Source organism: Pongo abelii, chromosome 20, assembly GCF_028885655.2.
Source record: "Pongo abelii isolate AG06213 chromosome 20, NHGRI_mPonAbe1-v2.0_pri, whole genome shotgun sequence".
Lineage (NCBI taxonomy): Eukaryota > Metazoa > Chordata > Mammalia > Primates > Hominidae > Pongo > Pongo abelii.
This window is the reverse complement of record NC_072005.2, coordinates 9519847-9653248: the sequence shown is the minus strand read 5'-3', so window position 1 is coordinate 9653248 and position 133402 is coordinate 9519847. Positions and strand designations below refer to the sequence as shown.

General features: G+C 43.7%; 3 protein-coding genes, 3 long non-coding RNA genes and 1 pseudogene across 31 annotated transcripts; 4 read left to right on the top strand and 3 right to left on the bottom strand.

Moving 5' to 3' along the window:
- Positions 1-5450: 5450 nt before the first annotated feature.
- On the bottom strand, positions 5451-17940 carry LOC112130104 (uncharacterized). Of its 4 annotated transcripts, none has more exons than XR_010138412.1 (4): positions 17798-17940; positions 12439-12513; positions 6839-7091; positions 5451-5857 (listed from the first exon to the last, which is right to left on the bottom strand). It is a non-coding gene; the product is annotated as an uncharacterized LOC112130104 (long non-coding RNA). The 4 variants fall into 4 exon arrangements; XR_010138413.1 differs by having other exon boundaries at positions 6901-7091; positions 17798-17883; XR_010138415.1 differs by lacking the exon at positions 17798-17940 and adding an exon at positions 17572-17776.
- A 9-nt stretch (positions 17941-17949) lies between these two features.
- On the top strand, positions 17950-29926 carry ZNF561 (zinc finger protein 561). Of its 10 annotated transcripts, none has more exons than XM_009252751.4 (6): positions 17950-18052; positions 19546-19693; positions 20955-21043; positions 21969-22095; positions 24273-24355; positions 27043-29926. In XM_009252751.4, the coding sequence occupies exons 2-6, from the start codon at positions 19669-19671 to the stop codon at positions 28180-28182; spliced, it is 1464 nt and encodes a 487-aa protein (XP_009251026.2). In that variant the 5' UTR covers positions 17950-18052; positions 19546-19668; the 3' UTR covers positions 28183-29926.
- An 18355-nt stretch (positions 29927-48281) lies between these two features.
- Positions 48282-72353, top strand: ZNF121 (zinc finger protein 121). 5 transcript variants are annotated; one of them, XM_002828623.6, is made up of 4 exons: positions 48283-48379; positions 63739-63819; positions 64645-64723; positions 65707-72353. In XM_002828623.6, exons 3-4 carry the CDS (start codon positions 64721-64723, stop codon positions 66874-66876), a joined length of 1173 nt encoding a protein of 390 aa, XP_002828669.1. In that variant the 5' UTR covers positions 48283-48379; positions 63739-63819; positions 64645-64720; the 3' UTR covers positions 66877-72353. The 5 variants fall into 5 exon arrangements, 4 of the variants coding, with proteins under 4 accessions (XP_002828669.1, XP_054395580.1, XP_054395581.1 ...); XM_054539605.2 differs by having other exon boundaries at positions 64609-64723; XM_024238381.3 differs by lacking the exon at positions 48283-48379 and adding an exon at positions 48404-48765.
- Positions 72354-77985: 5632 nt separating this feature from the next.
- Positions 77986-93801, bottom strand: LOC134760686 (uncharacterized). The gene is made up of 3 exons (XR_010138559.1): positions 93668-93801; positions 79142-79303; positions 77986-78047 (listed from the first exon to the last, which is right to left on the bottom strand). It is a non-coding gene; the product is annotated as an uncharacterized LOC134760686 (long non-coding RNA).
- A 40-nt stretch (positions 93802-93841) lies between these two features.
- On the top strand, positions 93842-106909 carry ZNF426 (zinc finger protein 426). 10 transcript variants are annotated; one of them, XM_063719918.1, is made up of 8 exons: positions 94017-94113; positions 94344-94430; positions 96345-96493; positions 97420-97511; positions 98748-98874; positions 99781-99861; positions 101599-101681; positions 103046-106909. In XM_063719918.1, the coding sequence occupies exons 3-8, from the start codon at positions 96469-96471 to the stop codon at positions 104300-104302; spliced, it is 1665 nt and encodes a 554-aa protein (XP_063575988.1). In that variant the 5' UTR covers positions 94017-94113; positions 94344-94430; positions 96345-96468; the 3' UTR covers positions 104303-106909. The 10 variants fall into 10 exon arrangements, with proteins under 10 accessions (XP_054395573.2, XP_063575988.1, XP_009251022.3 ...); XM_054539597.2 differs by having other exon boundaries at positions 94036-94113; positions 94344-94501; XM_054539602.2 differs by lacking the exon at positions 94017-94113 and adding an exon at positions 97179-97273 and having other exon boundaries at positions 94120-94430.
- A 5551-nt stretch (positions 106910-112460) lies between these two features.
- LOC134760684 (actin, muscle-like) lies at positions 112461-113498 on the bottom strand (annotated as a pseudogene).
- Positions 113499-115786: 2288 nt separating this feature from the next.
- On the top strand, positions 115787-129230 carry LOC134760685 (uncharacterized). The gene is made up of 4 exons (XR_010138558.1): positions 115787-116381; positions 117708-117847; positions 124134-126308; positions 126906-129230. It is a non-coding gene; the product is annotated as an uncharacterized LOC134760685 (long non-coding RNA).
- The last annotated feature ends 4172 nt before the right edge of the window (positions 129231-133402 follow it).

The following is a 133402-nucleotide window of genomic DNA, read 5'->3' as shown; positions in this document are numbered from 1 at the left end:
TACCCCACTCAACACCAGTACTCCCTCCCACAACAGGCTTTAAAAGTACTAAAGCCTGCTATCACTCGCCTGTTACAGCATGGCCTTTTAAAGCCTACAAATTCTTACAGCTCCCCTATCCTACCTGTCCAGAAACTGGACAAATCTTACAGGTTGGTTCAGGATCTTTGCTTTATTAACCAAATTGTCTAACCTATCCATCCTGTGGTGCCAAACCCATATACTCTCCTATCCTCAATACCTCCCTCAACAACTCATTATTCTGTCCTCAACCTCAAAGATGTGTTCTTCACTATTCCTTTCCACCCCTCATCCCGACCTCTTTTTGCTTTCACATGGACTGATCCTGTCACCCACCAATCTGAGCAACTTTCCTGGACTGTACTGCCACAAGGCTTCAGAGACAACCCCCATTACTTTAGTCAAGCTCTTTCTCATGATTTACTTTCTTTCCGTCCATCTGTTTCTCACCTTATTCAATATGTGGATGACCTTCCTCTCTGCATCCCCTCTTATGAATCTTCCCACAGGATACCCTCCTGCTCCTTCAACATCTATTCTCAAAGGGGAATCACATATCCCCCTCTAAAGCCAAAATTTCTTCCCCATCCATTACCTATCTTGGCATAGTCTGTCATCAAAACCCACTTGTTCTCCCTGCTAACTGTGTCCAGCTAATCTCTGAAACCCCAACCCCTTCTACAAAGCAACAACTCCTTTCCTTCCTAGGCATGGTTGGATACTTTTGCCTTTGGATACCAGGTTTTGCCATCCTAACTAAACCCCTATATAAACTCACAGAGGGAAACCCGACTAACCCCATAGAACCTCAGTCCTTTTCCCACTCTTCTTTTCATTCCTTAAAGACAGCCCTAGAAATAGTTCCTACATTAGCACTCCCTAACTCGTCCCAATACTTCTCCTTATATGTGGCTGAAATACAAGGCTGTGTGGTCGCAGTTCTTACAGAGGAACCAGACCCACAACCTGTAGCCTTCGTATCCAAACAACTTAACTTCACAGTTCTAGGCTGGTCTTCATGTCTATGTGCGCTGGCAGCCACCACTTCAATACTTTCAGAGGCCCTCAAGATCACAAACCATGCCCCACTTACTCTACAGTTCTCATAATTTTCAAAATCTATTTTCCTCCTCACTCTTGGTGCACATACTTTCTGCCCCCAGACTCCTCCAACTGTACTCACTATTCATTGAAACTCCCACAATTACCATTGTTCCTGGCACAGACTTCAACTCGGCCTCTCACCTTATACCTAGCACCAAACCTGAACCTCATGACTGTATCTCTCTAATCCATATGGCATCCTCCACATTTCTCCATATTTCCCTCTTCTGTTGCTAATCCAGTCCACACTCGGTTTATTGATGATAGTTCATCAATATCTGATGGTCAGTCACCATCAAGGGTGTATGCTGTATTGCCTTCCACATCAGTCATTGAAGCTACTGCCCTGCACCCTTCCACTACCTCTCAACAAGCCGAACTCATTGTTTCAACTGGGGCTCTCACCCTTGTAAAGGGGCTATGTGTCAATATCTACACTGATTCCAAGTATGCCTTCCACATCCTACATCACCATGCTGTTATATGGGCAGAAAGAGGTTTTCTTATGACACAAGGGTCCTCCATCATCAACGCTTCCTTAATAAAAATCCTCCTTAAGGCTGCTCTACTGCCCAAGGAAGCCAGAGTCATTCACTGCAAGGGGCCTCAGAGGTCACCATATCCCACTGCTCAAGGCAACGCTTATGCTGATAATGCAGCAAAAGAAGCAGCTAGTATTCCCATATCTCTCCCTCACAGCCATTTTTTTCCTTCTCATCTATCACTCCCACCTATACTCCCACTGAAACTATTACCTAGCAATCCCTTCCTACTCAAGGCAAATGGTTCTTGAATCAAGGAAAATTCCTCCTTCCTGCCTCACAGGCTCATTCTATCTTATCGCCCTTTCATAACCTCTTTCATGTTGGTTACAAGTCAATGGCCCACCTCTTAAAACCTCTCATTTGTTTTCCATCATGGAAATCCATTCTCAAGGAAATTACTTCTTGGTGTTCCACCTGCTACTCTACCACCCCTCAGGTATATCTCAGGCCTCCTCTCTTTCCTATACATCAAGCTCAATGATTTGCCCCTACCCAAGACTGGCAGATTGACTTTACTCATATGCCCTGAGTCAAAAAACTAAGATACCTTTTTGTCTGGGTAGATACATTCACTGGATACATACAGGCCTTTCCCACAGGGTCTGAGAAGGCCACCATGGTCATTTCTTCCCTTCTGTCAGACATAATTCCTCGGTTTGGCCTTCCCACCTCTATAGAGTCCAATAATGGACCGGCCTTCATTAGTCAGATCACTCAAGCAGTCTCCCAGGCCCTCGGCATCCAGTGGAACCTTCATTCCCCTTACCATCCTCAATCTTTGGGAAAGGTAGAAAGAACTAATGGTCTGTTAAAAACACACCTCACCAAGCTCAGCCTCCAACTTAAAAAAGACTGGACAGTACTGTCACCGTTTGCCCTCTTTAGAATTAGATCCTGTCCTCGAGAGGCTACAGGGTATAGTCCATTTGAAGTTTTATATGGACATACCTTCTTGTTAGACCCCAACCTCTTGCCAGATGCCAGCCCTCTAGGCGACTATCTTCCAGTCCTCCAGCAGGCTAGACAGGAAACTCACCAGGCTGCTAATCTTCTCTTGCCTACTCCAGATTCCCAGCCATATGAAGACACCCTAGCTGGACAATCAGTTCTTGTTAAGAATTTGACCCCTCAAACTCTACAACCTCAATGGACTGGACCTTACTTAGTCATCCATAGTACCCCAACTGCAGCCCACCTGCATTATTAACATAAAAAGGCAGGAATGTAAGGTCCTCTAAGCTGGCCACATCATGGTCAAGCCATCGTGAAATCCCCCTGCCCTTGTGATAAAGTGCTTTGTGATATTCCCCCACCCTTCTGAATGTACTTTGTAGGATACATCCTCCCCACCCTTGTGAATGTACCCCACCCTTGTGACAATACACCCTCCCCACCCTTGTCAATGTACTTTGTAACATTTTCCCCACCCTTGAGAATGTACTTTGTAACATCCACCCCCTGCCTGCAAAAAAAATTGCTCCTAATTCCACTGCCTATCCCAAACCTATAAGAACTAATAATAATCCCACCATCCTTTGCTGACTGTTTTGTCAGACTCAGCCCATCCACACCCGGATGTAATACACAGCCATTGTTGCTCACACAAAGCCTGCTTAGTGGTCTCTTTACTTGGACATGCATAATAAGAACTAATGGAATGTTATGCTCAGAGAGCTGAGAGGTTTCCCTTTCCCTATCCTCTACATCTTGTTTTTGTTTTGAGACAGAGTCTTGCTCTGTTGCCCAGGCTGGAGTGCAATGGCACAATCTCAGCTCACTGCAACCTTCACCTTCTGGGTTCAAGTGATTCTCCTGCCTCAGCCTCCTGAGTAGCTGGGACTACAGGCATGCACTACCACACCTGGCTAATATTTGTATTTTTAGTAGAGATAGGGTTTCACCATGTTGGCCAGGATGGTCTTGATCTCTTGATTTCATGATCCACCCACTTTAGCCTCTCAAAGTGCTGGGATTACAGGCATGAGCCACCACGCCCAGCCTCCATCTTGTTCTTACCCCACCATTCTGTTCTAGCTGTTCACATCCATCCCCAATAGATTCTGAATCTTATTATTTTCAGAATAATCCTGTCAGTGTTTCCCTATACTCAGAATAAACAGATAATTATGTATTTTCTTTTTCTTTTTATTTTTTTGAGATGGAGTCTCACTCTGTCATCCGGGCTGGAGTGCAGTGGCATGATCTTGGCTCATTGCAACCTCTGCCACCCAGGTTTAAGCAATTATCCTGCCTCAGCCTCCCGAGTAGCTGGGATTATAGGCGTCTGCCACTGTGCCCAGCTAATTTTTGTATTTTTAGTAGAGAAGGGGTTTCACCATCTTGGCCAGGCTGGCTTTGAACTCCTGACCTTGTGATCCACCTGCCTCAGCCTCCCAAAGTGCTGGGATTACAGAGGTGAGCCACTGCACCCAGCCTTTATTTTCATTTTATTATTATTATTATTATTATTATTATTATTATTGTTTTTGAGACTGAGTCTCACTCTATCACCCAGGCTGGAGTGCAGTGCCATGATCTCGGCTTACTGCAACCTCTGCTTCCTGGGTTTAAGCAATTCTTCTGCCTCAGCTTCCCAAGTAGCTGGGATTACAGGCGCCCACAACCACGCCTGGCTAATTTTTTGTATATTAAAAGAGACAGGGTTTCACCATGTTGGCCAGGCTGGTCTCAAACTCCTGACCTCAAATGATCCAACAACCTCGGCCTCTCAAAGTGCTGGGATTACAGGCATGAGCTACCATGCCTGGCAACAGTTTTTATTTTCATTTAACCATCTATCTTGGAAATCACTCCATGTTAGAAATAAGTTCTTGGTGCCACAGAGAGAGACCAGCACTCAAAAGAAAAGTTTCTCAGCAAGGCAAGGATTACTTCTGCAGAAGGTGGCTGCTTGCGCCTGTAGCAGTCTCAAGAGCATATTGGACAGGGAAAGGAAGGGGCTTTTAACCCTAATGCATCATATCTTCTACTTCTATGTTTTTTCCTTATTGGCTGGTGGTTGAACCACACAATTGAAGCTGATTCTGATTGGCGGTTTCAAATAGAGTAGGGGTATGGATTACAGTGGTAGTGAAGGGCAGTTTTGGTTGGCGGGAAGGACAGTTTCTGGGGGAAGGGCAGTTTACAGAACAAAGGTTACAGAACAAAGGACAAGGAAGTTGGACCTTTATAGAACAACTCATTTTGTCTAATAATTTTCCCCTTTTGATTTTGTAGTCCTTCCTCTTCATATACTTCTAACAGGATCTGGCTTTGCTGCTCTTCTTGGTTGTTTAGAAATAAACGTTTATCTGAATAGGGTGGGGAAGAGTTGTGGGAGGTCTTAGTAAGGGCTGTTTCTATGAGCTTTTGAACTAGTCCATGGACACAGGGTATAATACAGCACCCTAAGAGAATGAGCACCCCTATTATGATCACAAGGGAAGTGAGAATAGAGGCCATTAGTCCTTTCCATCTACCAAACCATTTTTTCCATTACACCTGTAAAGGGGTCATTTATTCCCGAATTTTCAGCTAGTTCATTAGATCCAGACATTTATGTTCAGGGTCCTTGGGGATTGGATAGACCCTTAGCGATAGTTCCATCAGGGGCTGTATTATTGGGGATAAAGGTACAATATTGTACTTCACCTTTCTCCGCTAATATCATGTCAAGAGCTATTCTATTTTCCCAGGCCATTTGGCTGGTGAAACCCAATTGTTCAGCTATTCCTTTAATGGTATCCCTGGTGTAATTGACAAATCGTTGTTGGTTATATGTAATTTATCCAGACTACATTTTTATTTATAGTAGACCACAAGAACAGGACAGACTTGAATCCAGCAGCTATTTGATTTTGAGCTTTGAATTCATTTGGTACCCCTCAGGGGACCCCGATAGCATCTATGTAGATATCGGGGTCAAAGGACCCTTGAGGGGATTTCCTTTTTTTCTGAGTTAGTTGGTTTTTGTTTGGCTGATGAAATGCCAGGGTGAAAGGGATAGACAATTGGATTAGAGCCCAAGTGCCACTCCAGTTGCTTGGCAGCATACCCAGTAGAGGTCCTCTGCAATACCATCAAACATCTGCTCATGGATAGACAAGGGCAGTCTGATTGTTGAGCTCTTGAAAAGGCTTGGGTTCACTGCATCCTGTTAGATTCCCAAAGAATGCCAAGTTTTCTCCCTGTTGTGAGAGACACGAGGAAAAATTGGCATCGGAGGCTGGGAGCCAGATGGCCCTTGGGGCTGACTCACAGGGTGGTCTTTGACTTCTGGGAAAAGCAGTAAGAGAGTGCCACATGACTTATTACCCCAGGCTGTGGGATGCTGGAAGAGAGCTACCATACAGTCCATACCTGGTTGGTTAGACCATCCAAGCAGAAAAGGAAATATTTGGGTTTCTGGCCTACCCTTTGCACAAGCGTAACAGTCACTTTTGTTTAGAGTATGAATGGAATATTTAATCCATTCCAGCCAGGCATTTGCATCCTGATACCCGGTTTCAATGGCTAGGGTTTAAGTCTTCGACTTCCACTATGGCCACTTTAGTTTTGTCATTAGGGAGTGGCAAGATAGTTGTTTGATTTGGAGGAGGATTTGGAGAGGGGTTACCCCTAGGAGGTGGGGAAGTGTTGCTAAAGCGCATTTCAAAGGACCCTATGGGATCTGTCCCAGCCACTTCAGCTCCTATGCCATAGAAACGACCTAAAGTGGGCTTAAGACTGATGGAGGTAGGGGTAAGAATAGAAATTTGCACTGGGTTGCATTGATGATGTTGGCAATTAGAGGGTGCATTTCCTTTGGTGAAATGAAGATATGGTTTTAAAGAGGTGCAGCTTCCTGGGGAAGTCCACCCTTGATGCTTAGTAGTCCATAGGACATTGTTCCAGGTGGAGCAGAACCTTTCCCAAAACGTAAGAGTTTCGGCTTCTACAAGGCAAGAGTTGCATGAATGTAGGAGGTTAGAATCTACCCTGGAAGGACAGAGATATTTCTACAAGGAGGATAGCTGCTTCCGGTTTTGGAGGTCCCCAAAGGGTATGGCAAGACATGCGTCAAAGGTGATTGTTTGAGGAGACAGTGATCTGGTTACATTGATAATGAAGTGTCCCTGAGTAGTTAAGGGAAGAAGGAAAAGACAGATTAGACCCTTTTGAATACTAACTTGGAGGGCATTGGTCTTGGAGTGACAGCCCATGACTCTGTAGGGGATGGGGTCCTTTTTACCCGCATATGCTGGGTCCATCCTTTTTCAGCCATTCAGATTGCTGTTTCATTCATCAAGAGTACCAGATAAGGTCCTCCTAAGCTGGTTCAAGCTTTCCCTCTTCCAACTCTTGATGAGAACGTGATCCCCAGGCTGGTATTGATATACTGGGAACTCCAGGGGTGGTGTTTGTGCTAAGAAGCCTTTAGTCCTGAGGGAAGAGAAAGTGGAAGATAGATTGAGTATATAGTTTTTGAGGAACTGATCCTTTGTTTCAGTGAATGTCAGCAGTAGAGTGTAGATAAGGCAACCCATATAGCATTTCATAGGGAGATAGGCCAACATCTCTCTGAGGGGCAGTTCAGACACTTAATAAGGCAATGAGAAGGCACTTAGTCCATAGTAACTGAGTTTCTAAAATTGATTTGGTTAGATGGCTTTTTAGAGTGTGGTTCATCCTTTCAACTTTTCCTTATGAGGGTGGGTGCCAAGGGGTATGATATTCCCATTTTATTCCTAGTACTTGGGCTAATCCCTTAATGACATATTCAGTGAAGTGTGTCCCATTGTCTGAATCAATGTTTTCTATCAGTCCAAACCTGGGTATAATATTTTCTACTAATGCCTTAATCACATTATTAGCAGTTGCACTTGAAAAGGGAATAGCCTCCACCCAGTGAGTAAGGTGGTCCACTATTACTAGCAAGTACTTTAGGTGGCCTATTGGGGGCATTTTGGTGTAGTCAATTTGGACATTTTGGAATGGTCTCAATCCTGGGCTTTTTCCCCCAAAAGGTGGTTTTCTTAGGGTTTTTAAATTAGTTTTCTTACATATTAGGAACTATCTGTAACTTATTTTGCTAGGGTATAAACTCCTATACACCCATAAACCCTGAGAACTGCATTGCACACAGCTTGAGGTCCCCAATGAATCCCTTGATGCAGTTGAGATAGGACTTCCCTCATTAGGGGTTTTGATAGCATTTCTCTTTGTTCTGGTAACATCCATTTCCCTTCTGAGTTTTCTTTGGCTCCTATTTTCCTTAATTTCTCTTTTTCAGTGGGAGAGAAGATGGGAATTGCAGTTGGGGAAGAAAGACAAGGGGTTAGGTTAAAAATGGGCATTTTGGGAGAAGAGGCAGCTTGTTTGGCTATTTGGTCTGCAAGGTTATTTCCTTGGCTTTCGAAAGAAATATTTCTCTGGTGTCCTGGGACATGCACGATGGCTATCTCTTCTGGTAGATGGAGATTTTCCAATACTTGAGTGATTAACTCCTTGTGGACAAGGTCCTGGCCTTTTCATTCAGTCCAGATCTTTCCAAAAGCATGGACTACCCTGAAGGCATATTTGGAGTCAGTGTAAATAGTCCCTTTCCCAGTTATGGCTTGATTAAATGCAAACAATTCACATGTTTGGGTGGACCAGTTATTGGGCAGTCTTCCTGACTTTACCTCTGTGAGGGCTTCCCCATTGACTACCGAGTGCCCATTGTGTCTTTTCTCTTCAAATACCCAGGAGGAACCATCTATAAACAGGTGTTGCCCCATTTTGAATGAGGTCTCGCTTAGATCAAGCCTGACTTTAGTTTGATAACAGATTAGATCCAGACATTTATGTTCAGGGTCCTTGAGGATTGGATTTCCCATTAGGAAAGAGGCAGGGTTGAGTGTATTTTCTGTGGTTAGGGTTAAATCATCTTTTTCTAGTAAGATAGCTTCATATTTTAAGATTCTTGAATTGGTAAGCCATCTGCCTGCTTTTTGGTTTAGGGTGGTTCTAACCTGATGGGTTGTGCTTACAGTGAGGTTTCCCCCGAAGGTTATCTTCCTGCTTTCCTCTGTTAATAGGGCAGTTGCTGCAACAGATTAAATACATTCAGGCCACCTGTGGGTTAGTGGGTCAAGAATTTTTGACAGAAATGCTACAGGCTGCCGGTGGCTCCCATTTGTTTGGGTGAGCACCCCTAGAGCTATCCCTTTATTCACATTGATGAAAAGGTGGAATGACTGTTCTAGGGAAGGTAGAGCTAAGGCAGTTATGAGCAGGTGTTTTAATTCCTCTACTTTTTGGACCTCCTGTGGTGTCCAAAGAAGAGGATCAGGTCTCTCTTGAGTAAGTTTCAGATATAGAGGCTTTGTTTTTAAAGCATAAAGTCAATCCATAAGCGACAATATCCAATCAACCCCCAGAATTTCCTAAGCTCTTATTTTGTTTCAGGCAAAGGTAGGGCTATGATTCCTTCAATCCGTTTGGGGCCTAATCTCTGTTTACCTTTGCTGATTAAGTGTCCTAGGTATTTTACCTCAGGTTCCACAAACTGGAGTTTACTCCTTGAGACCAGCAATCCATGTTCCCTCAGAAAATCTGTAAAGTTAAATAATACTGCTGTTACCCAGCCCTCGGTGCCTCCTGAAATTAGCAGGTCATCCACATATTGGAGCAGATATATGGATGAGGGGAGAGGAAAATTCTCTAGGACTTGTTCTAGAATTTGACCAAATAGATTTGGGGAGTCCACAAACTCTTGGGGCAGGACTGTCCATCAGTACTGTTGCTTCCAACTGGAGTGAGGGTCCTCCTATTTGAAAGCAAACATGTCCTGGCTGTCCTCTGCTAAGGGGCAAGCCCAAAAGGCATCTTTTAGGTCTATTACCATGAACAATTGGTGGTCATATGGGATTTTGCTGATAAAGGTATAAGGGTTGGGGACCACAGGGTGAGCAGTCTGGACTATTTGGTTAATAGCCTGGATATCTTGCACTAGCTGTGATCCATGTGACTTTTTTTACAGGCAAGATTAGAGTGTTATAAGGAGATATACAGGGTTCAAAGAGCCTGTCATGGACGAGACCTTTGATTATAGGTTTTAAACCCACTCTGCCTTCTAGGGGAATGGGTTATTGTTTTCTTTTTACTATTTCCCCAGGAGGTTTTAGTTTTATATGAATTGGTGGAACTTGAATCTTCCTTGATTTCCCTCCTTTGACCACACATCAGGGTGGATTTGGCTTTCTTTAGGGGTGGTAAGCAGGTTTAAGGAAGTAAATAATTTTCCCTGATTAACATATAGACCTATCCCCAATTTTAACATTAAGTCCCTTCCTAACAAATTTGTCCCTGCTTCAGGGATTAACAGGAATTTAATGGTGGCTGATCTATTCTTGAATTTAACTTCTGTTTCCTCCAAAATTTTTGTTAAAAACCTTTCCCCCCCTTTACCACCGAGATGAACAGCTCCTCTGCAGAGCAGGCTACATTTGATGGAAGGTAGCAAATAGAGGAGCGAGCTACTCCTGAATCTATTAGGAAAGTGATAATTTCTAGCTTGGGTCCCACCTGTAGATTTACCAAAGGCTATTGGTGGGATTTGAGATAAAAGAGACAGAGTCTCTGAACCCCCTATTCTTCTTCAAAAGTCATGAGTGGAAGGATTTCTCTCTCTCTTTCCCATTTGGGACATTCTCTCTTAAAGTGTCCTGGTTTCCCACATCTGAAACATTTATTTTCACCCTTTTCCCTTCTTGCCCTTAGGTCCCCAGGTTTTATCCCTTTTCTTTCCTGCATGTGACTTTGCAGCTAGTGGCTTAGAACATTTATGGGACCTATTTCCTTGTGTCCCTTGTTGAAGGGTGGGCAGTGCAATTTTTGCTTTTTGTTTCTGCTTTCCTCATCTTTTCTCACATATACCTTTTGGGCCTCCTTTAGAAATTCTTCTATGGAGCTGTCTTTCAAATTCTCTATTTCTTTTACAATTTTTTTGTAATGTCTGGCCAAATGTTGGTGACAAAGTGGAGCTTTAACAATCCTTGCCCAAGTGGATCTTCTTATTTCTAAGCCTGCATATTTTCTTATTTGCTCTTAGAGTCTGTTTAAAAATTCCATGAGCTCTTCATCCTTTCTTTGTTGTATGATGAATGCTTGGGAAATATTTTGAGTTCAGGGTACTCGTTCCAGAATTCCTTTAATTATCATTTCCCTGAGATCCCTCATATTTTCTTGGTGAGCTGCATTGTGATTGTCCCATTGAGGGTCTTGGAACAGAAATTTTTTGTCCGCTGCAGAACGTTTTGGCCAGGAGGATGTTCACATTTCCTGACTATGATAGTGGCCCTGTGGGTGATAGTCCTTTCCTCCCCTGAGAAAAGAATATCTAAAATGTACATTAGTTCAGCCCAAGTATACAACTGTGGCCCTAAAAATTGATCAATTTGATCTGCTACCCAATAAGGGTCATCTAATAATGGTTTGAGTTCCCTTTTGAAGTTTCTGACTTCTGAGCTGGTTAAGAGGGCATTTATGCAACCAACGCCCCCTCCCCTCAGTGGGACTTCCCTTAAGGGGACAACTGTTGGGGCAGATTCCTTTGACAAACAAGGGAAAGGAAAGATTTGAATGTCCTTTCTACATTGTTCTATCTCACGTTGGAGGTTTCCTGGGGGAGGGACACGTTCAAGGGGGTGACTAGGAAGAGCATGGGTTGTTGGTTCCCTGGGGACAGGATTGTATGGGGGAGGAACTGAGATATAGACATACATAAGAATGGATTTGGACCCTAAGCTTATACCATATATAAAAATTTACTTAAAATGGATGAAGGATGGGCGCAGTGGCTCATGCCTGTAATCCCAGCACTTTGGGAGGCCAAGGTGGGTGGATCACAAGGTCAGGAGTTCAAGACCAGCCTGGCCAATATGGTGAAACCCTGTCTCTACTAAAAATACAAAAATTAGCTGGTCATGGTGGCAGGAGCCTGTAATCCCAGCTACCCAGGAGGCTGAGGCAGGAGAATCACTTGAACCTGGGAGGCAGAGGTTGCAGTGAGCTGAGATCATGCCACTGCACTCCAGCCTGGGTGACAGAGCAAGCCTCCATCTTAATAATAATAATAATGTGGCATGATTTTTAAAAAATGGATCAAAAACCTAAGTGCGGTGTAAGAGCTAGAGCTGGAAAACTATTAGAAGAAAACATAGGTGAGAAAGCTTCAACTGGAAATGACTTCTTAGTTATGACATCAACCACACAGGCAACACAAGAAAAATTATGAGTTGAACCTAATCAATAATACAAATTTTGTGCATCAAAGCATAATAACAAGAGAGTAAAAAGAAAATCTACAAATGGGAGAAAATATTTGCAAGTCCTGTATCTGACTGGGGACAAATATCCAGAGTTTATTTTTAAAATTTCTAGAACCCAAGAGTAACAACAACAAAACCCATTTCAATACAGAAAAAGGACTTGAATAATATCACCAAAGAAGATCTACAGATGGCCAATAAACACACGAAAAGATGCTCATGAAAAGATGCTCAACATCACTAAACATCATGAAAATGAAAATCAAAACCATGCTGGATGTGATGGCTCACACCTGTAATCCCAGCACTTTGGGAGGCTGAGGCCATGGGATTCCTTGAGATTAGGACTTCAGGACCAGCCTCGGCATATGGTGAAATCTGGTCTTTACAAAAAAATTTTTTTTAATTCAGCCAAGGATGGTAGTGGCATGCACCTGTAATCCCTGCTACCTGGGAGGTTGAGGTGGGAGGATTACCTGAGCCCAGTAAGTTGAGGATGCATTGATCCATGATCAGGTCGCTGCATTTGAGCCTAGACAACAGAGTGAGACCTGTCTCAAAAAAAAAAAAAAAAAAAAAAAAAAAGAACGATTAAACAGAATTACCATGTGATCCAGATATTCCACTTTGGCATATATTTCCAAAACTGTTGAGAGCAGGGACTCAAAGAGATATTTGTACACCAATGTTTATCTCACTAGTATTCACAATAGCCTACCCCGGCCAAACTGCAATTTCAACACACTTGATTGTTTGAAACATAGCCTGAACAAGCTTATTTTTAGCCATTTCACGTGTGCCTGCTTTGTATTCTCTGAAATTATATCCAGTATCTGACAGCCATAGATAAGATACCTCCATGGCCATGAAAACCCCATACCCCTGCGGTCCTTCAGAGGTTTTTTTTTTTTTTTTTTTTCCGATACAGGGTCTTGCTCTGTCACCCAGGCTGGAGTGCAGTGGCACAATCTCAGCTCACTGCAGCCTCCACCTCCTGGGTTCAAGTGATTCTCCTGCCTCAGCCTCCCAAGTAGCTGGGATTATAGGCACCGGCCACCATACCTGCTAATTTTTGTATTTTTAGTAGAGACGGAGTTTCACCACATTGGCCAGACTTATCCTTCAGAGCTTTTTAACTGGAAGATATGCTGCCATTCTGGTGAGTATAATCATTTAGTTATTTATAAGCCCCCTCTTTGATTCCCCTTCTCCTCTGGGAGTCTTTCTTCCTTTCCACCCTTTCTGAGAAGCGACCCACAGGTGGAAGCCTGAGGATACTCTCTTGCTGTTTGCTACCTCCCCCACTGCTAACCTGTCAAAGCACATCCCAAATAAAGCTTGTGTGCTACCGCCGCCTTGTGGTCACATCTTTTTCCTTACTCAGCCAAGAAATCACTTGAACACCCTAAATACGTGTATGGTTTTATTTTTTACATTTAGATCCCTAGTCCACTTGGAGTTTATTCTTGTATATGCTGTGAGGTATGGATTTAATTCTGTCTTTTCTCAGATGGCTAACCAGCTTTCTTAGACTTTCCATTTGTTACAAATGGCATTTTTTGCCCCATTTATCTGAAATGCCACTTTTTTTTTTTTAGACGGTGTTTCGCTCTTTTTACCCTGACTGGAGTGCAATGGCACAATCTCCACTCACCGCAACCTCCGCCTCCTGGGTTCAAGCGGTTCTCCTGCCTCAGCCTCCCGAGTACCTGGGATTATAGGCATGTCCCACCATGCCCGGCTAATTTTGTATTTTTAGTAGAGATGGGGTTTCTCCATGTTGGTCAGGCTGGTTTCTAACTCGTGACCTCAGGTGATCCACCCGAGACAGAGTCTCGCTGTGTCGCCAGGCTGGAGTGAAATGGCATGATCTCGGTTCACTGCAACCTCTGCCTCCCAGGTTTGAGCGATTCTCTTGCCTCAGCAACCCGAGTAGCTGGGCTTACAGGTGCACACCACAACGCTTGGCTAATTTTATTTTATTTTATTTTTTAGACGGAGTCTTGCTCTATCTCCAGGCTGGAGTGCAGGGAAGCGATCTCGGCTCACTGCAACCTCTGCCTCCTGGGTTCAAACGATTCTACTACCTCAGCCTCCTGAGTAGCTGGGATTACAGGCGCACACCACCATGCCAGCTAATTTTTCTATTTTTAGTAGAGACGGGGTTTCACCAAGTTGGCCAGGATGGTCTCGATCTCGTGACGTCGTGATCCACCTGCCTCAGCCACTCAAAGTGCTGGGATTACAGGCATGAGCCACCATGCCCGGCCACACTTGGCTAAATTTTTTTTTTTTTTGAGACAGAGTCTCACTCTGTTGCCCAGGCTGGAGTGCAGTGGTGTGATCTCCGCTCACTGCAACCTCCACTTTCTGGGTTCAAGCAATTCTCCTGCCTCAGCCTCCTGAGTAGCTGGGATTACAGGCATGCATCAGCACAGCCAGCTAATTTTTGTATTTTTAGTAGAGATGGGGTTTCACCATGTTGGTTAGACTAGTCTCGAACTCCTGACCTCGTGATCCGGCCGCCTCGGCTTCCCAAAGTCCTGGGATTACAGGCATGAGCCACCAAACCCAGCTATGTTTTTGTATTTTTAATAGAGATGGGGTTTCACCATGTTGGGCAGGCTGGTTTTGAACTCCTGACCTCAAGTGATCCTCCCACCTCGGTCTCCCAAATTGCTAGGATACAGGCATGAGCCACCGCGTCTGGCAAAATACATTTATGAACCAAATTTCTACATGTTCTTGGGTCTATTTTTAGATATTTTATTAGTCTTTTTCTGCTTCACGTGCTAGTACCACATAGTTTTAATTATAGAGGTCTTATAGTATGTTTTTAAATTAATTAATTAATTAATTTTTTAGACAGAGTGTCACTCCATCAGCCAGGCTGGAGTTCAGTGGCACAATCTCGGCTCACTACAACCTTCATCTCCCAGGCTCAAGCAACTCTCCTTCCTCAGCCTCCCAGGTAGCTGGGATTACAAGCATGTGCCACCACGCCTGGCTAATTTTTGTACTTTTAGTAGAGACAGGGTTTCACCATGTTAGCCAGGCTGGTATCGAACTCCTGACTTCAGGTAATTTGCCTGCCTCGGCCTCCCAAATTGCTGGGATTATAGGCATGAGCCACTGTGCCTGGCCTTTATTTTTATTTTAAAATAATATAATTCTTTGCCTTGCATGAAAACTGTCAATAATATGTTTTAATATCTGCTGCTCATCATTGCTTTGGTTTTTGTTTTCTTGGTTATTATTAGATGTTTGTTCCTCCACATAAACTTTAGTATCAATGTACTTAACTCCAGAAAAAAACTTTTGGTATTTTTATTGGGAGTATATTACATTTCTGAATAATCTTGGGGAGAATGTCTGGTATCAGTGCTATTTTACAATGTAGGAAATGTGGTCCTGGCCCATGTGGTAAGGTCAGAAAAATAACAACAGAAATACATATTTTTGGCTGGGGCAGTGGCTCATGCCTGTAATCCCAGCACTTTGGGAGGACCAGGTGGATGGATCACGAGGTCAGGACTTCGAGACCAGCTGGGTCAATATGATGAAACCATGTCTCTATTAAAAATGCAAAAATTAGTTGGGCACGGTGGTGCATGCCTGTAGTCTCAGCTACTTAGGAGGCTGAGGCAGAAGAATGGCTTGAACCCAGGAGGCAGAGTTTGCAGTGAGTGAAGATCGCACCACTGCACTCCAGTCTGGGTGACAGAGTGAAACTACGTCTCAAAAAAAATTTTTTTTCTTTAATTTAATTTGTATATATATAGAGAGAGAGAGACGGGATTTTGCTGTGTAGCCCAGGGTTGTCTTAAACTCCTGGCCTTAAACGATCCTCCCACCTTGGCCTGGCAGATATTTTAGGTCAGGAGTTCGAGATCAGCCTGGCCAACATGGTGAAATCGTTCTCTACTAAAAATACAAAAATTAGCTGGGCCTGGTGGCAGGCACCTGTAATCCCAGCTACTCCAGAGGCTGAGGCAGGAGAATCGCTTGAACCTGGGAGGCAGAGGTTGCGGTGAGCTGAGATCACACCACTGCACTCCAGCCTGGCCAGATCCAGTGAGATCTGTCACAAGCAAGCAAGCAAGCAAGAGAAAACCCAGTGGAATCAGCAGGTTCTAAAAAATAAAGAATGAAGAAATAAAGGCCTACAGAAAGCCTGACTGAATGGAAGAGATAGACCATGCTATTCACTGGCAGGTTTATCAATATGGAAGAATCATGGAAAGGCTCTAGGAACATGAGGAGAGACATACAAACAAGCTTTATATTTATATCTAAAAAGTAAAGCAGAGGTTCCTCTTCAAAGACACTCCTTCACATTTAATTAGGAATAAATAGTAACTTCTCTTAGAAGCAAAATTTATTCAAAGACCTGTGCTAACATTCTCAAATATCTGTGAGCCATGGTAAAGAAATCAATGTAGTTTATATTCTTAGCTCCCACAATTTAGTCTCATATTTGCCCTGGCATGCTTATACTGGTCCAGCAAGCATTAGGTCATAGCCTGTTCCTTTCCCTTATTTGAAGATGTTTTGACCCTTCTCAGCATTCCACAAGTTACTTCCTCCTTCCTTTGTTCTCCTCTACCTTTGTCTCTTTTAAAAAGTTACAAGTTGCTAGCCAATTGGGACAAATATAGAACGTGAGGTCCCATTCCAGCCAATGGAAACTGGACACAGCAGTAGGTTGGAAGCATCAGGTTATAAATGAGCCTATCTCCTTTGTTTGGTGTACTCTCATGGCAAAACTGCTGGTGAGTATACCCTTTCTGCAGGAAGTAAAAATGGCCTTGCTGAGTAAATTAAATTTATGTTCAAGTGCTATTTCTTTACGGCACCAGGGAACAAGCATTTCAAAGATATATATTTATATATTTTTATGTATTTATACATATGTTTATATATATATATATATATATAGACAGAGAGAAAGAGAGAGAGACAGGGTCTTGCTACTTTGCCCAGGCTGGTCTCAAACTCTTGGACTTGTAGAAAATGAAATAAATACAGGTTCCTCTTCAAAGGGACTTTCCTCCCAGTCTGATTGAAATAAATAGTAATCCCTCTTAGAAGCCAAATTTTCTCAAAGACCTGTGGTAATATTCTTAAATTCTGCCAGCTGTAATAAAGAAATCAATATACTCTTGTGTTCTTAGCTCCCACATTTAGCCTAGATATTAGACCTGGCATGCCTGAACTGGTCCAAGCAAGTATTAGGTCATGGCCTATTCCTTTCCCTATTTAGAAGTGTTTTTGCCTCTCTCAACACTCCACAAGTTACTTCCTCTCTTCCTTTGTTCTCCTCTGCCTTTGCCTCTTTTGGGAAGATCTAAGTTGCTAGCCAATCCAGTGAAGTACAGAAGGTGAGGTCCCATTCCAGCCAATGGAAGCCGGACACAGCAGAAGGGTGGACACTTCAAGTTTAAATAACCCTGTCTCCTTTGTTAGTGTGTGCTCTGGTGGCAAGACTGCCAGCCAGTGGCACCCGTTCTGCAGAAAGTAAAACTAGCCTTGCTGAGATCCTGTCTCAGTGTTGATTTTGCGACACCAAGCAAGCACCCATTCCCAGCTGACTCAAGCTATTTACCTACCTTAGCCTCCCAAAGTGCAGGAATTACAGGCGCGAGCCACTGCGCTCGCCTGATAAAAGCTTTGGAGGAGCATCCCCTGGGATGAGTCCCATCCCTCATCCCTGCCCTTCCAGCCCGACCGGCCACCTGAACCACCGGCTAAGCCCGGTCCCACCTCTAAATCACCGCCGAGTATGGCCCCTCCCCTTGACCACAGTTCCGTCTGGAGGCCCGGTTTTAACCTCACCTTTTTCTCTGGACCTAGTTCTGCATCCCCCTCCCTGAGCCAACCCCACGCCCTCTCCTCACCCACCCGGGAGGAAACTAGAATTTCTGTGTTCTAGCCGGTCCTACGTGGTTGAAACTCGAGCCCACGAGCCCCGCCCGGCCAGAGTGTCAAAGCGGAAATGATGTCAGCGCACCACCGCCATCTTTTCCGGTGCTGGCTCCTCTTGGTCAGTGCGGTTCCGCCTTTATGGTGGTGGAGTACGCCCAGGCTGTGGTGAGTTCCGCCTGGTTGGCCGTCCGGGAGATAGCAGGGGGAGGCAAAGGAATGATTGCGCGCTGTCGCCTAGGAGCCTCTCAGATCCGCTTCACTTCACTCGCTTCTCCAGGGACTATCAGTCCTCCCTGTGCAGCCAGTTCAGAGAGGCTGCACACTCTCTCGGCTCACTGCAACCTCTGCCTCCAGGGTCAAGCAGTTCTCCTGCCTCAGCCTTCCGAGTACCTGGGATTACAGGCAAGTGCCACCATGCCCAGCTACTTTTTGTATCTTTAGTAGAGATCATTTTGCCATGTTGGCCAGGCTTGTCTTGAACTCCTGACCTTAGGTGATCTGTCTGCCTCGGTCCCTCAAAGTGCTGGGATTATAGGTGTGAGCGACTGCACCCGGCCAACTTTTGAAAATTTTAAATTTTGTTCTTAAGTCATCTTATGTACACAATGAAGTTATCAATAACACACATGGCTAGTGACTACTGAATTGTTCTGTGCAGGTCTGCACTGTCTTCTGGTCATATGGGGGGGTAACACCATATACAGGAGATCAGGCTGTAGGGACAAGTATCAGACCAACTACTAGGGTTGTTTGAACGTAGGTTTTTTTCAGTATTAAATAGAAGTAATGGGCCAGGCATGGTGGCTCATGCTTATTATCCCAGCACTTTGGGAGGCCAAGTCAGAAGGATTGTTTGAGCCCAGGAGTTTGAGATCAGCCTAGGCAACCTGGTGAAAACTTGTCTCTACTAAAACTACAAAAAATTAGCCGGACCCAGTGGTGTGCACCTGTAGTCCCAGCTACTTGGGAGACTGAAGTGGGAGAATCACTTAAGGCCAGGAGTTCGAGACCAGCCTGGCCAACATGGCGAAACTGCATCTCTACTAAAAATGCAAAAATTAGCCAGGCATGGTGGTGCATACCTGTAATCCCAGCTACTCGGGAGGTTGAGGCCTGATAATCGCTTGCACCTGGGAGGCAGAGGTTGCAACGAGTGGAGATCGCACCACTGCATTCCAGCCTGGGCAACAGAGTGAGACTCTGTCTCAAAATAATAATAATAATAAGGAGTGATGACGCATATCTATGGTCCCAGCTATTCAGGAGGCTGAAGTGGGAGGATCACTTGAGCCTGGGAGGTCTAGGCTACAGAGAGTTGTGTTAGTGCCATTGCACTTCAACCTGGGCAACAGAGTGAGACTGTGTCTCAATAGATAAATAGATAGATAGATAGATAGATAGATAGAGGTAATGATAGCTATTGGGAAGGATGGTTATGATAATTAAGTGAGCATGTATATATAAAGCTACTAGAGCTACTTCTGACATATCAGTCCTCAGTAAATGTCAGTTATTGTTATTACTTTCGTTACTGAGTGACGGTACTGAGTGGGCAATTTTCGGTGGCCTTCACATCTGTCACCTGCAGAGACAAAGCTCAGGCATAATGTTTGATGACTGATGTTTCATGCTTGTTGTTTGATGATTTATATGAACAGGACAGCAAATAACCCTGTACAAAGGGGAATGGAGATTGCCTCTATCCACCTAGATTCATAAGATGCCCTGAGGTGATCTTGGCATCACAGAAGGTATGCACATCACACCATCAGCTTCAGAGAATGGCAGCCATTTATTTGTCCCGTGGTAAGTCCTTATTGGTGCTCTTTTTCAGAGATTCTGCTTTAGGTCACCCTCTACAACACAAGCATCCAGTGAGCTGAGCCTGAGCAGGCATGCAGCTGGTTCTTTTAGGAGGAATTGAAGTGAACCACAGAACAGAATGCTGTTTTATTATTTATTTATTTATTTATTTATTTATTTATTTTTGAGACAGAATCTTGTTCCGTCACCCAGGCTGGAGTGCAGTGGTGCAATCTTAGCTCACTGCAACCTTCACCTCCCGGGTTCAAGTGATTCTCTTGCCTCAGCCTCCCAAGTAGCTGGGACCACAAGCACATACCACCAGGCCTGGCTAATTTTTGTTTGTTTGTTTGTTTTTGTTTTTGAGATGGAATCTCACTCTGTCTCCCAGGCTGGAGTGCAGTGCCACGGTCTCGACTCACTGAAACTTCTGCCTCCTGGGTTCAAGCAATTCTCTGCCTCAGCCTCCCATAATTTTTGTATTTTTAGTAGAGATGGGGTTTCATAATGTTGGCCAGGCTGGTCTCAAATTCCTGACCTCAAGTGATTTGCCTGCCTTGGCCTCCCAAAGGGTTGGGATTACAGGCATGAGCCACTGTGCCCAGTCAGAATGCTGTTTTAGAATTCAGCCCTGGTTTGTGTACCTTAGGAAATGCTACATAAGCTTGATGAGTGTTATTACTATGGGCAGATAGAGAGTCACTTTTTTTTTTTTGTGAGACGGAGTCTTGCTTTGTCATCCAGGCTAGAGTGCAGTGGCATGATCTCGGCTCACTGCAAGCTCCACCTCCTGGGTTCACACCATTCTCCTGCCTCAGCCTCCTGAGTAGCTGGGACTACAGGTGCCCACCACCACATCTGGCTAATTTTTTGTATTTTTAGTAGAGACAGGGTTTCACCATGTTAGCCAGGATGGTCTTGTTCTCCTGACCTCATGATCCACCCGCCTCGGCCTCCCAAAGTGCTGGGATTACAAGCATGAGGCACCGCGCTTGGCCAAGAGTCACATTTTTCAGGGTGTAAGTTTCCTTGAAAAATGAAACTATTACCTTTTACCTGACAGGCAGTTTGGCCCACATCTGCTTTTGAGTCTAGCTGACACAGGACTACTATGGCATTTCATGGAAGTGTTGTGTGTGTGCAGTTTTCTTGAGTGTGTAGGAGCATATGGGAATTTCAAGCTAGGATGGAATGACTTCTAGGCATGAGAATGTGGGAAGGATAGGCAGCTCTGGCTTCTCATACCTTCTTACTTTTCCACTAGGGTTTTTTTCCAGGGAACCAATCTGCGCTTTTGAAGAAAAGACAAAGGTAGAAAGGATGGTGGAGGACTACCTGGCAAATGGTTATCAGGTAAGCAGAAAATGTACTGTTGTTAAAAATGACATGCTTTCATCCAATAGGTAGACACATTTCTTTCTAGACAGACTCATCTCCAGAGTTTTCTTAGAGCAAGTGAAGCCTTACTCGAGGACTGAGTCCCCAGATGAATTTCCCCAGAGAATGAAGTCTCCTGTACATAAAGTGTTAACTTGAAAATCAGTCCGGTAGCTCAGTAATTATTACTTAAGCTTGACCTTCATGGTGCCAACTGCATCTTTCTTACATTGCTGGGTGTGGTGACAGATGATAAAGCCGATGAAAGTGTCTTTTTATCAAATTATTCGCTTATCAGCATTTATCAGGTATCTGCAGTGTGCTGAGGAGTGTGCTGCATAGACACCAATGGGACAGGAAGAGCTCCTAACCTGGTTGTGCTGAGATCAAGCATAAGCAGTGTGCAGTGGCTCATGCCTGTAATTCCAGCTACTCAGGAGACAGAGGTGAGAGGACCACTTCAGCCCAGGAGATCGAAGCTGTAGTAAGCAGCAGTTGGGCCTGCGCGACACAGTGGGACCCTGTCTTTATATATAAATAAACACATTAGATAGATAGATAGATGCTAGATAGAGAAAAATTCATCTTTAGGAAGTACTGTTCTAATAAAAATAAAAATAAAATTTAAAATTTAAAAATACAAATATTAAAAAATTAAAAATAAGTAGATCAGCAAAAAAAGATTAAAAAAAATTTTTTAAAGTGCTGTTTAAGGCATATGCCTGTAGGAGGTCAATCTTGAGTTGATACACAAGAGCTCCTGAGACATTAAACCCTGGAATAGATCAGGGGAGACCTGAGGACCACGTATAAGTGAGTATAAGGTTCCCCTTCATCATTCTCCAGTGAATATTGGTGGAAGTGTTCATTGGCTCAAACCAGCATGTGTATGATGACATAGGATTCAGTGACATTTGATGATGTGGCTGTGGACTTCACCCCAGAGGAGTGGGCTTTACTGGACACAACTGAGAAATACCTCTACAGAGATGTGATGCTGGAGAACTACATGAACCTGGCCTCTGTGGGTAAGAGTAACATCACTTTGCTTGGCATGGTGGCCTGCACCTGTAGTCCCAGATACTTGGGAGGCTGAGGTGGGAGAATCACTGGAGCCTGGGAGTTTGATACTAGCATGGGCAACATTGTGATACCTTGTCTCTTAAAAAAAATAATTCTAGGCCGGGTGCAGTGGCTCAAGTCTGTAATCCCAGCAGTTTGGGGGGCTGAGGTGGGTGGATCACTAGGTCAGGAGATGGAGACCATCCTGGCTAACACTGTGAAACCCTGTCTCTACTAAAAAAATGCAAAAAAATTAGGTGGTCATAGTGGCAGGTACCTGTAGTCCCAGCTATTCAGGAGGCTGAGGCAGGAGAATTGCATGAACCTGGGAGGCAGATCTTGCAGTGAGCCAAGGTCACACCACAGCACTCCAGCCTGGGTGACAGGGTGAGACTCCATCTCATAAAAAAAATCCTAAAAATGAAGACTAGGCCGGTTGTGGTGGCTTATGCCTATAATCCCAGCACTTTGGGAGGCCGAGGTGGGCAGATCACATGTGGTCAGGAATTTGAGACCAGCCTGGCCAAAATAGTGAAACCCCATCTCTACTAAAAATACAAAAATTAGCCAGACTTGTTGGTGGACACCTGTAATCCCAGCTACTCAGGAGGCTGAGACAGGAGAATTGCTTGAACCAGGAGGCAGAAGTTGCAGTGAGCCAAGGTTGTGCCACCGCACTCCTGCTGGGGCGACACAGTGATACTTCGTCTAAAAAAATAAATTAATTAAAAATAAAAATAAACACTAGCATCATTTCTTGTAGCCTGTTATAGAGCAGATGTATGTTACATGCTTGCTTGTCAATTCTGAAAACAGTGGAGAATGACAGAGACAGTCCCAAGTAACAGTCCCTGCTGTAGTATGTTTTAATTTACTGTGGTAATCCTGGAAACATCATCAACAGCATCAGCTTCATGCTGTAAGAAATATACATCTTCCTTCCCCTATTCTTTGATATAGTAAATTGGAAACTCCAGGGTTGAGGCCCAGTCATCTGTGTTTTCAAAATCACTGAAGGTGAATCTAATATACTATTATGTTTGAGACCCAGTGGCAGAGTTGTTTACCCATGAGAGCAAGCATCTTTTTGTTGTACTTACTTTATTTCTGCTTTTTTTTTTTTGAGACAGAGTCTTACTCTGTCGCCCAGGCTAGAGTGTAATGGTGTCACCTCAGCTCACTGCAACTTCAGCCTCCCAAGTAGCTGGTATTAGGCACACCTGCTACCATGCCCAGTTAAATTTTTTTTTGTTTGTATTTTTAGTAGAGATGGGGTTTCGCCATGTTGGCCAGCCCGGTCTTGAACTCCTGACCTCAGGCGATCCACCCGCCTCGGCCTCCCAGAGTGCTGGGATTACAGGTGTAAGCCACTGCACCCAGCCTACTTACTTTATTTATTTATTATTTTTGTGACAGGGTCTTGCTCTGTCACCCAGGCTGGAGTGCAGTGGTGTGATCTCTGCTCACTACAACCTCCGCCCTCCCAGGTTCAGGCGATTCTCCTGCCTCAGCCTCCTGAGTAGCTGGAATTACAGCCAAGTGTCACTGTGCCCAGCTAATTTTTGTATTTTTAGTAGAGAAGGGGTTTCACTATGCTGGCCAGGCTGGTCTTAAACCCCTGACCTCAAATGATCCACCCACCTCGACCTCCCAAAGTGTTAGGATTACAGGCATGAGCCACCACACCCAGCCTACTTTATTTCTTACTGAAATAAAAGTTTTAGTGCTTTACAAGTGTGTACATAAGTCTGAATTTGGGTTTAATGGGTCAGAGATAACCAATCTTTTTTGGGCACAGAAATGGAGATCTTAGCTTTTTTAGCCCTTTTGTAATAATTTCATTGCTTGTATTAGAAATATATCTCCTGGCCAGGTGTGGTGGCTCATGCCTGTAATCCCAGCACTTTGGGAGGCTGAGGTGGGTGGATTACCTGAGGCCAGGAGTTTGAGACCAGCGTGTCCTACATGGTGAAACCCTGTCTCTACTAAAAATACAAAAAATTAGCCAGACGTACCAAAATCCTCAAGATTCTCTGGCATTTATTTTATTGCTGTGTTTAATTTGAAAACCAGTAAAAATGACTCATTTTAAGCTAACATTTCTTCTCTAAACCCTTACATTTCTTTTTCTGCTTAACTTCAGAATGGGAAATGCAACCTAGAACCAAACGGTCATCACTTCAGCAGGGTTTTTTGAAGAATCAAATATTCAGTGGGATACAAATGGTAAGATTCACGAGGGATATTTCTTAATTTCCTCTCTTAGAAAAGATAGAGAATTCCATTCTAGAAAATCAGCTCAGTCAGAGGTGTGGCTTACATCTGTAATGCTAGCTACTTGGGAGGCTGAAGTGGGAGGATCATTTGAGCCCAAGAGTTCAAGACCAGCCTAGGCAGTATAGCAAGATCCCATCTCTGATTTTAAAAAGAGGGTGAATGTGGTGGCTCACACCTGTAATTCCAACATTTTGGGAGGCCAAGATGGGTGGATCACTTGAAGTCAGGAGTTTGAGACCAGGCTGGCCAACATGGTGAAACTCCATCTCTACTAAAAATACAAAATTAGCCAAGTGTGGTGGTGGGCACCTGTCATCCAGTTACTCAGGAGGCTGAGACAGGAGAATGGAATGAACACAGAGGCAGAGGTTGCAATGAGCCGAGATTGCACCACTGCATTCTAGCCTGGGTGACTGAATGAGACTTTGTCTCAGAAATAAAGAAAAGAAACTAAGTCTGTAATCCCATCACTTTGGGAGGCCTAGGCACGTGGATCACTTGAGATTAGCACTTCAAGACCAGCATCACCAATGTAGTGAAACTCTTATCTCTACTAAAAATACAAAGTTAGCCAGACGTGGTGGCAGGCAACGGTAATCCCAGATACATGGGAGGCTGAGGCAGAATTGCTTAAACCCGGGAGGTGGAGTTTGCAGTGAAAAAGAAACTGCACAAATGAGAGATACTTGAGAGAATTAGAGAAGAAGCCTGCACCATTGAGGGAGCAGGGTCTCTGGAGAGATAGTCTGAATGTGATGAATTTTGTGATGTTCCATATCTGTATAACTTGTCACTTCAAAATACCCACAAGTACACATTCCCACATAAGTAACTAGACATTGAGGATTTACACAGTTTCATGAAAATCTACACTATTTGGCTTGGTGCAATGGCTGACACCTGTAATCCCAGCACTTTGGGAAGCTGAGGCAGGAGAATCACTTGAGCCTAGGAGTTCAAGACCAGCCTGGACAACGGAGACCCTGTCTCTACAAGGAATAAAAAATTAGCAGGGCGTGTTGGCATGCACCTGTAATCCAAGCTCCTCGGGGGACTGAGGCAGGATGATGGCTTCAGCCTGGGAGATTAAGGCCACAGTGAGCTGTGATTGTGCCATGGTACCCAGACTGGGTGACAGAGTGAGACCTTGTCTCAAACCACCCTGCACAATAAAAAAAAAAAAAAAGTTTTTTGTTTTTTGAACAATTAGAGCCAGTGGCATGGAATTCTGGCAAAAGGTCCCATCATTCAATCTGGAAGAAATCAAGAAGTCAGGAAATAAAAACAAAGAAGAAAAATTGTAAAAATTATAATTATCAAAGTAGGCTGACATGATAGCTCATGGCTGTAATCCCAGCACTTTGGGAGGCTGAGGCAGGGGAGTTTTGTGAAGAGTTTGAGATCAGCCTAGGCTACATAGTAAGACCTTGTCTCTATAAAAATAAATTGAGGCTGGGTGTGGTGGCTCACACCTGTAATCCCAGCAATTTGGGAGGTTGAGGTGGGCAGATCACGAGGTCAGCAGCTCAAGACCAGCCTGGCCAACATGGTGAAACCCCATCTCTACAAAAAATAACAAAATTAGCTGGATGTGGCTACACGTGCCTGTAATCCCAGCTACTTGTGAGGCTGAGGCATGAGAATGACTTGAGCCCAGGAGGTGGAGGTTGCAGTGAACCAAGATCTCACCACTTGCACTCCAGCGAAAGTGAGACTCCATCTCAAAAATAAATAAATGAACTGAGGTGGGGCATGGTGGCTCACGCCTATAATCTCAGCACTTTGGGAGGCCAAGGCAGGCAGATCACCTGAGGTCAGGAGTTCAAAACCAGCCTGGCCAATATGGTGAAACCCTGTCTCTACTAAAACTACAAAAATTAGCCAGGCATGGTGACCCATGCCTGTAATCCCAGCTACTCGGGAGGCTGAGGCAGGAGAATTGCTTGAACCTGGGAGGCAGAGGTTGCAATGAGCTGAAATCATGCCATTGCACTCCAGCCTGGGCTACAGAGCAAGACTGTTTCTAAATAAATAAATAAACAAACAAACTGAAAGATTGGCCAGGCATGATGGTGCATTCAAATAGTTCTAGCTACACAGGAAGCTAAGGCAAGATGATCACTTGAACTCAGCCAGGCGTTTGAAGTTACAGTGAGCCATGATCACACCAGTGCACTATAGTCCAGGCAATGGAGCAAAACCCCAACTCTGAAAAAAATAAAACATGCTGGGCATGGTGGGTCATGCCTGTAATACCACCACTTTGGGAGGCCGAGGCAGGCCGATCACCTGAGCTTAGGAGTTTGAGACCAGCCTGGGTAACTTGGCAAAACCTTGTTTCTACAAAACAGAAAAATTAGCCAGGTGCAGTGGTGCGCACATGTATTCCTAGCTACTTGGGAGGCTGAGGCAGGAGAATCACTTGAGCCTGGGAGGTGGAGGTTGCAGTTAGCTGAGAGTGTGCCACTGCACTCCAGACAGGGAGATAGAACAAGACTTTCTCTCAAAAAAAAAAAAAAAAAAAATTAAACATTAAAAAGTAAAATAATAATTGTCATCAAAATGTTTCTGTGTTCAGATGGGTGAAATCTCTTAATATGTCTGAAAATGTTTTAAAACCTTTATCTCATCATCAGCAGACAAGAGGCTACAGTGGATGGAAACTCTGTGACTGTAAGAATTGTGGCGAGGTCTTCAGGGAACAATTTTGCCTTAAGACACACATGAGAGCTCAGAATGGAGGGAACACTTCTGAGGGTAATTGTTATGGAAAAGACACCCTCGGTGTGCACAAGGAAGCCTCTATTGGACGGGAGCTTTCCAAATTTAATCCATGTGGAAAAGTCTTCACTCTAACTCCAGGTCTTGCTGTACATCTTGAAGTTCTCAACGCAAGACAACCCTACAAATGTAAGGAATGTGGAAAAGGCTTTAAGTATTTTGCAAGCCTTGATAATCACATGGGAATCCACACTGATGAGAAACTCTGTGAATTTCAGGAATGTGGGAGAGCTGTCACAGCTTCCTCACACCTAAAGCAGTGTGTAGCAGTTCATACTGGAAAGAAATCCAAAAAGACTAAGAAATGTGGGAAATCCTTCACTAATTTTTCTCAACTTTATGCACATGTGAAAACTCATAAAGGAGAGAAGTCCTTTGAATGTAAAGAATGTGGAAGATCCTTTAGAAATTCCTCATGCCTTAATGATCACATTCAAATTCACACTGGAATAAAACCACACAAGTGTACATACTGTGGGAAAGCCTTCACTAGATCAACTCAACTTACTGAACATGTAAGAACTCACACTGGAATAAAACCCTATGAATGTAAGGAATGTGGCCAAGCCTTTGCTCAGTACTCGGGCCTTTCTATACACATACGAAGTCACAGTGGAAAGAAACCCTATCAGTGTAAGGAATGTGGGAAAGCCTTCACTACATCCACAAGTCTTATTCAGCATACAAGAATTCACACAGGAGAGAAGCCTTATGAATGTGTTGAATGTGGGAAGACCTTCATTACTTCTTCCCGTCGTAGTAAACATTTGAAAACTCATAGTGGAGAAAAGCCCTTTGTATGCAAGACATGTGGGAAAGCATTTCTGTATTCCTCACGCCTTAATGTTCACCTGCGAACTCATACTGGAGAGAAACCCTTTGTATGTAAAGAATGTGGGAAAGCATTTGCTGTTTCCTCACGCCTAAGTAGACATGAAAGAATTCACACTGGGGAGAAACCCTATGAATGTAAGGATATGAGTGTTACCATTTAGCCCATCGGTTGCCATCTTTAATTATTGGCAATGACACCAAAAATTATCAGATTTGTCCTAAATGCCTTGCAGAGGTGTAATGACTCATGGATTGGCCTTAGATGCCATCCTGAGGGTCTGAAATTAAACCTACAAGTTCTGAATGCAACTTCATGGTTGCCTGAGTCTGGGCATCTGTGAAGAAGGGTCATGGATGGTGAGGTCAGTACTGCAGGCTGCCTCACCTTGGTGATTAGATTCCTAAAATCATCATTAACAAGTTCTGTATGAGATAAATCATGCAGATTGATCCCAGCCCCTGTTGGTTAGTGGCTGCCAGTGTGCCACATTTATGTCAAAATTTACCAGAAGCCAAGATGATCTAGGACTCCAAAGGTGAGTTGTTAAGAGATGCTCCTCCAGGGGTCTCTTCTGTTCCCATGGATCCTGCAGAGCATGTCAGGAATGAAACCATCCATAACTGCCAGTGCCCTTTCACAGCTGATTATTTCTGTATCCCCTTGTAAAATCTAAGAAGTGTGACAGCCTTGCCTGTTCTGCCTCGTATGTCTATTTTAGATGGCACAATGTAATGGCAATGTCTCTTCTAGTATAATCCAGTCTCCTCACTTCTGTTAAGGTGGCTGATATAGTCCATGAGTCTCATTCGTGATCTCTTTATCAGATAATTGTTCAGCCACACTTTCAGGATTCTCTTCAGTACAAGTTTTCTAATTTTTGCAGTATGGATTGGCTGAGAATTTTCCAAATCTCCAAGTTCTGGTTCCTTTTTCCTTAACAATTTCTTCTGCAATTCGGGTCTCTTCTTTTGCATTTTTGCTGAGACCAGCTGGGTCGTGGCGACCCTAACCCAGTGGCTGTAGAGGAATTAAGACAAAGACATAGAAATAGAGTGCAGAGTGGGAATCGGGGCTCACAGCCTTCAGAGCTGAGAGCCTTGAACAGAGTTTGACCCACATATTTATTGACAGTAAGCCTGTGATAAACATTATTTCTATAGATTATAGATTAGCTAAAAGTATTCCTTATGGGAAAGAAAGGGACAGGCTCTGGCTTGTTATCTGCAACAGGAACATGTCCTTAAGGCACAAATCACTCATGCTATTGTTTGTGGTTTAGGAATGCCTTGAGCAGTTTTCCAGTTTTCTGCCCTGGGTGGGCCAGGTGTTCCTTGCCGTCATTCCAGTAAACCAGCAACCTCCAGCATGGGCGTCATAGCCATCATGAGCATGTCACAGTGCCGCAGAGATTTTGTTTATGGCCAGTTTCTCATGGCCTGTTTATGGCCAGATTTGGGGGGCCTGTTCCCAATACATTTTCCTGTAAGGAGTCAGGAATAATGAAGCTTCCTGTGTCCTTTAACACTTTAATTACAGATCTTAGTGATACATACCCAGTTTTATCTCTCTCAAGCTCTACCTTCCACAAAGTGCTAGAATACAGTTCTGCCAAGTCTTCACCACTTCATATCAAGGGTTGTCTTTTCTTCATTTCCCGATAGCATGTTCCTCATTCCCCAATGACACCTCACTAGGATCACCCTTATCAACCTTATTTCCAGCTTGCACATCAGAATTTTTCCAGCCTCTACTCATTTGTCAGTTTCAAATCTGCTTCACATTTTTAGTTTTTTTGTTTGTTTGTTCTTAATCTGCCTTAATGAGCTCAGGCCACTATAACAAAATACCACAGACCAAATGGCTTACAAATTTATTAATTTTAAATAAATGAGGTTAAAAACAAATTTATATTCTCACATTTCTTGAGGCTGGAAGTCTGAGATCAGAGTGCCAGCATGGTCAACTTCTGATGAGAGCTCTCTTCCTGGTATGTAAATACCCACTTCTTCATGTCTTCACAGGATGGAAACCAACAAATAGGTCTCTCTCTCTCCTCTCTCTTTTCTCTTCTTTCCTCTCTCTCTCTCTCCCCCCCCACCATCTCTCTCCTCCCCTTCCCTCCCCCCCGACCCATCTCTTGACATCATTTCATGATACTTCTAAAGACGCTATTATCAGGCAGGTTGCGGTGGCTCACACCCGTAATCCCAGCACTTTGGGAGGCCAAGATGGGCGGATCACAAGGTCAGGAGATTGAGACCATCCTGGTTAATGCGGTGAAACCCTGTCTCTACTACAAATATAAAAAATTAGCCAGGCATGGTGGCAAGTGCCTGTAGTCCCAGCTACTTGGGAGGCTGAGGCAGGAGAATGGCATGAACCCGGGAGGCGCACGTTGCAGTGAGCCGAGATCGCAGCCACTGCATTCCAGCCTGGGCAACAGAGCGAGACTCTCTCAAAAACAAAAAAACCCTATTTTCACATACAGTCACGTTGAGATTTGGAGCTTCAACATATGAATTTTCAGGGTTATTGTTCAGTCCAAAGTACTTAATATGATTCTTTTCCGTTTCTACATAGACAATCACATAATCTGTAAATAATGACTCTTATTTTTCCACTTTAGTCGTTAGGTTATACCTATGTATATATTTTCTTGCTTTACTGGACTAATTTCAACCTTCAGCACAACACCAACTAATAGTAGTAATACCAGCATAATTGTCTGCAGTTCTGCTGAGATATGTGCTCTATTTTATTGGCTTGGCTGTAGGTTTTTATTTTATTTTTTGAAGAGGCTATCTCTTACAGGAAAGGTTTCTTTTTGTATCCAGTTTTTACATGATGAATGATTTCCCAATATTTCATAATTTGTGAGGCTGAATTCCTCTTGAATTTATTAAATGCTTCCTGTGCATCCTCTGTGATGATCATGTTTATTTACTGATAAAACTCAAGTACCTAGAACTGTACCTGGCCCATGATGGTAAGTAATAAATACTTAAATGAAATGATGTGGTGATGCATGCCTATAGTTCTAGCTACTTGGGAGGATGGCCTGAACCCAGGGGTTCTAGACCAGCTTAGACAACATAGCAAGACCACATCTCAAAAAACAAAAAACAAAACAAAAAGCAAAAAACTTGAATGAATGAATGCATGGAAGGACTCGTTTCTAAAATAAATGTGGTCAGGTTGGGTGTGGTGGCTCATACCTGTAATACCAGCACTTTGGGAGGTGGGGATGGGCTGATCACTTGAGGTCAAGAGTTCGAGACCAGCCTGGCCAATATGGTGAAGCCCCATCTCTACTAAAAATACAGAAATTAGCTGGGTGTGGTTGTGTGCACCTGGAATTCCAGCTACTCGGAAGGCTGAAGCAGGAGAATTGCTTGAACCTGGGAGCTGGAGGTTGCATTGAGTGTAGATTGCACCACTGCACTCCAGCCTGGTGACAGAGTGAGACTTCATCAGAAATAAAGTAAATGTGGTTTTTGTATTTATTACATTTCTAGTGTTACATCAACCTTACATTCCTGGATAAGCTCAACTGAGACATAATGGATCTTTTTAAAAGACTATTTGATTACCTTTACTAATGTGTTATGGAGCTATGTTTGAATAACTTTGTAATTTTTTTTTCCTTATTGTCCCTGAATGATTTTTTTTTTTTTGTTTTGGAGACAGAGTCTTGCTCTGTGCCCAGGCTGGAGTGCAATGGCGTGATCTAGGCTGACTGCAACCTCCACCTCCCCGGTTCAAGCGATTCTTCTGCCTTAGCCTCCGAGGAGCTGGGACTACAGGCACGCACCACCACGCCCAGCTAATTTTTGTATTTTTAGTAGAGACGGGGTTTCACCATTTTGGCCAGGATGGTTTCGATCTCTTGACCTCGTGATCCACCTGCCTCGGCCTCCCAAAGTGCTGGGATTACAGGTGTGTGCCACCCTGCCTGGCCCTGAATGATATTTATATGTAGATTATGACTGTCATATACTGTCCTGGGGCATGTTCCTACTTTTTCTAAATTCTTAATCTATCTTTATGCTACAAGAATCTAGGCTGGGAACAGTGACTCAGGCCTGTAATCCCAGCACTTTGGAAGGCTTAGGCAAAAAGATCACTGGAGCCCAGGAGTTCAAGGCCACCTTGGGCAACATAGTGAGACGACTATTACAGGCGTGAGCCACCATGCCCAGCTGCCTATTTTTTTTAATTTAATTTTTTTTTTTTTTTTTTGGAGACAGTCTTGCTCTGTTGCCCAGTCTGGAGTGCAGTGGTGCAATATCGGCTTACTGCAACTTCTGCCTCGTGGGTTTAAGCAATTCTGCCTCAGCCTCCCAAGTAGGTGGGACTATAGGCACATCTGCCACGCCTGGCTAATTTTTTTTTTTTCTATTTTAGTAGAGACGGGGTTTCACGATGTTGCTGAGGCTGGTCTTGAACTCCTGAATTCAGGCAATCCGCCTGCCTCAGCCTCCCAAAGTGCTAGGATTACAGGCGTCAGCCACTGCACTTGGCATTATTTCCATTCTATTCTATTCTACTCTTTTTTTTTTTTTTTTTAGATGGAGTCTCCCTCTATCGCCCATTCTGGGGTGCAGTGGCGCAATTTTGGCTCACTGCTACCTCCGCCTCCCGAGTTCAAGCAATTCTCCAGCCTCAGCCTCCCAAGTAGCTGGGGTTATTTTTGTATTTTTAGTAGAGACGAGGTTTCATCATACTGGTCAGGCTGGTCTCGAACTCCTGACCTCAGGTGATCCACCCGCTTTGGCCTTCCAAAGTGCTGGGATTACAGGCGTGAGCCACCACACCCAGCCTATTCTATTCTTTTCTATTTTTGAGATGGAGTCTTGCTGTGTTACCCAGGCTGGAGTGCAATGGCTTGATCTTGGCTGACTGCAACCTCCACCTCCTGGGTTCAAGGGATTCTTCTGCCTCTGCCTCCCGAGTAGCTGGGACTACAGGCATGCACCACCCCACCCGGCTAATATTGTATTTTTATTAGAGAAGGGGTTTCATCATGTTGGTTAGGCTGGTCTCAAACTCCTGACCTCAGGTGATCTGCCTGCCTCAGCATCCCAAGGTGCTGGGATTTCAGGAGTGAGCCACCACGACTGGCCTAAGGGATACATTTTTTAAATTTAATTAATTATTTATTGATGAATGACAGACTCTCCCTCTGTCATCCAGGCTGGATGGAGTGCAGTGGCATGATCTCAGCTCACTGCAACCTGCAACTGCAGAGCTCAAGCGATTCTCCTGCTTCAGCCTCCCAAGTAGCTTGGATTACATGTTTCCCGTACCATGCTGGGCTAATTTTTGTATTTTTAGTAGAGACGGGGTGTCGCCATGTTGGCCATGCTGGTCTGGAACTCCTTAGCTAAGTGATCTGCCTGCGTCAGCCTCCCAAAGTGCTGGGATTACAGTGTGAGTTGTCGTGCAAAACCTGGCTGACAGCCTAAACCTAAGCTGCTCTATTCCCAGGGGGTCCTTCACCTGGGGAAACTTGTTTATACTGATAGACGACTTAGACTGCTCTTTTTTTTTTTTTTTTTTTTTTGAGATGGAGTCTCCCTGTGTCGCCTAGGCTGGAGCGCAGTGGCCCAATCTTGGCTTACTGCAACCTCCACCTCCTGGGTTCAAGCAATTCTCCTGCCTCAGCCTCCCTGAGTAGCTGGGACTACAGGCATGTGCCACCATGCCCAGCTAATATTTTTGGTATTTTTAGTAGAGATGAGGTTTCACCATGTTGGCCAGGCTGGTCTCAAACTCTTGACCTCAGGTGATCCGCTCACCTTGGCCTCCCAAAGTACTGGGATTACAGGAGTGAGTCACCGTGCCCAGCGACATAGCTGCTCTTGTCTGACCTGTCTTCAGCTTATGCCTGCCTGATCATCACTCTGACACTGGAAACCTGACCTTGTGTTCACACCAGCTCCCTGGGGAAATCTCAACCAAGGGCAGCCCCTGGTTCTTCAGATGGTAGGTGCAAATTCAAAACACCACCCCAATAGGACATAATTTCAAAGATTTATTGCTTACACATCCTGGGAAGGGAGGGCAAAATGAGTTCGGAGGACAGTCTTCCATCCATGGGTCATGCAAGGCAGGGATGAGAGGCAGAGAAGGAGGGAGGTTGTGGCAGCTAGCTGTATACATAAGGGAATAGGGTGTGAGTCACTTTAAATTTAGGAGCAAATACCTGGATAGTCAGTTTAAAGGAAGTAGGAGGAAAACACTATCTTGGGCAGGAAAGATATCTCTAGATTCTTTCTAGATTTTTTTAAATTTTTTTTGAGATGCAGTTTCGCTCTGTCGCCCAGGCTAGAGTGCAGTGGTGTGATCTCAGCTCACTGCAAGCTCTGCCTCCTGGGTTCTCGCCATTCTTCTGTCTTGGCCTCCCAGGTAGCTGGGAGTACAGGTGCCCACGACGACGCCCGGCTAATTTTTTTTTTTGTATTTTTAGTAGAGACAGGGTTTCACCGTGTTAGCCAGGATGGTCTGAATCTCCTGACTTCGTGATCTGCCTGCCTTGGCCTCCCAAAGTGCTGGGATTACAGGCGTGAGCCACCGCGCCTGGCTGATTCATTCTAGATTCTTATCTCTAGCCACAGGCTTGAGCTGATTGGTGTGGTCTTTATTTATTTACTTATTTTTTTGAGATGGAGTCTCATTCTGTCACCCAGGCTGGAGTGCAGTGTAGTGATCTTGGCTCACTGCAACCTCTGCCTCTTGAGTTCAAGCAATTCTCCTGTCTCAGCCTCCCGAGTATCTGGGACTACAGGCATGCACCAGCATGCCCGGCTAATCTTTGTATTTTTTAGTACAGATGGGGTTTCACCATATTGGCCAGGCTGGTGTTGAACTCCTGACCTCATAATCCACCCATCTTGGCCTCCCAAAGTGCTGGGATTAAAGGCCTGAGCCACCGTGCCTGGCCTCTTTGTTGATTTTTAAAAATATTAAATATGTAAAGGAATAAAGGGCCAAGCACAGTGGCTCATGTCTGTAATCATTACAATGTAGGAGGCCAAGGCTGAGCATGGTGGCTCCTGCCTGTAATCTGAGCACTTTGGGAGGCCTTGGCAGGTGGGTCACAAGGTCAGGAGATCAAGAGCATCCTGGCCAACATGGTGAAACCCCGTCTCTACTAAAAATACAAAAATTCACTGGGCATGGTGGCTGGCACCTGTAGTCCCAGCTACTTGGGAGACTGAGGCATGAGAATCACTTGAACCCAGGAGGCAGAGGTTGCAGTGAGCCGAGATTGATCTACTGCACTCCAGCCTGGCAACAGAGTGAGAGTCTGTCTCAAAAAAAAAAAATGTGGGAGGCCAAGGATGGAGAATTGCTTTAGAGTTGTTGAATATGAAGTTGAAATTTCTCTTCAAAGAATTAATATGTCAGTATGCTCAATTCTTTGCCTTCTACTTTTAAACTTCCTCGTAAAGCAACCTTTTCCACCCTGACTCATTCTCCACCTTGACTCATTACCTACTCCACCCTGACTCATTCTACTCATTCAGATTACCTACTCCACCCTGACTCATTCATTCCAATTCATTTCATAACCATTTTTCCTGCCAAACCACTCACCCTGTGAATCTCTTTAAATTAATCAATTGGAATTAGTTTAGCCTGTGTGGTCTAACCCTACCCAATAGGGGAACGACAGAGCAGTAGGGACCACGTGTGTCAGGAATAAGAACCCCTTTCCCTCCCTTGTGCAAGTCTGTGCCCACCATTGCTCCATCAGTGAGAGCACACCCTTCTATAGAAATACCTTGCCTTGCTGAGAATTAAAAATAAAATTTTGTATTCGACGGCTATTTCTTTTTCTTTTTTTTTTCTGAGATGGAGTCTCAATCTGTTGCCCAGACTGGGGTTCAGTGGTGTGATCTCTGCTCACTGCAAGCTCCACCTCCCAGGTTCACGCCATTCTCCTGCCTCAGCCTCCTGAGTAGCTGAGACCACAGGTGCCTGCCACCATGCCTGGCTCATTTTTTGTATTTTTTAGTAGAGATGGGGTTTCACCGTGCCAGCCAGGATGGTCTCAATCTCCTGACCTCGTGATCCACCCGCCTAGGCCTCCCAAAGTGCTGGAATTACAGACATGAGCCACTGCATCTGGCCTCGAGTGCTATTTCTTTTGCAGCACTGAAACTTCATATATAACAATTTGGGGGCTCATCTGGGATTACATTCCTCTCTGGGGGTGGTCTCTGGTTCTCTCTTATGAGGAGGCTTGCACCCCACCCTTTGTGGTGGCCTCATAGGGGAGAAATCAGAACCCAATCAGTGTGAGGAATAACCCTAGCTCTCAGCAACGCAGGAAAAAAAAACTAGCCAGCAACCTAGCTTAAAGGATCCTCACATACTGCAGTGATGACTCTGTGCACCTACGAAGGCAGGAGATGCTGCAGGAGCCAGTAAAGTATTTCCTTGGTGATCAGGAACAAGGTAAGAAAGCCACAGGGGTCGGGGGTGGGTGTAGTGAAGTACTCCTTGGTTGGGGTGGCTAAATTATTAAAAAGAGGGGAGACATCCCCATCGTGGAGGGGGGATTGAACACACAAACCTCCAATAATAGAAAAGTCAAGAAATTTCCAGAGGGGAAATTGAGCCTTACTCCAAAAGGCAAGAAGTTTCCAGTGAAAATTGAGCCTCACCCTGAAAGGTGAGAAATTTCCAGTAAGGGAAATTGAACCTTGAACCTTACCCCAAAACCATCAAGATGGGAAGTACCCCAAGCAAGACAGGGAGCAAGGGGGATAAAGATGGTAACAAAGATATTCCCCCAGATAGCCCCCTAGGTCTTATGCTGAAACACTGGAAGGATAATGAAAGGACTAAACATAGGAAAAAGCAACAAATGATAAAATATTGCGTTTTATTTCGACCCATCCTTAATCCCTCAATCTTCTGGCCAAAGTTTGAATCAACTGAGGATGTAATGTGTCAGCTTCTAATCTGATATGTTAATAATAAAAGTCCAGTGTCTCAAGAAGAACTAGGCTATGCCCTTTGTTGGAGGCAAGGACCAGCCCTCCTTTTTCGCTTAAAAACAAATAGGGAAGAACCCAATCTGGCACCTCAAATGAAAAGTCAGAGGAGCCAGCTCTCATGCCTAAAGACTCCAATGCATGGGATCCCCTAGACTATCTTCCCCATTCAGTATCCCCAATCTTTCCCCTCAGACAGCCACTGCCACCTCAGATCCCGTTCCAAATTCCCCCTCTACTCACGTTATCCCTCCTCCTTATAACCCTGACTCTTCGGAATTACCATCCCATCATCCCACCAGCCTGCCCTCCCCCCAACCTAAATACCCCTCTCTAAAAGGACTCCAGCGTGAGGTAGAACAATGTAAAAAAGATACTCAGAATTTTCCACTTCCCTCCATACTTAAGAGGTCAGCCCTGACCCTCTTCCCTTTGAAAGAGGTACCACAAGGAGAGGGGCCAATGGCTTTGTAATTGGCTTTGTAAATGCTCCCTTAACCAGTTCAGAAGTCTGTAATTTTAAAAAGGAGCTTAAACCGCTACTAGATGACCATTACAGAGTGGCAGACCAAATTGACCAATTCTTAGGACCTCAGTTATACACTTGGGTCGAGTTAATGTCCATCTTGGGCATCCTCTTTTCAGGGGAATAAAGGAGTATGATTCCTAGGGCTGCTATGGTAGTTAGGGAACGTAAGAACCCTCCCGGTAAAAACGTTCCTACCGCGGAATAGAAATTCCCCACCCAAGACCTCCGGTGGGACAATAACAACGCAGATCACCGGGAAAATATGCAGGACCTAAGGGAGATGATAATAAAAGGAAATCAGGAATCAGTACCCCAAACCCGAAATCTTTCTGAAGTGCTTGATATACAACAGGAAAAGGATGAAGGGCCAATGAGATTCCTAGACAGACTGAGGGAGCAAATGAGGCAATATGCAGACCTTAATTTGGATGATATCCTTGGGCAAGGAATGTTGAAACTCCAATTTGTCAGTAAAAGTTGGTCAGACATTTCAAAAAAGTTACAAAAAATAGACAATTGGGAAGACCATCCTCTAAGTGAGCTTCTCAGGGAAGCTCAGGAAGTACACGTGAAACAGGACGAAGGAAGACAGAAACAAAAGACAAAACTTATGTTTTCCACCTTCCAACAGATGGCTCCAAACCCAGGTAATTCTAGACAGAGCTTCCAGGGACCTAGAAAGTATAAAGGGTCCGAACCCTGTTTTAAAGGACCCCAGCCTCCATCTGGAGGACCAAGGTCCTCATCTACCAGGCCCCCTAAAGAGTATGGGGGGGCAGGGTTAAAGAATCCCAGAACTAAGAGGGAGGAAGGACAAGATATGTGCTATAGATGTGGAAGAACAGGCCACTTCAAGAGAGAATGTCCTGAACTAAGAAAGGAGAAAGAAGCTCTTCCACTCATGACTTTCAAGGAATAGGGGGGTCAGGGGCCCTGTCTCTTTTATCTTGAGTCCCACCAGGAGCCCTTGTTCAATTTGGATGTGGGACCTAAACATGAGCTTATCGCCTTTTTGTTGATTCAGGGGCTGCTCGCTCCTGTTTGTTTCCCCCCGTCTAATGTTGTCTCCTCCTCAGAGGAACTTTTAGTTTCCAGGGTAAAAGGGGAAGGATTTAGAGCAAAAATTTTACAAAGCACAGAAGTTAGATACCAGGATCTCTCAGCTTATATTCAGTTCTTGTTAATCCCTGAAGCAGGAACTAATTTACTGGGGAGGGATTTAATGTTAAAGTTGGGCATAGGTCTACAAGTCAGCCCAAGAGAATTCTTCACCTCATTAAACCTACTCACCGCTGCAGATGAAAAATATATTAATCCTAATGTCTGGTCCAAAGAAGGAAACTAAGGGGAACTCCAAGTCCCTCCAATCCACATCAAGATAAAAACCCCAGGAGAAGTAGTAAGAAGGAAGCAATACCCTATTCCCCTAGAAGGTAGGATAAGGTTGAAACCTATAATCAAAGGCCTTATTAAGGACGGGCTTCTCCAGCCCTGTATGTCTCCTTAAAACACCCCAATACTGCCAGTCAAGAAAACAGATGGGTCATATTGGGTAGTACAGGACTGTAGAGCTATCAACCAAATAGTCCAGACTACCCACCCCTTTGTCCCCAATCCTTACACTATTCTTCGCAAGATTTCATATAATCATCAATGGTTTACTGTAATAGATTTGAAGAATGGTTTTTGGGCATGTCCCCTGGCTGAAGATAGCTGAGATATATTTGCTTTTGAATGGGAGGATCCCCACTCAGGGCGGAAACAACAATATCGATGGACAGTCTTGCCCCAAGGGTTCACAGACTCCCCTAATCTTTTTGGCCAAATTTTAGAACAAGTACTAGAAAAAGTTGTCATCCCAGAACAAATATAACTTCTTCAGTACGTGGACAACAGTCTTATATCTGGTGAAGATATAGAGAAGGTAACTGACTTCTCTACACATATTCTTAATCACCTGTAGTTTGAAGGGCTACGAGTCTCAAAAAGAAAGCTTCAGTATGTAGATCCCGAATTTAAATATTTAGGCCACTTAATAAGTGCAGGCAAGCGAAGAATAGGGCCTGAACAAATTGAGGGAATTGTGTCCCTACCCTTGCCTCAAACTAAACAAGAACTCAGGAAATGTTTAGGATTAGTCAGATAATGCCACTTATAGATTGACTCATATGCACTGCACAGTAAACTGTTATATCAAAAACTTGCTCAGGAGAAATCTAACTGTCTCCTGTGGACTTCTGAGGAAGTTGATCAAGTTGAGAAGTTGAAGGAAAGGCTCATAACTGCTCCTGTTTTAGCCTTACCCTCTCTAGAAAAGCCATTCCACCTTTTTGTTAATGTGGAGAGTGGGATAACTTTAGGAGTGCTGACTCAAGAACATGGAGGCCGCCGGCAGCCTGTAGCCTTCCTATCAAAAGCCTCAGACCCAGTCACTTGTGGATGGCCTCAATGCATCCAGTCCATCGTGGCTACAACAATAGTAGTCAAGGAAAGCAGAGAGTTAACCTTTGGAGGAAAATTGACAGTAAGCACGCCTCACCAAGTTAGAACTATCTTAAACCATAGAGCAGGGAGATGGCTTACTGACTCAAGAATCTTAAAGTATGAGGCCATTCATTTAGAAAAGGATGATTTACGGCCGGGTGTGGTGGCTTACGCCTGTAATCCCAGCACTTTGGGAGGCAGAGGCTGATGGATCACAAGGTCAATAGATCGAGACCATCCTGGCCAACATGGTGAAACCCCGTCTCTACTAAAAATACAAAAATTAGCTGGGCGTGGTGGCACACGCCTGTAGTCCCAGCTACTTGGCAGGCTGAAGCAGGAGGATCGCTTGAACCTGGGAGTTGGAGGTTGCAGTGAGCTGAGATGGCACCACTGCACTCCAGCCTGGTGACAGAGCGAGACTCCATCTCAAAAAAAGAAAAAAATAAAAGGATGGTTTAACATTGACCACTGATAATTCACTCGACCCAGCAGGTTTCCTACAGGGAATCCAAATCTAAGGAGAGAACACACATGTTTAGATTTAATTGATTACAATAGAAAGGTTCGACCAGACCTAGGAGAAACCCCCTTCTGGACTGGAGGGCACTTATTCATAGATGGTTCCTTCTGGGTCATTGAGGGAAAAAGGCACAATGGGTATTCAGTGATTGATGGAGAAACTCTCATAGAAATGAGTCAGAAAAATTGCCCAACAGTTGGTCTGCTCAAACGTGTGAGCTGTTGGCACTCAGCCAAATCTTAAAGTACTTACAGGACCAGGAGGGAACCATCTATACCGATTCTAAGTACACCTTTGAAGTGGCTCATACATTTGGAAAAATTTGGACTGAACGACGTCTCATTAATAGTAAAAGTCAAGACCTTATTCACAAGGAGCTGATCACCCAAGTATTGAATAATCTTCAGTTGCCAGAAGAAATAACTATTGTCCACATTCCCGGACACCAGAAAAGCCTCTTTTGAAAGTCGAGGAAATAACCTAGCAGATCAGGTAGCCAAGCAGGCTGCTGTGTCTTCTGAAATGCATATTTTTCACTTAACTCCCTACCTCCCTCCTCCTACCATAATCCCCATTTTCTCTTCCACCAAAAAAGAGAAACTAATAAACATAGATGCTAAAGAGAATTCAGAAAGAAAGTGGATGCTGTCAGACCAGAGAGAAATGTTGTCCAAACCCCTTATGAGTGAAGTCTTATCCCAACTACATCAGGAGACCCACTGGGGGCCCCAGGCCACGTGTGTTGCAGTTCTCAGAGTTTATGGTTATATAGGAATTTATACTCTGGCCAAACAGGTTACAGATAGTTGCTTAGTATGTAAGAAAACTAATAGACATACTATAAAAAGATTACCTCTCAGGGGAAGGAATCTGGGCTTAAGGCCATTCCAAAGTATCCAAGTTGATTACACAGAAATGCCTCCAATAGGTCATCTAAAATATTTACTAGTGATAGTAGACTACCTCACTCACTTGGTTGAAGCTGCCCCCTTTTCAAATGCAACAGCCAATAATGTAGTTAAGGCCTTAATTGAAAATATAGTACCCAGGTTTGGACTAACAGAAAATATTGATTCAGACAATGGAACTCATTTCACCACACACATTATTAAAAAGCTATCCCAAACATTAGACATTAAACAGGAACACCATACTCCCTGGCACCCACCCTCATCAGGGAGAGTAGAAAGAATGAATCAGACTCTAAGTAACCACTTAACCAAATTAGACTCGATTGCCATGGACGAATTGTCTTCCTATCGCCCTGCTGAGAATTCAAACTGCACCATGGAAAGACATAGGTCTTTCTCCTTATGAGATGCTCTACAGATTACCTTATTTGCACTCCACTACTGATATTCCTACCTTTGAAACAAAAGATCAGTTCCTTAAAAATTATATACTTTGTCTATCTTCTATTCTCTCTTAAAACTAAAGGTCTATTAGCACAGGTGCCACCCTTAGAGTTCCCAGTGCATCATCAGCCTGGGGATCATGTCCTCATAAAGAGCTGGAAAGAGGAGAAGCTTGAGCCAGCCTGGGAATCTCATTACTTAATGCTCCTCACTACTGAAACCGCAGTCCACACAGCAGAGAGAGGATGGACTCATCATACCAGAGTCAAGAAAGCGCCACCCCCTCCAGAGTGGTGGGCCATAGTCCCAGGGGAAAACCCTACCAAACTAAAGCTAAGAAGAATTTAACTGTCTTTCATCTATTCTATTACTCTTTCTTCTTTCCTTGCTCTGTTGCTGACCATCTAGTTATTAACATAACCAAGTCAATTTCACCTCAAACTGTTGCATTTAATGCTTGCCTTGTTATACCCTGTGGGGATTTGTCAAGTCAAAGGCAGCTCACTACTTCAGAAAAGTACCTCTGTCCCTCCTGGCTCTCCTCAGACTGGGCATTAGTGAATTAGGACCATTTAATTTGGGAGATTTCAATAAAGACCCCAGTGGAAACCAGGAGTCTTGCCCCCAACCCCTGATGTAGAGCTTTTATGCCGTAGTTGGTCCAACGTTCTGTGGACCACCAAAGAGCAAGGATGGACTGCCCGAACCAGTTTTTGTAATTTCCTAAAACCATACATTCATTTACTAAAGGGACAGCCCACCCCCCCAACTGTCAGCCAAACCAGTGCAACCCTATATAGGTTATTATTTTGAGCCCCAAAGTTCTCCTCCTTTTCTAAGCCAGTTCCCTTCTTTAAGCCGGTTTTATGGTATAGGGGCTGAAGTTTCAAGGACAGACCCTATTGGATTCTTTGAAATGCATTTCTTTGATCCCCCGCTGCCTGCACCTGCCTCTAAGCCTTTTTCCGAAACCTCTCACAATGGAACTATTGTTCCTCCTCCATCTAAGGACAAGGCCAAGATAGTGATGGTAGAAGTTAAAGACTTAAACTTTGGCAATTGACACAGGATACCAAGATGTAAACACCTGGTTGGAATGGATCAAATATTCCGTCCGCATGTTAAACAAAAGCAATCATTATGCTAGTGTGCATGGCAGGCCAGAGGCCCAGATTGTCCCCTTTCCACTAGGGTGGTCCTCCATTAGACCAGGCATGGGCTGCATGGTAGCTCTTTTCCAGGATTCTACAGCCTAGGTTAAAGAGTCGTGCCAACTCTCTGTGTCTGCTATATCCTGAAGTTCAACACCGGGCAGGTCAGCCCCTGAGGGCCAGCCAGCTTCTGTCTCCCAACACTAAGTTCACTTCGTGTCTCTCACAACAGGGAGGAAACTTAGTGTTCCTTGGAGACCTGAAGGGATGCAGTGAGCTTAAGAACTTTCAAGAGCTTACCAATCAGCCAGCCCTTGTTCATCCCTGAGCGGTTGTGTGGTGATATTGTGGTGGACCTTTACTGGACGCTGCTGAATAACTGGAGTGGCACTTGTGCTTTAGTCCAATTGGCTATCCCTTTCACCCTGGCATTTCAGCAACCAGAGGGAGGAAAGATAAGACTTCATAAAGCAAGAGAAGTCCCTTATGGGTCTTTCAACTCTCACGGCTATTTAGACGCAATTGGAGTCCCACGGGGAACACCAGATCAATTTAAAGCCCAAAATCCAATAGCTGCAGGATTTGAGTCAATATTTTGGTAGGTGACAGTTAATAAAAACGTAGATTGGGTGGGCCGGGTGCGGTGGCTCACACCTGTAATCCCAGCACTGGGAGGCCGAGGCAGGTGGATCACAAGGTCAGGAGATCGAGGCCATCCTGGCTAACACGGTGAAACCCTGTCTCTACTAAAAATACAAAAAATTAGCTGGGCATGGTGGTGGGTGCCTGTAGTCCCAACTCCTCAGGAGGCTGAGGCAGGAGAATGGCATGAACCCGGGAGGCGGAGCTTGCAGTGAGCCAAGATCGCACCACTGCACTCCAGCCTGGGCGACAGAGTGAGACTCCATCTCAAAAAAAGAAAAAAAAATGTAGATTGGGTAAACTACATCTATTACAACCAACAGCGATTTATTAACTACACTAGAGATGCTGTTAAAGGAATAGCTGAGCAATTGGGGGCTGCTAGCCAGATGGCTTGGGAAAATAGGATAGCTTTAGCCATGGTATTAGCAGAAAGAGGAAGAGTTTGCATCATGATTAAAACTCATTGTTGTACCTTCATCCCAAACAACACAGCCCCTAATGGAAGTATAACAAAGGCATTGCAAGGTCTGACTGCTCTATCCAATGAGTTGGCCAGCAATTCAGGGGTAAATTACCCCTTTACAGAATGGCTAGAAAAGTGGTTCGGTAAATGGAAAGGAATAACAGCCTCAGTTCCTACCTCCTTCGTAGCCGTAATGGGTGTACTTATTCTTGTCAGGTGCCGTGTCACACCATGCATCTGTAGGTTGGTGCAGAGGCTCATAGAAATGGCACTTACTAAAACCTCCTTTAACTATCTTCCACCTTATCCAGAGAAGCTCCTTCTTTTGGAAAATCAAGCAGAACAACTAAGTCAAGACATGTTAAATAAGTTTGAAGAGAAAGCCGTAAAAAAAAAAATGCAAGAGGAGGAAGTTGTTGAATATGAATTATAAATTTCTCTTCAAAGAATTAATATGTCAGTATGCTCAATTCTTTGCCTTCTACTTTTAAACTTAACTTCCTCATAAAGCAACCTTTTCCCAAACCACTCACTCCATCACTCTCTTTAAATTAGTCAATCGGAATTAGTTTAGCCTGTGAGGTCCAACCCTAGCCGATAGGGGAATGACAGAGCAGTAGGGACCACGTGTGTCAGGAATAAGAACCCCTTTCCCTCCCTTGTCCGGGTGTGCGCCCACCATTGCTACATCTGTGAGAGTTCACCTTTCTATAGAAATATCTTGCCTTGCTGAGAATTAAAAAGAAAATTTTATATTCAAGTGTAATCTCTTTTGTGGCACCAAAACTTTATATATGACAGACTGGAAGTTCAAGAGCAGCCTGGGCAACATAGAGAGGTCTCTTACCTACAAAAAATATTTTAAAAAATTAGCTGGATGTGGTGGTGCACATATGTATTCCCCGGTACTTGGGCAGGAGGATTACTTGAGCTCACAAGGTAAAGGCTGCAATGATAATGCCACTACACTCCAGCCTGTGTGACAGAGTGAAACCCTGTCAAAAAGAAAAAAAAAGTAGAATGTGATTTTAAACATCAGAACTAAACAGAATGATATGCTCAGAGAGGTTTCCCTATCCCTATCCTCTCCATTTTGTTCTTATCCCACCATTCTGTTGAAGCCCTTCCCATCTATCCCTGATAGATTCTGAATCTTATTATTTTCAGAATAGTCCTATCAGTGTTTCCCTGCACTCAGAATGAATAGATAATTAAATATTTTATTTTATTTTTTTTGAGACTGAGTCTCACTCTATCGCCCAGGCTGGAGTGCAATGGCATGATCTTGGCTCAATACAACCTCCGCTTCCTGGGTGCAAGCAATTCTCCTGCCTCAGCCTCCCGAGTAGCTGGGATTACAGTCACACGCTGCCACACCCAGCTAACTTTTGTATTTTTAGTAGAGATGAAGTTTCACCACATTGGCCAGACTTGTCCTTCAGAACTGTTTAACTGGAAGATATGCTGCCAGGCTGCTGAGCATCATCACTTAGTCATATAAGCCCCCTCTTTGATTCCCCTTCTCCTCTGGGAGTCTTTCTTCCTTTCCACCCTTTCTGAGCAGCGACCCACAGGTGGAAGCCTGTGGATATTCTCTTGCTGTTTGCTACCTCCCGCCACTCCTAACCTGTCAAAGCACATCCCAAATAAAGCTTGTGTGCTACCGCCGCCTTGTGGTCACATCTTTTTCCTTACTCAGCCAAGAAATCACTTAAACACCCTGAATGCGTATATGGTTTTATTTTTCACATTTAGATCCCTAGTCCATTTAGAGTTTATTCTTGTATATGCTGTGAAGTATAGATTTAATTTCATCTTTTCTCTGACGGCTAACCAGCTGTCTTAGACTTTCCATTACAAATGGTTTTTTTTGCTTCATTGATCTGAAATATCTTTTTTTTTTTGAGATGGATTTTCGCTTTTGTTGCCCAGGCTGGGGTCCAGTGGCGCGATCTCTGCTCACTGCAATCTCTGCCTTCTGGGTTTGAGCGATTCTCCTGCCTCAGCCTCCCGAATAGCTGGGATTACAGAAAGCCCACCACCATGCTTGGCTAATTTTTTTGTATTTTTATTAAAGACAGGGTTTCACCTTGTTGGACAGGCTGGTTTCGAACTCCTGACTTCAGGTGATCCTCCCACCTCGGCCTCCCAAATTGCTAGGATTACAGGCATGAGCCACCGTACCTGGCAAAATACTACATTTATGAACCAAATTCCTACATGTTCTTGAGTCTGTTTTTAGATATTTTATTAGTCTGTTTCTGCTTCATGTGCTAGTACCACATAGTTTTAATTATAGAGGCTTTATAGTATGTCTTATTTATTTTTATTTTAATATAATTTAATTATTTGCCTTGTGTGAAAACTGTCAATAGTATGTTTTAACATCTGCTGCTCATCATTGCTTTTGTTTTTGTTTTCTTGGTTATTATCAGATATTTATTCTTCCACATAAACTTTGGTATCAATGTACCCAACTCCAGAAAAAACTTTTAATATTTTTATTGGGATTATGTTACATTTCTGAATAAACCTGGGGAGAATGTCTGGTGTCAGTGCTATTTTACAATGTAGGAAATGTGGTCCTGGCCCATGTGGTAAGATCAGAAAAATAACAATGGAAATACATGTTTTTGGCCAGGCGTAGTGTCTCACATCTGTAATCCCAGCACTTTGGAAGGGTGAGGCAGGCGGATCATGAGGTCAGGAGTTCGAGACCAACTGGGCCAATATGGTGAAACTTTGTCTTTACTAAAAATAAAAAATTAGACGGGCATGGTGGCGCATGCCTGTAATCTCAGCTACTCAGGAGGCTGAGGCAGAAGAATCGCTTGAACCCGGGAGGCAGAGGTTGCAGTGAGTGAGATCGTGCCACTGCACTCCAGCCTGGGCAACAGAGCTAGACTCCATCTCAAAACAAAAACAAAAACATATTTAAAAAATTTTTTTAAATAGAAACGGCATCTTGCCGTATTGCCCAGGCTGGTCTCAAACTCCTGGCCTCAAACGATCCCTTGGCCTCCCAAATTGCTGGGATTATAGGCATGAGCCACTGTACTCAGGCAGAAATACATACTTGATGAAGACAAAAAGAAATCAAGATTTACAGAAAATATTATTATATTGAAAACGTGGCCGGGTGCGGTGGCTCATGTGTATAATTCCAGCACTTTGGGAAGCTGAGGGAGACAGATCACTGGAGGTCAGGAGTTCGAGATCAGTCTGGCCAACATTGTGAAACCCTTCTCTGCTAAAAGTACAAAAATTAGCTGGGCGTGGTGGCAGACATCTCTAATCCCAGCTACTCAGGAGGTTGAGGCAGGAGAATCGCTTGAACCTGGGGGGCAGAGGTTACAGTGAGCCGAGGTCATGCCACTGCACTCCAGTCTGGGCGATGGAGTGAGATCTGTCTCAAAAAAAAAAGGAAAAAGAAAAACGAAAAAAGAAAACGCAATGTAACCAGCAAGTTCTAAAAAATAAAGAATGAAGAAATAAAGGCCTACAGAAAGCCTGACTGAATAGAAGAGACAGACCATGCCATTCACTGGCAGCTTTATCAATATGGAAGAATCATGAAAAGGCTCTAGTAACATGAGGAGACGTATACAAAAAAGCTATATATATATGTATACACACACACACATATATATTTTAATAGAGAAAGGATGTTGCTATTTTGGCCATGCTGGTCTTGAACTCTTGGACTCAAGCTATCCACCTGCCTTACCCTCCCAAAGTGTTGGAATTACAGGCGTTAGCCACTGTGCCCACCTGGGAAAAGCTCTGCAGGAGCATCCCCTGGGGTGCGTCCCATCCCCCACGCCTGCCCTTCCAGCAGGTCCGGCCACCTGAACCGCCGGCTAGCCGGGTCCCACCTCTAAACCGCCCCCAAGTACGGGCCCCATCCCTCGCCCACAGTTCCGTCCAGAGGCCCGGTTCTAACCTCGCCTTTTTCTCTGGACCTATTTCTGCATCCCCCTCCCTGAGCCAACCCCAGGCCTGTCCGCACCCACCCGGGAGGAAACTACAATTTCTGTGTTTGACTGGGTCCTATGTGGCTGAAACTTGAACCCAGGAGCCCCGCCCGGCCCGAGGCTTGGAGCGGAAGTGACGTCAGCGCACAATCGCCATCTTTTCCGGCGCTGGCTCCGCATGGTCAGTGCCATTTCGCCTTTATCGTGGTGGAGTCCACCCTGGCTGTGGTGAGTTCCGCCTGCTTGGGGATCCCGGAGATAGCAGGGGGGGGCAAAGGAACGATTGGGCGCTGTCGCCCAGGAGCCTCTCCGATCCACCTCGTTTCACTGTCTTCTCCAGGGGCAGTCGGTCCTCCCTGCGCGGCCAGTGGCGAGAGGCCGCAGGCTCAGTGGGTCCCAGTCAGCAGCCAGGTCGGGAAGTGTGTTTGTCCCGACTCCGCTCGTGTTTTCTGCAGTGCTTTCATCCGCTGTGCTCCCTTCTTCAAAAGCTTGGAAAGAAACCTTTGTGAATTTTTTTCTTTCTGAAAGTAAAAGGATTTCTGCCATTCCGGTCAGGTTGGCTCCGGCCCGGCATTTCCGCGCCTCAGGAACCTGGCGTTTCCGGCGTGTTCCTGGTGAGCACCTGCAGAAAATTGGTTTCAAGAGGGCTCTGACTTCCATTTCTTTGCTAAAAAATGTCTCGTCTGAAAATCTGGCATTGATGTCCTTTTCTTATTTTTGACACATTACTTTCTGATGGAAAAAAATATAGTCGTTTAGGGTGTGCCTATATCTGCATGTAAATATGAACACGTGTAGACTGTGAGCCTTTAGTTTCTTATTTTATTTTCTTGGACTTAACTTTTTTTGTTGTTACCAGCTACAAGCCTTTCTACAAAAGAAAGGCAGGCTGGGCGCGCTGGCTCACACCTGTAATCCCAGCACTTTGAGAGGTCGAGGCGGGCAGATCATCTGAGGTCAGGAGTTCGAGACCAGCCTGGCCAACATGGTGAAATCCTGTCTCTACTAAAAATACAAAAAATTAGCCAGGCGTGATGGCGGGTGCCTGTAGTCCCAGCTACTCGGGAGGCTGAGGCAGGAGAATGGCGTGAACCCGGCAGGCGGAGCTTGCAGTGAGCCGAGATCGCACCACTGCACTCCAGCCTGGGCAAAAGAGGGAGACTCCATCTCAAAAAAAAAAAAAAAAAAAAGCCAGGCATGGTGGCAGTCCCCTGTAATCCCAGCTACTTGGGAGGCTGAGGCAGGAGGATTGCTTGAACCTGAGAGGCCGAGGTTGCAGTGAGCCGAGATCTGCCACTGCACTCCAGCCTGGGCGACAAGAGCAAAACTCCGTCTTAAAAAAAAAAAGAAAGAAAGAAAGGCAATAATACACAGCTGTTTTCTTCATCTGAAGTTCCTAGGTCTGTACGCCCCCCCCTACAGAGCTTCAAAACAGGGGCCCACAGGAAGAAAGGATGGAAGCTTTTGTTTGTTTTTTTGAGACAGAGTCTTGCTCTGTCGCCCAGGTTGGAGTGCAGTGGCGTGATCTCAGCTCATTGCAACCTCCGCCTCCTGGGTTCAGGCGATTCTCCTGCCTCAGCCTCCCAAGTAGCAGGGACAACAGGCATGGGCCACCATGCCAGCTAATTTTTTTTTTTTTTTTTTTTTTTGTATTTTTAGTGGAGACAGGGTTCCACCATGCTGGCCAGGCTGGTCTCGAACTCCTGACCTTGTGATCCACCTGACGGCCTCCCAAAGAGCTGGGATTGCAGGCGTGAGCCTGCGCTCCTGGCCAGGATGGAGGCTTTATTAAACTGATACTAGAATTATTTATTAAAATCAGAATATTATTCTAGTATTAGTGTAATAAAGTATCTATTATCTATTGAATTTATTAACAGCATGTTTAGACTAAGTGTAGTTTTTACATTTTTTCCGAAAAATTTGATCCTAGGGAAAACTTGAACATCTAACACACCCAGTCTAGTAGATTTTTTTTTTTTTTTTTAGACAGAGTCTCGCTCTGCCACCCAGGTCGGGGTGCAGAGGTGCGATCTCTGCTCACTGCAACCTCTGCCTCCCAGGTTCAAGTAATTCTCCTGCCTCCCTAGCATTAGGCGCGTCCATGTGAAGAGACCACCAAACAGGCTTTTTATGAGCAATAAAGATTTTAATCACCCGGGTGCAGGCAAACTGAGTTTGGAAAAGGACTCAGCAAAGGGAGATAGCGGTCAGGCAGTTTTATAGGATTTGGGTAGGTAGTGGAAAATTACAGTTAAAGGGGGTTGTTCTCTTGCGGGCAGGGGTGGGGATCAGAAGGTGCTCAGTGGGGAGCTCCTGAGATTCATTGTCCAGGAGAAGGAATGTCACAAGGTCAATTGATCAGTTAGGTTGGGGCAGGAACAAATCACAATGGTGGAATGTGATCAGTTAAGGCAGGAGCTAGCTATTTTCGCTTCTTCTTGTTGTTCTTCAGTTGTTTCAGGCCATCTGGATGTATATGTGCAGGTCACAGGGAGTCTGATGGCTTGGCTTCGGCTCAGAGGCCTGACACCTAGTAGCTGGGACACAGGCACATGCCGCCACGCCCAGCTAATTTTTTTTTGTATTTTGGTAGAGACAAGGTTTCACCATGTTGGCCAGGCTGGTCTCGAAATCCTGAGCTCAGGCAGTTCACCCGCCTTGGCCTCCCAAAGTGCTGGGATTACAGGTGTTAGCCACCGTGCCTGAACACTTACTTTTTAAGCATTGTGCTTGTTTTCTTTCTCCTCAGGTAAATACATTTTATGGTGAACAATTTGAGCATAAATTGAGCATAATTGCACACGTGATACTTGACCTTTAAATACTTGGTAATGCATCGCCTAAAAAAAAGGCATTGTCATTCTGAAACCACAATACTAGTATTTCACTTAAATAAAAAATAATAATGTCATCTAATGTCTGCTTTGCATAATAACTAAAATTCTCCGCATTGATTCAACGTATGCTCTTGGATGTTTTTGGTTCTAAGATCCATTCAAGATTTTTACATTGCAATTGTTAACGTTTTCAGTGTCTTTTTACCTAGAACAGTTATTATTGTATATTATATTGACTTTTGGAGAGTCACACTGTGGGATATGAGGATATGATGAGGTTTCTCTTCAAATAATCTCATCAATCTTTTATTCTTTAATTCATGGTACCCCCCCCTTTTTCTCCTTTTTTCTCCTTTTTGCCTTTGTTAGATGCCCAGGCATGCCACAGTACAAAGCGTTATCAGTACCAGCTCACATACCTTTCCTTATTTGGAAAGAGGACTTTCTAGCTCATTACAGACATCCCTTCCCCTTCCTCTCCACTTTTCTTTTACGTGCCCACCCTATCTAAAAAAAATCAAGTGTTTAGCCAACCAGGATTAGTTTAGATTGTACGACCTGACCCCGGACAATGGGGAAAGGGTACAGCAGCAGGACTTGCATCAGGAGTAAAGGCTCTCATGCCCCTTTGTTCAGATGTGCTCTCATGGCAACTGGTCAAGGAGGCACCCCTCTGTGCAGAAGTAAAATTGCTTTGCTAAGAATCCTTTGTTTGAGTGTTCAATTTCCTTAGGATTTTGAGCGTTATTCCTAACACTCATTCTCTTAGAAAGTCATACAATCAGATATTTCTGATTGGATTCTCATGGTGTGTGTAAATATTCCTTTATTTCATGCGATTTCCTACAAACTTGGAATTTTTGGTCTAAAGGAGAAGCTGACAACCTTTGTTTGATAAGGGCTGACAGTATGTACTTCATGCTTTGGGGACCAGAAAGTCTCAAATTACTCAGATCTGCCTTAGTTACTTCATGTCCCATGATGAGTTGTTCATTCTCTATCACATGGTAGTGGAAAACCACAACCTGTTTCTCAAAAGAGAAACAGTTAATCTGCACAAGAGGGCATGGATTGACTCTGGAATACCAGAGGGCTCTACTCTACATCTTCTGTTGGTGCATGCCGGAGGCTTCCAATAAATAGGATGCTATTTAACATGGACACGTTGAGTATCATTGGGTCTGCTGGATCAGGTGGACCAAGTGCTTGGGAAGCCTGCACTGCAGCCTGAAATTGCTCTTGTCTACAGTTGAAACTAGAATTCTTACAGGCAACTGTGTGGAGTGTTAAAGCACATACAAATGTATATGTTGCCTCCAAAAGTCAAGAGGTTTATGGGTGGTAGCTCTATTGATAGTTCTCTTTTTAGTGTTTTGAGAAACCTCCATACTGCGTTTTTTTTTTTTTCTTTTTTGAGACAGAGTCTTGCTGGATCACCCAGGCTGGAGGGCAATGGCATAATCATGGCTCATTGCTCCTTTTTAGTGGTAGGTGGTATTAGGTGAAGTAACTTGGAGGGACATCTTGCAGGGAATGTTTTTTTGTAGGGAATGTCTTTACATGATCCAGACAAGGGAATATCTTTTTTTTCTTTTCTTTTTTTTTTTTTCTTCTTTTTGAGACGAGTCTTTCTCTGTCACCCAGGCTGGAGTGCAGTGGCACAAACTGGGCTTACCGCAAGCTCTGCCTCCTGAGTTCATGCCATTCTCCTGCCTCAGCCTCCCGAGTAGCTGTGACTACAGGTGCCCGCCAACACGCCCGGCTAATTTGTATTTTTAGTAAAGACGAGGTTTCACCGTGTTAGCCAGGATGGTCTCGATCTCCTGACCTCGTGATCCACCCGTCTCGCCTCCCAAAGTGCTTGGATTACAGGTGTGGGCCACCAGCGCCTGGCTGACAAGGGAATATCTTTACCCACAGACATGGTGGCCCCAGAATCTCCCACCCCCTATTTGACAATTCAAAAAAAGTTTTTTGATTCATAATAGACGTACATATTTTCTGAGTACATGTGATAATTTGATACATTTATATTATCAAATCAGGGTAAGTAGAATATCTGTCACCTTAAATATTTATCCTTTCTTTATTGCAGGAAAATCAAGTTATTCTCTTAGCTGTTTTGAAATGTACAATAGATGAATGTTAAATGTAGTCACCCTACTGATCTGTTGAACACCAGTTCTTATTTCTTTTAACTATGTATTTTACCCATGAATCAACCTCTCTTTTTTTTCTAGAGATGGAGTCTCGCTGTTGCCCAGGCTGGAATGCAGTGGCATGATCTTGGCTCACTGCAACCTCCGCCTCCTGGGTTCAAGCGATTCTCCTGCCTGGGACTACAGGCGCACGTGACCATTCCCAGCTAATTTTTGTATTTTCAGTAGAGACGGAGTTTCACCATGTTGGCCAGGCTGGTCTCGAACTCTGACCTCAAGTGATCCATCTGCCTTGGGCTCCTAAAGTGCTGGGATTACAGGCATGAGACACTGTGCCTGACAGGTTTTGTGTGTGCATATGTGTGCAGACAGGTCTTTCTGTGTTGCCCAGGCTGGTCTCGAACTTCTGGGCTCAAGTGATCCTCCCACCACAGCCTCAAGTTTTGGGATTACAGGCATGAGCCACTACACCTGAATATTGTTCTCTATAGTGGCTGTACTAATTTACATTCCCATCAACTGCATACAAGGATTATCTTTTCACCACATCCTCATCAGTATTTTTTATTCCCTGTCTTTATAAAAGCCAATCTATGAGGTGAGATGACATGTCATTGTGGTAATGTGTGATTTGTATTTCTTTGATGTTTAGCCATGTTGAGCATTTTTTCCATATACCTGTTGGCCATTTGTATGTCTTTTTTTGAGAAACAACTATTCTGAACTTTTGTCAATTTTTGATCTTTTTTTTTGTTGTTGTTGTTATTGAGTTCCTTATATATTTTGATTACTAATCTTTGTCAGGTGGATAGTTTGTAAATATTTTTTCCCATGCTCTAGATTGTCTCTTCAGTTTGTTGATTGTTTTGCTGTGGAGAAGTTTTTAGTTTGATGTAATCTCATATGTTTATTTTTGCTCCTGTTGCCTGTGCTGTTGAGGTCTTACCCAAGAAATCTTTACCCAGACCAATGTCCTGGATTGTTTCCCCAGTTTCTTCCTCTAGTAGCTTTATAGTTTCAGGTGTTAGATGTCTTTAATCTGTTTTGATTTTGTTTATGCTGAGAGATGGCATCTAGTTCGTTCTGCATATGGTTATTCAGTTTTCCCAGCAGCACTTATTGAAAAGACTGCTATTTTCCCATTGTATGCTTTTGGTGCCTTTGTTGAAAATGAGCTGTCTATAAATGTGTAGATTTATATTTAGGTCCTCTGTTCTCTTCCATAGATCTATGTGTTTGTTTTTATGTCAGTACCATGCTGATTTGGCTATGTTAGCTTTGTAGTATATTTTGATATCAGGCAGTTTGATGCTTCCAGCTTTTTCTTTCCTTCTTTTTTTTTTTTGAGACTAAGTCTCACTCTGTCTCCCAGGCTGGAATGCAGTGGTGCGATCTTGGCTCACTGCAACCTCTGCCTCCCAGGTTCAAGGAATTCTTCTGCCTCAGCCTCCCTAGTAGCTGGGACTACAGGCACACACCACCATGCCTGGCTAATTTTTTGAGGTGGAGTCTCCTTCTGTCACTCAGGCTGGAGTGCAGTGTTGTGTTCTGGGCTCAGTGCAAGTTCCACCTCCTGGGTTCACACCATTCTCCTGCCTCAGCCTCCCGAGTAGCTGGGATTACAGGCACCCGCCACCATTCCAGGATAATTTTTTTTTTTTTTGTATTTTTTTTTAGTAGAGATGGGATTTCACCATGTTAGCTGGGATGGTCTTGATCTCCTGACCTTGTGGTCCACCCACCTCGGCCTCCCAGAGTGCTGGGATTACAGGCATGAGCCACCGCGCCCAGCCCATGCCTGGCTAATTTTTGTATTTTTAGTAGAGACGGGGTTTCATCATGTTGGCCAGGCTGGTCTTGAACTCCTGACCTAATGATCCACCTGCCTTGGCCTCCCAAAGTGCTGGGATTACAGGTGTGAGCCACCACACCTGGCCACTCCAGCTTCGTTTTTTTTGGTCAGTATTTCTTTGGCTGTTTGAGGTCTTTTGTGATTGCATATAAATTTTAGGATTTTTTTTCTCTTTTTGTGACAAATTTCATTGGTATTTTGAGAAGGGTTGTTCTGAATTGTAAATTGCTTTGGGTAGTATTGTCATTTTAACAATATTCTAATCCATGAGCATGGAATATCTTCCCATTTTTTCTGTATCCTCTACAGTTTGTTTCATTAGTGTTTTATAGTTTTCCTTGCATAGCTCCTTCACATTTTTGGTTACTTTTTTTTTCCTTTTCTTTTTTGAGACAGAGTCTTGCTCTGTCGCCCAGGCTGAAGTGCAATGGCTCAGTCTTGGTTCATGGCAACCTCTGCCTCCCGGATTCAAGTGATTCTCCTGCCTCAGCCTCCTGAGTAGTGGGGACTACAGGCACACATGCCTCCACGCCCGGCTAACTTTTGTGGTTTTTTTAGTAGAGACAGGGTTTCACCATATTGGCCAAGCTGGTCTCAAAATCCTGACTTAAGGTGATCCACCCACCTCAGCCTCCCATAGTGCTGGAATTACAGGCATGAGCCACTGCACCCAGCCTGGCCTGTAGTTTTGTTGCTGTTGTGCTCTTGTCTGCTTTTGATATGAGAATAATGCTCACTTTGTAGACCAAGTTTGGAAATATTCTCTTCTCTTCAATTTTTTTTGGGGAATTTGAGTTGTATTGTTATTCTTTCAGTTTTTGGTAGGATTTAACAGTGAAACCATCAGTTCCTGGGCTTTTCTTTGATGGGATTCATTTTGTTATGGCTTCAATCTTGTTATTGGTATGTTGAGGTTTTCTATTTGTTCATGGTTCAATCATGGTAGGTTGTATGCGCCCAATAATTTGTCCGTTTCTTCCAGGCTTACCAATTTGTTGGCATACAGTTTTTTGTAATAGTTTCTAATGATTGGTTGTATTTCTGTGGTTTCTGTTCAGTTTTCTTTTTTCATTTTTTATTTTATTTGGGTCCTTTTTTCCCCTTAGTCTAGCCAAAGGTTTGTTGATTTTGTTTATCTTTTCAAGTAATCAACTTTATGTTTTATTGATATTCTGTATTGTTTTTTATTCTCAATTTTGTTAATTTGGCTGTGGTCTTTATCCTTTTGATTTAATTGTGAGTCTGATTTGTTTTTGCTTTTCTAGTATCTTAAGGGGTATCATTCGGTTATTTTAAATCTTTCTACTTTTTGGATGTACGTGTTTATTGCTGTAAAATACTCCCTTAGTACTGCTTTTATCCCATAGATTTTGGTATGTTGTATTTTCACTTTAATTTGTTTCAAGAAATATTTTAATTTCCAAATTTCTGTGTGCTTTTGTCCCATGGATTTTGATATGTCAACATACCAAAACAATGTTCCATTGTGTAATTATTATTATTTTTTTTTGAAGAGACAGGGTCTCCTTATGTTGCCCAGGGTGGTCTCAAGGTCCTGGGTGCAAGCAGTCTTCCCATGTTGGCCTCCCAAAGTGCTGGGATTATAGGCATGAGCCACCACTTTGAGCTTGTGAATCAAGGTTCCTCTTGTTAGTGATTTCTAGTTTTATTCCCTTGTGGTCAGAAAAGATGATATGATTTCTACATTTTTGAATTTGTTGAGACTTTTTTTGTGGCCTAAGATGTGGTCTGTTCTGGAGAATATTCCATATGCTGAGGAAAGGAATGTATCTTCTGTAGCAGTTGGATAAAATGTCCTGTGTTAGGCCTTTTTGGTTTAGTGTATTGCTTAACTTCTTCTGTGTTTCTTTGTTGATTTTCTAGCTGGATGATCTGTCCATTACTGACAGTGGGGTGTTGAAATCCCCTACTGCACTGCAGTGTGTATCTCCCTTTAGATTTATTAATGTTTGCTTTATATACTTAGGTGCTCCAGTGTTGGGTGCATAAATATTGACAGTTGTTATATCCTCCTGCTGAATTGACCCCTTTATCATTATATACTGACCTTCTTTTTTTTTTATTTTTGAGACAGAGTCTTGCTCTGTTGACCAGGCTGGAGTGCAGTGGTGTGATCTCAGCTCACTGCAACCTCCATCTCCCAGGTTTAAGCGATTCTCCTGCCTCAGCCTCGTGAGTAGTTGGTATTACAGGCACACACCACCACACCTGGCTAATTTTTGTATTTTTAGTAGAGATGGAGTTTTGCCATGTTGGCCAGGCTGGTCTTGAACTTCTGACCTCGTGATCTGCCCATCTCAGCCTTCCCAGAGTGCTGGGATTACAGGCATGAGCCACTACTCCCAGCTATGGAGACCTTCTTTATCTCTTTTTGTTTTTGTTTTTTTGAAATGAAGTCTTGCTCTGTTGCCCAGGCTGGAGTACAATGGCACAATATCAGCTCACTGCAACCTCCGCTTCCTGGGTTCAAGTGATTCTCCTGCCTCAGCCTCCAGAGTAGCTGGGACTACAGGCATGTGCCACCGTACCAGGCTAATTTTTTTTTAATTTTTAGTAGAGACTGGGTTTCACCATGTTGGCCAGGCTGGTCTCTAACTGGTGATGTCAGGTGATCCTCCCACCTCGGCCTCTCAAATTGTTGTGATTTCAGGCATGAGACATTGTGCTGGCCTGAATACGGTATTCTTAGATATCAATTTTTTTCTTCCAGCACTTTGAAAATTTCATCCCATAGCTAAGCAAGGTGGCCTATGCCTGTAATTCCAGCACTTTGTGAGGCTGGGCCAGGTGGATTGCTTGAGCTCAGGATTTTGAGACCAGCCTGGGCAACTTGGTTGTAAAAAGTAAAGTAGAGATTTTTTTTTAAAGACTCTTTTTTTTCCATCTAATGAGGAATAAATAACTTTTTTAGAAGCAAAACTTATTCAAAGACCTGTGTTAACATTCTTAAATATCTACTAGCTGTAATAAATAAATCAATGTACTTTATGATCTTAGCTCCCACAATTTAGCCTAAATATTTGCCCTGGCATGCTTATACTGGTCCAAGCAAGCATTAGGTCATAGCCTGTTCCTCTTCCTTATTTGAAGGTGTTTTTGCATTTCTCAGCATTCCACAAGTTACTTCCTCCTTCCTTTCTTCTTCTCTGCCTTTACCCCTTTTAAAAAGTTCTAAGCCAATCAAAACAAATACAAAATGTGAGGTCCCATTCCAGCCAGTGGAAACTGGACACAGCAGTAGGGTGGATGCATCAGGTTATAAATGACCCTGTCTCCTTTGTTCAGTGTACTCTCATGGCAAATCTGCTGGGGAGTGTACCCTTTCTGCAGAAAGTATAAAAATGGCCTTGCTAGGGCCGGGCATGGTGGCTCATGCCTCTAATCCCAGCACTTTGGGAGACCAAGGCTGGCAGATCATTAGACCAGGAGATTGAGACCATCCTGACTAACACGATGAAAACCTGTCTCTACTAAAAAAAAAAAAAAAAATACAAAAAATGAGCCGGGCATGGTGGCATGTGCCTGTAATCCCAGCTACTAGGGAGGCTGAAGCAGGAGAATCGCTTGAACCTGGGAGGCAGAGGTTGCAGTTAGCCGAGATCGCGCTATTACACTGCAGCCTGAGTAACAAAATGAGACTCTGTCTCAAAAAAATGTATAAATAAATTAAAATGGCCTTGCTAAAGAAATAAAGTTTATGTTCAAGTGCTATTTCTTTATGGCACCGGGAAAGAAGCATTTCAAACATGGTGGAACCCCGTCTCTACAAAAAAAAAGAAAAAAGAAAAAAAAAATTAGCCAGGCATGGTTTTGCACGTTTGTAATATCAGTTACTTGGGAGGCTGATGTGAGAGTATGGCTTGATCCTGGGAGATAAAGGCTGCATTGAGCCATGATTGTGCCACGGTACTCCAGCCTGGGCAATGGAGTGAGACTGTCTCACAAAAAAAGAAAGAAAATGTCATCCTACTCCCTTCTGGCCTGTGTGGTTTCCGTTGAGAAATCCTGTTGCCAGACCAGTTGGAGTCCTTCATATGTTATTTGCTTCTTTTCTCTTACTGCTTTTAAGGTCCTGTCTTTGTCCTTGACCTTTGAGAGTCTGAAGATTGTATGCTTTGTAGTAGTCTTATTTGGATTGAATCTGTTTGGTGTCGTCTTACCTTCCTGTAGCTGGATATTTATATTTTTCTCAATTTTTGGAATCTTTTGTTATTTCTTTAATAAAGCTTTCAAAGCTTACCCCTTGCACTTGCTACATTCCCTCTTGAACACCAGCGATTCCTAGGTTTGGACTTTCAAGGTAATTTTCTGCATCTTGCAGACAATCTTAGTTCTTTTTATTCTTCTCTTCTGGCTATATTTTCAAATAGCTTTTCTTCAAGCTCAGCGAATCTTTCCTCTGATCCATCTTGCTGTTGAGAGCCTCTACTGTGAACTTTTGAGTTGAGTATTTCTCAGTTGTAAGATTTCTCTTTTTTGTTGTTGTTAATATATTCTAAAGTTTTTTCTGATACATTTCTGAGTTGCTCTTCTGTGTTATTTTGGAGATCACTGAATTTCCTTAAAACTGTTATTTTGAATTCTTAGGGAGCTCACATATTGTCATTTCATTAGGTTCAGTCACTGATACTATTTTTGTCCATTTTAGGAGATCATGGTTCCCCATTTGCTGTTGTTTCTTGTGGATGTACATCTATGTCTGTGCATTGAAGGATTAGTTATTTATTACAGTCTTTGTCTGGCTTGTGGTTTTTATTGGGTATGTTTCTTTTTATCTTTTTTTTTGTTGTTGTTCTTGTTATTTTTTTGAGACAAGGTCTCTCTCTGTCATCCAGGTTGGAGTGCAGTGGTGTGATCATGGCTTACTGCAGCCTCTACTTCCCAGGCTGAAGCAATCCTCCCACCTCAGCCTCCCGAGTAGGTGAGGTGCACACCACCACACCTGGCTACTTTTTGTACTTTTTAGTAGAGATGGGTTTTCATCTTGTTGCCCAGGCTGGTCTTGAACTCCTGAGCTTAAGCGATCTGCCTGTCTCAGCCTCCAAAAGTGATTTTTTTTCTTTAAAATTTCCCTAGGTCACTGCCTCCTTTTCAGCACTAGATGGAATCTTAAACCCACGTTTGCCTTTGCTGTAGCAAACTATCAAGTATACTGCCCATCCAGAATGAGGGAGTCCTAAAGGGCATATTCCAGCACTGTGGGAAGGCTGGCTGTGTTTTCATGCCCAGGTGACCTGTGTAGCATACCCCTACAGTATGGTGCTCCTGAACAGCCACTCTGACTTGGCTTCTCCTTTGGCCAAGTTATAAAACAGAGTTTCCAGGGCTGGGGATGGTAGTCCTGCCTCCCCTCTTTGTCCCTGGATGTCCTCAGGGATGTTTCTCCCTTCAGGCATTTGTGATGCTTCCTATGGGTTGAGACAGGGAAGGACTGATCTTTTACCAGGGAACCCAGGATGGTGGAGAAGGTGGTTGTTCACATTGATCTCAGTTTTTTCCAGTGTAGAAACTGTGGATTGGTAGAAATTTTCCACATTCTTGGAAATTTGATTCTCTTAACGTCTCCTTGGAGTTTTTTCACTTCTTTTTAGCCCCAGAAACTGCCTAATTTTTATATTTAAATCAGGGATATTGCTGGTGATAATTTTCGCAATATGTATTTGGTTTTAGTTTTCTGTAAGGGGATTGAAACCAGCTTGCTTCTGTACTACCATTTTGGAACTGTAAATGCTGCATGCTTCTAATAAAGTTGTCTAAGGTATTGTCAGGCAGGGCACAATGGTTCATGCCTGTAATCCTAACACTGGGAGGCTGGCGTGGGAGGATATCTTGAGACCAGGTGTTTGAGACTAGCCTGGGCAATGTAGTGAAACCTCATATCTATAGTAAAAGAAAAAAAAAAAAACAATTAGCCAGGCGTGGTAGTATGTGCCTATAGTCCCACATACTCGGGAGGCTGAGGCAGGAGGATTGCTTGAGCCTGGGAGTTTGAGGTTGCAGTGAGCTATGATCATGCCACTCTAATCCAGCCTGGGTGACAGAGTAAGACCCTGTCTCTAATTTTTAAAAATGTGTTTTCTACTTCCTATTCATTGGATATGATCAGTATAATGGTGTCAACATAGTGTACTAGTGTGGTGTTTCATGGAATGTCATTTTCTCTGGGGATTAAGTTATGACAGAGACCTGGAGAACTGACACATGCTAAGGGCAATGCTATGAAGATACATTGTTGGTCCTGCCAGATGAAAGGTAACCGAGTCTTGTTTTTTTTCAAATTGGTATGGAGAAAAGACATTAGCTATGTCAATGCCTGCATACCAAGTGACAGAAATTATGTTGATTTATCTAGTAAAGACATTACATTTTGAAAAATGGCAGTAATTGGAGTGATCACCTAAGTTCATGATTTATGAATGACTTCAGTGTGGTAATTGAGTGAGAGGTTATGATTCTCCACTGGGATAAATACAGTTTTTGGCTACTATACTTTAGACTTTTTTACATAGATAGAGCAGTATTCAAGTACAGAGATTGGCACACTATGGCCCATGGGCCATATCTGTCCCTCCATGTGTTTTTTGTATATAAAGTTTAATCAGAACACAACCGTGTTCATTTGTTTACATTTTCTATAGTGTTTTCCATGCTACAACAGCAGAGTTGAGTAGCTGCAACAGAGACCATGTGGCCCATAATGCCTAACATATATTCTGTGGCTCTTTAGAGTAGGATTTGTTAACTGCTTAACTATTTCATTTCTAGGGACAGCACGATCACTTAGCCACCACCACAGATCTCTGTAGGTCAGGGCATTCTGATTACTGGTACATTTCTGCTGTCCTTGATAGTTGATTTTCTCACCTTGTCTTTGGTGATTAAATACTACCTTCTTGATTTATGCTATTCTGGGTCCCCTTCATCTCAATTGAAAGGGAACTCGGCTGGGTGCGGTGGCTCACGCCTGTAATCCCAGCACTTTGGGAGGCCAAGGCGGGCAGATCACCTGAGGCCAGGAGTTCTAGACCATCCTGGCCAATATGATTAAACCCTGTCTGTACTAAAAATACCTCCCCCACAAAAAATTAGCCAAGTGTGGTGGCAGGCACCTGTAATCCCAGCTACTTGGGAGCCTCAGGCAGGAGAATCACTTGAACCCAGGAGGTGGAGGTTGCAGTGAGCCTAGACTGCCTCATTGCACTCCAGCCTGGGCAACAAGAGTGAAACTCTGTCTCAAAAACAAACAAACAAAAAAACCCAGGGAACCCATCTCAGTGATGGTATTCTTTGCAGTCATACCTGTCCTATGAAGGAGAATACCAACAGAGCTTTTCAAGGATTACGATACTCCTCCACTACTCTCTTAATAACTTTTGTGAAGAGAGTGTCTTCTGCTCTGTCAACAAAGGGTGGGGGAGTGGGCTATAGAGATGACACATAGTAAATCCAGTGCAACACTCCTGTCTCTCTAGGATTCCCTCCTTCACATTATGCCAGGGAAGCTCTGGCATATGAGCCTCATTAATTATAACAATTTCAGCCCTGAGAACATAACAAATAATGTTATTTCAGGGGTGTCCTAAAGAAGCTCTCTGATTCTTTTGTTTTTGGATGGAATCTTGCTCTGTTGCCCAGCCTGGAGTGCAGTGGCATGATCTCGGCTCACTGCAGCCTCTGCTTCCTGAGTAAAAGCGATTCTCCTGCCTCAGCCTCCTGAGTGGTTGGGACAACAGGCACGTGCCACCACGCCTGGCTAATTTTTGTATTGCTTGAACCAGGGTGGGTGGCGGCAGAGGTTGCAGTGAGCTAAGATTGTGCCACTACACTCCAGCCTGGGTGACAGAGCAAAAATCTGTCTCAAAAAGAAAAAAAAGAGAGAGAGAGATGTAATACTACCCATGATATAAAAAAAGCTACAAAAGACACGATATTCAAACTTTTGATGATATAGTAAAAAAAAAAATAGATCTCAGCCAGGTGCGGTGGCTCATGCCTGTAATCCCAGTAACTTGGGAGGCTGAGGTGGGCAGATCACCTGAGGATAAAGGCAGATCAAGATAAGCCTGGCCAATGTGGTGAAACCCTGTCTCTATAAAAATACAAAAAAATCAGCCAGACCTGATGGTGGGTGCCTGTAATCCCACTGCTCATGAGGCTGAGGCAGGAGAATCACTTGAACCTGGGAGGTGGAGGTTGCAGTGAGTTGAGACAGTGCCATTGCACTCCAGCCTGGGTAACAGAGTGAGACTCTGTCTCAAAAAAAACCAAAAAACAAAATAATGATCTCTCTTTGCACTTGGATTATTTCCTATTTGAATACATGTTTTAATGGTTTTTATTTATTTTTTTTCAAGACAGGGTCTCACTTTGTTGCTTAGGCTGGAGTACAGTGGCGCAATCATGACTCACTGCAGCCTCAACCTCCCCAGGCTCAGGTGATTCTCCCACCTCAGCCTCCCAAAGTTCTGGGATTACAGGCATGAGCCACTGCGCCCAGTCTTTAATGGTTTTTAAATGTGTATTTAAGTCTGAATAGTGAGTATTTGGTCAGAGATAACCAATCTCCTCAGGGCACAAAAAGATGAGATATATGACATTTGAGCTCTTTTAAAATAGTTTCACTACTCTCTTTAAGAATATAGTTATTTTTTCTTGGTTACGTTTGTCATTTCCTTCATAAGCCTCTCCCATTGTTGTATCTTTCTCTCTGTACAGGACCTATTCAAACTCAGTCTGTCTCTTGACTGGAGGAAGAGAAGGAAAAGTTGAGCACATTGCCAACAGGAGTTCCCCAAGGTGAGTATGAAGAACATTCCTGGTCAATGAGATGTTCAGTATGTTTGGAAGCATAATGAAGATATATTTAAAAAATGTACTTTGTCACAGAACATGGGGCCATTGGACTTGAAAGTTTTAGGGTATCTTCAACTTTCCATATTCCTCTCTTTTTCATCTAACCCAGACTTTCATGTGATTTTGCAAATGATGTGCTCTTTTATCTTTTTGTTTATGACTTTAATGTGTGCTCTTTATTCAGATCATTTCTATTTTCCTTCCCTAATAATACTATTTCTGTTCATTATCTCATTTAATTTCTATAGAATAAATTATTTAAAAAATTACTAAATTGCCAGGCTTGGTGGCTCATGCCTGTAATCTCAGCACTTTGGGAGGCTGAGGCAGGTGGACCTTTTGAGGTCAGGAGTTGAGACCAGCCTGGCCAACATGGAGAAACCCCGTCTCTACTAAAAATACAAAAATTAGCCGGGCCTGATGGTGGGCACCTGTAATCCAAGCTACTCAGAGGCTGAGGCAGGAGAATCGCTTAAACCCAGGAGGTGGAGGTTGCAGTGAGCCGAGATCGTGCCACTGCACTCCAGCACTCCAGTCTGGGTGACAGAGCGAGACTCTGTCTCAAAAAAAAAATTACTAAGTTTAGACCCCAAGTCCTTATGATTGCCAAATATTCGTCTTGGATAAACTGTTCAAATCTGTGTCTGTTTAATTTTTTTGAGTGTGCTGAATATGAAAAATAAAAATGAGCTTTATAATTCTGACTTATTTAACCTACTGTTTTGTTCTCAGACCCTATTTTTTTTCTTTTTTTCTGTTTTACTTCAGAATGGCAAGTTAAAACCAAAGTGTCAGCACCTCAACATTTTTTTTTTGGCTTAACAAAACATCAAACGGCATACAAATGGTAAGATTTAGATTTCTTATTTACCACACTCAAAAAACATTGGGAATTCAATTATAAAAAATCAGCAAAAATGAGATTTGAGAGAGGTAACATTTACTCAAGCAGGAGGAATGTCTCTAGAGCAAGGGTCCCCACTGGTACTGTTTCTATTAGTGTTAGGAACTGGGCTGCACAGCGGGAGGTAAGCAGCAGGTGAACAAAACTTCATCTGTATGTATAGCCATTCCCCATTGCTCGTATTACTGCCTGTCATATTACTCCACCTGTCAGTAGCAGCATTCGATTCTCATAGAAGCGCAAATCTTACTGTGAACCACCCATGCGAGGGTTCTAGATTGTGTGCTCCTTATGAGCCTGATGATCTGTCACTGTCTCCCATCACCTATATGGGACTGTCTAGTTGCAGGAAAACAAGCTCAGGCCTCCTGCTGATCCTACTTTATGGTGAGTTGTATAATTATTTCATTATATATTACAATGTAATAATAATAGAAATAAAGTCACAGTAAATGTAATGTTCTTGAATCATGTTGAAACCATCCCTATCCCACCCCCATTCCACCCCTGTTTGTGGAAAAATTGTTATCTAAGAAATCCCCTGGTAGCAAAAAGGTTGGGGACCTCTGCTCTAGGGGAATACTCTAAATGTAATGAATTTGGGGATACCCTAATCCTATCTTAAAACTTGGTGCTTCAGCATTCTCACAAGTACAAATTATCACATATGTAGCTAGATAGATTATAAAAAGTATTTCATGAAAATATACAGGAATTATTTCAAGGTTCTTAGAGCAAATGGCACAGGGTTCTTGCCAGCAGGTTTTCTTCATTCAACTTGTAAAAAATACATGGGGCAGCAACTGTATGCATGTAATGAAAATGGCAAAAATTATAATCATAATAACGTGTCTGATTTCAGAAGGGTAAAATCTATTGATAAACCTGAAAAATCCTTTAATCATCATTCATCCCTTTATTAACAGGCAGAAATCCACAATGGAGGGGAACTCTGTGACTTTATGGAAAATGGAGAAATCTTCAGTGAACACTCATGCCTTAATGCACACATGGGTACTGAAAATACAGGGGACACTTATGACTGTGATGAATATGGAGAAAACTTTCCCATGTTACACAACAGTGCCCCTACTGGAGAGACACTTTCTGTGTTGAATCAGTGCAGAAAAGCCTTCAGCCTGACACCAAATGTTCACCAGAGAACGTGGATAGGAGACAAATCCTTTGAATACAGTGACTGTGAGGAAGCCTTTGTTGATCAGTCACATCTTCAGGCAAATAGGATAACTCACAATGGAGAAACACTCTATGAACAGAAGCAATGTGGGAGAGCTTTTACTTACTCCACAAGCCATGCTGTGTCTGTTAAAATGCATACTGTAGAAAAACCCTACGAATGTAAGGAATGTGGAAAATTCTTTAGATATTCTTCATATCTTAATAGTCACATGCGAACCCATACTGGGGAGAAACCCTATGAATGTAAGGAATGTGGGAAATGCTTCACTGTTTCTTCACACCTAGTTGAACATGTAAGAATTCATACTGGAGAGAAACCTTATCAATGTAAGGAATGTGGAAGAGCCTTCGCTGGGCGCTCAGGCCTTACTAAACATGTACGAATACACACTGGAGAGAAGCCCTATGAATGTAATGAATGTGGGAAAGCCTACAATAGGTTTTATCTACTAACTGAACATTTTAAAACTCACACAGAGGAGAAGCCCTTTGAATGTAAGGTATGTGGAAAATCCTTCAGAAGCTCTTCATGCCTTAAGAATCACTTTAGAATTCACACTGGAATAAAACCCTATAAATGTAAGGAGTGTGGGAAAGCATTCACTGTTTCCTCAAGCTTACATAATCATGTAAAAATCCATACTGGAGAGAAGCCCTATGAATGTAAGGACTGTGGGAAAGCCTTTGCTACATCTTCACAACTCATTGAACATATAAGAACTCACACTGGAGAGAAACCGTATATATGTAAGGAATGTGGGAAAACCTTCCGTGCTTCTTCACACCTACAGAAACATGTTAGAATTCACACTGGAGAGAAACCCTATATATGTAATGAATGTGGGAAAGCCTACAATAGATTTTATTTACTTACTAAACATTTAAAAACACACTGAAGAAAAACTCTGAATGTAAGGAATGTGGAAATCTTTTAGGAATTTCTCATACCATAATTACCACATTTGAATTCACACTGAAGAGAAATTTTATTGGTACAAAGAATGTGAGGAGGCCTTCAGTTATCCCCATTCACTTTGAAGACATAAAAGAACTCATACTCTATGTGTCCCCCATAAATTTTAGGAATGTTGGGGAGCCATTGGAATCTTTTTTTATTATTTTATTTTATTTTTTTTGAGACACGATTTCACTCTTTTCATCACCCAGGCTGGAGTGCAATGGCATGATCCCAGCTCACTGCAACCTTTGTCTCCCGGGCTCAGGTGATTCTGTCTCAGCCTTCAAGTAGCTTGGATTACAGGTGCCGTCCACCACACCCAGCTAATTTTTGTATTTTTAGTAGAGATGGGGTTTCACCATGTTGGCCAGGCTGGTCTCGAGTTCCTGACCTCAGGTGATCCACCCACCTTGGCCTCCGAAAATGCTGGGATTATAGGAGTGAGCCACTGCTCCTGGCCTTTTTTTTTTTTTTTTAAGTTGTTGTTAATACACTTTCTTCTCTTCTCAAGAGACTGGATTGTGGTCACAATCCAACAGTTGAGAACTCACTCTGGGGCCATACAATGTAGAAAACACAGAAAGCCCTCATTATTTCCTTAGGCCTTTCTAAGTAAGATGTTGCAGTGGAGAAGAGAAACCCTATTGATACAAGATACAGGCATGCCCTGTAGATATTGCGAGTTTTGTTCCAGACTACCACTATAAAGCGAATATCACAATAACATGAATCATACAAATGTTTTGGCTTCCCAGTGCATATAAGTTAGGTTTACATCATATAGTAGTCTCTTGTGTGCAGTTGTGTTATGTCTAAGTACCTTAGTTTAAAATACTTTATTGCCAAAAAGTGCTAATGATCACGTGAAACTTTGGCGAGTTGTAATCTTTTTGCTTGTGGTAGGTCTTGCCTCAGTGTTGATGGCTGTTGATCAGGGTGGCTGTGGCAGTTTCTTAAAATAAGACAGCGGTGAAGATTGCTGCATTGATTGACTCTTCATTACATGAAAAACTTCTGTTTAGCATGCGATGCTGTTTGATAACATTTTACGCATAGTGGAACTTCTTTTAGAATTGGACTTAATCCTCTCAAACTTTGCCACTGCTTGATCAACTAAGTTGATGTAATATTCTAAGTCTGTTGTCATTTCAACAATGTTCACAGCATCTTCAGGAGTAGATTTCATTTCTTTGAAATCCACTTTCTTTGCTCATCTATACAAAGCAGCCTCTCATCTGTTCAAGTTTTTTCACGAGATTGAAACAATTCTGTCACATCTTCAGGCTCCACTTCTAATTCTAGTTCTCTTTTTTCCATCACATCCACAGTTACTTTTTCCACTGAAGACTTGAACCCCTCAGAGTCACCTATGAAGGTTGGAATCAGCTTCTTCCAAACTCTGGTTAATGTTGGTTTTTATTTTTTTAATTAAAAAAATTTTTTTAGAGACAAGGTCTCGCTGCGTTGTTCATGCTGGAGTACAAATGGGTATTCACCAGCACGATGAGAGCACACTGTAGCCTTGAACTCCTGGCCTCAAGTGATCCTCCTTCCTATGCCTCCTGAGTAGCCAAGACTCCAGGCACACACCACCACACCTGCCTTAATGTTGATATTTTGACCTCCTTCCATGAATCATAAATGTTGTTAATGGCATCTAGAATGGAGAATCCTTTCTGCAAGGTCTGCAACTTAATTTATCCAGATCCATCAGAAGAAGCATTATTAGTGGCAGCTATAGCCTTATGAAATGTATTTCTTAAATAATAAGACTTGAAAGTCAGAATTATTCCTGAATCCATGGGCTGCGGTTAGCAGGCATGAAAACGCCAATCTTGTTTATACTTCTATAAGAGCTCTTGGTTACTAGGTGCATTATCAGTGGTAATATTTTGAAAGGAATCTCTGAACAGTATGTTTTACAGTGGGCTTAAAATATTCAGTAAACCATGCTGTAAATAGATGTAAATAGCTACCACAGAGAGAGTAGATATAGCATAATTCTTAACTGGCCCTTAGATTTTTGGAATGGTAATTGAATATTAGCATTCATTTAAAGTCACCAACTGCATTGGCCTCTAACAAGAAAGTCAGCCCAGGCTGGGAAAAGTGGCTTACACCTGTAATTCCAGTGCTTTGGGAGGCTGAGTTTGGAGGATCACTTGAGGTCAAGAGTTCAAGACCAGCCAGCACAACAGAGCGTGACCCTGTCTCTACAAAGTAAAGAGTCAGCCCATCCTTTGAAGTCAGATATTAGCTTACCTAGAGCTATGAAAGTCCTAGAAAGCATCTGCTGAAGTAAGGCTGTTTTGTCTCTGTTAAAACTCTAGTAGAGCTACCTCTGCCAGTTGTCTAGATATTCTGGAAATGCTTGCTGCAGATTCCACATCAGCAATTGCTACTTCACTTTGTACTTTTATGTTATGGAAATGACTTGTTAAACCTCATGAACTGATCTTTGCCAGCTTCCAGCATTTCTTCTGCAGCTAACTCACCTCTCAGCCTTCATAGAATTAGAGTTAGGGCCTTGCTCTGGATTAGGTTTTGGCTTAAGGGAATGTTGTGGCTGGTCTGATCTTCTATCCAGACCACTAAAACTTATTCTGTGTTAGTGGTGAGGCTGTTTTCCTTTCTTGTTATTTGTGTGTTCACTGGAGTAGCACTTTGTTTTTTTTCTTTTTTTTTTTTTTAGAGACATGGTCTCCCTTTTGCCCAGGCTGGAGTGTAGTACAATTATAGCCCATTGCAGCCTCAAACTTATGGGTTCCAGTGATCTTCCTGTCTCCTGAGTAGCTAAGACTGCAGGTGTGTACCACCATGGCCAGCTAATTTTTGTTTTTATATTTTTTTTAAAGAGGCAGGACTTTACTGTTTACCAGGCTGATCTTGAACTTAAAACTTCAAGTGATGCTCCCCTATCTGCCTCCCAACAAGCTGGGATTACAGGTGTGAGCCACTGCACCTGGCCTTTATCTTGGCTTTTGACATGACTTTCTCACTAAGGTTAATCATTTCCAGTTTTTGATCTAAAGTGAGAAATGTGCAACTCCTTTCACTTGAACAGTTAAGAGGCCATTGTGGGGTAATGAATTGGCCTAATTTCAATATTGTTGTGCCTCAGGGAATTAGGAGGCCTGGGAAGAGGAAGAGAGAGGGGAGAGTGGCCAGTTGGTGGAGCAGTGAGAACATAGCATTTATTAAGTTTGCTGTCTTCCAAGGTTGTGATTTGTAGTACCCCAAAACAATTACAAAAGGAACATCAAAGATCACAGAGCAGCCGGGCGCGGTGGCTCACACCTGTAATCCCAGCACTTTGAGAGCCTGAGGTGAGTGAATCATGAGGTCAGGGGTTTGAGACCAGCCTGGCCAACATGGTGAAACCCCATCTCTACTAAAAATACAAAAAATTAGCCGGGCGTGGTGGCAGGCACCTATAGTCCCAGCTATTCAGGAAGCTGAGGCAGGAGAATCACTTGAATCCAGGAGGTATAGGTTACAGTGAGCTGAGATCGCACCATTGCACTCCAGCCCAGGCAACAGAGTGAGATTCCTTCTCAAAAAAAAAAAAAAAAATTCACAGCACCACAATAAGTATAATAATAAGGAAAATGTTTGAAATATTGTCAGAATTGCCAGGATGTGAGAGACAAAGTAAGCACATGCTGTTGGAAAAAATGGTGTTATAGATTTATTCAACATGACATTGCCACAGGACTTCTACTTGTGAAAAATATCTGTAAAGTGAGATGAAGCAAAGTGAAGTAACATGAGGTATATCTGTAGCTGTTGCTGTAGTGGTTTCCAAATGGTGGTTTTCTTTTCCTTTTTTTTCTTCTGTTGGTCTGCATTGGGGTCTTGCTCTGTTGCCTAGGGTGTGGAGTGCAGTGGCACGATCATGGCTCACTATAGCCTTGACCTCCTGGGCTCAAGCGATCCTCCCACCTCAGTCTCCTGAGTACCTGGGACCACAGGCACATGCTAACGCACCCAGTTAATTTTTTTATTCATAGAGCCGAGGTCTCACTATGTTGCCCAGACTGGCCTCAAGCTCTTGGGCTCAAGCAGTCCTCCCACCTCAGCCTCCCAAAGGGCCAGGATTACAGGTGTGAGCCACTGCACCCAGTCTAAAAAGTGATTTTCTAATTCCATAGTTTCTTCTACATTTCTTAACTGGAATTTTGTAAGGAAGAGTTATCCTTATTCATTTATTTACCCATTTACTTGTAGGAGCATGTATCATAAATTCTTACTCTATGGGGTGTAGCTAGCTACTATAAATTTGATGCACATATTTTTCCAGATTCAATAAGTAGGATCCCCATCAAGCTATCTTCTGAATCTTTAAAAATGTATTCTCCTAATTTCATGGGTATATAATTATTTCCTGGGCAGCAGTTTGTTCATGGTACATTTGTTTCCAGCCCTAGAATCAGAAAAATCTAGTTTCTTTTAATGAAGAATACTATTTAGAAGCTGCAGTCTCTGTGTAGGGAGGTGTTCCTAGGTAACAGTGCCCTGGCTTTTAGGTCCTCTCTATGGAGGATATGGCAAAGACATACATAATTATATATATGTATCCACACACACTAATAACTATTTCTATATTAAAAACATGACCACAAGCCAACACTTTTAATTCCACTGCAAAACTACTGGGTTATTTCTTGCCTTCCAAGTTCCCTTGTCTGTAGCTATCTTTCATCACTTGCAAAAAATAGCGCATGCTCAATCCTAGATTAAAATATAAGCTACTCTCAGAATTGATAACTCATACCACTCTTTTTAAAAACCTACTAACCAGAATTCAGTTTTTATTCACAGTTCTTATCTTTAGGTCAGGGCATAATATAAAAGCACTAGGTTTAAAACTTACTTGGTCAGCAGCAATCCACTTCTAGGTACATGTCCAAAGGAACTGAAGAAAGTATCTCCATGTGTGAATGCCTACCTGTGTTCATTGCAGCATTATTCAGAAGAGCCAAGAGGTGGAAGCAAAGTAAATGTCCATTTACAGATGAATTGCTAAACAAAATGCATTATATACATACAATGCAATATCATTTAGCCTTAAAAACAAAACTCTGCCATATGCTACAACATGGATGTACCTTGAGGACATTATGCTAAGTGAAATAAACCAGTTGCAAAAGGACAAATACACCCAATTCCACTTATATGGGGTATCTAACGTCAAACTCAGAAGAACAAAGTACTGCGGTATTTGCCATAAGCTGGTGGAGGAGAAAATGAGTTGTTCAATGGGTATTGAGTGTCAGCCACGCAAGATGGAAAAGCTTTTTGAGATTTGTTGTATAAAAATATGCCTATAGTTAACAATACTGTTCGGTACACACAAAATATGTGAAAGGGTAAATTTTATGTGTTTTTATGACAATAAAAATTGTAATAAAAGAAGTTACTTGGGTCAATTTTGTGCTTTCCCCCCCCTCTTCATTGTTGCATTTTTATCCATTTGACACAAAGTTCATTTCAGTAATTCCTGTTCATTTTCCATTTTGTGTCACACCGTTATCCTTGTCGATTTTTTTTTTAATTAGATATATAAAATAGGCCAGGCACGGTGGCTTATGCCTATAATCCCAGTACTTTGGGAGGCCGAGGTGGGCGGATCACCTGAGACTGGTAGTTGGAGACCAGCCTGGCCAACATGGTGAAACCCTGTCTCTACCGTTAATACAAAAATTAGCCAGACGGCTGGGTGCCATGGCTCAAGCCTGTTATCCCAGCATTTTGGGAAGCTGAGGCAGGCAGATCACAAGGTCAGGAGTTCAAGACCATCCTGGCCAATATGGTGAAACCCTGTCTCTACTAAAAATACAAAAATTAGCTGGGTATGGTGGCAGGCGCCTATAGTCCCAGCTACTCATGAAGATGAGGCAGGAGAATCACTTGAACCCGGGAGGCGGAGGTTGCAGTGAGCCGAGATCGTGCCACTGCACTCCAGCCTGGGTGACAGAGTGAGACTCCGTCTCAAAAAAAGTAAGAAAAAGGCCGGCAGTGGTGGCTCATGCCTAGGTGGGCAGATCATGAGGTCAGGAGTTCAAGACCAGCCTGGCCAACATAGGGAAACCCCGTGTCCACTAAAAATACAAAAATTAGGCAGGTGTGGTGGTGGGTGCCTGTAGTTCCAGTTACTGGAGAGGCTGATGCAGGAGAATTGCTTGAACCCCAGAGGCAGAGGTTGCAGTGAGTCAAGATTGCACCACTGCACTCCAGCCTAAGTGACAGAGCAAGACTGTCTCAAAGAAAAAAAATAGGCGTTATGACACCCACCTGTAATACCAGCTACTTGGGAGGCTGAGGCAGAAGAATCGCTTGAACCTTGGAGGTGGAGGTTGCAGTGAGCTGAGATTATGCCACTGTACTCCAGTCTGTTAGTGAGACTGTCTCAAAAAAATTAATATGTGAAACAATAGTATGTTTTATTTTATACTGGTTTATCTTTTTTTTTTTTGAGTCAGGATCTTACTGTGTCACCTAGACTGGAGAGCAGTGGCATGATTGTACCTCACTGCAGACTTATGCTCCTGAGCTCAAGCACTCCTCCCGCTTTAGTGTCTCAAGAGGCTGGGAGTACAGGCATGCACCACCAGGTGCAGGCAGTTTAAAAATTTTTTACCCTTATTTTTTTTGAGAGAGGGTGTTGCTCTGTCACCCAGGTTGAAGTGCAGTGGTGCTGTCATACCTCCCTGCAGCCTCACACTTCTGAAATCAAGCAGTCCTTCTCCCTCAGCCTCCTGAGTAGGTAGGAATACCAGCATGCACCACCAGGACAGGCTAATTTTAAATTTTTGTAGAGAGGGGATGTGGCAATGTTGCCCAGGCTGGCCTCAAACTCCTGGTCTTAAGGGATCCTCCCATCCTGGCCTCCTAAAGTGCTGGTGTAACAGGCATTAGCCACCACACCCACCTAATTGCATATTTTAAACATTAGAACTAAACATAAAAGTTTTTCTTGCCTTATCCTTTCCAGTCTGTTCTAATCTCACTGTCTTTTACAACCTGTTCCTATCCATCACCTATAGGTAATGAACCTTGTTTTCTGAATAATCCTGTGTTTTCTTCTAGTAAAAATGAACATATATATATTTGTTATTGCCGATTTAAAAAAGATTTCAGGCAGGCGTGGTGGCTCACACCTCTAATCCCAGCACTTTGGGAGGCTGAGGCAGGTAGATCACGAGGTCAGGAGATTGAGACCATCCTGGGTAGCACGATGAAACCCCCTGTCTACTAAAACTACAAAAAATTAGCCAGGCGTGGTGGCATGCATCTGTAGTCCCAGCTACTCGGGAGGCTGAGGCAGGAGAATGGCATGAACCCGGGAGACAGAGCTTGCAGTGAGCCGAGATGGTGCCACTGCACTCCAGCCTGGGCAACAGTGTGAGACTCCATCTCCAAAAAAAAAAAAAGTTTCATACTATACTCTTGCAGTTTCTATTTTTGCCTAACAGTGTATCTTGATAACCACTCCATATAAATTCATAGATATATCTTCCTTTTTCACCTTCATTTTATAGCTGCATAATACTCCTTTTGTGGATGTACCATGTAATATTCAGCTGCTCTACTACATATCATCAATTAGAGAATTCAAATTTGCAATTGCTAACAGGGATGCAGTTAGTATTCTTGAGCATGTGTATTTTTGTATATTTAGATATTTACATTCAGGACAAATTCCTAGAATTAGGATTGCTGGATTAAATAGGTAGCATGTTAGACATTGACAAATTCTCTGTGCTAGGCAGCCTCCAAATTGGCCTCCAGTCTGTGCTTCCTGGTATATGCGGACTACCCTTGTGTAATCCTCTCATACTGTACCATGATTGATGTGTGTAACCACCAGAATATGGCAGAAGTTCTGGTAAGCCAGTTCTGAAATTAGGTTATGAAAACCCATACATACCTGGAGCCCCAGTATTAAAAACAATTTTAAAAAAGAGCAACTCATGCTTCCTGATGTCAAAAGTTACTATAAAACTACAGAAATCAGGCTGGGCATGGTGGCTCCTGCCTGTAATCCCAGCACTTTGGGAGGCCGAGGAGGGCAGATCAAAAAAAAGTGTTCATAAAAAAAGAACACTTTTTTTTTTTAGTTCACATGACAATTCTTTTATAAATTAATTGGTTTTAAAGTTGTTGATAAAATTAGATCTGTCTTCAAAATTGTCAGCATATATTTTTGTTTGGGTTTACTGGTCTGACAGTGTTATGTCTGTCTCTATTAGATATTTTAAGTTCATGAAGCTAAACCCCATCTAAAACAATGATCTTTGTACAATTCTTTTATAAGTGAGATTTACTTAATATTTTTGATTTAATAACAATAGCTATATCTTCTGGGTTATTGACAGAATAACCACGTATTTAGTGTAAGGTATGAACTTTGGTAAACAATATTAACAGGATATAAAATTGGTTAATAAAAAATAATTTAAAACAATGACTAGCTGTGTCAAATCTTAATTTTAATAAGTAATCTAGGTGTAATTAGAAATTAAAGTTGGTAACTGTAAATGGAATAAATGTTTATAAATAAACTTTTCATGTAATTTAAAGTCTTAAATAATACTCATTAATTATCTGGGTCATATCCAAATAAGATATAAAGCAAACAAATTACTGAAAAAATATAAGTTCATTCTTGGCTTCTTAAAATTTCTTTCTTTTTTTTTGAGACGGAGTTTCACTCATCACCCAGCTGGAGTGCAATGGCATAATCTCAGCTAATTGCAACCTCTGCCTCCCAGGTTCAAGCAATTCTGCCTCAGCCTCCCGAGTAGCTGGGTTTACAGGTGCCCACAACCATGACAGGCTAATTTTTGTATTATTAGTAGAGATGGGGTTTCACCATGTTGGCCAGGCTGGTCTTGAATTGCTGACCTCAGGTGATTCACCTGCCTTCACCTCTCAAAGTGCTGGGATTACAGGCATGAGCCACCATGCCCAGCTGGCTTCTTAAAATTTCTAAAAAGACTAGATATTTTGGTCTATTACTCAAAATACAAATTTAGGAAAAAGTAATTTTTGTGTGAGAACCTTATGTGGTAAATTTTTGTCGTAAGGTAAAATGATTGGTTGTACCAATATAAGAGGAGAAAACTAAGTCTAAGACTGAAGGTTTAAGAAAATGATTAAACGTCTAAACAATTTGAATAGGATTTATGAAAGATAGGCCTTACGGACAGTTTATTGTATGATTGCGTTGGCTAGGATTGAAAAGAAATTGTACATAGGATTTTTTTTTCCTAAAAATTAAACAGTGGTGTTGGGAGCACTGATGCAGGACCAGAATCTGGTCCTCTATATTGAAAACAAGAAGTTTTTTTTTTTTTTTTTGACGTATTTATCTGCACTTAATAAATTTGCAAGATGTTTTGTTTTTTCATTCTAAAATCTGTTAGAAGCCATCTTCTAAACTCTAGTTTCTATTTCTGCCACATTTTTTCCTGAGATCGATTTAATTTCTGTAGTTTTCAGGTTTTAAATGCTGTCCTCATCATTTAAAACAGTAATTTTATTTATTGAGGTGGAATTTGATACAGTTAAAAAAATTTGTAGAGATGATGATGTGGTTTGAATGTGTCCCCACCCAAATCTCATGTTCAGCTGTAATTCCCAATGTTACAGGTTGTTCCTGGTGGCAGGTGACTTGATCATGTTGGGGTGGATTTCTCATGAGTGATTTAGCACTACCTGCCTCGGTACTGTCCTCGTGATAGATAGTGAGTGAGTGCTTGTCACTCGATTTGGCCGTTTAAAGGTGTGTAGAACCTCCCCCTCTCTCCTGCTCCTGCTTCGGCCATGTGACATGCCTGGTCCTCTGCCTTCTTCTATGATTGTAAGTTTCCTGAGGCCTCCCCAGAAGCCAAGCAGATGCCAGCAACATGCTTCCTGTCCAGCCTGCAGAACTATGAGCCAATTAAAGCTTTTTTCTTTATAAATTACCCACTGTTAGTTATTTCTTTATAGCAATGCGAGAACAGACTAATACAGATGGCATCTTGCTATGTTGCCCAGGCTGGTCTCAAACTTCTGGCCTTAAGTTACTCTCCTGTCTCATCCTTCCAAAGTGCTGAGATTACAGGAACAAGCCACCAAAAACAAAACCAGCCAATTTGTTGAGGTAGAGTTTTGGTTTTCAGATTTCTCATTCATGTCTCAGAGGCTCAACTTTACTTGCATCTCAATGTATGTCACTTGCAGGTCATACATCATTGCCTTCTTTTTTTCACATTGAGAAGGCCTGGGATGATGACTGTCTCCAACTTTTTTTGTCTGCTCCTGTAAGTTTTTTCTTTGATTCTAAATTGGCTATTATGGCCTGACACTGAAATATTTATCATGAAGGCCTAGAAAAGCAATGTATTTGCTCTGTATAACTTGATTCTGTACTCTTGGTTTTTCTTGATGTACCTAAATTTTTACACTCATAGCCTTGGACATATTCCTAACTAAATCCAAGCACACTTTTCATCAGGTTCAACTTCCAGGTTATTTTTATTTTTATTTTATTTTTTGAGATGGATTCTTGCTCTGTCACCCAGGCTGGAGTTCAGTGGTGCAATCTCAGCTCACTGCAACCTCTGCCTCCTGGGTTCAAGTGATTCTCTGCCTCAGCCTCCTTGGTAGCTGGGTCTACAGGTGTGTGCCACCACCTCTGGCTAATTTTTGTGTTTTTTAGTAGGGAAAGGGTTTCACCATGTTGGCCAGGCTGGTCTCGACCTCCTGACCCAAGTAATCCACCCGCCTCGGCCTCCCAAGTGCTAGGATTACAGGTGGGAGCCACCATGCCTGGCCAACTTCCAGGTTATCTAAATGCGCTTTGCATAAGGAGAAACAATCACACTGTAGAAGGTTTTTCTTTACCTTTTTGGTAGCTGGTCTAAGAAAGGTTTTACAAGAAATTATCGAGATAAATTCCTGTATTGTCTTTATTAAGTTTTTAATCACTTAAAAAAAAACCTGGTTGGTTGGGCATGATGTTTCATGCCTGAATCCCAGCACTTTGAGAGGCTGAGGTGGGAGGATCGCTTGAGTTCAGGAGTTCAATAACAGCCTGGGCAACATGATGAAAGCCCATCTCTAAAAAAAAAAAAAAAAAAAAAAAGACACACATACAAAAATTAGCTGGGTGTGGTAACTTGTGCCTGTAGTCTCAACTACTCGGGAGGCTGAGGTGGGAAGATCACTTAGGCCTGGGAGATCAAGGATGCAGTGAGCTTTTGTGCTGCTGCACTCCAGCCTGGGCAACTGAGTTAGACGCTGTCCCCCATCTACCCCTGAAATAAATGAAACAACAAAAAGCTCTGGGCTTTAAAAGGATTCATTTTTTCCCAGTAACTCTCTTTACTCCTACTAATGACTTTTGATTATCACTGTATTTACATGGATTACTAACAAGTGAGCTGTTATCCTGTTTCAATCAAATGTTTTGAGCCTTTTAACATCTTTGACAAACTTCCCCAAATGCAAATTCTTTTTATTTTATTTTATTTATTATTTTTTTGGGACGGAGTCTCGCTCTGTCTCCCAGGCTGGAGTGCAATGGCATGATCTTGGCTCATTGCAACTTCTACTTCCTGGGTTCAAGCGATTCTCCTGCCTCAGCCTCCCAAGTAGCTGGGATTACAGGTGTGCACTAAGACACCTGGCTAATTTTTGTATTATTAGTAGAGGTGGGGTTTCACCATGTTGGCCAGTTTGTTCTCGAACTCCTGACCTCAGCTGATCCTCCTGCCTTGGCCTCCCAAAGTGCTGGGGTTACAGGTGTGAGCCACCACGCCTGGCCTTCTTTTTTATTTTTTTGAGATGGAGTCATGTGCTGTTGCTGAGGCTGGAGTGCAATGTCATGATCTCAGCTCACTGTGACCTCCGCCTCCCAGGTTCAAGCAATTCTCCTACCTCAGCCTCCCGAGTAGCTGGGATTACAGGCACCCACCACAATGCCCAGCTAATTTTTGTATTTTTTTCTAGAGATGGGATTTCATCATATTGGTCAGGCTGGTCTCGAACTCCTGACCTCAGTTGATCTACCTGCCTCAGCCTCCCAAAGTGCTGGGATTACAGTCATGAGCCACCACGCCTGGCCTGTTTTTATGACTTTTATTCAAAAGATTGTTCTTTACGCAAATGTTTTGTTTTTTTCGGAATTAAGAAACTGTTCTATCTTAACTTACCTCTAACATACCTCTGTTTGATAAAGTATGTTTTTTGAGCCAAGGTCTTGCTCCATCACCCAGGCTGGAGTGCAGTCATGCTGCTGTAGGACAAGCAAGCTTCAAATTGGGACTTAGCCCATGAGGGTTTTTGGCTTTGGCCAGGAAATAATTCAGGGTGAGCTGGTGGTAGAAGAAAGAAGCTTTATCGAAGAAGCTGTGTTTCAGCTCTGGTGGTGGTACAGCTTTGTGACTACTCCTATGGGAAACCTCATAGGCAGTGTGCTGAGAGTAGCAGCTCAGGGCAGTTTTGTAGTCATATTTATATCTACTTTTAATTACATGTAGATTAAGGGGCAGTTTATGCAGAAATTTGTAGGAAAATGGTGGTAACTTTGGTCATCGGGTCGTTGCCATGGAAAGGGGTGATAACTCCTGGGTGTTGCCATGGCAATGTTAAACTGACATGGCTCACCGGTAGGCGTGTCTTATGGAAAGCTGCTTCTGCCCCATCCCTGTTTTAGCTAGTCCTCAATTTTGTCCAGGTCTGAGCCCCACCTCTGGAGTCAAATTATTCCTCCTACCTCAGTGTGATCACTGCCTCACTGCAACTTCAGCCTGCTGGGCTCAGGCAGACCTCCTACCTCAGCCTCCTGAGTAGCTGGAACTACAGACATGCACCACTGTGCCTGGTTAATGTTTAGTGCCTGCCCCAGCTGCCTGGCTTCTCCCTGCTGTCCACGCCCCCTCCTATCTTGGAGCAAAGTCGGGCCAAGCCAGGTCACCATGAACAGCAGGATAGACATGAGAGAGTCCCAGGGGGAAAGGGGTAGTTCCCTGGTAAGGTTTCTCCTTCTGGCCAGGGAGGCCCTGAAGGCTGGTGGCTGGGCTGCCAGTCCCATGAACTGGAGTGGTAATTGGTGCCTTTTCTAGGCCCACCCATGGCCACCCATGGGCCAATTGGCATGCACTTCCTGCCCTCTGAGGCTCACAAAATGTCCCTGGCTCAGCCAGAGCTGAGCAGATGGTGCCACTAGCAGAAGAGAGGAGCTAGTGTCTCTGCTGAGACCCTCAGAGACCTGCAGAGACCACCAAAAAACTTGTCTGAGGAAAGGAGCTACCCTCTCCAGGACCTCCTCTATGCTGAGAGCTGAACACTCGACAAACGACCTGCCTGCCCACAGAGGGGAGCTATTCACTGTGGGTCTCCTCTGAGCTGTTTTTGTTTTGTTTTGTTTTGTTTTGTTTTTGTTCTGGAGACAGAGTTTCACTCTTGTTGCCAGGCTGGAGTGCAATGGCACAATCTCAGCTCACCACAACCTCTGCCTCCTGGGTTCAAGTGATTTTCCTGCCTCAGCCTCCCAGGTAGCTGGGATGACAGGCATGTGCCACCATGTCTGGCCAATTTTGTATTTTTAGTAGAGATGGGGTTTCTCCATGTTGGTCAGGCTGGTCTTGAACTCTCAACCTCAGGTGATCCTCACACCTCAGCCTCCCAAAGTGCTGGGATTACAGGTGTTGGCCACCGTACCCAGCTCCTCTGAGCTGCCCTAACACTAAATAAAGCTCCTCTTCTTCTTCTTCAACTTGGGTGAAGGTGCCACGGGCAACAGAGGATTTCCAGGGGAAGATAATTGACACCTCAAAGATCCCATAAGAGTAATAGTCAACAAACATTGGCTACCCTTATATTTTTACAACTAAATATTAAAATTTGATATAAAACCATTGGAATCAAAGGAATATAATAAGATTGGCATGAGTAAATCTATGAATGGCACAGAAGGATCTAGAAACTGATACAGGTATATATAAGAATTACTGTTTTAAAAAGGTGGATACAATTATGTGTCCATAATAATTCAAAAGCTTAATGTTGTAAAATTAGGAGTAACAAAGTTTTAAAAACTTTAAGAATACAACTGTTATGTATCCATAATGATAAAAAAATAGTTTTTTGAGATGGAGTCTCTCTCTGTCACCCAGGCTGGAGTACAGTGGTGCAATATTGGCTCACTGCAACCTCTGCCTCCTGGGTTCAAGCGATTCTCCTGCCTCAGCCTCCCGAGTAGCTGGGATTACAGGTGCATGCAACCACACCCAGCTAATTTTTGTATTTTTAGTAGAGACAGGGTTTCACCATGTTGGTCATGCTGGTCTTGAACTCCTGACCTTGTGATCTGCCCACCTCAGCCTCCCAAAGTGCTGGGATTACAGGCATGAGCCATTGCACCCTGCCCAATTAAAAAAAAAATTTAATGAGGTAGAATTTCATATCAGCAGGTCAAATGTAGTGCATTAGTCTGTTCTTGCACTGCTCTAATTTATAAAGAAATTTATAAAGAAAAGAGGTTTAATTCCACAGACTGTACAGGAAGCATGGCTGGGAGGCCTCAGGAAACTTTCAATCATGGTGGAAGGTGAAGAGGAAGCAGGCAGGACTTCACATGGTGGAGCAGGAGAGAGAGAGCAAAGGAGGAGGTGCTACACACTTTTAAACAACCAGTTCTCCTGAGAACCCTATCATGAGACAGTCCTAGGGGGATGGTGATAAACCATTAGAAACCACCCCCATGATCCAATCACCTCCTACCAGTCCCCACTTCCAACATTGGAGATTACATTTGGGTGGGGACCCAGAGCCAAACCATATCAGGCAGTTTCTCTCAGTAAGTGGTGCTACAAAAATTGGCCCTCTTTTTGGATGAGATAAAATTGGATCCACTACTCCACACCATATGCCCAAATACATTCCATTAAAAAAATATATATACATATATGTGATCTGCTCACCTTGGCCTCTCAAAGTGCTGGGATTATAGGTGTGAGCCCCTGCACCCTAACAAAAGATATAAATTTTTAAAGTAATACATTTCAAATGAAAAGATCAAAATCTCTGTCATCTAGAGTTTGAAAAGACTTTTTAGGCCAGGTGCGGTGGCTCATGCCTGTAATCCCAGCACTTTGGGAGGCCATAGTGGGCAGATCACTTGAGGTCAGGAGTGTTACACGTGTCCGTGTGAAGAGACCACCAACACGCTTTGTGTGAGCAACAAGGCTGTTTATTCACTTTGGTGCAAGTGGGCTGAGTCCGAGAAAGGAGTCAGCAAAGGGAGATAGGGGTGGGGCAGTTTTATAGGATTTGGGTAGGTAGTGGAAAGTTACAGTTAAAGGTGGTTATCATTTGTGGGCAGGGGCAGGGGTCTCAAAGTGCTTGGTGGGGAGCTCCTGAGACTCATTGTCCAGGAGAAGAATGTCACAAGGTCAAGAGATCAGTTGGGGTGGGGTAGGAACAAATCACAATGATGGAACCTCATCAGTTAAGGCAGGAACTGGCTGTTTCACTTCTTTTGTGGTTCTTCAGTTGCTCCAGGCCATCTGAATACATACGTGCAGGTCACACGGGTTATGATGGCTTATCTTGGGCTTGGAGGCCTGACATTTCAGTCTTCTTATATTAATCAGAAAAACAAAACAGTGGTGAAGTGTTGAGGGGCAGTGAAAATTTTGGGGTGAGCTATGGAGAGATAATGGGCAATGTTTCTCAAGGCTGCTTCAAGCGGGATTAGGGGCAGCATGGGAACCTAGAGTGGGAGAGATTAAACTGAAGAAAGATTTTGAGATAAGGGGTGATATTGTGGGGTTGTTAAAAGGAGTATTTGTTGTATAGAATGATTGGTGATGGCCTGGATGTGGTTTTGTATGAATTGAGAAACTAAACGGAAGACACAAGGTCTGAATAAGAGAAGGAGAAAAACAGATATGAGAGGACTAAGAATTGGGAGGAGCAAGGACATCCTATTAGAAAGTGCCCAGGGAGGTCCAGCATAATTATGCGCCTGGTTGGTGAGGTTTTTGGGCTCTACCTTTGAGTTTTTTATGTAGTCTTATTCAGGGCATGCTGATTCAGGTAAAAACAACATTCTTCTTTTAGAAATATGCAGAGTCCTCCTTTTTCAGCAGTGAGTAAGTCGAGGCCTCTTCCTGTCTTCTTATATTAATAAGAAAAACAAAACAGTAGTGAAGTGTTTGTGTCCTGAGGGGAACAGGATGCTGTTCCGTCCCATTTGCAAATCGATTTTTTGGAATAAGGAAAACTAGTGTATATGTGCCTGTCCAATTAATAGGTAGACACATGTAGGTGGAGGAGTCACAGAGGAAGAAGAGACCTTGTGTAAGGCAGAACTGGAAATGTAAAGTGAAAAGATGAGAGGGAGCACCAAAAGAGATGTCTTGCACCCAGACTCCTAGGGATCCAGCTGTGTCCGGAATTGGTGGGTTCTTGGTCTCACTGACTTGAAGAATGAAGCCACAGACCCTCAAGGTGAGTGTTACATTTCTTAAAGGTGGTGTGTCTGGAGTTTGTTCCTTCTGATATTCGGACGTGTTTGGAGTTTCTTCCTTCTGGTGGGTTCATCATCTCGTTGGCTTCAGGAGTGAAGCTGCAGACCTCCGCAGTGAGTGTTACAGCTCTTAAGGCGGTGAGTCTGGGGTTGTTCATTCCTCCTGTCCAGAGTTGTTCGTTCCTCCTGGTGGGTTTGTGGTCTCGCTGGCCTCAGGAGTGAAGCTGCAGACCTTCACTGTGAGTGTTACAGCTCATAAAGGCAGTGCGGATCCAAAGAGTGAGCAGCAGCAAGATTTATTGCAAAGAGTGAAAGAACAAAGTTTCCACAGTGTAGAAGAGGACGTGAGCGGGTTGCCACTGCTGGCTCAGGCAGCCTGCTTTTATTCCCTTATCTGGCCCCACCCACATCCTGCTGATTGATGCATTTTACAGAGAGCTGATTGGTCCTTTTTGACAGGGTGCTGATTCATGCATTTACAATCCCTGAGCTAGACACTGAATGCTGATTGGTGCATTTACAATCCTCTAGCTAGACATAAAAGTTCTCCAAGTCCTCACCAGATTAGCTAGATACAGAGTGCTGATTGGTGTGTTTACAAACCTTGAGCTAGACACAGGGTGTTGATTGGTGTGTTTACAAACCTTGGGCTAGACACAGAGTGCTGATTGGTGTATTTACAATCCTTTAGCTAGACATAAAGGTTCTCCAAGTCCCCACCAGATTAGCTAGACACAGAGCACTGATTGGTGTGTTTACAAACCTTGAGCTAGACACAGAGTGCTGATTGGCTCATTTACAATCCTCTAGCTAGATATAAAAGTTCTCCAAGTCCCCACCCAACACAGGAGCTCAGCTGGCTTTGCCTAGTGGATCCCGCCATGGGCAGAGCTGCCCGCCAGTCCCGTGCCACGCCTGCACTCCGCAGCCCTTGGGCAGTGAATGGGACTGGGCACCACAGAGCAGGGGGTGGCGCCCATTGGGGAAGCTTGGGCCATGTGGGAGACCACCACAGGGGGGCGTGGGCATGTGGGGAGGTGGCTGAGGCATGGCAAGAATTCGAGTGTGGCACAGGTGGGCTGGCAGTGCTGGGGGACCCAGTGCACTCTCCGCAGCTGCTGGCCCAGGTGCTAAGACCCTCACTGCCCAGGGCTGGTGGTGCCAGCCAGCCACTCCGAGTGCAGGGCCCACCCAGAACATGCGCTGGCCCGCGAGCGCTGAGCGCAGCCCTGGTTCCCACCTGCGCCCCTCCCTCCTCAGCTCCCTGCAAGCAGAGGGAGATGGCTCCAGCCTTGGCCAGCCCAGAGAGGGGCTCCCACAGTGCAGTGGTGGGCGGAAGAGCTCCTCAAGTGTGGCCAGAGTGGACATCAAGGCTGAGGAGGTGCTGAGAGCAAGTGAGGGGTGCCAGTACTTTGTCACCTCTCACAGCAAGGGCAGCAGCCATTACAAGTTGTAATGGGGATTGATAGGGCAACTGGGTAGAGGGGGAGGTTCAATATTCATGGTGTATTAGAAAGCTCATAGTGTCTACAAGCAACCTTTCATTGCTATTAATGGGGTTGGGTATAAGTAAACAAGAAGGGGGGCTGGGAGGAGAGTCTGAAGAACAAGGGGAAGGTAGCCAAGGATGGAGTGAAGTGCAGGACAAATGTCTTCCTAAGTAATAGTAACTGCTAATGTTTTTAAGTTTGCCAGTATTGATAGAGGGCTTATCTATAATGTGGAGCTAAAAAGCCCCAATGGTTTTGGTAATATGTGTAGTTGGGCTTTGGAGATGAAGAGTGAAGAAGCATAGAGAAGGTGAAATGTTACCTAGGGGAATTCCAGTGGGTCTTTGCCGAGAGATGCACAAAGGAGTGACAACAGGTAGAGTAGTTTATGTTGTGAGGGGTTCAAATATGGGTGGAGTAGAATTGACATCAGGTTAAAGGTTTTTTTTTTTTTTTTTGGAGACAGTCTCGCTCCGTCACCCAGGCTGGAGTGCAGTGGCACAATCTCGGCTCACTGCAAGCTCTACCTCCCGGGTTCACGTGATTCTCCTGCCTCAGTCTCCTGAGTAGCTGGGACTACAGGTGCCTGCAACCATGCCCGGCTAATTTTTTGTGTTTTTAGTAGAGACGGGTTTCACCGTGTTAGCCAGGAAGGCCTCAATCAAGGATAAAGGTTTTTTAAGTAGATGTGGAGAAGAGCATCAGCTTGCTGATATGAAATGTCTGAGGTTTTGCTAGACCTGTCTAGAAAGTAAAGAAGTTCTTCAGAAGAGTAAAGATGAGGGCTGTTAAAGGAGGTTCAGAGATGTAGGGAGACAGCAGATGTTGCCCAGTCGGTATGTAAGGTGGGGACAGCTGTGTAAGAGCAGGAAAAAGGGGAAATGCAAAGCCAGCAATTGTTCACTAAGGAGGGATTACAAAGAGTGAGGGGGGAGTGAGCGAGATTGATAGTAAGTTGGAGGTAATTAGGGAGGGGTAGAGGATGGCAGGAGAATGGGAATGAGGAAAAGTAAAGAAAGGGACTTCATCAGGGTGAAAGAATTGGAGTGTGCCTTGCCAGCAAAGGTCATCTATCCACTCCAAGGGGGAGTTAAGAGTGGTGGTTAGGGGCTAAGACCAGGAGATATCAGCTATGATGGTTTGGAGAAAAAGTGTAAACTGGCAGTCGTGACAAGGGCAGGACATTTATGGGTAGGTGAGAACGAAGAGTAGGAGTACGACTAGACAGAAGATAGCAGGGATGAAAAGTTTTGGGGTACAGTCCAAGTAGTGGGGGTGACTGTGTGAAGCCCTGTTGTAAAGATCAGGGTAACGAAGAATAGACCTAACAAAATGAAAGGCTGTATTAGGCTCATAAGGGTTACTACTGTCCTTCAGAAATGCAGGTTAGTTTAAGGGAAGTAGGGGTGAGTACTTGCAACTTCCAGGAGGAAGAGGAGAGATCAGGCTGGTTGTCTGATGGGCACAGCTTTATCCTGGAACGTTGAACCCAATGGGCAGGGTCCTGCAGATGGACGGCCATTGGAGTACTATAGATGACTAAGTGGGGTCCAGTCCACTGAGGTTGTAGAGTTTGAGGGGTCAGATTCTTAACAAGAACTGATCATCCAGCGAGGGTGTCCTCATATGGCTGGGAATCTGGAGTAGGCAAAAGAAGATTAGCAGCCTGGTGAATTTCCTGTCTAACCTGCTGGAGGACTGGAAGATAGTCCCCCAGAGGGCTGGTGTCTGGAATGAGGTTGGGGCCCAGCAAGAAGGTATGTCCATATGAAAGTTCAAATGGACTGTACCCTGTAGCATCCCGAGGACAGGCTCAAATTCTGAGGAGGGCAGGTGGTAAAAATACTGTCCAGTCCTTTTTAAGTTGAAGGCTGAGTTTGGTGAGGTGTGTTTTTAAAAGACCATTATTCCTTTCTACCTTTCCAGAAGACTGAGGGCGGTAGGGGGCATGAAGTTTCCATTGAATGCCCAAGGCCTGAGAGACTGCTTGAGTGACTTGACTAATGAAGGCCAGTCTGTTGTCGGACTGTATAGAGGTAGTAAGGCTAAACTGAGAAATTATGTCTGACAGAAGGGAGGAGATGACCGTGTTGGCCTTCTCAGGCCCTGAGAGAAAGGCCTCTACCCATCCAGTGAAAGTGGCTACCCAGACCAAGAGTATTGTAGTTTCCTGACTCAGGGCATGTGGATAAAGTCCATTTGCCAGTCCTGGCAGGGGTGAACCCCTGAGCTTGATGTGTAGGAAAGGAACGGGGTCTGAGAAATCCCTGAGGGGTGGTAGAATAGCAAATGGAACACTGAGAAGTGATTTCCTTGAGGATAGATTTCCATGATGGAAAGGAAATGAGAGGGTCTAAGAGGTGGGCTAGTGGCTTGTAGCCTACATGGAAGAGGTCATGAAAGGAAGATACAATGAAATGAGGCAGTGAAGGTGGAAGGAGGAATTTTCCTTGATCCAAGAACCATTTGTCTTGTGTGGGAAGAGATTGATAGGTGGAAGTTTCAGTGGGAGAGTAGGTGGGAGTGACTGATGAGAAGGAGAAAAACTGGCCATGAGGGACAGAAGTTGGAAGGCTAGCTGCTTCTTTAACTACCTTATCAGCATAATTGTTGCCCTGAGCAATGGGATCTGATGTCCTTTGATGGCCTTTGCAGTGAATGACCCCAGCTTCCTTGGAAGTACAGCAGCTTTAAGAAGAGTTTTTATTGAAGAGACATTAATGATGGAAGACCCTTGCGTAGTAAGGAAACCTGTTTCTGACCATATAACAGGATGGTGGTGAAGGATGTGGAAGGATTCCAAGTATGGAATCAGTATAGATATTGACACATATTCCCTTTGCAAGAGTGAGAGCTCGAGTTAAGGCAATGAGTTCCGCTTGTTGAGAGGCAGTGGAAGGAGGCAGGGCCATAGCCTCAATGATAGATGTGGAACACACTATAGCATAGCCTGCCTTTGCCAGTGATTGGTGATTGGGCCTGGAAGAACTATCATCAATAAACCAAGTGTGGTCTGGGTGGGGAACAGGAAAGAGGGAAATATGGGGAAAGTCATATGGATTAGAGAGATACAGTCATGGGGTTCAGATGTAGTATGAGGAATAAGATGAGAGGCCGGATTGAAGTCTGGGCCAGGAACAATGGTAATTGTGGGAAATTCAACAAATGGTGAGTACAGTTGAAGGAGCCAGGGGGCAGAAAGTATATGTGTCAAGTGTGAGGAAGAAAATAGATATTGAAAGTTATGGGAACTGTAGAGAGTAAGTGGAGCATAGCTTGTGGTTTTGAGGGCCTCTAAAAGTATTAAAGTGGTGGCAGCCACCACATGCAGACATGAGGGCAAGCCTAAAACAGTAAGGTCAAGTTGTTTGGACAGAAAGGCTACAGGGTGTGGTCCCAGCTCTTATGTAAGAATTCCAACCACACAGTCCTGTACAATGGCTGTGTGTAATGAAAAGGGTTGGGATGAGTTAGGGAGAGCTAGTGTGGGAGCAGCTTCTAGGGCTGTTTTTAAGAAATGGAAAGAGGAGTGGGGAAAAGATTTAGGATCTATGGGGCCAGCTAGGTTTCCTTGTGAGTTTACATAATGGTTTAGTCAGGAGGGCAAAACCAGGTATCCAAAGGTGAAAGTACCCAAGCATGCCTAGGAAGGAAAGGAGTTGTTGTTTTGTAGAAGGCATTGGGGTTTGGAAGATTAGCCAGACATGATCAGCAGGGAAAGCATGTGTGTTTTTATGAAGAATTATGCTGAGATAGGTAACGGATGAAGAAGAAATTTGGGCTTTCGAGGGGGATACGCGATATCCCTTTGAGAATACATATTGGAGGAGCCAGAGGGTGTCCTGTTGGGAAGATTTGTAGGAGGGGCTATAAAGTAGGAGGTCACCAAAATATTGAATAAGGTGAGAAGCAGATGGATGGAAAGAAAGTATATCATGAGAAAGTGCTTGACCGAAGTAACGGGGGCTGTCCCTGAAGCCTTGCGGCAGTACAGCCCAGGTAAGTTGCTGAGACTGATGGGTGTCAGGGTCAGTCCAAGTTAAAGTGAAGAGAGGCTGGGATTAAGGGGGTAAAGGAATAGTAAAGAAAGCATCTTTGAGATCCAGAACAGAATAATGGGTTGTGGAGTGAGGTGTTGAGGATAGGAGAGTATATGGGTTTGGCACCATGGGGTGGATAGGCAAGACAATTTTGTTGATAAGGCAAAGATCCTGGACCAGCCTGTAAGAGTTGTCCAGTTTTTGGACAGGTAGGATAGGAGAGTTGTAAGGAGAGTTTGTAGGCTTCAAAAGGTCATGCTGTAACAGGCAAGTGATAACAGGCTTTAGTCCCCTCAAATCCTGTTGTGGGATGGGATACTGGCATTGAGCAGGGTAAGGGTGATTAGGTTTTACCCCCGAGGGATGATAAGGGGTGCATGATCGGTTGCTAAGGAGGGAGTAGAGGTATCCCATACTTGTGGATTAAGGTAGCGAGACACAAGGGGAGGACGGGAAGGAGGCTTTGAACTGGGGAAAAGGGCGGCAATGAGGTATGGCTATAGCCTGGGAATAGTCAGGGAAGCAGAGAATTTAGTTAAAATGTCTTGATCTAATAAGGGAGCTGGGCAGGTGGGGATAACTAAAAAGGAGTGCATAAAAGAATGTTGTTCAAGTTGGCACCAGAGTTGGGGAGTTTTAAGAGGTTTAGAAGCCTGGTCATCAATACCCACAGCAGTTATGGAGGCAAGGGAAACAGGCCCTTGAAAAGAAGGTAATGTGGAGTGGGTAGCCTCCGTATTGATTAAGAAGGGGACGGACGTGCCCTCCACTGTAAGAGTTACCCAAAGCATCTGTGATGGTCCAGGAGGCTTCCGAGGCAATAGGGCAGTGTCAGTCTTCAGCTGCTAAGCCGAGAAGATCTGGGAGGGAGTCAGTCAGCGAGCCTTGGGCCAGAGTTCCAGTGGCTCTGGTAGTGGCTGCCAGGTGAGTTGGACAGTCCAATTTCCAGGGGGGTTCCACAGATGGGACACAGCTTAGGAGGAATCCTGGGCTGCAGGCATTCCTTGGCCCAGTGGCCAAATTTCCAGCACTTAAAGCAAGAACCTGGGGGAGGAGGTCCTGGAGGAACACCCGGCCTCTGCGGTTTAGGCATTTTGAAGTTCTTATGTGCTGGAGATGTGGCTGGGGTTTATCTCACAGCAGAGGCAAGTAATTGCAACTCAGAAATACATTGCCACTTGGCTGCCTCTTCTTTATTATTGTACACTTTGAAGGTGAGGTTAATTAAGTCCTGTTGTGGGGTTTGAGGTTCGGAATCTAATTTTTGGAGCTTTTTCTAATCTTGGGAGCAGATTGGTTAATAAAATGCATATTGAGAATAAGATGGCCTTCTGGCCTCTCTGGGTCTAGGGTGGTAAACTGTCTAAGGGTTGTTGCCAAATAGGCCATGAACTGGGCTGGGTTTTTATATTTGATGAAAAAGAGCCTAAATGCTAACTGACTTGGGAGGGGTCGGATGAAGAAAAAGGAGTATTAACCTTGACTATGCCTTCAGCTCCAGCCACTTCTCTAAGAGGATATTGTTGGGCAGGTGGGGGAGGGCTAGTCATGGAACGAAACTGTAAGCTGGACCGGGTGTGAGAAGGGGAGTTGATAGAAAGATTATGGGGTAGGAAGTGGAGGCTGAGGAAGAATTAGTGAGAGGTGACAGCGTGCTGGCAGTCCTCACAGCCCTTGCTCACTCTTGGCGCCTCCTCTGCCTGGGTTCCCACTTTGGCAGCACTTGAGGAGCCCTTCAGCCCACTGTTGCACTGTGGGAGCCCCTTTCTGGGCTGGCCAAGGCCGGAGCTGGCTCCGTCAGCTTTCAGGGTGGTGTGGAGGGAGAGGCGCGAGTGGGAACTGGGGCTGCACATGGCGCTTGCAGGCCAGGTGGAGTTCCGGGTGGGTGTGGGCCTGGCGGCCCTGCACTCAGAGCAGCCGGCTGGCCCTGCCAGCCCCAGGCAATGAGGGGCTTAGCATCCAGGCCAGCAGCTGCAGAGGGTGTACTGGGTCCCCCAGCAGTGCCAGCCCACCGGCGCTGTGCTCAATTTCTCGCCGGGCCTTAGCTGCCTTCCCACGGGGCAGGGCTCAAGACTTCCCATGGGGCAGGGCTCAAGGCTCCACCATGCCTGAGCCTCCCACCCCCTCCGTGGGCTCCTGTGTGGCCCGAGCGTCCCCGATGAGCACTGCCCCCTGCTCCACGGCGCCCAGTAACATCAACCACCCAAGGGCTGAGGAGTGCAGGCACATGGTGCGGGACTGGCAGGCAGCTCCACCTGGTGCCCTGGTGCAGGATCCACTGGGTGAAGCCAGCTGGGCTCCTGGGTCTGGTGGGGACGTGGAGAACCTTTATGTCTAGCTCACGGATTGTGGATACACTAATTGGCACTTTGTACCTAGCTCAAGGTTTGTAAACACACCAATCAGCACCCTGTCAAAACAGACCACTCAGCTCTACCAATCAGCAGGATGTGGGTGGGGCCAGATAAGAGAATAAAAGCAGGCTGCCTGAGCCAGCAGTGGCAACCTGCTCGGGTCCCCTTCCACACTGTGGAAGCTTTGTTCTTTCGCTTTTTGCAATAAATCTTGCTACTGCTTACTCTTTGGGTCCACACTGCCTTTATGAGCTATAACACTCACTGCGAAGGTCTGCAGCTTCACTCCTGAAGCCAGAGAGACCATGAGCCCACTGGGAGGAATGAGCAACTCCAGATGTGCTGCCTTAAGAGCTGTTACACTCACCGTGAAGGTCTGCAGCTTCACTCCTGAGCCAGCGAGACCACAAACCCACCAGAAGGAAGAAACTCTGAACACATCCGAACATCAGAAGGAACAAACTTCAGACACGCCACCTTTAAGAACTGTAACACTCACCGTTAAGTGTCCGTGGCTTCATTCTTGAAGTCAGTGAGACCAAGAACCCACCAATTCCAGACACATTGGGACCTGGCTCAGCTTGACGAGGAGCAGCCTGGGGGGAGGGGAGAGGTCAGATGGGTCCGTAGAAAAGGAGGATTCAAAGGACTCAGACAGGAAAGAAACAAGAAAGATTTGGGATGAGTCACATTGGGAGCAGAGACTAGGGAGGGACCAAAGTGTAAAGAATGCCTGGATGTCAGGCACCTCAGACCATTTGTCCATTTTATGACAAAAATTATCTAGATCTTGTAGGATGGAGAAATCAAAAGTGCTGTTTTCTGCCCATTTAGAACCATTTTCAAGTTTGTATTGGGGCTAAGCAGTGTTGCAGAAGAAAATAAGGTATTTAGGTTTTAGGTCAGGTGTGAGTTGAATAGGTTTTAAGTTCTTGAGAACACAGGCTAAGGGAGAAGAACAGGGAATGGAGGGCATAAGATTGCCCATAGTGAAGGAGGTAAGTTTAAAGAGAAAGGTAGAGACATGGAGAAGGCGGTGGAGTGGGGTAGGGGTGAGCAGCCCTGGGCTGTAATGTGGGTGAGCAGCCAAAGCAGGTATCCCTGCAATTGACTTGCCACCAAGGGAATGTGGGTGAATGATCAAGGCAGGCATCCCCACAGTGATCAGACACCAATGGAATGTAGGTGAATAATCAGGCAGGTATCCCCACAGTGATTAGCCACCAAGGAAAGACTGTCTTCCTGAGTCCGTGACTGGAGCTGGAGTTTTGGGTCCACAGATAAAATGTGTCTCCTTTGTCTCTACTGGAGAGGAAAAAGAACTGGAATTGGAAGGACAGAGAGATTGAAGGGTAGTGAGAGAGGCTGGAGAAGAGAGTGAAGAGACTGCTTATCCAATTTGAAATTGGTGAGATGTTCCTTGGGCTAGTCTGAGGACCCAAGGTAGTAGGTGGAGCTCCTCACGGAGTGAGGGTGAGGACAGGGGGCTGGTCTCCCAAGGGAGTCCCCCTGTCCCGGGTTTTGGAACCAAATGTTACACACATCTATGTGAAGAGACCACCAACAGGCTTTGTGTTAGCAACAAGGCTGTTTACTCACTTGGGTGCAAGTGGGCTGAGTCCAAGACAGGGGTCAGCAAAAGGAGATGGGGTGCAGCAGTTTTATAGGATTTCGGTAGGTAGTGGAAAGTTACAGTTAAAGGTGGTTATCTTTTGCTGGCAGGGGCAGGGGTCACAAGGTGCTCGGTGGGGAACTCCTGAGACTTGTCCAGAAGAAGAATGTCACAAGGTCAAGAGATCAGTTGGAGTTGGGCAGGAACAAATCACAATGGTGGAACGTCATCAGTTAAGGCAGGAAAGGGCTGTTTCACTTCTTTTGTGGTTCTTCAGTTGCTCCAGGCCATCTGGATGTATATGTGCAGGTGACAGGGTTTATGATGGCTTAACTTGGGCTCAGAGGCCTGACAAGTAGTTCAAGACCAGCCTGGCCAGCATGGCGAAACCCTGTCTCTACTAAAAATACAAAAATTAGCGGGGCGTGGTGGCATGTGCCTGTAATTCCAGCTACTTGGGAGGCTGAGGCAGGAGAATTGCTTGAACCTGGGAGGCGGAGGTTGCAGTGAGCTGAGATGGCTCCACTGAACTCCAGCCTTGGTGACAGAGTAAGACTTTGTCTCAAAAAAAAAAAAAAAGAAAGAAAAGACTTTTTAAAGCAAGGCAGAAAACCTAGAAATTATTTTTAAAAACAATTCTTTTAGCTGCATAGAAAATGTTTTTTACATCAAATGTTGAAATAGTAATAGAGCAAAATACGTAGTTACCTATTTTCTAGATGCATAACACATTGGCTCCTTCCCCTATGGCCAACTCTGCTGCGGCACCGCCCACAGACCTGGCTATAACTTCAACCTTTTCCTCTGGGCCTGGCCCCACCTTCCTCCCCACCCCCAAGAGTGGGCCCCGCCCCCTGCCCGTAGTCCCGCCCACAGGCTTGGCTCTAACCTCGACCTTGCCCTCTGGGCCCATTTCTGCCTGCAGCCCCCGCGCTGAGCCCACCCCAAGGTCCTCCGCAGCCAAGCAGGTAGAAACTAGAATTTTTCTGCCTCGAGGAGGTCTTACACGGCAGAAACCCTAGTCCCGAAACCCCGCCTGGCCCGAGGCGGAGGGCGGAAATGACGTCAGCGGTGCGCCGTTCATTTTTTGTGACGCCTGCTGTGAGTGCCTGAGAGTCTTTTTGCCTTTCAGAGTTAAGGCCTCTCTGGCCTGGGTGAGTTCCGATGAGATGAAGTGGTTTTGGGGTGAAGGACGGGTTTGGCCCAGATGTTAAGAGAGGCCTGGCCCGCTCTGCTCGTGTCCGCCGGGGCCGCTAGCGTCCGCTCGGACCGTCGCTCCTCTGGAGGAGTCGGGTTTCTAGTTACGGTGTCCGCAGGGTGTTTTCATCTGTGCGCCCCTCTCCAAAGGCCTCCAAAGCAGCGTTTGTGAATTTTTTTCTAACAGGAAAATAATTGCTGCCTTTTGCATCCACGTTGGCGCCATCCCCAGGATCCTCCCGGTTCAGGGACCTGGCGATTTCTGAGTGTTCCAGTGAGCACTGGGTGAAAGTTGGTTCTAGGGGGCCTTTTCTGTCTTCTGTTATGCAAACGAATGTTTCATCTGTAAGTTTGGTTTCGTCTTATTGCGTTGTGTTTTGTTTTTGACCATTACTTTCATGGCGAAAGATAAAGATATTTTTTAGGTTTATAAGGTGTGCATATTTGTGTATGTGAATATAAACGTTTGTAGACCGCAAGTCTTTCTGCTAAAGAATACTAAGAATAATAACTCATTCTCTTCGATTGGAGTTCCTAGGCCTGTACATCCCAGGAGAGCTTCTTAATCAGACCTCCGGAAGGAAAGGATGAAGGCTTTATTATTCTAGTATCACAATAATCAAATTTACAATGAACAGGATGGTTGGTTTAAGGAGTTTGAAACCAGCCTGGCTGAGACGGTGAAACCCCATCTCTACTAAAAATACAAAAAAAAATTAGCTGGGCGTGGTGGTGGGGGTCTTGTAATCCCAGCTACTTGGGAGACTAAGGCAGGAGAATCACTTGAACCCAGGAGGCGGAGGTTGCAGTGAGCTGAGATGGTGCCACTGCACTCCAGCCTGGGAGACAGAGTGAGCCTCCATCTCAAGATGGACAAACAGAAACGAAGGTTTTGTGCATTTTAAGCTACATTGATTGTATATCAATGAAAAAAAAAAAAAGAAAGCTGGCTGGGTACAGTGGCTTACACCTGTGATCCCAGCACTTTGAGAGGCTGAGGCAGGAAGATCTCTTGAGCCCAGGAGTTTAAGACCAGCCTGGGTGACATAGCAAGACTCCATCGCGCCAAAAAAAAAAAAAAAAAAAAAAAAACAGTCAAATATTCTATACAGATGCCACCAAACTGAATATTTGTGGGCCTAGTCAGCCCTAGGACCCCAAGTTTGAGACCCTTGGGAGTAGGTGTGATCTATACCAGGAGTCCAGAACTGTGGTTTTTGTGACTTTAGGGTTTTTGTCTTGTTGGTAGAAGGAGGCCTGTAGAGTTTTTGTGAATTTGGTTCATGGATAATGAACTGCGGAACTTTCACTGTTTATCATCATTTGACTCCCATTCTGTAGGTGATTGTTTGAGCCACTGTTTCATATTTGATTTATTAATGATTGTCATTAATTCTTTTTTTTGTTTTTTGAGACAGAGTCTTGCTCTGTCACCTAGGCTGGAGTGCAGTGGCACGATCTCGGCTCCCTGCAACTTCCACTTCCAGGATCAAGCGATTCTCCGGCCTCAGCCTCCTGAGTAGCTGGAATTATAGGTGCACACCACGCCCAGCTAATTTTTGTATTTTTAGTAGAGATGGGGTTTCACCGTGTTGGTTAGGCCGGTCTTGAACTCCTGACCTCATGATCTGCTGGCCTCGGCCTCCCAAAGTGCTGGGATTACAGGCGTGAGCCACCCTGCCCAGCCAAATAAAACCAAACTTTGGTGGAAAAAAATTAACCAGATAAATACTATGAAAAGGTAGTTCTCTTTGAAGACCCATATAACAGACCAGTGTTAGGCACAGAGTGGTTTGGCCTTGCTTCTCTGACAGTGTGAGCTGGGGATGCAGATTTGATTTGAGTGTTTCCAATCAAGGCCTTATTGAGGCTACCCAATACTTAAAAGTGTATTGTGAGATTATTTTTTCTATGTGTGTGTGCAAAACTTGTACTTGCATTCAGGTTCTGGTTTACCACTTCATTTGTTTTTATTTTTATTTTTTACTTATTTTTATTTTTGTTTCTTTAGAGATAGGGTCTTGCTATGTTGCCCAGGCTGGTTTCAAACTTCTGGGCTGAAGCAATCCTCCCACCCTGGCCTCCCAAAATGCTGGGATTACAGGTGTCAGCTACTGCCCCAGCCAGTGTATATGTTTGATGGCTGATGATTAAGTACTGCTTGTTGATTATTGATTAATACCAACAGGAATCCCAATAACCCTGTTTAAAGAGGAATGGAGATTGCCACTGTCCATTAAGATTAATGAGGTGTCCTGAAGTGATGGTGACATCAATGAAAGGAGGGTTCTGGCACGTTCTCACCTCACAGGATGGCAGCTGTTGATTTCTCCCATGGTAAGCCCTGTTGCTCTTTTTCGGATATCCTGCTCTGGGTTCCCTCTACACAATATAGGGTCTAGTGGTTTGGGCAGCTGGTCACGTTGCTGATTCAATTGGGAGGTGCTGAGGGGTGCCAGAACGTGCTGTTTTGTGAGTCAGCCCCTGCCTGTGAATTTTGGAAAGAGGTACTGCATAATCTCCTTCATGAATTTTAATCAGCATGATAGAGTCACATGCTCTGGGTATATGTTTCCTTATGTGTGAAATGAGACTATTGTACTTTTCCTGATGGGCAGCATGGCTCATCATCATGTTTAGGACTGCTCTGGCATTGTATGGCAGTAGGTTGTATGTTTCTGTTTTCTTTCTTTCTTTTTTTTTTTCCTGATACAAAGTCTCGCTCTTTTGCCCAGGCTGGAGTGCAGTGGTGCATTCATAGCTCACTGCAGCCTCAAACTTCTGGGCTCAAGCAATCCTCCCACCTCTGTCTCCCAAATACTTGGGACTGCAGGCACATGCCACCATGCCTGGCTGATTAAAAAAATTTCTTTTGTAGGGATGAGGGGTCTATGTTCACTATGTTGCCCAGGGTAGTCTTGAACTCCTAGGCTTAAGCAATCTTCTTGCTTCAGCCTCCCCAAGGAGGTGGGACTACAGGTGTGCATTACCACACCAGGCTCATTTTAAAATTTTTTTGTAGAGACGGGGTCTCACTGTGTTGCCCAGGCTGATCTCAAACTTCTCGCCTCAAGTAATCCTCCCACCTCAACCTCCCAGAGCACTAGGATTACAGATGTGAGCCACTGCAACTGACCTTATGTGTGTTTTCCTGATTTTGCAGGAATATATGGGAATTTCATACTAGGAGGTAATGACCTCTAGGTAGGTGAATGTGGGGATTATGGTCAGCTCGGGGTTCTCATGCCTTCATTTTCTTACAGGACATTATCTTTCTGGGGACCCAGTTTGCCTTCATGAAGAAAAGACACCAACAGGAAGAATAGTGGCTGACTGCCTAACAAATTGTTATCAGGTAAAAAGCAGCTGTATTCTTATGCATAGTGACATACTTGCATTCACCAGGTAGACACATTTCCCTCTAGACAGACTTGTCTCCAGACTTCTTTTTTTTTTTTTTTTTTTTGAGACGGAGTCTCGCTGTGTTGCCCAGGCTGGAATGCAGTGCTATGATCTCAGCTCACTGCAAGCTCCGGTCTCCAGGCTTCTTAAAGCAAATAAAGTGTCACTCAAGGACTCAATCCCCATTTGAATTTCCCCAAGGACTGGGGGACTCCCATATTGGGAGGTGTTAACTTGGAAATTATCCCAGGCTGGGCATGGTGGCTTACACCCATAATCCCAGCACTTTAGGAGGCTGAGGCAGGCAGATTGCTTGAGTACAGGAGTTCAAGACCAGCCTGAGCAACATAGTGAGACCCCGTCTCTACAAAAAATTTAAAAATTAGCTGGGCAAAGTGGTACTTGACTGGAGTCCCAGCTACTTTGGAGGCTGAAGTGGGAGGATCACTTGAGCCCTGGAGGTTGAGGCTGCAGTGAGCTGTGATTGTACCACTGCACTCTAGCCTGGGCAACAGAGCGAGACTCTGTCTCAAAAAAATTTTTAAAAAAGGTGTCCTTTCTTTAAGTCATTTATCAGCATTGATCAGATGTCTGGAATGTGCTGAGCAATGTGCTCAAATAGATGGAAATAAGATGAGATCTTGGCCGGGCACAGTGGCTCATGCCTATAATCCCAGCACTTTGGGAGGCTGAAGGGGGCGGATCATGAGGTCAGGAGTTCAAGACCAGCCTAGCCAGTATGCTGAAACCCTATCTCTACTAAAAATACAAAAAATTAGCCGGGCATGGTGGCGTGTGCCTGTAATTTCAGCTGCTCGGGAGGCTGAGGCAGGAGAGTTGCTTGAACCTGGGAGGCGGAGGTTGCAGCGAGCCAAGATTGCACCATTGCACTCCAGCCCCGGCAACAGAGTAAGAGTCCATTTCAAAAAAAAAAAAAAGAGATCTCCTAATCTGGTTTGTGCTGAGATAAATTCATATTCAAGAAGTGCCATTAATGCACTATGAGTGGAGTAGGAGATGACGGTGAGTATGTTTAGGGCGCGAGGAGTTTCTAGGACCCTTAAACCCTGGGGCTGGTCATTGCAGCCCTTGGAATCCTGCATAGGCATTGGGTCCCCCTTCCTCATTGTCCAGTGAATGCTGATGGACTTGTTACTTGGCTCCAACGAGCATGTGTGTGACGCTTTAGGATTCAGTGACCTTTGACGACGTGGCTGTGGACTTCACCCAGGAGGAGTGGACTTTACTGGACTCAACTCAGAGAAGCCTCTACAGTGATGTGATGCTGGAGAACTACAAGAACCTGGCCACAGTAGGTAAGGCCTCATCCCTTGCAGCCTTCTATGGAACTGATATGTTCTGTACTTACTGTTTTGCAGCACTGGCAATGTCAACTTCGAATGTAAAGAGAAATAACAGAGACATACTCCCTGTCCTAAATAGATTTTAATCTACTGTGACCATTCTCAAAATGTGGTCCAAGATTAATAGCAACACCATCTGCCTGTTAGGAATGTACATTTTCCTTCTCCACCCAGAAACCTGGAGTTGGAGCCCAATCATCTGTGTTTGAACAAGTTCTCTGGATGACTCTGATGCACAATAATGTTTTAAAAAACACTGGGGTAGTTCTTTCCCCAGAAGAATGAAGATCTCTGTTATACTTCCTTATTTCTTATTTGTTGTTGTTGTTCTTGTTTTGAGACAGTTTCACTCTGTCATGCAGGCTGGACTGCATTGGCATGATCTCAGCTCACTGCAACGTCTGCCTCCTGGGTTCAAGCGATTCTTGGGCGTCAGCCTCCCGAATAGCTGGGATTACTGGCATGCGCCACCACACCCGGCTATTTTTTTTTTTTTGTATTTTTAGAAGAGCTGGGGTTTCACTATGTTGGCCAGGCTGGTCTTGAACTCCTGACCTCAAGTGATCTGCCTGCCTCAGCCTCCCAAAGTGCTGGGATTACAGGCATGAGCCACCACACCCGGCCATTATTTTGTGTTTGAATAAAAGTCTTAGTGCTTTTTAAATGTGTACATAAGCCTGAATTTCAGTTTAGGGGACAGAAGTAACCAGACTGTTTGGGGCACAGAGTTGTTATTTGCATTTTTAGCCCTTTTGAAATAGCTTCACCACTTTCATTAGATCTGTAGTTCCTGAATCACAGAAAGATTTGTAATCTCTTGTATGAGCCTCTTCCATTAATGTATTTCTCTGTGCTCAGGAGGTCAGATCATCAAACCCAGTCTGATCTCTTGGTTGGAACAAGAAGAGTCAAAGACAGTTCAGGGAGGAGTTCTCCAAGGTGAGTGTTCATGAAGAACAACTCTGGTTGATGAGAAGTTCAGTATGTTTGGAAGCATAATTAGGAAACTTTTTAACATGTACTTTCTCCCTGCAGGTTTAGAGAAAGTTAGAAAATATTTAACTTCCACACACTTTTACTTAATAGTCCCCCCTTGTCTGTGATTTTACTTTTCACGGTTTCAGTTATCTGCATTCAACCATGGTCCAAAAATATTAAATGGGAAACTCGGCCAGGCACGGTGGCCCATGCCTGTAATCCCCACACATTGGGAGGACTAGATGGGTGAATCATTGAGCCCAGGAGTTCAAGACCAGCCCGGGCAACATACCGAGAACCTTGTTTCTACAAAAAATACAAAAATTAGCCCAGGCTGGTGGGATGCACCTGCTGTCCCAGTAACTCAGGAGACTGAGCTGTGAGGATCTATTGAGAATAGGAGGTCAAGGCTGTGGTGAGATGTGATTGCACCACTGTACTCCAGCCTGGGTGATAGAGTGAGACCCTGGCCACTGATCCCCATCCCACAAAAAGAAAAAAAGAAAAATTTCCAGAAATAAAACAATTCATAAGTTTTAAATTTCTCACCATTCTCAGTAGTATGATGAACTCTTATGTCATCCTGCCTGGGGTGTGAATCATCCTTTTGTCCAATATATCCACACTGTGTACACCACCTGTGAGTCACGTAGCGGTCATCTCAGTTACCAGATCGAAGAATCACAGTATGTACAGGGTTCAGAACTAGCCATGATTCAGGCATCCACCTGGAGTCTTAGAACATTTCTTTAAGTTAATTGTGTTTTTTTGTTTGTTTGTTTTGTTTTTTGAGATGGAGTCTTGCTCTGTCGCCCAGGCTGGAGTGCAGTGGCACAATCTCAGCTCACTGCAAGCTCCACCTCCCGGGTTTATGCCGTTCTCCTGCCTCAGCCTCCCAAGTAGCTGGGACTACAGGTGCCCACCACCACGCCTGGCTAATTTTTTGTATTTTTAGTAGAGATGGGGTTTCACCGTGTTAGCCAGGATAATCTCAATCTCCTGACCTTGTGATCTGCCCACCTCGGCCTCCCAAAGTGCTGGGATTAAAGGCATGAGCCACCGTGCCTGGCCAAGTTAATTGTTTAGATATATGCTCTTTTTTCAGAAATTTCCTACTTTCATTCCCTGATTCTCTCTTTCACTATCAGTTTTAATTTTCATAGCATCAATTTGTAATAAATGATTGAAAAGTTTTACCCCTTGTCCTTGTCTTGGCCAATTTTTCCCCCTTCGGATCATTTACATCAAAACCAAATTTTTGATATAGCCCAAATCCCCAAATGTCTTTCTTCTTTTTCTTGCCAGGTTTAGTTTGAAACAAATAGAAATAAGCCATATTGTTTTGAACTCTTTCCATTTCTTTCTCCAAATCCTTTCATTTGTTGTTGTGGTTCACTCTGTTGCCAAGGCTGGAGTGCAGTGGTGTGATCTCAGCTCCTTACAACCTCTGCCTCCCGGATTCAAGAGATTCTCCAGCCTCAGCCCCGCGAGTAGCTGGGATTACAGGTGCTCACCACCACACCCAGCTAACTTTTGAATTTTTAGTAGAGGTGGGGTTTTGCCATGTTGGCCAGGCTGGTCTCAAACTCCTGACTTCAAGTGATCCACCTGCCTTAGCCTCCCAAAGTGCTGGGATTACAGGCATGAGCCACTGTGCCTAGCCCGAGTCCTTTTATTTGTTTGTCTGTTTTATTTCAGGATGGGAAACGCAACTTGAAACCCAGTGGTCTACACTTCAGCAGGACTTTTTGAGGGGTCAGACATCCATCGGGATACAATTGGTAAGATTTGCACAGGATATTTTTTATTTGCCACCCTTAGAGAAAATCAGGAATTCTGTTATGGGAAGTCAGCAAAAATAAGAGATATTTGAGAGAAGTTGCATACAGACAAGAGGGAGCAAAGAATCTGGGGATGCTCCAAATGTGAAACTTGTTTCTTTGGAGCTTTCACACATTCCCACAAATGTAACTAGACGTTGAGTTTTGTTTTGGTGTTTTTTTGAAATGAGATATTGCTCTGTCACCCAGGCTGGAGTGCAGTGATGCAATCATGGCTCAGTATAGTCTTGACCTCCTGGGCTCAGGCAATCCTCCCACCTCAGCCTCCCTTAGTAGCTGGAACTACAGGCATGCACCACCACACCCAGCTAATTCTTTAAAATTTTTGTGGAGACAGGGTCTTGCTGTGTTACCCAGGCTAGTCTCGAACTCTTGTGCTCAAGTGATCCTCCACCTCAGTTTACAAAAGCGCTGGGATTACAGGCATGAGCCACCACATCTGGCTTAGACTATGAATTTTTTTTTTTTTTTTTTTTTTTTTGTTGAGACAAGGTCTTGCTGTGTCACCCAGGCTGGATTGCAGTGGCACAAGCATGGCTCACTGAAGCCTTGACCCCTTGGCTCAAGTGATCCCACCACCTCAGCCTCCTATGTGGTTGGGCCTACAGGAATGCATCACCATGCCCAGCCAATTTTTTGATATTTTTTGTAGAGATGGAGTTTCACCATGTTGCCCAGGCTGGTCTCTAGCTCCTGGGTTCAAATTATCCACCCACCTTTGCCTCCCAAAATGCTGGGATTACAAATGTGAGTTACTGCACCCATCTAGACGTTGAATTCTACAGAAATCTGTTATTGTTATTATTATTATTATTATTTTGAGATGGAGTCTTGCTTTGTTGCCCAGGCTAGAGTGCAGTGATGTGATCTTGGGTCACTGCAACCTCCGCCTCCCAGGTTCAAGCAATTCTTATGTCTCAGCCTCCCAAGTAGCTGGGATTACAGGCATGTGCCACCAAGCCCAGCTAATTTTTGTATTTTTAGTAGAGACAGGGTTTCACCATGTTGGCCATGCTGGTCTTGAACTCCTGACCTCAGGTGATCTGCCCCCCATTGGGCTCCCAAAGTGCTGGGATTACAGGCGTCAGACACCATGCCTAGCCAAGGTTACAGTAGATGGCACAACATTCTAGAATAAGAGTTAAGTCATACCACTTAAAATAAATCTACAGGGCAGGACCTGAATGCATGTAATAAAAATGGCATCAATTATAACCACCATTATAATGTTTCTAGCTTCAGATGGGTATGGTCTGTTAATATGTTTGAGAAAAATCCTTAAATCATCATCATCCCTTCAACAGGAAGGAAGACACAATGGAGGGGAACTCTGTGACTGTGAGCAATGTGGAGAAGTCTCCAGTGAACACTCATGCCTTAAGACACACATGAGAACTCAAAGTACAGGGAACACTCATGACTGTAATCAGTATGGAAAAGATTTCCTTACCCTGCATGAGAAATCCTCTACTGGTGAGAAACTGTCTGAGTTTAATCAGAGTGAAAAAATCTTCAGCCTGACACCAAATATTGTATACCAGAGAACTAGCACACAAGAAAAGTCATTTGAATGTAGTCACTGTGGAAAATCCTTCATTAATGAGTCATACCTTCAGGCACATATGAGAACTCACAATGGAGAAAAACTCTATGAATGGAGGAATTATGGGCCAGGTTTTATTGATTCTACAAGCCTTTCTGTGCTTATAGAAACCCTCAATGCAAAAAAGCCCTACAAATGTAAGGAATGTGGAAAAGGCTATAGATACCCAGCCTACCTCAGTATTCACATGCGAACCCACACTGGGGAGAAACCATATGAATGTAAGGAATGTGGGAAAGCCTTCAATTATTCCAACTCATTTCAGATACATGGAAGAACTCACACTGGAGAGAAACCCTATGTATGTAAGGAATGTGGGAAAGCCTTCACTCAGTACTCAGGCCTTAGTATGCATGTACGATCTCACAGTGGAGACAAGCCCTATGAATGTAAGGAATGTGGGAAATCCTTCCTTACATCCTCACGCCTTATTCAACATATAAGAACTCACACTGGAGAGAAGCCTTTTGTATGTGTTGAATGTGGGAAAGCCTTTGCAGTTTCCTCAAATCTTAGTGGACATTTGAGAACTCACACTGAAGAGAAGGCCTGTGAGTGTAAGATATGTGGGAAAGTATTTGGGTATCCCTCATGTCTTAATAATCACATGCGAACGCACAGTGCCCAGAAGCCATACACCTGTAAGGAATGTGGGAAGGCTTTTAACTATTCCACCCACCTTAAAATTCACATGCGAATCCACACTGGAGAAAAACCCTATGAGTGTAAACAATGTGGAAAGGCCTTCAGTCATTCCAGTTCATTTCAAATACATGAAAGGACTCATACTGGAGAGAAACCCTATGAATGTAAGGAGTGTGGGAAAGCCTTCACGTGTTCCAGTTCCTTTAGAATTCATGAAAAAACTCACACAGAAGAGAAACCCTATAAGTGTCAGCAGTGTGGAAAAGCTTACAGTCATCCCCGTTCACTTCGAAGACATGAACAAATTCACTAGTGAGAAACTGTCCATGTAATAAATGTGGCAAAGTGCTCATTTGTTCCAGTTCACTTCAAAGACATGAATGAACTCACTCTGGAAAGAAGAAGCTGCATGAAAATCACTTAATTCCTGTAATCCCAGCATTTTGAGAGGCTGAGGTGGGCAGATCACTTGAGGTCAGGAGTTTGAGACCACCCTGGCCAACATGGCAAAACCCTGTCTCTACTAAAAATACAAAAAATTTAGTCAGGCATGGTGGCAGGCGCCTGTAATCCCAGCTACTTGGGAGGCTGAGGCAAGTGAATCACTTGAACCTAGGAAGAAGAAGTTGCAGTGAGCAGAGATCATGCTACTGCACTCCAGCCTGGGTGACGGAGTGAGACTCCATCTCAAAAAAAAAAAAAAAAACTATTTGATTAAATTGAGTCTGTTAGAGTACATCCCTAATCCGATATGATTGGTGTCCCTATAAGAAGAGAAAGACACAACTGGGACAACAAATAGAAGATGATGTGAAGTCATCAGATGATGGCCATCTGCAAGCCAAAGACAGAGGACTGGGACAGATCCTTCTATCAAAGCCACCAACCCTGCTGGCACCTTCATCTTGGGCTTCCAGAACTTTGAACAAATAAACTTCTCTTGTTTGAGCCACCCAGTCTGTGGTATTTTGTTGTGGCAGCTCTAGCAAGTGAATACAGTAAGCAATAAGCAAAAACATTTGTAGATTGTCCAAAAGCCTTAATGTTCACATGCAAAGCCACACTGGAGAGAAACTATATGAATGTAAGACGTGGGAAAGCCTTCATTGAGTCTTCAGTCCTTTCTACATACAGGAGAAATTATGTAGGAGAGAAATTGTATGAATAAGGTGCATGAAAAAGCCTGTGAATGTTCACTATATTTTAATATTCACATGCAAGTTGTCTGGTCATAGACCATGTGAAAATAGAGGGGAAAAAAGGAAAGAAAGTTTCTTTTACTGTGAAAGCAAGGAATGTGACCCCATACACCATATTGGAACTTGGAGTGGACTGAAACCCCATTAGGATTGTGGAAAAGCTTACATTAATGTTTTCTACCTTCTAGAAGGTGTAAGAAGTCGAACTGGAGAGAAGCCTTCTACCTGTAATGCATGTAGGAAGCCTTACATTAATTCCACAGAATTCTTTTTTACACATGTAAAATTACCTCAGAACCCTGGGAAGGTAAGGAATATGGTATAACCTTTAAATTTTTCACATGCCATAATATTTACATCAATTCTTATAATACTGTACTGTTTCTTCAGTAGTGTTAATACCTTATACTATCAAAATAATCCTAAATCCTCCCTCTCAGACCTTCCATCATTACTATATTTCACTTGTATGCCTATACACACACACAAATTAGCATATGTAATCTAATACATTGTAGCTTTTTTTCAGAAGTTATCTATTAGATCAATTAAGAATTAGAAAAATAAACATTTTTATTTTACCTTCACTTCTTCCTTCTATGCTCAAAGTTGAATATAATTCTTATACTTGATCCTCAATACTTAAAGCATTTCCCCCCCTCTGGCTTCTATGAAAATTTTTTATCTTTGATATTCTGTATTTTTAAATGATATGCATAGGTATAGGTTTTTGGTGCTTGTCCTGCTTGGTGTTTGCTTAGCTTCCTGGATTTGTGTTTTGGTGTCTGAGTTAATTTTGAGAAATTCTGTCATTGTTTCAAATATTTCTTTCCCTTTTTTTTTCTTTCCATCTGGTATTTCCTTTATATGTATGATACATCTTTTGTAGCTATCCCACAGTTCTTATATCTTGTTTTTTTTATTCTTACTTCTCTTTGCTTTTCAGGTGTAGATGTTTCTGCTGATACATTCTCAAGCTCTTTAGTTGGCTGTTTCTTGGCCAATAATAAGCCTACCAAAGACATTCTTCATTTCTGTTACACTGTCTTCAATCTCTAGCATTTCTTTGTGGTTCTTAGAATTTCCATCTCTGTGTTTACACTGCCTGTCTGTTCTTGGATGCTGTCTGCTTTATCCAGTAGAACCCATGGCATATCAATCATAATTGTTTTAAATTCCCAGTCTGATAATTTCAGCAATCCTGCTATATCTGGTTCTGGTTCTTACTCTTTCTCTTTAAACTAACTTTTGCCTTCTAGTATGCTTGTAATTTTTGCTTAGCTGGACATGGCATACTGGATAAGAGGAACTGCTGTAAGCAGGCCTCTAGTAATGGTGGTAAGCTGTGGGGAGAGGGGCAGCATTCTATTGTCCAGGGATTAGATGTCAGTCTTCCAGTGAGTCTGTGCTTCTGCACTGTGAACTTCAGTTTTTCCCACCCTTTAGTTGGGTCAGGATGTATAGAGTTGGCTGGAGTTGGATATTTCCTTTCCTCCAGGTCACTGAAGCTCTGACTAAAACCCCAGGTGTGGTGGTTTATGCCTGTAATCCCAGCACTTTGGGAGGCCAAGGCAGGTGGATCACCTGAGGTTGGGAGTTCATGACCAGCTTAAATGACTTGAATCCAGGAGGTGGAGGTCACAGTGAGCTGAGATTGTGACACTGCACTCCAGCCTGGGAAACAGTGAGACACTGTCTCAAAAAAAAAAAAAAAAAGAAAAGGCTGGGCGCAGTGGCTCACCCCTGTAATCCCAGCACTTTGGGAGGCAGAGGTGGGTGGATCACGAGGTCAGGAAATCGAGACCATCCTGGCCAACATGGTGAAACCCCGTCTCTACTAAAAATACAAAAAAATTAGCTGGGTGTGGTGGCGGGCACCTGTAGTCCCAGCTACTTGGGAGGCTGAGGCAGGAGAATGGTGTGAATCCAGGAGGCAGAGCTTGCAGTGAGCTGAGATCACGCCACTGCATGCCAGCCTGGGTGACAGAGTGAGACTCTGTCTCAAAAACAACAACAACAACAACGACGACAAACCCATCATCAATGCTCAGCCTTTCTTAAACATGAACTCATAGTGGACAGAGCCCTATGAATGTTAGGAATGTGGAGAAGCTGTCACTAGTTACTCAAACCTTATTGAATGTGTGAAAATTTACTTTGGAGAGATGCCCTTTCAGCATAAGAAATGTTGAAAAGGATTTATATAATCCTTCCTTTTTAATATCCACATACAAACTCACTAAAGTAAAATCCTAAAAATGTAAAGCAATGTTGAAAAACCTAGTTATTTAAATTCATTTCAAGTATATGAACTCACACTGTAAAGAAACCCTGTGAGTATAAGTAGTATGATAAATTCTTGAATTTTTTTTTTTTTTTTTGAGTCAAGAGTTTTGCTCTTGTTGCCCAGGCTGGAGTGCAATGGCTCAATCTTGGCTCACCACAACTGCCATCACCCAGGTTCAAGCGATTCTTCTGCCTCAGCCTCCCAAGTAGCTGGGATTACAGGCATGTACCATCACGTCTGGCTAATTTTGTATTTTTAGTGGAGGCAGGGATTCTCCGTGTTGGTCAGGCTGGTCTCGAACTCCTGACCTCCAGTGATCTGCCTGGTTTGACCTCCCAAAGTGCTGAGATTACAGACATGAGCCATCATGCCCAGCCAGTTCTTCAATTCTTACAGTCCCTTTCCATGTCATTAAAGAACTCATGCTGGAGAGAAACCTTATCAATGTTAGAATTGTGGTAAAGCTCTCTGTTGTTCCCATTTACATGAAAGATGTGAACAAAGTCACATTGTAGAAAAATGCTGTGAGAGTTGGGAATCTGGAACCACTTCTTTATTATCTCAGGTCATAATGAACTTGTAAGAATTCACAGTGGCAGGAAACCCTACATAAATGGAAAATATGGGAAAGGCTTCATTTAACCCATAGGACTGATACCACAAAACTCCCACTAGGAGAAAACCTATGTTTATAAGGAATGTGGGAAAATCTTCACTTATTCCTCAAGCCTTAAGCTATATGTCAGGATTCCCAGTGGAGAGAAGCCATATTGATGTAAGGAATGTGGGAAAGCCCTTGCCTGCCACTTAATCCTCGATAAACATTTTAGAACACAAACTGGAGAGAAACTATGAATTCAAGGATTGTGGGAAAACCCTTTTATGTTCCACAAGCTTTACTATTCATATATCAATGTGTGCTGGAGAATAACTTGATGAATATAATCAGTGGAATGGCCTAGATCAGGGATCCCCAAACCCCTGGGCCATAGACTGGTACTGGTCTGTGGCCTGTTAGGATCCAGGGTGCACAGCAGGAGGTGAATGTAGGATGAGCAAACATTACTGCCTGAGCTCAACTTTCTGTCAGATCAGTAATGGCATTAGATTCTCATAGGAGCATGAACTTCATTGTGAACTGCACATGCAAGGGATCTAGGTTGCACAGTCCTTATGAGAATCTAATGCCTGATGATCTGAACTGGAACAGTTTAATCCCCAACTCCAGTCCGTGGGAAAAATGTCTTCCACGAAACTGGTCCCTGGTGCCAAAAAGTTAGGGGACCACTGATCTAGATTATGTCACATGTCCCATCCACCCATTAACATTAAGGCTTTCATCCCTGGGACCTCAAGATAATGGTGGTATTGGAGATGTGGTTTTTTAAAGAGGTGATTTTAAAATGAGGCAGTTAGACTGGGGCCCTCATTCAATATGACTGGTTTCCTTATAAGAAGTGAAAGAGATACCAGGGTAGCAGGAACAGAATTTTATGTGAAGTGACCAGAAATGGTTACCTGCAAGGCAAAGAGAGATTCCTGGAGGAGATCCTTCTTTTAAGGCTCATTATAGAGGAAATCATCCTTATCTACACTTTGATCCTGGACTTCCAGCCTCAAAAATTATGAGCAAATAAATTTCTGTTATTTAAGCCATCCAATGTGTGGGGTTCTTTTTTTGGTCAACTCTATCAAAATAATACAGTAAAGAATGTGAGAAAACCTTCAGATATTCCATAGTTTTTAATATTCATGTTCAGAGTTACAATGGAGAGAAACCTTATGAATGTAAGGAATGAAGTGTTTTCTGTCTGTGTAGTGTGTGTGTGTGTGTGTGTTTGAGACATAGCCGCCCTCTGTTGCCCAGGCCTGAGTACAATGGCATGATCTTGGCTCACTGCAACCTCTGCCTCCTGGGTTCAAGCATTTCTCCTGTCTCAGCCTCTGGAGTAGCTAGGATTACAGGCACATACCACCATGCTCGGCTAATTTTTGTATTTTTAGTAGAGCTGGGGTTTCATTATGTTGGTCAGGGTGGGCTTAAACTCGTGGTCTGAAGTGATCTGCCCACCTCAGCTTCCCAAAGTGCTGGGATTATAGGCATGAGCCACCACACCTGGCCTCTTTTCAATCTTTGGTCTGCTAAATGTAAGAAATCATGCAGGAGACCATTTCAGTGAATCTAAGGCATGTGAAAAACCATTTTATTATCCCTTAAAGCATCCGAACTCATCTGGTGAAAGAACTTATAAAACTCACAGGAGAAAAAATAAAAGAATATAAAGAAGAGGTTTCTTGTAGTATGAAATCAAAGAATGTGATTTTGCACAAAATGGAAGAGCTTAGAGTGGATTGAAGACCCATCATAAGGAATGTGGGCCAAGCACAGTGGCTCACACCTGTAATCCCAGCACTTTGGGAGGCTGAGGTGGGCAGATCACTTGAGCCCAGGAGTTCGAGACCAGCCTGGGCAACATGGTGAAACTTCATCTCTACAAAAGTACAAAAATTAGCTGGGCATGGTAGTGTGCATCTGTAGTCCCAGCGACTGAGGAGGCTGAGGTGGGAAGATCACTTGAGCCCAAGAGGCAGAGGTTGCAGTGAGCTGAGATTGTGCCAGTGCACTCCAGCCTGGGTAACAGAATGAGACCCTGTCTAAAGAAAAAGTTGACTGAAAAATAAGAGAAAAAAAGGAATGTGGCAGGGCTTTTAAAAACTTCATACCTTATAGAAGTTGTAGAAACTCAGTGGAGAGAAACCTGCTTGTAAATCAAGTGGAATTGCCTTTGTTCATTCATAAGGCTTCTCTTGTACATTGTAAATTGCTGTGAAGCCATGGGAAGGGGAAAAGTGGGATACAACCCTTAGATATTTCACATGCCGTAATATCTCCCTGATGGAGCCACCAAGCATGTCCGTTCTTTAAAAGGTCAGGTAGGGGGCCTGGCATGGTGGCTCACACCTCTAATCTCAGCACTTTGGGAGGCCGAGGCGGGTGGATCACTGGAGGTCAGGAGTTCGAGTCCAGCCTGGTCAATATGGTGAAACCCCATCTCTACTAAAAATACAAAATTAGCCAGGTGTTGTGGTGCATGCCAGTAATCCCAGCTACTTGGGAGGCCAAGGCAGGAATTGTAGACCAGCCTGGCCAACATGGCAAAACCCCATCTCTACTAAAAATACAAAAATTAGCCAGGCATGATGGTGGGGACCTGTAATCCCAGCTACTCAGGAGGCTGAGGCAGGAAAGTTGTTTAAACCCAGGAGGTGGGAGTTGCAGTGAGCCAAGATTGCACCACTGCACTCCAGCCTGTGCGACAAGTGAAGCTTCATCTAAAAAAAAAAAAACAAAAAAACAAAAAAAACAACGGTGAGGTAGGGGCTGGGCCCAGTGGCTCACGCCTGTAATCTCAGCACTTTGGGAGGCCAAGACAGGAGGATCACCTGAACCCAGGAGTTCACAACCAGCCTGGGGCAACATAGCAAGACTCTGCCTCTATTAAAAAAAAAAAAAAAAAGGTCAGATAGGGACCTAGTACTAATCTCTTCTGAAACCCAATGCTTGACATCTCCAAAGAATTCAGTGACCCTCAAGGGAATGTCCCAGTAAGCTGTGCTGGTCACATAGAAATGGAAATGGAATGAGCACGGCAGCCTGACATTAGCAGCCTTGTGGCTTTACCTATTGACAGCTACATCTTTTGGAAAAACTTTATCATAATTTTATCATGCGTTTCTCTACCTGAAGCTAAGCTGCTGGCTCAAGGGGACACATTGCCTGCCTGGGCCTCTTCAGTCATGATTGGAATAAGCTGTAAGCTGAATGTGTCCACTGGGTTTCTCCAGGCATCCAGCCTTGGAGTGCAATGGTGGGATCTTGGTTCACCGCAACCTCCACCTCCCAGGTTCAAGTGATTCTCCTGCCTCAGCCTCCTGAGTAGGATTACAGGCATGCGCCACCACACCCGGCTAATTTTTTTGTATTTTTAGTAGAGGCGGGGTTTCTCCATGTTGGTCAGGCTGGTCTCGAACTCCCAACCTCAGGTGATCCACCCACCTCAGCCTCCCAAAGCGCTGGGATTACAGGTATGACCCACTGTGCCCAGCTGTGGAAGCCTTTCTGTATCACTCTTGTTGCAAACAAGATAATTCATTTTGGGGGTACATTCAAATAAGTGACATGAAGATGAAATTGTCTTTCTGTGTGTCCTATTCTCAGATAAGACGTGTGGCCTCTTAGTTTTCTGTGGTGGTTTTATATGATTAAATTTGTTTTTGAAAGAGTTTCTGAATATGTTACTTGTTCTGTTATGCACATTTTATAAATTAGCACTTCATGACTGCAGTTGTAAACACTTTCTCATTTGCATTATATGTTCATTTAACAGTGAGTGTGTGTTTAACTGCCAAGATAAGTTGGTTTTTTTTTGCTTTTTGTTTTTTGTTTTTCATAAAATCCAGATTCTGCAAAACTTCGGGATTTTTTGTTTTTGTTTTGAGATGGAGTCTCCCTCGGTCACTCAGGCTTGGAGTCCAGGGGTGCAACCTCTGCTCACTGCAACCTCTGCCACCTCACCTGGCTGTCATGAGGGATTATTAATAGATGCTTTTAGATAGTCCTCTCTAGTGTCATTGATAATTGGTCATACCATGGGTCTACATGGAATTTCTTTTCTTTTTTTTTTTTAAGGTGTGCACTTTCATTCAACTGGTGTCAAGTCAGTGTACAGGTAAGCCCTGGCTGCCTCCATTCCTCCACCCACCCACAGGGAGACCAAAAGCCTTTATACATCTCAAATTGGGGGACAAAAAAGGGGGGCCATGATAGCTGATCATTCAAAATTAAAATAAAAATACAAAGGCAAAGATTAAAAAAATTTTGTATTATATAATTTACACGAAAGCAATGCTATCACCACCCCATATGAACTTGGGAGAGGACTGGGCATTCTCCTTAGAAATGGGGTGGGTTTTGGGAGGGCAAGGGACTTCCTGTAAGAATGCACCGCCCAGCTGGGCATGGTGGCTCACGCCTGTAATGCCAGCATGGGAGGCTGAGGTGGGTGGATCATGAGGTCAGGAGTTCGAGACCATCATTGCCAATATGGTTAAACCCCATCTCTACTAAAAATACAAAAATTAGCTGGGTGTGGTGGTGCACCTGTAATCCCAGCTACTTGGGAGGCTGAGGCAGAAGAATCGCTTGAACCTGGGAGGCGGAGGTTGCAGTGTGCCGATTTGCACCACTGCACTCCAGTCTGGGCGACAAAGCGAGACTCTGTCTCAAAAAAACAAAAAACAAAAAAGAGAATGCACCTTCCAATATATGGAATGACTATTAAAAAAAAGAACAATGTATAATCAAAGTCCTCAGCCGCATTGTAGAACATTTGGGATTCCTCACTCCAACTAACTGCTGTCACCTTCACCATTCCAGGTTTTAAATCTTAAGCCAAAAAAAAAAAAAAAATGCCAATCTTATCTTATTTTCTGCATAAGTTAGGTTTTTGTCAAGAAAGATTATAACGTAAGTCACCGTACACCTAGAAGTATTTGCGGTAGGGTGGACAACACAGAGGCCGGACTCCTCTTATTCCTGCCTGCTGATCCACATCTGCTGGAAGGGGGACAGCGAGGCCAAGATGGAGCCACTGATCCATACAGAATATTTGTACTCAAGAGGAGCAATGATGTTGATCTTCATGCTGGGAGCCATGGTAGTGATCTCCTCCTCCATCCTGTCAGCAATGCCAGGGTACATGGTGGTGTCACTGGACAGCACTGGGTTGGTATACAGGTCTTTGCAGATGTCCATGTCACATTTCATGATGGAGTTGAAGGTAGTTTTGTGGATGCCACAGGATTCCATGCCCAGGAAGGAAGGCTGGAAGAGTGCTATGGGACAGCAGGGACCACTCGTTGCCAATGATGATGACCTGGCCATCAGGCAGCTGGAATCTCTTCTTCAGGGAGAAGCTGGAGGCCACGTGCAGGGACAGCAGAACCTGGATGTCTATGTACATGGATGCGGTGTTGAAGGTCTCAGACATTATCTGGGTCATCTTCTCATGGTTGGTCTTGGGGTTCGGGGGGCCTCAGTGGGCAGCACCGAGTGCTCCTCGGGAGCCACATGCAGCTCATTGTAGCCAGGCTGGGTGCGGTGGCTCACGCCTGTAATCCCAGCACTTTGGGAGGCTGAGGCAGGTAGATCACGAGGTCAGGAGATCGAGACCATCCTGGCTAAGATGGTGAATCCCCATCTCTACTAAAAATACAAAAAATTAGCCGGGCATGGTGGCGGGTGCCTGTAGTCCCAGCTACTCAGGAGGCTGAGGCAGGAGAATGGTGTGAGCCCGGGAGGTGGAGCATGCAGTGAGCCGAGATTGCGCCACTGCCCTCCAGCCTGAGTGACAGAGTGAGACTCCCACTCAAAAAAAAGAAAAAAAAAGGAAGGCATGGTGCCAGATCTTCTCAATGTCATCCCAGTTGGTGATGATGCTGTGCTCGCTGGGGTATTTCAGGGTCAGGTTGCCTCTCTTGCTCTGGGCCTCTTCACCCACGTAGGAGTCCTTCTGACCCATGCCCATCATAATGCCCTGGTGCTGCAGATGCCCCACGATGGAGGGGAAGATGGCCCGGGGGACATTGTCGCCCGCAAAGCTGGCCTTGCACATGCTTGAGCCATTGTCAAGTAAAAGCACCTCAATATCATCATCCATGGTGAACTGACAGCGGGCGTGTATAGGCGGTGGAGTGGGTGGGGGCAAGGCTTTGTGCTGGCGGATAGATGCAGTCTCAGCCGTCGCATTTCTTCTTTAAAAAAAAAATTTAAAAAATAGAGATGAGGGGCCGGGCACAGTGGCTCACACCTGTAATCCCAGCACTTTGGGAGGCCGAGGCAGGCAGATCACGAGGTCAGGAGATCCAGACCATCTTGCTAACACACTGAAACCCTGTCTTTACTAAAAAAATACAAAAAAATTAGCCAGGCGTTGTAGGGTGCCTGTAGTCCCAGATACTCAGGATGCTGAGGCAGGAGAATGGTGTGAACCCGGGAGGTGGAGCTAGCAGTGAGGCAATATCACTCCACTGCACTCCAGCCTGGGTGACAGAGCAAGCCTCCGTCTCAAAAAAAAAAAAAAAAAAGAGATGGTGGTCTCACTATGTTGCCCAGGCTGGTCTGGAACCACTGGCCTCAAGAGAGCCTCCTGCCTTGGCCTCCTAAAGTGCTGGGATTACAGGCATGAGCAACTGCACCTGGCCTTTATTTTATTTTATTTTATATATTTTATTTTATTTTATTTTAAGACTGAGGCTATCTCTGTGGTCCAGGCTGGAGTGCAGTGGTGCAATCTCAGCTCACTACAACCTGTGCTTCCCGGGTTCAAGCGATTCTCCTGCCTCAGCCTCCCAAGTAGCTGGGACTACAGGTGCCTACCACCACGCCCAGGTAATTTTTGTATTTTTAGTAGAGATGGGGTTTCACCATGCTCGTCAGGATGGTCTCGATCTCCTGATCTCGTGATCCGCCCACCTTGGCCTCCCAAAGTTCTGGAATTACAGGCGTGAGCCACTGAGCCTGGCCTTTTATTTTTATTTATATATATTTTTTGAGACAAGGTTTTAGTCTTGTTGTCGAGGCTGGAGTGTAATGGCACAATCTCAGCTCACTGCAACCTCTGCCTCCTGGGTTCAAGTGATTCTCCTGCCTCAGCTTCCTGAGTAGCTGGGATTACAGGCACATGCCACCATGCCTGTCTAATTTTTTGTACTTTTCATAGAGATGGGGTTTCACCATATTGGACAGGCAGGTCTGGAACTCCTGAACTCAGGTGATCCACCCACCTTGGCCTCCCAAAGTGCTGGGATTACAGGCATGAACCATTGTGCTCAGCTTCCTTATTCTTTTATTTATTTATTTTTGAGGCAGAATCTTGCTCTATCACCAGGCTGGAGTGCAGTGGCGCAATCTTGGCTCACTGCAACCTCCACTTCCTGGGTTCAAGCGATTCTCCTGACTCAGTCTCCTGAGTAGCTGGAACTACAGATACTACTACAGGCGTGCACCACCACACCCAGCTAATTTTTGTATTTTTAGTAGAGATGGAGTTTCATCATGTTGGCCAGGATGGTCTTGATCTCTTGACCTCGTGATCCACCTGCCTTGTCCTCCCAAAGTGCTGGGATTATAGGCATGAGCCACCACTCCTGGCCTCTTTATTCTTATTTATGAGAAAATTCTCTCTGACCTCGCAGGTCAAATAATAGCTAGTTGTCTTCTCAATATTCATTCTCCCCTACTCCCTTTTTTTTTTTTTTTTTTTTGAGATGGAGTCTCTCTCTTGTTGCCTAGGCTGGAGTGCAATAGTGCAATCTCGGCTCACCACAACCTCCACCCCCCAGGTTTGAGCGATTCTACTGCCTCAGCCTCCCAAGTAGCTGGAATTACAGGCATGTGACACCATGCCCGGCTAATTTTTTATTTTTAGTAAAGACAGGGTTTCTCCATGTTGGTCAGGCTGGTCTCAAACTCCCGGCCTCAGGTGATCCACCCATCTCAGCCTCCCAAAGTGCTGGGATTACAGGCATGAGCCACTATGCCCGGCCACTGGATGAGTTTTTACAACATAGTGGAAAAATCAGGTCAACTATATGCTAGTGAAGCCATCAAGGCTTCTATCTAGAAGATGGTTCAGTGTTTGTGGGTAAAAGAGGAGAGAAGTGAGTCATGGGGCAGATAATAAGAAGCCTCAAGAACATGTCTGAATTCCTGTTTTGGTCTCCTTCCCTAGTGCTACCAGCCCATCCATCATCCTCCTGTGATATCCATCCTGGTACATTCTTGAAGATGCCCATTGCCTGAGCCAGAATATGTGTGTGATATTTTAGAACTCCTCAACCTTCAAGTAAATGGCAGTAGACATTGTTGGAGGAGTGGGCGTTACTGGACTTTCTTTGGGAAAACCTGTACAGAGACATGTTGCTGGAGAACTTTAGAAACTTAACCTTGGTGGAGCAGGCTGGCCTCATTCCTTCTTCATTTTTGATGCAGCAAATAGCTGTTCTTGAGCATGTCTTGTGTTCCAAGATTTGCCATAATAATGGCAAGTTAGTGGTGAACACAAAATGGATGGTCCCTGTCCTTGTGAGGCAGTCTAGTGACTTCCCAGGAAAGTAAAAATCTGTTCATTGCACGGATTTCATTTTCTCTGTCATGGTTTTCAAGGATTAGTTCTATATGGGGTAGTGAGTGAGGGTATTTGCTTTTGAGTCCCTGTGAAAATTTTCTGCTCTTATTATTTTGCTGTTTCTAAAATTGGACTTGTCTATCTTCAGAACGCTTTAAACCCAAAGTGTTAGAATCCTTTTTGTGCAAAGTTCTTGTCTCCTACTCATGACTCCAACATCCTGTGTCTAGTCCCATGAGCAGGGTATCAGCTCTGCAAATGTAGTATGATTAAGAAGGTGTAGTGCAAAAAGGTGAGGTCAGAGAAGAGAGGAATCCTTCAAGTCACCTGTACAGGTGAGCCCCAGGCAGAAAAGTGTCATTGTGTGGGACAGCCTTGTCTAGTGAGAAGCCAGTGGAGAAAGATAACAGACAAATAAATGGGAAGAATTAAAATATGAAGAAATAATAGGTAAAACTTTCCAAATTTGATGAAAGGCATGAATCTCTAAATCCAAGCTCAGCAAACTTCAAGTAAGAGAAACTCAGAGAGGCCCACAGTGAGTCACATTATCATCAAAATGTCAAATAGCAAAGACAAAGAGTGATGAAAGAAGTAATTCCTTACATAAAGGAATTCTCTATAGTGAAAAATTTGGGGAGCTGAAAGCCTGAGGGTTGTGACCAACTCAGCATTCCATTGGAGGCTATATGATCAAACAGCAAACTGTTTATCATATATGCAGCATGTGGGCAAACTCACATCTGCGCCTGCCACCAGAAGTTATGCCTAGGGCAATCACTCCCTGGTGCTGTGCTCCTTGAGGTTATCTACTGGAATATCTGGAGCCTACTGTTCAAAGAAAGCAGTCATGCAGGCCTGCACTAAATCAAGCAGCTGACTGACAATCACCCCCTCCTCCCTATTTCCTTTACTCAATAAATATGAAGGGCTCTAGAAGCTCAGGGCCCTTGTTCACTAGAAGCAAGGAGCCCCCAACCCCTTCTTTTAAAACAGATATTTTTGTTTTTATCTTTATTTCTGTGTTCGTTCTCCTTTGTTCAGTCCACCAGGGTCTGCGGCAAAGTGACATCATGAACAGGGACTTCAAGGACATGAATGAAGAAGGTCTGCTGGAGCAGAGGAAGTGAAGCTAACAAGATGAATGAGTACCCTGGGACAAATCTGCCAGCAGGGAGTATAAGGTCAGTGTTCTAAAGAAGTACTGGGAATGGGAAGTTTCTGAATCAGGGTAACATGGGGCAGAATTTGTCTGTTGAAGAAAAACATTATGTGCAATTGCTTAAAGTTCTGTTGAAACAGTCTGGAGCTCAAGTTAATTCACAGGCATTAACTAGGCTTCTGCAGGAGGTTATTACACATAACCCATGGTTTCTGCAGGCAGGCACTCTCAATGTAGAAAATTGGGACAAAATAGAAAAGGGATTGAAACGGACTCATCAAAAAGGTTTCAAAGTAGACCCTACTGTTTTTTCTGCTTGCGTTTTTGTTCACACGGTCCTACTGCCATTGTCTTCTTATTCTGTCAGACATCAGGAGTCAGGTTCTGAGTCTCAAGAATTAAAAACATCATTTGTTTCTCCAACAGTGCCTATTGAAAATAATGAGCAGGAGAAAGGGGAGGAGAATTGGCTGTTTGCTAAGCAGGAAATAGGAGAGGAGAATTGGCCTCTGCCACCCCATCCAGTAACAGAAGTAGAAACCCATGTACAAAAAATTTTGCATGCTGCTGCTATGGCTGGGGAACCTTTAGGACCTTGCGGTTTTCCTATTACTGTAAGGCCTGATCCGAATGATCTGCAAAATCTTTTACATGAGCACACTCTTGTAGAGTTTAAATTACTAAAAGAATTAAAAGCTAGTGTGGTTAATAATGGGGTGCAAAGCCTGTTTACTATAAGACTGTTAGAATCAGTGTTCGGAGCCATGCACCTCCCACCCTTTGATATAAAACATTTGGCTCACACTTGCTTATCCGTCACTGCGTATTTCACATGGAGTTTAAATTGACAAGAAATGTGCTCAGACCAGGCTAGGCAGAATTGCACCTCTGGTCAAGGAAACACTACAGAGAAAATGCTGACAGGCAGTGACCCCTTTTCAGATCTGGTACAACAATTAACACTCCCAGAGGCTGCTTACCACCAGTCTGCCTTAGCCGCCAAGCATGCTTGGAGCACAATTCCTGAAGAGGGAGTTCCAGTGCAGTCTTTTCTACTTGTCATGCAGGGATCATGGGAACCTTATGCACAATTTATCACGTGGCTGCAAGAGGCAGTGCAGAATCAGGTCCCTCATGTCTCTGCTACAGAAATGCTTACCATAACTCCAGCCTATGAAAATGAAAATGCAGATTGCAAGCGTGCAATGGCTCCTGTGAGATCCACAAAGAGCTTGGGGAATTACCTTAAAGCCTGTCAGGATGTAGGAACTGAATTTCATCATTCTACAATGTTAGCTCAAGCAATGGCTAGTTTAGTAGTTGACAAATCTAAAAGGAGCCAAGGGTCAAACCCCAAAGTGGGAAAATGTTATAATTGTGGAAAAACTGGACGTTTTAAAAAGGAATGCCACCAGATCTCAGAACAGAAAGGACTTTACAATGTGGTGCCAACACCAGCAGAAAAAAATGCCAGGACTCTGTCCTTGCTGTAACAAAGGAAATCATTGGGCTAATCAATGCTGCTCAAAATTTCATCAGAATGGCACCCCACCTGTTGGGAAATGATAAGGGGGCCTGGACCCAGGCCCCTCAGACAATGAGGGCATTCCCAGTTCAGACAACAACCCCACTTCAGGGGTGGGTCCCGTGACAAATATTGATTCCCTCTCCCCAGGAACACCAGGAAGTGCAGGATTAGATTTCCCTGCCAGAGAAAGAATTACACTAATTGGAGGAGACAAACCTACAAAAGTTCCCACTGGCATTTGGGGACATTTACCAGCAGGATACATGGGACTAATTTTAGGCAAAGCTGCCTTAACTTGCAAGAAATCAATGTAGTCCACAAAGTAGTTAACTCCGATTATGAAGGAGAATTTTTCTTTGAGACAGAGTCTTGCTCTGTCACCCAGGCTGGAGTGCAGTGGTGCAATCTCAGCTCACTGCAAGCTCTGCCTCCTGGGTTCACGCCATTCTCCTGCCTCAGCCTCCCAAGTAGCTGGGACAATAGGCGCTCGCCACCACGCCTGGCTATTTTTTTTTGTATTTTTAGTAAAGACGGGGTTTCACCATGTTAGACAGGATGGTCTCGATCTCCTGACCTCGTGATCCACCTGCGTCATCCTCCCAAAGTGCTGGGATTACAGGCGTGAGCCACCGTGCCCGGCTATGAAGGAGAAATTAAAGTAGTTTTAATGTCACAAGATCTTTGAGTTTTTAAACCAGGGGAATATATAGTGCTATTATTGCCTATTCCCTGCAAATTACACCCTTCTCCATGAAAGGAGAAATGGGGAAATAAAGGATTTGAGAGCACAACTACATGATAAATCTATTTATCAAAACCCATAGCCTCTAATAGACCCATCTGTGTAGTGCAAATTAAAGGAAAAAATTTTTTATGAGTTATAGACACAGGAGCTGATATGTCAATAATATCTAGTGAGGATTGGCCTCCATTCTTGGCCCCTCAGATGAACATCCACATCCCTAGTGGGAGTAGGAGCTGCTCAAAGCATTCAACAGAGTGCTGAGATTTTACCTTGTCTTGGTCTGGATGGACAATCATGTACTTTCCAGCCTTATGTTGCAAATATAGCTATGAATTTATGGGGCCGAGACTTACTTACAGCTTGGGATATGAGACTTTTAAATGAAAACTTTGATAACCCAGGATTTAAAATGTTGAAAGACATGGGATATCAGAGTGGGAAAGGTTTAGAAAAATTCCTACAAGGAAACCCTAACCTGATATCAATAACTGGAAAGACAGACAGAAAAAGATAGGGACATCAGGATTTATGATTGGGTTCATTAATATTTCTCCTCTACCCACTGCTTTGCTGCTAGAGTGGCTGACTGACAAACCTGTGTGGGTGGATCAATGACCCCTATCACAGGAGAAACTATCTAAATTCCATCAGCTAGTAAAAGTAATTGGATGCTTGACATATTGAGGAGTCAGTTAGCTTCTGGAATTCACCAGTAGTTGTAATTCCAAAGAAGTCAGGAAAATGGTGATTGCTACATGATTTGAGAGCTATTAATGCACAGATTAAACCAATGGGTGCATTACAGCAAGGTCTGCCATCCCTGGCAACCATTCCAAGGGACTGGCCTCTTGTAGTAATAGATGTTAAAGATTGTTTCTTTACTATAGCATTACATGAGAAAGATAAGCCTTGATTCACCTCCTCTGTGCCTTCTATTATTAAAAAAGAACCTGTTTCTCATTATCAATGGAGAGTTTTACCTCAAGACATGCTTAACAGTCCCACATTATGTCAGCATTTTGTGCAAAGAGCATTAAAAGAACCCCAAAATATGTTTCCCACTGCATATGTCATTCATTACATGGAGGATATTCTTTTGGCTGCTCCTACAGATCAAATATTGCATCAATTATTCGAGAAGTAAAGTGAGCTCTTGTTAAATGGAAGCTCAAAATTGCTCCAGAGAAAGTGCAAACAACTTCCCCATACCATTACTTAGGAACTATTGTCATGGAGAGGAGTGTATGGCCTCAGAAAGTGGTTCTCTGTAAAGACAGATTACAGACCTTAAATTATTTTTGACAATTGTTAGGGGACATTAATTGGTTGTGAGAAATGCTAGGTATTGCTACTTATCAACTTACACATCTTTATCAAACCCCACAAGGAGATTCTTCTTTAAATTCCCTGCAGCAGCTTACAAAAGAGGCAGAAGCTGAGTTACAACTGAGCAAATGCTTCAACAATGACGTGCCTCATGGCTGCAGCCGCAAAAACCTTTGCTTTTGTTTATTTTTCCTACCCCCCATTCTCCAACAGGACTCATGGGCCAATGATTAGGGAAATCTGTAACAGTGATAGACTGGCTATTTTTATCTAATCAAACTGAAAACTTTGCAAGTCTATCTTTCCTTAATTACACAAATAGTGACTATGGGCAGGCATAGGTCAAAAATGCTTACAGGTGTAGGGAAAAGAAAGAGAGATCAGACTGTCACTGTGTCTATGTAGAAAGGGAAGACATAAGAGACTCCATTTTGAAAAAGACCTGTACTTTAAACAATTGCTTTGCTGAGATGTTGTTAATTTGTAGCTTTGCCCCAGCCACTTTGACCCAACATGGAGCTCACAAAAACATGTGTTGTATGAAATCAGGGTTTAAGGGATCTAGGGCTGTGCAGGACGTGCCTTGTTAACAAAAGGTTTACAAGCAGTATACTTGGTAAAAGTCATCGCCGTTCTCTAGTCTCAATAAACCAGGGGCACAATGCACTGCAGAAAACCCAGGGACCTCTGCCTTTGAAAGTGGGGTATTGTCCAAGGTTTCTCCCCATGTGATAGTCTGAAATATGGCCTCGTGGGATGAGAAAGACCTGACTGTCCCCCAGCCTGACACCCATAAAGGGTCCGTGCTGAGGTGGATTGGTAAAAGAGGAAAGCCTCTTGCAGTTGAGATAGAGGAAGGCCACTGTCTCCTGCCTGCCCCTGGGTACTGAATGTCTCGGTATAAAACCCAATTGTACATTTGTTCAATTCTGAGATAGGAGAAAAACCGCCCTATGGTGGGAGATGAGACATGTTTGCAGAAATGCTGCTTTGTTATTCTTTACCCCACCGAGATGTTTGGGTGGAGAGAAACATAAATCTGGCCTACGTGCACATCCAGGCATAGTACCTTCCCTTGAACTTAATTATGACATAGATTCTTTTGCTCACATGTTTTTTGCTGACCTTCTCCTTATTATCACCCTGCTCTCCTACTACATTCCTTTTTGCTAAAATAATGAAAATAATAATCAATAAAAACTGAAGGAACTCAGAGACCAGTGCTGGTGCAGGTCCTTGGTATGCTGAGTGCCGGTCCCCTGGGCCCACTGTTATTTCTCTATACTTTGTCTCTGTGTCTTATTTATTTTCTCAGTCTCTCATCCCATCCAACTAGAAATACCCACAGGTGTGGAGAGCAGGCCACACCTTCAACAGGATATGACCTGATAAGACTACTGTTCCTTTAGACTCCCAGCAACAGGCCTCAGCATGGGAAATATCGACTGAATGGCAAACTGCTCTCACAGATTTTGCAGGTGCAATAGATAATCATTATCCCTCAGACAAAATTTTGCAGTTTTATAAAGTCCATTCTTTCATTCTTCCTGTGATCACTCTTCATAAGCCTATTCCAGATGGACAAACTTATTTTACTGTTGGCTCTTCCAAAGGTCGCACAGCTATTTATGGACCTAAACATACTCAAACAATAAGGACCTCTGGGGTTTCAGCTTAATGCTCAGAATTAATTGAGTCATTCTAGTTTTAGAGATTACAGCTTCAACTCCTATTAATATTGTCTGTGATTCAGCTTATGTTGTAAATGTAGCCAGTCGCATAGAAACTGCTACAATTAAAAGTACATTAGAGCCAGAATTGCTTAACTTGTTTCTAAGACTTCAACAAGCTGTTAATTTTCATGCTGCTCCTTTTCATATTTCTCATATCCGTTCTCACACCCATCTCCCTGGACCATTATATTTAGGCAATGACAAAGCAGATAAATTGATTCATTCTGTATTTCAACAAGCTCAAGCTTCTCATGCATTACTGCATCAAAACACCTCTGCCCTTACTCGGATGTTTCATCTGCCTCACAGCCAGCCTTGAGCTGTTGTGCAAGCCTGTCCCACTTGTCAGCATGTCACTGGTGTTATACCCATGGATACACCTTTAGCAGCCTTTGGCAAGCTTAGCTATGTTCGTGTGACTATAGACACTTATTCTCATATGCTGCATGCTACATGCCAAACAGGAGAGACAGCTGGTCATGTACAGTGACATTGTCATCATTTGCTCATATGGGGGTCCCTAAACAAAAACTGACAATGGATGTTGGGAACAGGTCCCGCAAAATCTGGCCATAAACTGGCCCCAAAACTGGCCATAAACAAAATCTCTGAAGCACTGTGACATGTTCATGATGGCCATGACTCCCACACTGGAAGGTTGTGGGTTTACCGGAATGAGGGCAAGGAACACCTGGCCCACCCAGGGCAGAAAACTGCTTAAAGTCATTCTTAAACCACAAACAATAGCATGAGCAATCTGTGCCTTAAGAATATGCTCCTGCTGCAGATAACTAGCGAGACCCATCCCTTTATTTTGGCCCATCCTTTTGTTTCCCATAAGGAATACTTTTAGTTAATCTATAATCTATAGAAACAATGCTTATCACTGGCTTGCTGTTAATAAATATGGAAGGACAATGGGAAGCTCCGATGGATTTACTGACAAGGGGATGAGGGTATGCTTGTGTTTTTACAGGAGATGGACAAAATATTTGGGTGCCCTCAAGGTGCGTGCAACCATGGAACGGGAGACTGGAGGGATCCATGGTGGCCAACCATGGGCCCAGTCCCTCTGGTATGGGCCATGAGTCAGCTGAGCCTGAGTGCGAAGATGGAGAGAAGACTGACCAGAGTCACAATGACATCAACCACCATAACCTGAGGGCAACTCAAGAAAACCATGCAGGAAGCTGAGAAAATGCTGGAGTGTCAGGGCCAGGCAAAAACCCCTGAATCCATGTTCTTGGACATGTTAGCCATAATGTCCTTTGCAGTATGTTTTCTCTGTGCAGAGGCAAAAACATATTGGGCATATGTTCCTAATCCTCCAGTAGTATGGCCTGTTCTTTGGAGTGATACTCCCCCTGAGATCTATCATGATCAGGGAGCATGCACTCCAGGACGCCTAACTCCCCTTGACATAGAACAGTTACACTCTCAGAACAATGTCATCAATTATATGGCCCCACTGGAAGGACTCCCCTGGTGTATCACTACAAAGACATTGCTCAACCATAGTAGCTGTCTTAGAATTCAAGTTCAAGCGTGGTTGAGTCACCATGGAAAAGTCATGTGCTTATTAGGTCTTAGTTCTATTAATGTAACTGGTGTGCTAACCAACCATTCCCAGCCCAATCACCCCAATTGTGTTTACTATATGGAATGGATTCTTTTCAGTAGTTCCTACCCCCTCCATGGACCCAGTGTCTTGGCCCACTGGCTAGAAAACAATCTATGTTAACTGGAGACATTGTGGATTGGGGACCTAAAGGTCAACTAGATGGTAAACATGAAAATCAGACATCATGGCACAAACTTCGCTGACATTGGTAGCAGGATTTTAATGCTTCTTCTTTATACCACATGGGGATCCAATCCCATTCTGCTGCCTGGGTTGCTTGGCATGGAACAGGCTTTAGCCTGCCTCTTTTTCAGTGGCAATATCTAGGTAGGAAAGGTCCAATTCAAGAAACAATATGGAAAGCAGCAGTCCTATTTACAAATGGTAGTATCTGGGTAGGGGTGCTCTCTAATACTAGTACTGCTACTTGATGCAGTTTTGATGTTACATTTGTAAAGAGTATCACCACTAAATTTATGGTTTTTTTTTTAATCCTTATGTCTTTATAGCAGCTAACAAGGACCAGCTCCAAGTAAACAATACCCAATTGACCTGTAAATCTTGTCAGTTATATCACTGCATTAATAATAGCACATTGCAAACACATCTCTACCTTGATAATTATGGGTCACATCCCTGGGGTATGGATTCTTGTTAATCTATCTGAGCCTTGGGCTGCCACCCCTGCTTTGCACTTCATGAAACTTCTTCTAACTCAGCTAACTCATTGCACCTGTAAAGCCTTAGGCATGATAATTTTTGCTATTTTTCCTTGGTCACACTAATAACTTCTGTAGTAATGTCCTCTGTAGCTTTGCATAGTTCTGTTCAAACAGCTCAGTACATGGAGAACTAGACTTGTACCACCAACAAAACATGGCTACTTGAGAGTAAAATTAACACTGAGTTACAAACTGAAGTGGCAATGTTGAATCCATGGCTCTATGGTTAGGGGAACAAGTACAAAGCTTACAATTGCAACAGCAATTGTGCTGTCATTTTAATCACACTCATATTTGTGTAACCAACTTAGAATATAACCAAAGTGAGTATCCATGGGATCTTGTGAAAGCCCATTTGCAGGGAGCTTTCATATCCAATATCACCTTTGATATTGGTGAATTACAGAACAAAATTCTTGATTTAAATAAGCAAACTCAAGAGTTTTAGGCTTCTTTAGAAGCCTGGACCAAATTCCAGTGAGGTCTGGAGAGCCTCAATCCTTGGACCTATCTAAAGCGCCACATTAACATCTCATGTATAGTTCTGGGAATAATGCTGTTCTGTCTTTGTTTTCTGTTCATAGTCTATAAAATTGGATGGACTGCCAATCAGAAAATGAGAGCTGCCCAACCTGGCCTTACATTCATTCAATTAATGCAAAAACAGAAAGGGGAAGATATTGGGGGCTGAAAGCCTGAGGGTTGTGACCAATTCAGCATTCCACTGGAGGCTATATGATCAAACAGCAAAGTGTTTATCATGAATGCAGGATGTGGGCAAACTCATATCTGCACCTGCCACCAGAAGGTATGCTGAGGGCAATCACTCCCTGGCGCCATGCTCCTTGAGGTTATCTACTGGAATATCTGGAGCCTACTGTTCAAAGAAAGCAGACATGCAGGCCTGCACTAAATCATGCAGCTGGCTGACGATCACCCACTCCTCCCTATTTCCTTTATTCAATAAATATGAAGGGCTCTAGAAGCTCAGGGCCCTTGTTCACTAGAAGCAAGGAGCCCCCCAACCCCTTCTTTTAAAACAGATCTTTTTATCTTTGTCTTTATTCCTGTGTTTGTCCCCCTTTGCTCAGTCCACTGGGGTCTGTGGCAGAAGATAAAAAACACTATTACATGAGCTTTTCCACCTTTTCATTGTCTATCCATTTATTCACATTTTCATTTATTCTCAGAGAAGGAACTGTTTTAAATGTTTTTATGAAGTGTTCTTTGTAAAGTTTTCTGTACTTTGCTTTCTAGATTATATCCTTTTTTACTTTCTTTCCAAAATACTTTCTAAATAAAATACCTACCAATTCTAAATAAGATAACATGGAGCTATTTTCTTTGTAAAGCCAAACTTCTAACATTAGTTCTTTGGTCACTGGTTGCATCTTCTCTTTCACAGAAGATGTGAGCATGCAGAAGAAAGAATCCACAAATTTGAAGATAGAACCTTTGAAAAATATCAACTCTGAGGGGACTAAAGGAAAAAGAATGAAGACCAAACAGAACTTAAAGGACCTGTAGTACGCCATGCATCAGACCAACATACACATTATGGAAGGTGGAGACAGATAAGAGAGAAATAAAGGGGAAGAAGTAAAATGTGAAGAAATATTAAGCAAAACTTTCCAAATTTGATGAAAGACATGAATCTTTAAATCCAAGAAGCTCAACAAACTCCAAGTAAGAGAAACTCAGTTGGGCGTGGTGGCAGGTGCCTGGATTCCTAGCTACTCGGGGGGCTGAGGCAGAAGAATCCCTTGAACTCGGGAGGCGGAGGTTGCAGTAAGCCGAGATTGCACCATTGCACTCCAGCCTGGGCAACAAGAGCAAAACTTCATCTCAAAAAAAAAATTATTTAAAAAAAAGAGAGAAACTCAGGCCTACAGTGAATCACATTATCATCAAAATGTCAAATGGCAAAGACAAAGAGTGCTGAAAGAAGTGATTCCTTATATAAAGGGATTCTCAATACTATTAATAACAAATATGTCATCAGAAATCATGGGGGACATAGTCGGTGAGATGGCATATTTAAGAACTGAAAAAGAAACACTACCAACCAAGAATTCTGTGCTCACCGGAAATGTCCAAAAATGAGGGAGAATTTGACATTCCTAGAAAAACTAATGCCAAAGAAGGTTACCACTACACTTGCCATACAAGAAATGCTGCTGGGTGTGGTAGCTCATGCCTTTAATCCCAGCACTTTGGGAGGCTGAGGCAGGTGGATCACGAGGTCAAGAGTTTGAGACCAGCCTGGCCAACATAGTGAAACCCCATCTCTATTAAATATACAAAAACTAGCCAGGTATGGTGGTGCATGCCTGTAGTGCCAGCTACTCAGGAGGCTGAGGCAGGAAAATCACCTGGACCCGGGAGGCAGAGGTTGTGGTGAGCTGAGATCATGCCACTGCACTCCAGCCTGGGCAACAGAGTGAGACTGTCTCAAATAAATAATAAATAAATAAATAAATAAATAAATAAATAAATAAATAAACATAAAAGAGATGCTAAAAGGAGTTCTTCAGGATGAAATAAAAGGAGGTTAGACAGTAACTCAAGCTATGTGGAGAAATAAAGATCTCTAGTAAAGGTAAGTATATTGGAAAATATAAAACCACATTTATGGTATTTTTGTATATAACTCCAGTTTTTACTTTTTACTGGATTTTTAAAAAATCAATAAAAATTATAAGTGTGTGTTTTAGGCATACAATATATAAAGATATATTTTGCAAAAAAAAAACAACAGAAGTGTGCAGTTGTATAGCAGAATTTTTGTATGCTATTGAAGTTAAGTAGGTACAAATTCAAATAATCTTAATATAACTTTGGAACGGTAAATGTAATCTTTATGAGGGCTGTTAAAGTTTTGGCTGGGTGGAATGGCTCACTCCTGTAAATCCCAATGCTTTGGGAGGCTGAGGCAGGCAGATCACATGAGGTCAGGAGTTCGAGACCAGCCTGGCCAACATGGTGAAACCCTGTCTCTACTAAAAATACAAAAATTACCCAGGCGTGGTGGTGCATACCTGTAATCCCAGTTACTTGGGAGGCTTAGGCAGGAGAATCACCTGAACCCAGGAGGTGGAGGTTGCAATGAGCTGAAATCACACCACTGCACTCCAGCCTGGGCAACAGAGCAAGAAGACTCCATCTCAAAAAGAAAAAAAAAAAAAAGGAAAGAAAGAAAGTAAATATTGAATGAAAGTCTGGTGCAGTGGCTCACACCTGTAATCTCAGCACTTTGGGAGGGTGAGGTGGGCAGATCACATGAGGTCAGGAGTTAAAGATCAGCCTGGCCAACAGGTGAAACCCTGTCTCTACTAAAAATACAAAAATTAGCCAGGTGTAGTGGCATGAGCTTGTAGTCCCAGCTACACAGGAGGCTGAGACATGAGAATAACTTGAACCCAGAAGGCGAGATTGTGCCACTGCACTCCAGTCTGGACGACACAGCAAGACTGTCTGAAAAACAAAACAAAACAAAACAAATCAATGAAAATTAGAAGAGAGTTAAATGATTCACTCTAAAAATCAAGTAAACACACAAAAAAATCAGCAGTGGAGGAAATAAGGAGCTAAAAGTATAAGACATTCAGAACACATATAGCAAAATGGCAGGAAGAAAATCCTTTATTTTTACTTTAAATGTAAATGAATCAAACACTCCAAAAAAAAGTCATGCCATTAAAGAATGGATGAAATAATAAAGACCATGATCAAATCGTATTCTGTCTACAAGAAATTCAATTTATATAAAAAGCAACAGATAGGTTGTTAGTGAAAGGATGGGAAGAAGATATTCCATGCAAATAGCAACCAAAAGATAATTGGATTTACTATAATGATGTCAGACAAACGAACATTAAGTAAAAGACTTTATAATATACAAAGGATGGCAATATATTGATAAAAGCTTCAATTCATCAAGAAGATGTAATAAGCCATGCATGATGTACATGCCTTTAGTTCTAGCAACTTGGGATGCTGAGGTAGGAGGACTGCTTGAGCCTAGGAGTTTAAGTTCAGTGTAAGCAACATAATGAGACTCTGTCTTTTATTTATTTATTTATTTTTTTTGAGACAGAGGCTCATTATATCGCCTTGCTGGAGGGCAGTGATGCAATCTCGGCTCACAGTAACCTCCACCTCCCAGGTTCAAGCGATTCCCCTGCTTCAGCCTCCTGAGTAGCTGGGCCTACAGGTGTGTGCCACCACGCCCAGCTGATTTTTGTACTTTTAGTAGAGATGGGGTTTCACCATGTTGGCCAGGATGGTCTCAATCTCTTGACCTTGTGATCCGCCCACCTTGGCCTCCCAAAGTGCTGGGATTACAGGCATGAGCCAGTGTGCCCAGCTGAGACTCTTTTAAAAAATTTAAGAATTAGAAGAAGAAGATATAGCAATCATAAACATGTATGCACCAAAAACAGACCCCAAAGTTATATGACAAAACTTAAGGGAGAAATAGATTGTTCTATAGCAATAATTGGAGAGTTATGTATGACACTTTTAATAAAAGGACATCTACATAGAAAATCAGTAAGGATATAGCTTGAAAAATACTGTAAGCCAACTAAGCCTCAGAGACATGTAGAACAGTCCATCCGATATCATGAGGACACACATTCTTAAGTTCACGTGGAACATCTTCAGGATATGTCAAATGTATATGCCACAGAACGAGTCTCAGGAAATTTATTTTTTTAATTTTTTTTTTTTTTGAGACAGAGTCTTGCTATGTTGCCCAGGCTGGAGGGCAGGGGTGCAATATCGGCTCACTGCAACCTCCACCTCCCAGGTTCAAGCGACTCTCCTGCCTCAGCCTCCTGAGTAGCTGGGATTACAGGCGTATGCCACCACGCCTGGTTAATTTTTGTATTTTTAGTAGAAGCAGAGTTTCACCATGTTGGCAAGGCTGGTCTCCAACTCCTGACCTCAAATGATCCATCCACTCTCGGCCTCCCAAAGTGCTGGGATTACAGGTGTGAGCCACCACACCCAGCCGAGTCTCAGTAAATTTGAAAGCACTGAATATATATAAAGCACCTTGTCAGAACACAACAGAATTAAGCTAGAAATCTATAATGGCAGAAAAACATTAAAATACATAAATATGTGAGAATTAACACACACTTAAAAAACAGAGGATCAAGAACAAATTACAAGGCACCTGTTTTCACCACAAAATATGATAAGTACTTGAGGTGGTGGATATGTTAATTAGCTTCATTTAATTATTCTGTATGGTATTCATAAATTATAATATCACTTTATACTCCACTAATATGTACGATGAAAATTTGTCAATTTAAAAAAGCAATTAGGTTGGGCACGATGACTCATGCCTGTAATTCTAGCACGTTGGGAGGCTGCTGCAGGAGGATCGCTTGAGGCTGCGAGTTCATGACCAGTCAGGCAACATAGTGAACCCGTCTCTACAAAAAATTTTCTAAAAAATTAACTGGGTATGGTGGCATGTGCCTGTAGTTCCAGCTACTCTGGGGACTGAGGTGAGAGGATTGCTTGAGCCCAGTTGGTTGAGGCTGCAGTAAGCTGTGATTTTGCCACTCTACTCCAGCCTGGCCAAGAGAGCAAGATCCTTTCTCAAAACATATCAAAAAACAAAGTAATTTTAAAATGAGAGGCCCAGATAGCTGCCTTTCCCTTTGCACTATGTGAAGACACAGTGAGAAGACAATCATGTATGAGCCAGGAAGCAGGCCCTCCTGAGACATTGAATCTGCTTGTGCCTTGTTCTTGGAATTTCTAGCCTCTAGAGCTATAAGAAATAAATTTCTGTTAGTCACCAACAAGAACAGCAACAACAAAAACAAATTACAAAAGAAAACATGTAGAGAAAAACAGAAATGAACAGGACAGACCTAAACTTATAGGATGCAATGAAGAGAGTGCTCAGTGGAAAATTACTATTATTATTATTTGAGACAAGGTCTGGCTCTGGTCCCCCAAGCTGCAGTGCAGTGGCACGATCACAGCTCACTGCAGCTTTGAATTCCTGGGCTCAAGCAATCTTCTCGCCTTGGCCTCCCAAAGTGCTGGGAGTACAGGTGTGAGCCACATTATCTCGCCTCAGTAGGAAATTTATAGCTGTAAATACCTATAAATAATTTTATATCTTGAGGAACTACCAAAAAAGAGGAAAGTAAACTAATCTAACAGAAGAAATAATAAAGAGGGAAATACGTGAAATGGAGAATAGATAAGAATCTATTCAATGAGAATCAATGAAACTAAAAGTTACTTTTTGCAAAGATCGATAACATTGAAAAACTTCACCTAGATTGACAAAAAAGACAGAAGATGCAAATAATTAAAATTAGAAATGAAACTGGGGCACACTACAACAAACTATTCAGAAATAAAGATTATAAGAGGATACTATGAACAATTAATTGTACAACTAGTTAGATAACCTAAATAAAGTGGTCACATTTCTAGAAACACAGAAATTAACTGGATTAAAAAGTAATGAAAAATCTCAAGAGACCTATAACAAGAAAAGAGATTAAATCAGTATTTCAAAACATCTCAACAATGAATTGTCAATTCACAAATGAATTGTACTAAACATTTAAAGAATAATCAACACCAGTGTTTCTCAATATCCTCCAAAAAAGTAGAACAGGAGGCTGGGTGTGGTGGCTCATGCCTGTAATCCCAGCACTTTGGGAGGCCGAGCCAGGTGAATCATAAGGTAAAGAGATCAAGACCATCCTGGCCAACACGGTGAAACCCCGTCTCTACTAAAAACACAAAAATTAGCTGGGCGTGGTGGTATGCACCTGTAGTCCCAGCTACTTGGGAGGCTGAGGCAGGAGAATTGCTTGAACCTGGGAGGTGGAAGGTGCAGTGAGCCAAGATTGCACCACTACACTCCAGCCTGACAACAGAGCGAGACTCTGTCTCAAACCAAACCAAACCAAACCAAAACAAAACATGAGAGAACACTTTCTTTTTTTTCTTTTTTGAGATGAGGTCTTGCTCTGTCACCCAAGCTGGAGTGCAGTGGCATGATTTCGGCTCACTGCAACCTCTGCCTCCTGAGTTCAAGCGATTCTCCTGCCTCAGCCTCCCCAGTAACTGGGATTACAGGTACGTGCCACCACGCCCAGCCAATTTTTTGTATTTTTAGTAGAGCCCAGCTTTCACCATGTTGGCCAGGAAGGTCTCAAACTCCTGAATTCAAGTAATCCACCTGCCTTGGTCTCCCAAAGTCCTGGCATTACAGGCATGAGCCACTGTGCCTAGCCAGAGAGAACACTTTCTAAATCCATGAGGCCATCATTACATTGTTACTAAAGCCAGATTAAAAATATCTCTTGCTGGGAGTGGTGGCTAATGCCTGTAATCCTAGCACTTTTGGAGGCCCAGGGTGGGCAGATTGCTTGAGCTTAGGAGTTGGAGGCCAGCCTGGGTAACATGGTGAAACCTCATCTCTACAAAAAAAATACAAAAATTAGCCAGGTGTGGTGGCTCACGCCTGTAATCCCAGCACTTTGGGAGGCTGAGATGGGTGGATCACCTGAAGTTAGGAGTTTGAGACCAACCTGGCCAACATGGTGAAACCCTGTCTCTACTAAAAATACAAAAAATTAGCCAGGTGTGGTGATGCACACCTGTAGTCCCAGCTACTTGAGAGGCTGAGGCAGGAGAATCACTTGAACCCGGGAGATGGAGGTTGCGGTAAGCCGAGATCACACCACTGCAATCCAGCCTGGGCAACAAGAGCAAAATTCCACACACACACACACATACACACAGACACACAAGGTAGCCAGGCATGGTGATGTGTCTGTGGTCCCAGCTTCTGGGGAGACTGAGGTGGGAGGATAGCTTGAGCCTGGGGTGGTTGAGAGTGCATTGAGCCAA

Coding starts and splice junctions, on each gene's coding strand:
- ZNF426 (XM_054539598.2), top strand. CDS start 96,469: ATGGCAGCTGTTGATTTCTCCCATG. Junction 96,494..97,419: donor AGCTGTTGATTTCTCCCATG/GTAAGCCCTGTT, acceptor ATTTTCTTACAG/GACATTATCTTTCTGGGGAC. Junction 101,682..103,045: donor CATCCATCGGGATACAATTG/GTAAGATTTGCA, acceptor TCCCTTCAACAG/GAAGGAAGACACAATGGAGG.
- ZNF561 (XM_009252751.4), top strand. CDS start 19,669: ATGGCAGCCATTTATTTGTCCCGTG. Junction 22,096..24,272: donor CATGAACCTGGCCTCTGTGG/GTAAGAGTAACA, acceptor GCTTAACTTCAG/AATGGGAAATGCAACCTAGA. Junction 24,356..27,042: donor TATTCAGTGGGATACAAATG/GTAAGATTCACG, acceptor TCTCATCATCAG/CAGACAAGAGGCTACAGTGG.